Here is a 122,592-nt window from a genome sequence, read left to right on the forward strand (position 1 = left end):
TTAAGAGGTTCACTAACGAACGTCGTTGAAAAATTGATGTAAATGAGTTTGTATGCAACAGCAGGGATGACATTCCGATTTCCAATCAGAATTCAACAATTCTGATTGAAAATGGCCCCGCTCTAGTGTCAAAATTCTCGGACCGCGATGAATCCAGTTCATCGGTGCACTTGTCTATATGAACTTATCCACCGATGAACCGAATTCATCGCGGTCCGAGAATTTTGACACTAGAGCGGGGCCGTTTCCAATCAGAATTGAACGATTCTGATTGGGAATGGCCCCGCTCTAGTGTCAAAATTCCCCAACCGCGATGAATCTGGTTCATTGGTGGATAAGTCCATTCTACATGGAAAGTTCATTTTCATTTACATTTTGAGTGTACCATTTGACAGATGTCGATCCGATCACTGTGAACCTGTCGTACTTATCAGACTGACAGCTAAAAAGCATCGCAGTCAAAAGTGTTGCACCTATCATCCGTATACTGTAGCACTAGTATAATCAGGTTTCAATATCAAATGTGTGTCACTAGACTAGCGAGCTTTTTTTTAAGTTTGAGGTGTGGCTCTGATTGGCATCGTATAGATTATGACTTGTGTGCAAATAGGCGCAGACGCGTGGATCAAGACAAACCTATAAATCGGTGTTGGCTCTTCGAAACGGAACGACCGAAAGGCGACGCACAGTGATCGTCGAGCAAGGCCGATCATTAGCATGTGGATCAGGGGTTTTCAACGTTAAGAGGTTCACTAACGAACGTCGTCGAAAAATTGATGTAAATGAGTTTGCATGCAACAGCAGGGATGACATTTCGATTTCCAATCAGAATTGATCAATTCTGATTGGAAATGGCCCGCTCTAATGTCAAAATTCTCGGACCGCGATGAACTCAGTTCATCGATGCACTCGTCTATGGACTTATCCAACGATGAACCGAATTCATCGCGGTCCGAGAATTTTGACACTAGAGAGGGGCCATTCCCAATCAGAATCGTTAAATTCTGAATGGAACGGCCCCGCTCTAGTGTCAAAATTCTCGGACCGCGATGAATTCGGTTCATCGGTAGATAGACGAGTGCACCGATGAACTGAATTCATCGCGGTCCGAGAATTTTGACACTACAGCGGGGTCGTTCCCAATCAGAATTGTTCAATTCTGATTGGAAATCTTTCACTTCTGATTGGAAGCGACCCCGCTGTAGTGTCAAAATTCTCGGACCGCGATGAATTCAGTTCATCGGTGCACTCGTCTTCTATAGCTGACGTGAATAGAAAAAAAGTTTGGTAACTACTGATCCACATCAAACGAATGTAGGTGGACAAATCATAGAAGGCGCAAAATGCTGACACGATAAAATGTTCAAATCATTCATCGATTGTCTTCCGTCATCGGATCGCCGACAAATTCGGCATGAGTTTTGATTGGCCTTGTCGAACATGCCAAATAGCTCCATCAAACAGGCAGGAGAGGAGGTTTCCCACACCTGTTTTCGTCGGATGTCGGCTATTCGTATACGCGACGATCAGGAACGACATCGTAAAAGGGAATAATCCAACGAGATCGATGTAATCCGATCCAAGGTTTTTATATAATGGAAGGTTAAGCAGGTCGTTTAGTTTGTGTGGAAAAGCAGAGGAAGCCAAATTTCAAAGGAATTTGCTGAGGGGGGGGGGGGTGTTTGTTTTCAGAATTTCTCACAGTGAAAAAATAATGACCGCTCAGCCAGTTTTGACATCTAAGACTACCTTAGAATATGTAAATACCTTGATCCGATCGTCGAGAAATTGAGAAAAGATAGGAGGAAGCCAAGTGTTGCCTACTTGTCATTCTCGTCTCGCCTCGTTTGTTCGTGATTCCCATCATACGATCAAGTTGATCGGTTTTCTTTCCGATCCAGCACTTCCTCTTGCTTGCGCGAGCTATTGAGATATGAGAACGGTGTGCAGGGATGGGAATACTTACTTGCAAAGACTTACATTCACTTGCTACAGCAGTTGTTTACTCGTTACAACACACAGATAAAAATAATGATATTTACACGTAATGTAAACTTAATTTTAACCATGTAAACTTTGTGTTTTGATGGTTTACATGATATATCATGTAAATTTGTGTTATATGTCATGTAAATACTCAGAGTCATGCTGAATTACATGACACATCATGGAAGTTTACATGATATTTTATGACTTTTACATGATATGTCATGTAAACTTCTGTGATATCCCACGCTCCAATCATGTGCATCATATGTCACAGAATTTTACACTCTATTTTCGATCTGTGCATGTTTACTTAGCAACGAGCAAATGCCATTCACTAATCGATCATTGAAGCCAACTTTTCTGCTACTTACCGTATCAAAACAAAACCTCCACCGATATGGACTGTAACACAGTGACAGCAGTCGAGTTTTGTCAAACACACAAGGCTACGGTGGCGCTATCTTTTCATTTCATAGCGGCCGTTTTAGTTATTTTATTGATCCATTGCAACGTCACTTTGACACTAATGTGCATCAAAATGCACTGACAGCATGACCAACAGCACAGTTTTGACACTTGATTGTTTTTTTAATCGCAACAACAAATTTTGCAATAATCGGATTTGTAATTGAGAAATTTTGCAACGAACTAACGGCCGCTTTACTATTTCAGTTCAGAAGCGTGCTATTAAAATATATCTATATATATAAAAATGAATTTCTGTCTGTCTGTCTGTCTGTCTGTCTGTCTGTCTGACCGTTATGCATTCGAAAACTACTGGACCGATCGATATGAAATTTTGTATGTGGGTATTTTTGGGGCCGGGGAAGGTTCTAAGCTTGGTGCGGGACCTCTCCGGTCTCTGGAACGGGTGGCTCCCATACAGATGACTTCGCCGGGGACGTCCCTATGGAGCTGTACGTAAAAAAACACAGTAGGCAGGCAGTACGACGTTTGCCGGGACAGCTAGTTATTTATATGGACGACTTGAATCGAATGACTGTAACAACTCTTTCCAAGTGAGTGTTCCCATCCCTGACTGTGACTACGTGTCGTTCACATTACGATCAATCAGCTAGCTGCAAGACGGACCATGGGATTTGATCGATTCTTGCGGTTTCGTTTGGCGCTTTCTTGGGAATTGAAACGGTAAAGCCGTAATTTGACGACGATCATCATCATTCTAATGGTGATCGAAAGGCACATAAATAAAGTCATTTGAATCGATGAAATGCTTCAACTTGGGTTTGGATTTTGTCCGATATTTGGCATATTTTTTTTTTTTAGTTTACGATAACAAAGAATCCTGACCTTAACTGTATTTTTTTTAAATTTTTTAATTTTTTTTTGTGTAATTCATTAAAATTTGTTCATCCAAATTTAAAATCACATTTTGACGATTCACTTGCACATTAACAGCTGTCAATTAGCTATTTTTATGCACAAATAAAGCGAACCCTACACGAGCATATGTAAATACTTCATCAATATGGAGCAATGTGGAGCCTCGTAGCCGTGCGGTTAGGGTCACCAAGCTTCTAATCGCACCATGCTATGGGGTGAGGGTTCGATTCCCGCTCCGGGCGATGAAACTTTTCGTGAGAAGAGTTTCTTCTCCGTATCCACTGGTGCATGCTCCGTGTGTCCCTTGTCTAGTGTTTAAGTTTCATTCAGTCTGTGCAGCCTCTGGCTGAAGACGGTGTCCGCGTCTTTTAAATACTTCATCAATATGCTCAATATACTCATGTTTTTTTTTTGAAAATGTTTCGCTTGTGCTGAAGGTTTTTTGGAATTTTTCTTACGATTACTTCCAGAGAAACAGCCAGAAATTCCTTTAAGAGTTGTAACATGATTTATCTTTTTTTTCATAATTTTATTTCTCTATAGATTCCTTCAGGTATCACTTTAGAATCAATTTCTGTCCATGTATTTTCTCTTCAAAATTTCTTCTGATATTTTGGAATTCCTCTAGGAATTTTAATTAGATTTCCTTCGGGAGTTTAACAAGAAATTGCTCAAAAGATTTATCTCGAAACTGGTTCACGGGCTTCTTCTGAAATTCCTTCAACTATTTCTCCCAGAATTTCTGCAGGGATTCTTTAGGATTTTTTTTAAGGATTGCTACAGAAGTTCGTGCATATATTCTTACTTATATCTACAAACAATGTTAAAGGAATTCTTTCACGAGTATTATCATATTTTTTCCATGAGTTTTCTTTGGATTTCTTTCAAAATGTGTACGTAAGTGTAAGAATTTTTTCCAGGAACTTTTCTATTTTTTTTCTGCAGAATTTCCTTTAAAAATTCCTCCACGCAGTACTTTAGTAATTTTTGTGTACCAATCTTTCCTGAATGTGCATAAGATTTTTTTTTTCATAAATCCATCCAGGGAATCACAATAAATTTATTGCCGGATTTCTTCAATAATTGCACCATTGCCTTTGTGTTATTTTTGTGCAGGGATTTCTGTAGAAATTTTTAAGAGATTCCTTCATGAATGTCTTCAGGAATCTCTCCAGAAATTTCCCAAGCAATTTGTCCTTGAAAATATTTTTACGGATCCACCGTAGGATTTTTAAAGAATTTTTTTGAGGAATTTCTGAAAAAGTCCATGGAAGAACTTTTGAAGTAATCCCTTGCTAAAATTCCTGAAAAAAATCCCTAAAATTCAGAATAAGTATCTTGAGATATTGTTGAAGGAATTTCTGAAAAAAAAAATCACTGAAGAATCCTTTAATTTCGGCTGAAATCTCCAGTAGCATTCCTCTGGAATTGTTATTATTATTTCTATTAGAGAGGCTTTCAGCCACAGGCTGGTTCACCTCTTATATTTCTGGAAGTACTGTTCAATGAATCTCTAGAGGAATGTTCAAAGAAATCCCAAGGAATTTCTGAAGAATTTCCTGGAGAAATGCTGGGAGAAACTCTCGGAATAATGCATTGAAGATTTTAGAAAAAAGATATAAAGATTTTTTTATTAAACATCGGAGTAGATTTCTGAAAGTAATCCTGTAGCAATCTATGGTCGTATTTTTGAAGAAATTCCTGTAGAAATACTTGAAGAGATACCTTAATAGATTCCTAAGATCCCTTTAAAAAACTCTTGAGATATTTCTAAAAGTATTCTTGTAGAAATTTTTATGATATTCTTAAATTCTTTAAATAATCCGTGAAGAAATTCTAAAAGTTATCCTCCCAAGTTACGAATCTCTGCTTAAACTTCTGCAGAAATCTCTGGAGGAATTTCTACTTGAACCACTGAAAATAACAATACATGAATTTCAGGAGGGATTCCTGACTTTCTTGGTGAATCCCTGAGGAAACCTTGAAAGTTTTTACTAAAACTCATAAGTGTTCCGAGGATAAAAGGTACAGGAATTTCAAGGGAAATTCCTGAAATAATCTCTGAGGAAATGTCAGACAGTTGGCTAGGAAATTTCAATAAAAATTTCTGGCAAAATTTCTAGAAATTTTCATGGGAAAATTCTTGAGGAATTCTACGGTGACCTCCTGCGAGAACTACTAGAGAACTTTATGCACAGAAATTCCTGAACTACCTTGTATATTCTTAAATTAATTATACGAATTTTAAATTATACAATGGTCACCCGATTTTATCTACAGTCGATTTTGTCAACTGTTTTGTAATGCAAAATGTGATTCTTTTTTCCAGAGATACCTCCAGGTGCTTCTTCAGGAATACGTGGGGGCCGTTCATAAACCACTAAGAGACATTTAGAGGAGAGAGGGGGGTCTGGCCTATGCTAAGTCTATGCTTGTTACAGAAATTTATGCTTAGGTTTTTTTGTGGTAGGTTTCCTTCTGGGAGTTGCAGCCGGGTTTCTTCCAGGGATTTTAACAAATTTCTTATGGAAACCCTTCGGGGATTCGAGATGCGATTCCTCCCGAAATATGAGCTGTGATTCATCCAGGAGCTTCTGCTGCGATTCCTCCAGCAATACCTTCGGAAATTCTTCCATGTATTCTTATAAGAATCCCTTCAGATATGGCCCTAAGTTTTTTTTTTCAGGCATTCTATCTCTAGTACCTCCAGAAGTTTTTCTTGGAATTCTTTCAGAAACCTTTGCTAGGATTCATTCAGTTTTTTTTCTGGTATTTCCGCAGGAATTTTCCGAGGAATTTCTACAGGAACTCCTCTAGGGATGTATTCAGAAATTTCTGTGGGAATTTTTCCAGTCATTCCTACTAGAGTTACTCCGTGGATTCTTCCAAGAATTTACATATCTATGTTTTTCCTCTCAGGATTTCTTAAGGGATTTCTACTGCTATTCCTCCAAAAACCCTAACAGAGATTCATCTGGAGATTTCTCCGGGTTACTTCTAAGGATATCTTGGAATGAATGTCTAATATCTACACATGTATTCTATAACTTTTCCAGGAAACATTTTTCTCATGAGGTTTCTCCATTACTCTCTAGATTTCCCTACAGAGACTCTTCTATACATTTCTAGATAGTTTCCTCATGGGATTCCTCCTCGTGATATTCCTACAGAAATATCTCTTGCTGTTGTTTAAGAAATTTTCTTTGTGATTTCATCTGAAATTCCTGCAGGAACTCTCCAAAAAATTATTGCTGGGAATTCTCCTGGAATACTTGTTTAAATTACTGAAGCGATTTCTGCAGGAGTTCGCCCAGGAATTGTTCCAGAGCTTTTTCAAGAATTCCTTCGTGTATTTCTCCAGGAATTTTATCTGGAAATCTAGCAGGGTTCCTCAAATGATTCCTCAAGGAATTTGTCCAGGATTTTTCAATGAATTCTTCCGGAGAAGCCTTTAGGGATTTCTTCGGAGATTGCAATAGAGACTCCTTCAGAAATTTCCTAAGAGATTTTCCGGGAATTCTTCTTGAGAATTCTACAGGAATTCCTGTAGGATTTTGTCCTGTATTTCCTCAGATCATCTCTCCACGAACGCTTCTAGGGATTCGTTCAGAAATTTGAACTGGAATTTCATCAAGGATTTCACCTGTGCCTCCTCTTGGAATTTTTACAAGGATTTTTAGAGGTTTTTTCTTGAGATTCTTGCGCAGAAATTCATTAAAAGATTATTCCAGGCATCCTTCTATGATTTCTCCAGATATTCCTTAAAAAAATGTGATTACTGCTGCCATCTACTGTCTTCCAGCACCACTCACTCACTGCTTCTATGTTGTACGAGCTCAAAATCATTTTTATGATTAAGTAATTGGAAAATGGTCTGTTTTTGTTAGGTACCATCTTACCTCGCTTATTCTACACTCATAACACGACACTTCTTAACTCGTACCCCGCTTATTCGACATTTGTCGAATAAAAAAAATGGTCAGATGTCACAGCGATGTACACTGTAAACGCGAAACGATCCGATGTTGTGCTTATACTCGCGTCTGCAAGAGTTCTTTCTGCAAATGCCACTTTCGGAAGTTCAGAGTTGGAGTTATCCGACACCTGAACCGTCTGAAGATCAACCGGAATTAACTCCAGCAGCCAGCAATCGTAGACTATCGTTTAATAACAAATATGACAATCAAAACAAAAAATAGAGTGGCCAAACAGTAAAAAAAATAACAAGGTGGTGACCAATTTGTCGAATTGAAAGTTGGCCCGGATAATTGGGTTGTTTAGTGAATAAAATATTGCTATTTTCCATAGCCTAATCGAAAGAGCTCATTTTTCTGAGTATAACGTGATTTTATTGGATTCCAATACCTTTGTTTGGATGGTTAAATTAACAAAACAGTTTTCATTTTTGTGGATAGAATGACAGTTCAATCGATAAAGTGACAGTTCGGCCCGAACAAAAAAATTTCCCCATACAAACTTTAAATGCATTTTAAAAATAGTTCCCGGATTCCGAAAATTATGAAATTTTGGATTTCGACTAATTGTAGGGTGGAGAATCCGATTTTGAAATAATCCGGATGCCCCTAAAGAACCCAATTGGATAACAATCATTGTCGAATAAGCGGGGTTTTACGGTATGATCTATTTCTAGTATTGCATTGGTAGTACTGGAAAAATGGCTGGTTGAAATGCTAGTGTATTTTCCGGGAGATTTTCTAAAGAAAATCCTAAATACATTTGTGGAAACATTCCTTGCGCAATCCCTTCTGGAGCTTCAGAGGGCTTCAGGGTGGAAATTCTGAAGAAATATCTGGAAAATTTGCGTAAAAATGCTTGGAAATTCCTCGAGGGTCATTTTTGGGAAAATTCCTTGAAAACTATTGCAAAAGCTCCTCGGAGGACTTTTTTTGGAAAATTTCATAGAACTATTGGAGGTACTTAAGGACGAGGTTGTTCCGAAGAATTCCCCTAAAAAAATCCAAGAATAACTAGGCATTCCTCCAAATATCCACCTAACATTCTCTGATGGTATTGATCGAGGAACTTATTTAGAAATGTTATCAGAGATTTATCCAGAAATCCCTCCAGCATTTTTTCCAAGAATTTCTCCCAGGCAATCCCCAAAGAATTGCTTCAAGAATTATTCCGAGAACTACTGAAGGCATTTCTCAATCATTATTTTTTCATGATTTAACCCAAGAATTCTCCGTAGATCTGAATTTTTGCCACGAATAACTACTGCAAATCTTACATCAATTTCTCCAAGAACGAGTGTCTCCAGAGTTTTTTTTTAAGAAGCTCCAACAATTCTTGCAGTAATTCTCCCAAGATTTTCTTCAATTACTGAAGTTTTTTTCTGGAAAATTCCCGGATGAATGTTTGGAAGTGCTTCGAGGGTTATTTTTGAAAACAATTCTGGGAGAATTATTGAATAAATAAAATCCTGAGACACTTTCTGGAAGAATTCCTGCAGAAACTTCACAAGCATTTCCAGTTGGAATTCCTGGAAAAAAATCTCAATGATTTTTTTTTTAGAATTGCTGAGGTAATTTCTGGAAAAAAAAATGTGCGATTTTTAGTAGAATTCCAGAGAGAATTACTGGAGAAATGCCGGAAAGAATTACCGTATTAATTTTTAAATAAGTTCCAAAAGGAATCTCTGAATTGTCAGGAGGATTCCAGTGAGCCCATCTGGAAGAACTCCTTGAAGCATTTCTGGAAGAATTTCTGAAAAATTACGTGGAGAAATTCATGGACATTTCCAAGAGTAAATCTTCGAGTCATCAAAAAAAAATCTGAAGAATTCCTTTAGGAATTTTCAAGAGAAGTCTCTGGAGGAGTACTAGGAGAACTTTATTGAAAACTTTTGGAGGAGGAATTTTAGGAAGAACTCCCAGGAAGTTTTCATGGGAAATTCCTGAGATAATTTTAGAATAAATTTCTGGGAAAAGTTGTGGTAGCATTCCTGGGAGAAATTTCTCGAAAAATTAGTGGAGCAACTTCTGAAGAAATACTTAATGGTATCTGTGGTGAAGTTCCTGCGGGAATTCCTGGGAGAATACTATGGCGATTTTTGAAGAAAATTCTAGAAACATCTCAAGTAACATTTTGATAACCAATTACTATTGTAAAGTTTTTGAGAATCATCATAAAAGCTTATACCTATTATTTTGGTTTTGCGATGGTTTTAAGTACCTTTTCCAGTCTATTTGAGTAAAAATATAGAAAATCCCTAAATAATTTCTACTAATGTTCTAAGGAGGATGCATTGAGGAATTTCTTGCATATTTCTTGACGAAATTCTTTGGATAATTCTTGGAAGAATTATTGAAGGTCTAAAGAATTTCTCGGAAAAAAATCATTGTTAAATTTCTGAAGAAACTCCTGCAGAAAATTCCGGGCATGTTTCAGGAAAATTGCTGGAGGTTTTCTAGGAGAATTTTTTGAGAAATTTGCTTGACGATTTCCTGGAGCAACTGTAGGATTTCTTGGATAATTCTTGGCAGAATTGCAAAGGGGCAGCTCTGGAAAACTTCCTGGATGAATTTCTGGATGCTCTAAAAAGCCCGTTACTGGAGAAACTGGAACAAAAAATCCTGGGAAAATTTGAGGGGGTTTCAATGGAGATATTTCTAGGTGTTTTTTTATTTCCTGATGAATTCGGGGATATTCCAAAGGGGGTGCCTTGGTGCATCCTGCGGTGATATTTCGAGAATTATTAGGGCGAATTTCTAAAGGTATAACTGAAGAAAATCTTGGGATAATTACTGGAAGAATTGCTGGAGCTTCTAAAAAAAAAACTCTGGATGGACTCCTTCCTGAGGAAATTTCTAGAGGATTTTCAATAGTAATTCCTGGCAAAAAAAACTGTAAAAATTTTACGGAGATGTCTCGGGTTAATTCGTGAGAAAAAATGATTGAGAAATGCCTTCCGGGATTCTCGGAATAATTCTTGAATTCTTTGGAGAATCCTTGGGAGAAATTTCTGGAACAATTCCTGGAGGGATTTCTAGAGAAATATTTGATACCATTTTTGAAAAAGTTCCGTGGCGAATACCATGGGAGAAAGCCCGGTGGAGTTTGGGAGGAATGCAAAAAAAAATACCAAGTGTAATTCTTGAAAAATTTCTAGATGAATTTTTCGGAACATTCGTGAGGATTTTTTATAAGACAGGTCTTGGGGGAGTTCGAAGGAGAATAAGTGTAATTATTCTTAAAAAAAACTTGAAAAATATATGAGGATATGCAAGAGACATTTTAATAGTAATTACTTTTAGAGTTTCAATAGGAATCTTTTGGAAAATTTTTGGAATAACTCAAGAAGAATTCCTGTGATAATATCTATGAGTTTTAATGCAGGAACTACTGAAAAAATTGCTCGATAAATTACTGGTAGAATTATATTAGAAGTTCGCGGAAAAAATTCTAAAAAAATTACTGGACGGAATCCTGGAAATTTACTGGAGGAAATCTACGAAAATTCCGAAAGGAAATCCTTGAACCTTTGCCTGGGGTAGTTCTGTAGGACATTCTTAGTGAATTTACTGGAAGTACGATCAGAGAAATTTCTGAAGAACTTCTTGGGGAATTCCCCAAAACTGTTTCTGGAGAAATTCCTGCGGAAATTTGACGATAGTTTTTGGAGAATTTCTTGTAAAATTCCTAGAAGAATTTCAATGAAGAGACCTGGTGGGAGGATTTCTTGGTATATTCCAAAAGAAATCAGTGCGTTGCGAGAATTCTGGTATTTCTAAAGAAATCCTAAAGAATTTCCTAGAAAAATTCTTAGAAAAATTCTTAGAAAAGTTCCTGAAGAAATAGCTGGAAAAAATCCTGGGAAAATTTAATAGGATATGCTGCCCAACTAACAATCGCCAACCGCAAACAAGCATGCATGCTGAATTGTTGCTTTATAATAGTAATTATAGCTGAACTAAAATTATGCTGTACACATTACTGTACAAATGCTATTTCAATTGAAAAAGTAGCCAATGTTCAACTTTTCGTATTGGTATTAATCATGATAATTTAAAACACTTTTCAAGCGTTTAATAAGATTTTAATTCGACTCGAAGTAATGCCTTTACAACATAGTTTAACAACACTTTTTTCTGCTTCTTGTTAAGTTCATGTAAAAATTAGGACACGTATCTGTATAATGTGTTTTTCACAAGTCACATAAGCGTTTTCGTTTCATCATACTTCGTCTCAGAGTACATGATGAAAAACACGTAAACAGCTGAATCAATCTGTTGTTCAGTCGTTAACCATAATGCTGTGCTAATTCACCACTGCTGAATAGGAGTCGAAGTCTGATCATTATTAAACCACGGGAAGTTTATGTTTTGATTTGAGCGCTGCAATTCATCATCAGATAGGAAGGCATGTGGCTGGCAATCGACGGGTCTCGAGTTCGAATCTGGATTTAGGTAAATTTATGTGTAATTATTATTTCACAATATTTGTTCACAGCATAAAATTCCAATCCATAAACTCTTGTGGAAATTTTTGCATTTTTTTAGTTTTTAATCACTTTTTGCTAAAGCTGAATACCAGCTTTACTATATAGTTGTAAAACGATTAAACAACAAACAGTTCAATTGGTACACAACACTATGCTTTATAGTTTCTCCAAATTTGTGTAAACAAACCCGAACAAAGGTTGTGCCTGGAATTATTCAAATGTTATTCAGCATCATGCTGAATCAATTCGTCGTAACGGTGCTTGTAAGTGAGTGATTGTTAGTTGGGTGGAGAAACTCTAGGAGGAATTACCTTAGAGAATTTCTGAAGGAATACCTCGCGAAATTCATGGGGTGATACTTGATGGAATTCCTGGAAGAATTACTGGAGTTTTTAGAGAAATTCCTGGACGAAAACCTTTGATGATTTCAGAGTAATACTTTGTAGAATTTTTGGAGGAATTCCAAATAAATTCCTGTATGAATTCTCTGAAAAATGGAAAATATTGAAATTCCTTTACTCTACTATGGTGTATTGTGTTCTAAAACTACATAGATTAGTACTTCATCTATTTCGAACCACTGATTTCAAGTCTAACCTTAGAATCCCTATAACAAACACATTTTGTATTACAGAAATACGGAAACATGTTTATATTTTGTCTTCTCTGGTGAAACAACAAAGTAGGTATCGCATCTGGTTTGTACCGAACGACCATAGTCAAGAGTTTTGCGCGCTTAGATTACTTCCAGCTGCATAGTTAGTCCGTAATCTTCCATACGGTCCATAACGTTGTAAGTTGTTTATTCTAAATTTTATTAGCTCGCGTCCATTCCCCGAATAAATGCGCACCGAGCGTATGTTTGTGTTTGGAATTGCGTCACGAAGTTTCCAAACCTTCCATGTTGGTTGAACGTTGAACATCGCACGCTGTATGGAGGTTTTCTGAGTCATCACCATTGTCCATATTATAGGTGGGACCTACTTTGAATCCGGAGATTTATTTGGACAATCAGGTCCCCAAGCGGACCGCGTTATCGCAATTGTTCTTATCTTTGTCGAGGGATATCGGAATTTGTCACCAAATCGATGAACTAGTGCTGCGCTATCTGATATCGGTCGCTGTTCGCGATTTTATTGTCCTTTATGATATTGAAGTCAAAGCTCTTCGTAAGTATGACGAATTAACCTACTTTTATATTGTCTTGTTGCGGAAAGAAATCAGTTCAATGGATTTGAGTTCGACCCACTTTGCAACCTAGAAAAAGAACTGATTTCCACGAAAAGTGAGCGAAAAGAACTCTCTTGTCCGACCTAATAATGTGTTTGATATTATCAAATGGATGAATATTTTTGATACACTTCCATGGACTTATCCACCGATGAACCGAATTCATCGCGGTTCGTGAACTTTGACACTAGAGCGGGGCCATTTCCAATCAGAATTGAATGATTTCCAATCAGAATTTACCGATTCCGATTGGGAATGGCCCCGCTCTAGTGTCGAAATTCTCGAACCGCGATGATTTCAGTTCATCGATGCACTCGTATATCCACCGATGAACTAAATTCACTCGGTCTGAGAATTTTGACGCAAGAGCGGCTCTCTTCCAATCAGAATTGGACGATTCTGATTGGAAATGGCCCGCTTTAGTGTCAACACTCTCGGACCGAGTGAATTCTGTTCAGCGGTTGATAAATCGATGGAACAGTTCATCTTCAAGGATGCCAGAACTCCTTAGTTCCTTCATTTTTTTATTAAATGTCAAAAATGTTGTTAATTATTGAACACAATTTCAAGTTTAAGGAATAGATCAAGTGAATTATAATAAGCAAACTAACGCTAATATCTGTTTGCCTTGATCCAACTTCTTTTTCGAATGGAGAGGATTTATTCCAGCAAATTCAAGTGTTCATCATCCTCAGTCACGAAATGTGGAACATTTGCACAGTCGTTCCGACAAACTCGACTCATCATCGACCAGTAGATAGACCTCGAACCAACCAACCAACGAACAACGCGGCAACAAACAGACAAGTGCATTAAAATTGTGTCTGTGTTCTTGGTGGTGCTGGATGTCGCTTTGCTTCAACCAGAGAGAGGGTGTTGTCATCCATGCACATGAAATCATGGATCGGATGGTAGCGCAGCACAACAACTACAACCATTCTGAAAAAAAGCAAGAGGTGGCAAATGTCAAACGAATAAATTTCCTATCAGTAGTCCGGCAGTCGACGGCCACGACATTGCATATTATAGACAAAGAGACATAATAAAGTTGGAAACAGATTTTTCGGCTTGCAAAGAGGAACTGGTTCACCTTAAATGAATGTGGATGAACCAATGGACTTATCCACCGATGAACCGAATTCATTGTGGTCCGAGAATTTTGACACTAGATCGGGACCGTTTCCAATCTGAATTGAACGATTTCCAATCAGAATTTAACGATTCTGATTGGGAATAGTCCCGCTCTAGTGTCAAATTTTTCGGACCGCGATGAATTCGATTCATCGGTGGATAAGTCCATCGTAATGGACATTTCTACCGATGAATCAAATTCACTCGATCCGAGAATTTTGACACTAGAGCGGGGCCATTTCCAAACAGAATTTCTCAATTCTTATTGGATACGATCCGCTCTAGTGTCAAAATTCTCGGACCGAGTAAATTTGGTTCATCGGGGGATAGCTCCATGCTCAGGTTTATGGAAAAGTGGAATTTATAGGAAAAATTCCCTTCTTCTCAACGGCAAGTACATTCACGTTAATTCAGTTCATTCCGCATGTAGACAAGTGCAGAGATTAACTTTGAAAACATGAACATCATCGACATGAACACCGATGTTTGATGGGCTTATCCATCGCTAAACCGAATTCACTCGCTCTGAGAAGGTTTACATACGAGCGGAATCTTTTCCAATCAGAATTAGACGATTCTAATTAGAAATGGCTCCGCTCTAGTGTTAAAATTCTCGGATCGAGTAAATTCGGTTCATCGAAAGACATTGGTGAACCGAATTCACTCGGTTCGACCAAGTTCATCCTCATTCATCTAGTTTCTCTAACCTCTAGGATACGCAGAAGGCGTCTGTTTGTCTATGACCAAATTCTAGGTTAGGTTCATATCTCTATCGCAAGATTTCACAAACAAACGAAACAAACCCGGGGGTCATGCACTTATTACGTCGTCCGTTGTCGCTGCCGTCACCGTCACCGTAGTCAGTCGCATTTCGGTTCACGCCGGGGTTAACATTCAATTGAATTTTATTTCATTTGGCGTGCTCTCGTTTGGTTTGTGAGCGCAGATTTTCGTTTCTATTTTTCGGCCGCCAACATCTGGTTTGGTTCAACTGTCGGCCCTGGCCAACCAGAGTCAGTGAGGGCGGTTCGAATTTTCCGCCGTTGGCCGGCTTTCGCTTTGTGTGCCAAATGATTTACGAGTGGTTTATGAAATGGAGCTAGATATAGGCGATTTCCCCTTCCTTTTACGATCTCCATGACGTTTTTTTCCCGAGACGTCATTGGAGGAATTAATGGCTATGTTTGCATGCTCATGGAAAAATTAAGTCACTAATTCAAGGCTACGGGTATCCAGCGAGGTCACAGACATGAAGACTTGGTAATATTAATCGAATTCTTTGCACACCCTAAGCTTTCACGATGAACGAACTCGATGCGACGAGAGCATCGATGAACTTTGCGTTCACTCGCCTGAAGCGGGAGATAACCGTAATGGACTTATCCACCGATGAACTGAATTCACTCGGTCTGAGAATTTTGACACCAGAGCGGGGCCAATTCCAATCAGAATTGTCAGATTCTGATTGGAAATTACCCCGCTCAGTGTCAAAATTCTCGGACCGAGTGAATTCGGTTCATCGATGGAGAAGCGAGTGGAGAAGTCCATTAATGGACTTATCCACAGTTGAACTCAATTCATTCGAGAATCGCCGTTTCCAATCAGAATTTAAAATTTCTATTTAGAAATGGCCCCGTTCTAATATCAATATTCTCGGCCCGAATGAATTCAGTTCACTGGTGGATAAGTCCATAGGGGAGCGCCCTAGGATGAACAAAATGTCAAAACCACTTTTTCTTTTCATAGAGCCTCTATGAAGCGAAAAAGCGGATTTGACGTTTGGTTCATCCTGGGTGAACTACTTCCTCTATCCTATAGACGAGTGCACCGATGAACTGAATTCATCGCGGTCCGATAATTTTGAAACTAGAGCGGGGCCATTCCCAATCAGAATTGTACAATTCTGATTAGAAATCGTTCACTTCTGATAAGAACCGGCTCTGCTCTAGTGTAAAAATTCTCGGACCACGATGAATTCAGTTCATCGGTGCACTCGTCTATGGACTTATCCACCGATGAACCGAATTCATCGCGGCCCGAGAATTTTGACACTAGAGCGGGGTCTTTCCAATTAGAATTGAACGATTCTGATTGGGAATGGCCCCGCTCTAGTGTCAAAATTCTCGGACCGCGATGAATTCGGTTCATCGGTGGATAAGTCCATAGACTTATCTATCGATGAGCTGAATTCATTCGATCCGGAACCGATTCCAATCGAGTGAATTTGATTCACCAGTTTCCAAAATTTTCGAACCAAGTGAATTCGGTTCATCGGTGAGGACAATTCCAAAGTCTGTTCATCTGTGATGGAACCCCCCAGTACTGTCGTCATCGGTGCCGGTGGGATGTTTACATCCATAAGCATCCCCTTGAAGAAAATGATGGATTTTTCCCTTTTACAATTCGCTAAGCAAGCTGGGGGCTGTGGAGGGGCGGCGGTTGGAAATTACCATTATTACATTACGACCCGAGATAGATGGTGGTGATCGGGTGTGTCTGGTTACTGCCAGCAGCCGAGCTGGCTGGATTTGATTATTTTTGTTCGAGCGTGAAGGGATTTTCAAGTTGATTACCACACGTCGTCGTAGTCGAATAGATGGGCTTCAGTGGATTTCTGCGGCGAGTTCTGGATCTACGTCGTAAAATTTTCCTATATTCATACGGCGGAGAGGTGGAAAATCTTTATGGCTTGAATTTTTAATGGAGTTGAATTGAGATATTTTCTAGCTAGTTACAAAACTGTTGCAAGAGATAGGTTAAGTATGTTAGTATAAACATTTTTTTCCAAAAATATTCTTAAAATTCTGTTTAACCTAGTCCTGTCGCCGTCCACAAATAACGCAACGTTCTAAGATGAGGGGGAATGGACCAATAGACGAGTGCACTGATGAACTGAATTCATCGCGGTCCGAGAATTTTGACACTACAGCGGGGTCGCTTCCAATCAGAAGTGATAGATTTCCAATCAGAATTGAACAATTTTGATTGGGAACGACCCCGCTGTAGTGTCAAAATTCTCGGACCGCGATGAATTCAGTTCATCGGTGCACTCGTCTATTTGACTGTTTTAGATTTAGATTGGACGATTCTGATTGGAAATGGCCCCACTCTAGTGTCAAAATTCTCGGACCGAGTGAATTCGGTTCGTCGGTGGATAAGTCCATTTTTCAACTATGCTGATTTCTGTTTCATTCGTTAGTGAACCTCTATCTATTTGCACACAGGTCATAATCTACGATGCCAATCAGAGTCACACCTCAAACTTCAAAAATGCTCGCTAGTCTACTGACACACATTTGATATTGAAACCTGCTTTCAAATGCTACTACAGTAGACTGTTGATAGATACAACACGTTTAACTGCGATGCTTTTCAGCTGTCAGTCTGACTAGTGGGACAGGTTTGCGATTAACGGATCGGCATCTGTCGAATGGTTCAATTAAAATGAACGAGGATGAACTTATCATGTAGAATGGACTGATCCAAACAAGAGAATCAAAATCAGACACTAGAGAATGAACTTATTCACCGATTAGCCTAATTAACTCGTTCCGAGAATTTTAACACAGCTGTTTAACAGAGCTGGGTAGTTTCCAATCAAAACTGTACGATTCTTATTGGAAATGGCCCCGCTCTAGTGTTAAAATTCTTGGATGGAGTGAACTGAGTTCACCGGTGGATAAGTCTGTAGGGCAGGGGAAGGGGTTCATCTAGCATGAACCAAACGTTAAAACCATTTTTTTTCCATAGAGATTGTATGACTATATAAGGGCGCTCCCCTATGAACTTATCACCGATGAATAGAATTCATCGCGATCAGAGAATTTTGACACTAGTGCGGGGCCATTCCTAATCAGAATCGATAATCTCTGATTGGAAATCGTTCAATTCTGATTGGAAACGGCCCCGCTCTAGTGTCAAAATTCTCGGACCGCGATGAATTCGGTTCATCGGTGAATAAGTCTATTGAACTGATTCACCAGTGAATTAAATTCACTCGGCTCGATATTTTTTATATTTAAACGATGCCATTTCCAATAAGAATATCTAGATTTGGATGAATTTAGTTCCCCGGTGAATCAGTCCATCGCCTGTTAATGCTATCATTATTTCTCGAGTGACCATAATGCGCTGTTTAAGCTTTTCGATGGATTCAATGCACCTTCACCTTAACACACATGCCAACAGCCAAGCAAATGAATGCCCTGATGATGTCATTTTCTAACACCATCATCTAGTATCTTCTTCATATCATCATCGTTAAACTATTTTATTCTCAGCCGCCCTCCTCCCCCTCCCCTTTTGCAAAATTCTTGTGCCATTTTTCCTTCTTCCGATTTTCTCACGACTCACTGAATAAACAATCGCGCAACAAGTGCGCGCATATGTGTATCTCTAGATATAAACCCCTAGAGGCGGAGATATCTACTCTACATGCCTCTACATGTGTGATCTGTTCCGCCTGGTGGTGGCGATGATATTGCGCACCGCCGCCACAGCCACGCCCGATGATAGTGGTCAGTTCAGTACCGGCCGGCTACGTACGATAGCTACGAAACGGGATGTGCACATTTTTATCTATATTGACATCACAGCAGCGCTGCACCTCGTTCATGTACCACATATGCATGTAGCGGAGAACCGCGATGCTTGACGGTGCCAGTGGGGTAAAACGTCTTCAAAGCAAAGCAAAGCAAATCAAAGCAAAGCAAAGCAAAGCAAAGCAAAGCAAAGCAAAGCAAAGCAAAGGCAAAGCAAAGGCAAAGCAAAGGCAAAGCAAAGGCAAAGCAAAGGCAAAGCAAAGGCAAAGCAAAGGCAAAGCAAAGGCAAAGCAAAGGCAAAGCAAAGGCAAAGCAAAGGCAAAGCAAAGGCAAAGCAAAGGCAAAGCAAAGGCAAAGCAAAGGCAAAGCAAAGGCAAAACAAAGGCAAAGCAAAGGCAAAGCAAAGGCAAAGCAAAGGCAAAGCAAAGGCAAAGCAAAGGCAAAGCAAAGGCAAAGCAAAGGCAAAGCAAAGGCAAAGCAAAGGCAAAGCAAAGGCAAAGCAAAGGCAAAGCAAAGGCAAAGCAAAGGCAAAGCAAAGGCAAAGCAAAGGCAAAGCAAAGGCAAAGCAAAGGCAAAGCAAAGGCAAAGCAAAGGCAAAGCAAAGGCAAAGCAAAGGCAAAGTAAAGGCAAAGCAAAGGCAAAGCAAAGGCAAAGCAAAGGCAAAGCAAAGGCAAAGCAAAGGCAAAGCAAAGGCAAAGCAAAGGCAAAGCAAAGGCAAAGCAAAGGCAAAGGCAAAGGCAAAGGCAAAGGCAAAGGCAAAGGCAAAGGCAAAGGCAAAGGCAAAGGCAAAGGCAAAGGCAAAGGCAAAGGCAAAGGCAAAGGCAAAGGCAAAGGCAAAGGCAAAGGCAAAGGCAAAGGCAAAGCAAAGCAAAGCAAAGCAAAGCAAAGCAAAGCAAAGCAAAGCAAAGCAAAACAAAACAAAACAAAACAAAGCAAAGCAAAGCTGTACATTTGAAGTAAAAACCGCATTTTGCTCCGCTTTCCCCATATGATCTCACGTTTGAATCGAGGTTCAAATATAGTTGCCGCTTCATCACCCACCGAATAATATCGGAATGGGCACGTGTTCGTTGGCTAACGAGAGACGACGTCGTCCAGTGCACACTTACTGCACATTTGCCTCGTGGAGCAAATATGGTCATCATCATCCAGCTTGTTACAGAGCTACTCAGCCCAGCCAAGAGAGAGTCAGAGTCGGAGTCACTGGTTAATTTGATTTAATTTTTATGTGTTGTGATGGGCTGCTGCAGCCAAGCTGTGGAATTCATTACATTTTTGTTGCAAATCTGGTACTGGTGGTATGTTGCTCGCCCGTTTCGGACGACTGATAAGATTAGAGCTAAATGGCTTATACGCGGACCGGTATGTGCGGGCTCGTGTGTATAGAGATCATCACGTACCGAAGATGATCTCATCGAGTGGTCCCAAAGCGGGAGATTATCGCAATCGTAACTCAAAATTCATACCACCATTTGTTTTGTATTTATTTACCATTTGTTTTGTATTTATTTACTCTGAAATTTTCTTGATGTTCACACTGGAATAGGTGCACTCAAAATGCGACCAAAACTAATTGCAATAAAAAACTATACCCGAGTATTTTCTGTCATAACTCAGCCAATTTTAAACCTATTGACTTGATTTTTCGTGCACGTATAGTATTGATAATGTCTCCCTGTGTAAAATTTTACTTGTGTATCGGTTAAAAATTGACGGAGTTATGGACAAAAATCATGCAAAAAAAAGAATAGATTGTAATGGAGTCTACTTACCATGGATTATTTTCTTGAAAAGTTCTAGTTAGCCCACTGTGAGGGGCACTGTATGGCGTGGGTTTTGACAAATTACAGCTCTCAACGTCCGTTCACTAATCTTTCGACCCGCGAAAATTTCGCTTATTTGTTTATCTTACCATTTTTTTTTTGCTGTTTTGCTCTCTATCTGGGAAATATCATCTCAACATTTATACCTAAGTCTAGGTCTAGACTGAACAGGCGGGTGTTCCATGCAGGGCATGGCACCCATCCAGCTTTACGCTAGCATGCTATGGAGCTGTAGTAAACTATAATATTTATTCCACATGAGAAACGGATCCGGTACCGGTGCGTAGAATTCGCATTGTCGGATCTTTCCGCAGTTCGGACTGTAGCGGCGTCGCCAGTTGAGTTCTAATTCTGTGATCGCGATCTGCATTGAAATCGATAGTTATATGATGCCGATCACCGCTCTAAATTTCACATACGATCGCGATGGGTGGTGATCATACTCAACATTGATCAAAGCTTCATGTAACATACCATGTGGCTCTGTGTGCTGTCGTCACTTTTTTCAGTTAGTTAGTCTTGTTGTTTGCAAAGCGATCAGTTCCGATTGTCACGTCGCGCCGGCCGGTCGGTTAAGCTTTTGTTTTGTAAACAGAGCGTGAACACGTGGCGGTGCTAGTTGAGATCGACGGCAGATTAATTGATCGTGCGGGGCCGGCTGTAACAAGTGTGTATGTACGTTAGTACAAGTGATTGTATACCTATATAGGACATTTGATGGTGCCACTTGCGACGAAATGGCAGTGTAAGTGAATAAGTAACATGTGTTGTACGTGAAAATGGGCAACTGAGGGGTTTAATGAGCAGTTTATATTTACATTTTATGTTTAAGGGCTTGCGCGTGATTTTAATATAAACCTAAGAGATGTGGACCCTATCGTTTCGGTCTTTCAATCTGAGCACCAGCTTTACATGAGTTATTTCCGTTGTTACGTTGCTTATGTCTCTATACAAAATCACGCAAAAACCTATCCACACAAAGTAAAAGCATACCTACTACACTGCCGTAATTCTGCTAAGTGACGTAAGCACCATTTCAAATTTCAACATTTTTCTGGTGTGTATCTGGTGAAATAATAACACTGTGGTTATAGAAAACATGAATTTATGCCTTCGAATTTGGCCTATACAAGACCTCAAATAGTAGCTTTATTTTTTTTTTTTTACAAATTGTTTTCAAATCTTGCCGATTTTATATACAGAGAGGTATTTTCAATGCAAAAATGTTCTACTTACTGAATGTCTCCTGTACTTATTGTTAATATGCACATTGGTCAATGTACATACTATCTTTGGTGGTGCATATCGTGAGCATTTAGCAAATGGTTTTCTAAATTGTACATTTACCCCAGGGTTTCAACTGTCATTAACGAATTTCGTTCGCTAAGTGAAACGTAAACATGTTGCACCTATCGAACATCTTCTGTACTTTCATTAAAGAAACGCAACTTTAGGTGAATTTGATAATATTTAGAACAGTCGGGACACTTGAGGTGAGGTTCAAAGAGGTATGACTTGAAACTGGAAGATAGAAACATGAGCCATCGTCTCCCGGTGGAAGCTCACTGATAAAAACGGATTTGAGAATATGTAAAGGGATCTATTATTGGCTAGAATACCCTATTCGTCAAATACACATCAGTTACAATTTTAGGTGTTTTACCTGTTACGCATGGCTTTTTAATATTTTATTCCGATTGCAGGTATGGAATTTAGCATACCTGAGTTTGCTATTCTACAGCTATTTTCTTGTGCTTGGAACAAAGTACCATAAGAACTCTCTTGAATTTAGATCGTCGGACCTACAAGTGTAACCAACGATCTATTGAAGCCCTATGTTCAAGATTCATGCTCATACAGCCTCATGCGACTTTGTTTTTGCAAACAGTTCAACAGAGTTCAATGACTGTTCAGGATCCTCCGAAGCTTCCTTGAATCATTGCTTGAATCAACAAGCGTAGCTAGTGATTTCTTGCAGTGTTATGAATAGTTAGATTCCATGAAATCCTCCTAACCCCCTAAAACCCTAAAAGTTCATGAAACCTGATACTCCTCTTAAACTGCGTCGAAATCCTCCTGAAACCCATAGGGGAGTTATCCTGATATCTCTCTAAATCCCCCATCTGAAACCGTTCTAAAAATCTTCTGAATAAGTTCTAAAACCCTCAAAATGCCTTTGAGGTTCCATTAAACCTTTTCAATCCATCTTGAACCTTAAGACCCCCGACAAACCTTGGAGGGCCTTTACTGAAAAAAGTAGCCGGAAATCCCCTGAAACCCTCACCCATATCAACTACTCAACACAAATCCCTGTAACCCTCATGAATCCCTTAACCCACTTCCAATCCCACTGAAATCTCAGAACGTCCCTAAAACTGTCCTTATCCTAGTTCCCTATAAATCTTTGTTAAGAAATTTCTGAAAGAATAGATCTGACATGTCTTCTCTACATAAAAATTATACAAAACGTCGAACAGAATACACCAGAATGTTTGCATCAATTAATCAATTGAGTAGCTACCCATGATGAGATAAAAGACGTATGCGCTTACAACAAATTCTCGTTCAGCTGTAAATAGTACACAATTCGTCTAGGAGCTCCAGCTTAAGATTGCTCCAAGCATTTCTTCTAGGGGTTCTTGCAAGAATTCCAACAATGGATTACTACAGGAATGCCAATATTTTTTTCTGGGGCTATCCGTCGAGCACTGTGAAACTGTAATTTTAATTTCTTCAGATATTCCTGGTAGTGATTCCCACAGAAACTTCCTCCAAAAACTCCATCTGTGGATTACACTAAGAATTCCAACTAAATACTCCTTCGGCATCTCCTACTATAAATGTCTACAGGATCCAGGAATTCCGTTTGTTTAATACCCCAGACATGCTCAGACATGCAATCCAAGAAGTTCCTTATGGGGATTCTACCTTTGATGCCTGCTCTGAATTCTTTCAAATGCTTCCTACCGGAATTCGGTCTGGGATCGGGGAATTTGTCCCCGGGGGATTCCTTTAGGAACTCCTGGAGAAATTGTCACAAGATTCCCAGAAGGGACTTCTGAAAAATTGCCGCCAAGAAAACTACAGGAATACTTTCATAAGTAAGACCAGAAGGAACTACTGAAAGATTCCCTGTCTGGAAGGATCTTTTAGGGATTCCCAGAGGAAGCTCCGCCAAAACGTCGAATTTCATAACTTTGAAAACGAGTAATCCTAGCAAATAGTGAAAATTATTCATTCTTTTAAAGGAAATCTATTCTATCACTTTTTGACCCCGAGCAGAAGGAAATAGCTGGCACATATTTGCAATATACCGATGTCAGGTAACATACCAAAACAAGGTATTGGAAGGGTACCTTGTGTTATTATTCACCGGGCGGGCATTCGATAGAAACACACAAATTAATATTTTGGATATTTAACAGCTTATGCATGGCTCTTCAATACCTTACTCAGGTTCTAAGCATTGGATTTTGTTTACATGAGTGCGGTATTTTACAGCTATTTTCTACTTTTTGGGACCCCGAGCAGTAAAAAAAAACATCAAGGTATTAATCTTAAATACTGTCATACCTCGATGAACCCGATGTACCCCTTCGACGTTTTGTTCGTTCGAGATTTTGGCATTCGACGTTTTGTCACCCAACCACTACTCCTACACACTAAGATCAGCTCGGTATTTTTCCCATCTTTTTACTGAGTTCTCAACAGCAGATTTAACTCGGTACGCTCGGTTGTTTATTTTGCGGATATTCTGTAAATGTGATACCGAGCTCAGCTAAGAAACTGTCAAAAGTTACTGAAACACGGTAAATATCGTTACTGGTGAACGGTAAATACGATTACCGAGTGTACCGAGAGATAAATCTGCTGTTGAAAACTCAGTAAAAAGATGGAAAAATTACTGAATTCAGTGAAAAAATTACTGAGCTGGAACATCTGAATCTTAGTGTGTAAAGGATTCTCAGAATAAACTCCTGGAGGATTCCTAGAAGTCACTCTTGAAGTATACGCAACAAGAATCAATGATCGAAGTACTAGAAGACACTCTTGCTGCAAGGGTACCAAAAAATACTCCTGGAGAGCTTCTTGAACGAGCAACAGAAGAATTTCCTTGAAAAATTGCCAGAAGAAACTTGCGAAATCTCAGAGAAAATGTGGGGGAACTCCAGAAGTCCTGGAAGAATTTCAGTAGGAATTTCCGGAGGGGTTTAATAAAAATAATCCCGAAAGAGTTCCCGTAGTAACAAGAGGATCTCTTGGTTGAAACCCAAAATGAATTCCCTATTCCTTATGGAAACGCTGAAGAAATTTGAAACGGGACTTCAAGGTTAATTCCTAAAGCAACTCTAGCAGGGTTGTCGTCGAATTCCAAGAGATGACCAACCGGAATGGAACGAAATAACCCAAAGAAAGCCCTGAAACATTCTTGGAAGAATCGCAGAAGGAAATTTAAAAATAGGTCTGGAGAAGTCCAAAGAGATTACACAGAAAAATTCCTTTCGATTTCCCAAAGGTATCCCAAGAAAATCTTCTATAGGATGACGGAATCTCTGAAGATGTCATGTGGGAATTTCTTCTGGAAGAAAGGAATGCATTGTTTTTTTTTTTTGAAGATATCGGTTCAAGTTCCCGGAGAAGGATCGTTTCCAGGATTGTGTAAAATGTTGCACTATGGCGCGTTCGGTCAATCTAGCTGACCATAAGTCACTATTGTAATAATGTGTATGGAATGAATATGGCACATGGATAGTTGTGAAATTATGCTTTATATTTGAATTTCTATCAAACAAATCTATGCAAAGTCTGCTTTAGGTCAAGGTCAAGAAAGCATACTGCAGCTTATGCAGAAACCAGTCTGTAACTGGCTAGGGGTTTCGTGCTTGTTTTTGTGAATCCGGGGTGCCGTAAAAATTTACTTCGAGATACGTAGGGTGAGAACGTGCCTCTGGAACCGAAATACTGATACGTATACCCGAGCAGGAGAAAATAGCTGAAGAATAACAAACTCTGGTATGGAAACCGAATACCAACAACCTGAATGAGGTATTAAGAAGCCCTTCATAAAAGGTAAAATACCAAAAATAACTGATGTGTATTCTGTGCATAACACGTGAATAATGACATCAGGTATGACAATATCTGAATAATAATCAGCAATTTTTCCATACAAATAGCGATTTTTCCATAATTGAATAATACCTCAAGCAGTCCTCAACACCAAATCAATAACTCGTTGAGGTATTTTATCAATACCTACAAAATATCAAAGTAAGTTATTTTCAGTACCAGGATAACCAACCAATACCTAGTCTTTGTATGATATCTGACTTTGATATGCTGCAGTTATGTGTCAGTTATTCGTTCCTGCTCGGGTAGCTCTTGGTCATTATGAGTTGGAAGAATGTCATGCCACAGTAAAGCTCACAAATTCCATCATCTAGACTTTATAACTCAGGATTCAGGCTTGTGTTTCAATTCTGAAAATTCCAATCTGTGGGGTGTGAATATAGTTTAGTGTTAATCCCCTTGCGTACCCTTCCCCTAGCAAGCATCAGTGACAGCCACCACCAGTCAGTGTGAAGCTGCCCCTTTGAGGAGAAGAGCTTTGGCGGAGCAAGTCGCATTTATCGTGTGGTTCCGTTTAATGCCAAGTTATTCTACTGCAATTTGCTAAGATGGCGGGGATCGGATTGACCCAGTGAGTTACGCAATATTCACACAATCCAACAAAGTTTGACGGGTCGAATGTTTGGCATACACCTGATTGCTCGATTCAGCGGACTCCCGGGGGGCTGTCTACCCCCTTGGTTGTCAATTCACCCGAAAGTTTATGTTGGCCTTGATTTCGGCGCATTCGGTTCATCATTTTCATGGTTCCTCGCAGCTTTTTCAATGCCAACATCCATGTAGTTCGCCTTTTCCCCTAGAAAAACGAAATGATAAGATAAGATCATTCGGAAAACTTTATATTTTCTACAGAACGAGAACTTCTCTGATCGTGGAGCTTAAGTTTTGTCAATATTCTCACGACCGCGGCTTCCGAATACGTATGTTTTTAATTAAGCTAGGTATTAGTTTTGAAAGAGGATTAATTTTTAAACATTTCATTTGTTTAAAGTAGAATACGGGGTCATTTAGGCAGGGGATCCTATTTTGGGCACTTTTGCAATCAGTTTCATACCAATAGGGCACGATCGGTGAAGTACTAGATTTGTAGTAATGAGCTGAACTTTTGTATGGTGAGAAGGTCAACCCTCCGTTTCTGCATGGTGCAATAGTGCAAAAAGCGTGGGTTTTATGATTCCTTGCCTAATTTGATGCTGTTTGTGCAAAATTTTGGGTAACTATGTTATTGTTTCCCCCATTTCCTTCTACTTAAACAACACAGTTACTCAAGGTTTTGCTCAAACAGCATCAAATTAGACAAGGAATCATAAGACCCATGCTTTTTGCACCGTTTTATTGCAGAAACGGAGAATCAACCTTCTCACCACACAAAAATTCAGCTCATTACTACAATTCTAGTACTACACCGAACGTGTTCTCTTGATTCGAATTTGAGTATACGGCCAAATACTAGTACCACAGACAAACAGACGTCTCACTCTACCCACTACTCATCGTTTCCCTTTTTAACGGACAATTCAAATATTCTGTAGTTCGCAAATCTCTCGCTCATGGCTCTCGCATCGTTTTTGCTTCTGTTTGACGTTTGCTCACTACCGCTATCTACTCAGCAGGTTTGCGAAACACAACGTAACTAGCATTTGGTGATTATACTTTTGTAACGATGATTTTAATCGCAGTTTGTTCCAAGTGATACGTCTGTTTGTCTGTGCTAGTACACTAAATTCTGTTTTACGCGATTGTTTGTTCCGCGTAAAAAAATTGTGTAAACAATTTTTTTGAAACTGTTTTTATCGTATCAATTTTTCTTTTTTACACTACGCGTCAAAACACATGAAGTTGAGCATTGTATGAGCCATTTTACGAGACGTTTTGAATCAGCTGATCGCTTATTTATTGAATGAAAATTTGACTAGAGGTCGCGTCGAAGCCCGTGAGTATTAATATCAATATCAATATCAACACTGTTGGCGTTTCGTAAAATAAAATGGACTATAAGGTCCCACGATGTGCGCAATCGCCTATGTTATGCTATCTTCAAATTTTGACAGGATATCAATGATGAAAAGAGAGATCTCTGATAGAAATTTCAGCCCCGTCAGAATGAAATAGGGTCCAGGAGAGAAAAATCTTTCCAAAAGCACATCGCGTAATTTTGAGAAAACCACGTCAAAAGTTGCGTACAGTGTACAGACGTATCTTACCGTGCGAGGTCACTTGAGCAGGGGTTAGGTTTTAGAGATTTTCCGCTCCTTGATCAATTCTACAGTGCGAGAAATAAGTATAAAGACAGAGCCGTTTTCCATACAAAATAATCATGTTTTGGGATCAAAATCTCTTTTTCTAGCGATTCGATTGTTATGGAATTTTGTCTGCAACCTTGAAATAACTGGAATTTTGGCTAGAAATACAAATCATCATACATGAAAACGTTTATACAGACTTTCCAGATTCAAATAAATATAAAGACACTTATTTCCATATAAAAATGTGTATTTAAATTTATTTAAATCTGAAAAGTCGATATAAACGTTTTCTTGGATGATGATTTATATTTCTAGCGAAAATTCTAGTTATTTTAATTTTGCAGACAAAATTCCATAACAATCGGATCGCTAGAAAAAGAGATTTTGATCCCTAAACATGATTATTTTGTATGGAAAACGGTTTTGTCTTTATACTTATTTCTCGCACTGTAGAATTGATCAAGGAGCGGAAAATCTCTAAAACCTAACCCCTGCTCAAGTGACCTCGCACCCTATTTGGTATAAGGTGATACGAGAGACCATGTTATGTTTTGTATCTTTCGTCTTCAGTTTTCATTCGCTTGGAGATTTTGGATATGCTAACTCAAATTTTTAGTAGAATGGCGTAGCTGAAAACTTGAATGTTACTATGCATGTGATCAATTTTTTTATATCATTTAAAAAGAGATCTGGAATTTGCACCTTCAAAGTTTGAACTGACTATATAATAAACATGGGCTAAATGAATGTTTTACAAAATATTTGCAGCTTGCGTTGCGTTGCGTTGCGTTGTAACGGAGTAATTCGTAGATTGTATACTGAAAGTTGTCATGTTAAAACCTTAATACTCCTATTCTAATTGCTTATGGAATGCTATTTGGGAAGGAATAGCTATCCAATTAGAGGTTGAAGAAAAAGACATGAAAACTTCCATTGCCGGCTAGCGACAATGGAGGCCAGCGACTCACCGGCGCCCCCATAGGTGTCAAGGAGTTGGATATTTGGAATGGATTGATTGGGGATTCACTATAAGTGAGTGATGCGGCAAGATTCAAATTGTGTAAATGTATTTGAGTTGATCATGTAGATGTGTTGATGTGAGTGTAAGTGATTTTTTAACACCAACGTTGGGAGTGACATAGCTAAGAAATTTGTCACTCCATGGGCCTTTTTGCTTCCGGGATGGGGCACAGGCATTTGGACCATGTGTCCTGGCTAACAAGCCTAGGCTTAACCGCCATTGATCGCTCTCTGAAACGATAAGAAACACGTTATGTGGATGGGAAGGGATAATAGGCAAGGGATGATATCTATTTAACGAGATGCCAGCGACTCACCGACGCTCTCGTAAACAGAAAGGAGAAGGGATTTTGGTACGGGAAAGGTCGGGTATGATTAAGCTATGGGACTGGATTGTTATGAAATTAATTTAGTTTAGTTATTTTGAAATATACACAAAGAAGAACAGCAAAACAAGGCGTTCAATTGGGACGGGCTCACCAGGTTAAGTCTCCTACAACTGCTTGACTTGAAAAGCATCAGCCGAACTCGATACCACATCCGAAATGCCGTTTAATTTGTTCTGGCTTGCAGTCTTAATAATTGGCCTACGAATTTATTTTCTTGGCTCCAACGTTTCGATCCCAATTTGGATCTTCATCAGGGATCTATTTTTATTTGAGTGATGACAGACAGAAACAATATTTAAAAACAATAATTAATAGTACTTTTACATATAACATGAACTTACAAAGAATTATTCGTAGCTGTCCAAAAACATTCAGCCTGTAGTGTTGTCTTAGTTTTGTCGTTGGGAAGTCCTATGAAAAGTATTTTTGTTTTAAGTGTCATACTATGTGGTTTGTGTCCGAATTTAAACTTACGGTTTGGTAATCTAGTACTACCATCTGTACGCCTCCACTGTACTATGTTTTTCGCCCACAATTCAATATAACACTTATTAACTATCAAGCTCTTCAACTTCAATCGTCTTTTCTGTCTACGTTATTCGTCATTTTGATTCATTCGCGCTTCATCTGTTTCTATTGTATTAGTGTCAAGATCGTTCCTATTTTGTCTGTTTCTGTGAGATAATCTGTTCAGTGTGTGCATGATACCTGTATAACATGTGTGTAACCCCTCTACATCTGTCCGTTTGTTTATATTTTGTGTTGTCATTATATGGCATACCTCTAGTATCGGTAGTCTATTTGTTTTCAAGCTATGGTCTAATATACTGGCATTCTGCAGGTCAAATCTGTGCCCTGTGCTAACACAGTGGTTCATCATTGCTGTTCTTTCCTTCAGACCGCTCAATTTGTGTAGCCTGTCTGAAGTGTTTTCTATTTTGGTGACTTTGTCCAGGAGATTTACATCAGATTTATGTCCGTACATACGTGTTTGTAATTTGTTGGTTGTCATACCAACGTATTTGGCATCACATTGTTGACAACCAATACAGTAAATTACGTTATTACGCTGATATGTATCTGTCCTCCCTTTCATAGCTCTATACAATGAACCTACTGTGTTGTTATTATAATGTACTATGTTAATATTGTCAAATTCATTTGATCTCTTAAAGTATTGTGTGATCTGCTGTGATAACCCTACTATGTATGGAATCGACTTATAAATTTTGATTTGTTGATCGTCATTTTCTAGTTGTGTTGGTGTTCTCGTTCTTCTCTCGTTGTGTCGGTTAATCAGTCTGTTGATCAACGAGACGGGGTAGTCGTTTAGCTTCAGTAGTCTCATCACCGTCTCCTTTTTCTGTTGCTCCGTTTTGATCGTCGAAAGGGTGTTTACCTTTTTGACGAAGTTGTATGCCACATTTATTTTTAGGTGTTTTGGATGCAGCGAGAAGTAATTAAGGATCCGTCCAGATGCGATGGGCTTCATGAACCAATCAGTGGAGAAAGATTGGTCTTCGTTGCGAACAACGACCATGTCGAGGAATGGTAGCCTGCCGTCCACCTCGTATTCGACCGTGAATTGCAGTTTCAGTTCATATATGGCTTGCCAAAAGCCCACAAGCCCAATCTCCCACTTCGCCCAGTGGTCCCCACGATGACTGCGCCAACATACGAGCTGTCCAAATTTCTTTCGAACATCCTACAGCAATCTGTAAACAACACGTACAGCATAAGGAATTCGGAGGAATTTTGCGAATTTATCAACAGCAGCACTGTGGGGCCAGGATACGCAATGGTATCCTTTGATGTGGTGTCACTATTTACAAACATCCCACTGGAATTAGTGAGGAAAGGCATCCTGAACCAGTGGAACAACATAAAGGAACACACCAACATTAACCTGGACCTATTCCTGGAGATCGTGGTTTTTGTCATCGAGGCTAGCTATTTCGTATTCCAACAGAAACACTACCAACAAATCTCTGGCACAGCAATGGGTAACCCTCTTTCGCCCGTGTTAGCAGAAATCGTCACCGGCGAACTGATAGATGCAGTGTTATCCAAACTAGGTGTTCACATTCCAATCCTGAAAAAGTTTGTTGACGACTTTTTCATCGTTATTCCGGCCAACGAAGTTGATACAGTTTTGGGTGCATTCAACGACTATCACCCAAAACTGCAATTCACGGTCGAATACGAGGTGGACGGCAGGCTACCATTCCTCGACATGGTCGTTGTTCGCAACGAAGACCAATCTTTCTCCACTGATTGGTTCATGAAGCCCATCGCATCTGGACGGATCCTTAATTACTTCTCGCTGCATCCAAAACACCTAAAAATAAATGTGGCATACAACTTCGTCAAAAAGGTAAACACCCTTTCGACGATCAAAACGGAGCAACAGAAAAAGGAGACGGTGATGAGACTACTGAAGCTAAACGACTACCCCGTCTCGTTGATCAACAGACTGATTAACCGACACAACGAGAGAAGAACGAGAACACCAACACAACCAGAAAATGACGATCAACAAATCAAAATTTATAAGTCGATTCCATACATAGTAGGGTTATCACAGCAGATCACACAATACTTTAAGAGATCAAATGAATTTGACAATATTAACATAGTACATTATAATAACAACACAGTAGGTTCATTGTATAGAGCTATGAAAGGGAGGACAGATACATATCAGCGTAATAACGTAATTTACTGTATTGGTTGTCAACAATGTGATGCCAAATACGTTGGTATGACAACCAACAAATTACAAACACGTATGTACGGACATAAATCTGATGTAAATCTCCTGGACAAAGTCACCAAAATAGAAAACACTTCAGACAGGCTACACAAATTGAGCGGTCTGAAGGAAAGAACAGCAATGATGAACCACTGTGTTAGCACAGGGCACAGATTTGACCTGCAGAATGCCAGTATATTAGACCATAGCTTGAAAACAAATAGACTACCGATACTAGAGGTATGCCATATAATGACAACACAAAATATAAACAAACGGACAGATGTAGAGGGGTTACACACATGTTATACAGGTATCATGCACACACTGAACAGATTATCTCACAGAAACAGACAAAATAGGAACGATCTTGACACTAATACAATAGAAACAGATGAAGCGCGAATGAATCAAAATGACGAATAACGTAGACAGAAAAGACGATTGAAGTTGAAGAGCTTGATAGTTAATAAGTGTTATATTGAATTGTGGGCGAAAAACATAGTACAGTGGAGGCGTACAGATGGTAGTACTAGATTACCAAACCGTAAGTTTAAATTCGGACACAAACCACATAGTATGACACTTAAAACAAAAATACTTTTCATAGGACTTCCCAACGACAAAACTAAGACAACACTACAGGCTGAATGTTTTTGGACAGCTACGAATAATTCTTTGTAAGTTCATGTTATATGTAAAAGTACTATTAATTATTGTTTTTAAATATTGTTTCTGTCTGTCATCACTCAAATAAAAATAGATCCCTGATGAAGATCCAAATTGGGATCGAAACGTTGGAGCCAAGAAAATAAATTCGTAGGCCAATTATTAAGACTGCAAGCCAGAACAAATTATTCGAAATAATCTTCCCAGTCGAAAATCGCAAGAAATGCCGTTTATTTTTTCTTCACTGTTTGGCCACGAAAGCACAAAATAACCAGTATACAAAAGCACCGCGATTCTTCCAAAAACTATCCGGAATCAGAACCGACGATTTTCTTATATGTGCCATGTTCACCTTCACCGACATCCATCTTCTTGAGATTCACAGGGAAGCAAGCACCAGCTGTAGGTTAGCAACACGCTGCTCCGAGTTGCAGGAGTACCGGAGCAAACACACTCTTCCTTCTGTGGTATTTAACTGTGGTATTTAACTCCGAAATCTTCTTCAATGCTATATTAGAGAAATTCGAATCACACTGGCAACTTTTATGAGCACTTAGTTTTAATGAAAACTAGATCAAAAACAAATTCACTAAAACATACCAAACGCGAGACTTTTTTTTTGCTCGAATCGAAGTTTTACGGATGTCTTTTACAAAATATTTGCAGCTTGCAGGAAGAAATTTATAGTAATTTACCCAATATTTTGTCTTTCCTAAGGTAAATAATAAAGATAATAAATTTTATTATTTAGACCTATTTAGACTAGACTGATACAGCACTGAGTCACCATTTCCCGCCCTCAGAGCTTGGACGTTGCCGACGCTTACTTGCATGCAACTTTCATTCCAGAAATCCTACTGACCCAAACAAACCATGCATTCACATCTATACAACAAACTCGCCACCTTGCCATTCCTCCTCCATCAACAGCACAGCCGGGTGAATGTTAACAACTCTGCTGCTGCTGTATGGCTGTCGTGCTTGCGGTCGCCATTTAGGCGCCAACCGAGAATCGATTCTCGCGTGCACGTAAACAAAGCCGGGCGAAAAAAAAACTGAGTTAATGGGCCAGTAAGCTTGCTAGACGACCGGAAGCACAGTACTGGGCCAGTGGTTGTGGACTACCGCTATGGCCTCTATTCTCGCAGTGGCCTTTTGTTTTTCTTTTGGGGAGTCTTTACTGCTTTCACCAATAATGTTCCGAAACAGTTTCCATTTAGAAGGTCACAAACAAGGTAGACGTAGACAATTCGTTTGCAATCCAAACAGTTGATTTTGATCTATCCAGCGTTGCGCGTATCAGCTTTATCAGTTTCGCTGGAAAACCATGTTCTGACATTATCTTGAATGTTGGATTAGTGTTCAATAACAAATCCGGAAATCAAAACAAAAACAGAAGTAGAGCTGCCAAACTTCAATAAACAATGCGGTGTAGGGCGACCAGCTTGTCGGGTTAAAAGATCACCTCGGTAATTCGACAACAATCATTATCAAATTAGCGGGGTTTAACGGTATGATAAAAAATCGCTCAGAATCATATAATTGTGGCAAGTAGTATTAAAAATGAGTATCAGGAAATTGAATGATTAGCAGCTCGTATTCCGTTTCGACTGGAGGCGCCTCCTTGTGGCACTATAGGATAGATCCATTTCCTGATGACCCGCCTTTGTTTGCTCACAATTCACTATACTAACCCAGTTTTTCTCCTTTCCTTCTCTTTTTCACCCACACAGAGTCGAACGTTCCAAAGTGCGTGTGTCGTTTTTCCAGAGTAGTAAACCGCAATCGATAAGCCCCCCGGAGTCGCTCCTGTTTGGCGCTGGCAGCTACAATCTCATTCACTTTGGCGGCCCCGGAAGTGGTGGCGGTGGCGGTGGACTGGGTTATGATAATAACAATACCCTGCTAGACGGTTCCTCCTACATTACCTCGGCGGCACTTAATCAGCAGTACGATTTGCTGCTCGCCGGGCATCACTATCCGACGACGCATCTGACGGCGGCCCAGATCCAGCAGCAGTTCCCGTCGTACGATCCGGACGATCCGGCATCCGCAGCTGCAGCGATGGCCGCAGTGATGGCCTACGATCGGCAGATGAGGTGAGTGAAGAATCATTCAATATATCCTATGGGAGGTTCTTGCTATGGAAGGTGCAACTCGAAGTAAATCCGGGGGCCACGAAAACTACATGGAGATACAGATCTCCAGAGATTCTGATGGATTCTCTCCAGAGATTCTGAAGGAATCTCTCCAGAGATTCTGAAGGAATCTTTCCAGAAATTCTGAAGGAATCTCTCCAGAGATTCTGGTGGAATCTCTCCAGAGATTCTGGAGGAATCTCTCCAGAGATTCTGGAGGAATCTCTCCAGAGATTCTGGTGGAATCTCTCCAGAGATTCTGGTGGAATCTCTCCAGAGATTCTGGTGGAATCTCCACAGAGATTCTGGTGGAATCTCTCCAGAGATTCTGATGGAATCTCTCCAGAGATTCTGGAGGAATCTCTCCAGAGATTCTGGAGGAATCTCTCCAGAGATTCTGGAGGAATCTCTCCAGAGATTCTGGAGGAATCTCTCCAGAGATTCTGGAGGAATCTCTCCAGAGATTCTGGAGGAATCTCTCCAGAGATTCTGGAGGAATCTCTCCAGAGATTCTGGAGGAATCTCTCCAGAGATTCTGGAGGAATCTCTCCAGAGATTCTGGAGGAATCTCTCCAGAGATTCTGGAGGAATCTCTCCAGAGATTCTGGAGGAATCTCTCCAGAGATTCTGGAGGAATCTCTCCAGAGATTCTGGAGGAATCTCTCCAGAGATTCTGGAGGAATCTCTCCAGAGATTCTGGAGGAATCTCTCCAGAGATTCTGGAGGAATCTCTCCAGAGATTCTGGAGGAATCTCCAGAGATTCTGGAGGAATCTCTCCAGAGATTCTGGAGGAATCTCTCCAGAGATTCTAGAGGAATCTCTCCAGAGATACTGCAGGAATCTCTCCAGAGATACTGGAGATTCTACTGAAATCTCTGCAGAAGGAACATTTTTTTCTTTTAAATATTACAATCTAGTACTCTGCATTCATTGCAACCAGCCAGCAAAAGTTAATAACTTAACGATTTTCGTTTTAAATAGCTTCTCAAACATTTACTCCCAAAAGAACAAGTCTATTTGCTTTCAACGTCCCACTTACCCATGAGGGGTCTTCGTCTCTCCGTCAACACGTCGGCACGACTTACTCAACTGTATCTCGTCATCCATTCATTCATCCAACCATTCAACACTATGTAAACGCGACCTCATTATTCGCAGTCTAGAATGCCGTTAAAGAGGATACTAGGTATAATACGTACGACCGACCAACGACCCTAGAAACCTACTAAACAAGCTAAAAGAGGAGCCGTAGCCGTGCATTCATCTGTGCAAACTAGAGGTAGATAGAGGTAGACGATGAGGAAAGTTCCTTCAACCCTTCTGCTTTGTAGTGGACTCACAGCAGTTCGCAGTATTATCCTGCATAAAAGGAAAGGGGTGGGTGGCAGATATAGGCTAGCAGCTAGCTATGCCTACATACATTCTGATCCAACAACGATGCCAGGAATGGGAAAATGAGAAAATTCTTTCCCCGGAATAGGGAGGCTTCAAAAGCATGACAAACCAAACAACAAGCCGTGTGCCATACCATGGCATACCATGGCACCGGCCCTAAAAGGCGTGAGGTCATCAACCGGGCAATCGCTGGGTGTGCATGGGTGGGTGCGAGATTGATGTAAGGTGAATCAAATGAGTCGACTAGAGTTCTTTCAATGAATGATAAACGTGTACCTTTTTCGATATCGTAATGCCAGAAAGCTGAAGCTTACTTACATACTTTGATGCATTTAAGGATTCAATGAAATTTATTGACACAACTGTGTGCAAAACTAGTATGGAACGAGCTCACCAAAATGGTACATCCATCATGTTTAAGGTGATTCAAGGAATGCAATTACGGATGAGCTCTACACAGATGTTCAGCATGTCAAACCGGACAGTTAAAAAATCTAACTTTTCAAGTGAAACTATTGGATTTGAAAATGTTTCAAAATTAAAAGCTTGCTGCTAATCTGATGAACGTTTGAGTTTGGTGAGCTCGTTCCACGATACTCTCAGAATTTAGTTTTTGATCTATTCGTTCTCAGATAACATGAAATTTTGGAGAAATCTCTGTCGTTCATGTTGTCCTTATGCCATGCCAAGCAAATTTCTTAAAGCATTCGAAGAAAGTTCTACGATATTTTCAGTTCGATTAAATCAGCGTTTAAGACAACCAATGCATTGGTTGTTTTAAACGCTGATTTGATGAATCTGAAAATGTCGCTAAACTTTCTACAAATGCTTTAAGAAGTTTGCTTTCAGCCGAGTAACAAATGTAGCATAAACGCAAACAATCATTCATAAACAACAATCAATCTCTCAGAAGTGTTGTAAAACCTTTCTTGAAAATTCTGAAAATAACATTTTTCCGGAATTTCTATTTTTGAAGTCCTGTACTTTTTTTGGGTATCCAGTTAGCCTAGTGGTTAAGGTTATGGATCGCCAATCCGGAGACGGCGGGTTCGATTCCCGTTCCGGTCGGTAAAATTTTCTCGGCTCCCTGGGCATAGAGTATCATTGTACTTTCGCCACACAATGTACAAATGCATGCGATGGCAGGCAAAGAAAGCCCTTCAATTAATATCTATGGAAGTGCTCAAAGAACACTAAGTTGAAGCGAGGAAGGCCAAGTCCCAGTGGGGACGTAGAGCCATAAAGAAGAAGAAGAAGACTTTTTTTTTCTACCGTTGCAGAATTTCTCCAAAAAAAACAATTGTAGAAATGTGTTTAGAGAAAAAGAGGAAGAACTTATCTCAGAAAATAGCGTTCCAATAGAAATTGTGAGAAACTCGCTCAAAAACTGTGGGAAATTCCAAGTTTTAAAGAGCTCAACATACATTCAACATATGACAATGGGAGCTCAACTTGTACTTTAATTTGCCTCAACAGAAATTGATGAGGGGTTTTCCCTTAAATTTGTTTTAAAGTTGCGCAGATTTTTATTTGAATTTTTTCATGGAATTTTTGGCAACTCTAATCCTTTTTTATTGTTGGATGTTGACAACTCTAGAGATTTCACCTGTGAGTAGACAACATGCTTGACATTTCCAGAAATTTCGAAAAATACTGATTTTTTTCCTTAGGCTTTTCGCCATTCAAATACTGAAAACTGACTTAGTATCGGAACTTGCAATGACTTTCTTGATGTTTTTTTTTTTATATTTCTCCATTTTTTCTTGTGTTTTTTTTTTAATTTAAAAGTGTCAGCTCCCTTGACAGTTTCATTTTTTTTTTGTCCAAAAAGTGGCAGTAAAAATAGTTTTGCCATTAGAATAACATGGAGTGTGCAACAATAGGCGAGTTTTTAGCCGTGCAACAATTAGAAAATTGCCCTATTTGTTTTTACTTTTTTTTCATCTATTAAGACATTTTGATGTTTTTATCATTCTAATTTATCTAAAAATTTGGGATTTAGGAAACATTTCTGAAAATTATTTCTAACTTTACAGGAAGTTTTGAGGGAGTTTGTTTTTAATCCTAATGACTTTCTGTGCTGAGCACCCATGGTGGTACAGAGGGTTAAAATCTTTCACTATGCTGAGCGTTCCTTGCAGCCCAATCTACATATAAGTCCAATAAAAGCTAAGCTTTTTTATATGCTGTCCTTTCCCAAAAAATGTTCAACGTTTTTTTTCTGATTTTACAAAAAATATCCAGGTATTCGGGATATAAAAAACTTTCCAGCTTTTTTTGTAATGTATAGTATTTGTTTTATTTTTTTTAAGTTCTAGTTCCTCTGAAAGTTTTAGATTTTTTTCCCAGAACATCTCCCAAAGTTTTTTTTTATTCTTTTCTTTCAGATTCCTACTTAAAACACATTTAACCCAGGCATGGGAAGGAATGTTCAAGAGTATTTGTTCAATATGTTTTAGGATTTCCCCAGTTCTTTGAAATCACTTCAAACTTTTCTTCCATTTTTGGAAATATAACCTTTATTCGATCGGTTTCCTCCAGGAAACGCAGGATTTTGCAAATTGAAAATTAAAAAAAAACTAAGCTTTCGAAGATAATTCAGAATTTTACTATTTCAAATTTTTGGAGAATTACTTTATATTTTTTTCTAAAAAATATCCAGAAATATCAAATTGAATCTCCAATCAAGATCTTTTGAATAGCTTGGATAACTTCACATGAGACCTGCTTTAAGTTTCATTTGTTAATCCCGAATGTTTAAAAGTTTTGAAAACTGCAAAAAATCTAAAAAACTTCTTTATTAAAAAGTTTTTGAAATTTTGTTTTTTCATTTTCGTTTATTTTTTTGTAATTTTATAAGTTAATGTATTCACGATACTATACATCAGAAGGGTGCATTCGTGTCGGACGAGAAGTTGTAATAATGTTATTCGATAGTTCTGGGAAAAGTTTTAGGAAGTTTTGCATGAACTTTCTACTTTTTCTAACTGTTGCAGTGAAGAGAAAAGACAAAAGAGGCACAAAACAAGCAACAAAGAAGTTGCGACGATTACTCTTTATCCCTACTGGTAACAGATAATGATCTCGAATTTTTTTGTTGCAGACAAAACGGAAGCTGAATTTGTTGCGTACTTTTCAACTCGTGAATAATCAATTATTGCTAACCCAAAGTCGAAACTGTTTGATGATAAAGCTTCACCAGAGTTGTAGTGTTTACCGACTCGAAGTTACCGTTCGAAAATCGCAATGCAAGGCTTAAAAATCTCTAAACTCGTGGTGTACGATGTTAATCCCATTATTTTCAAGTTGGGACAATCTTATGTCGCATGGGTTTGTTTGTCGCAACTAATACAGGTTGCGACATTGTCATTATTGTTGCGCGATGGTTGAATTTTGATTCACTGAACTGTAGTGAAACTATCAAAAAATTTATTGAAGCATTCCAAACCAACTCTCCACGAAATTTGAAATGTTTATTGAAAATTTCGGAGTAATTTCAAAATTTCAAAACAATTTATCTTGGGAAATTGAAAAGATTTGTACAAATTCTTGGTAATGTCTTCTAACATTCAGTAAAATTATTTTTTAAAGCCTTGGAATTATTATTTTTTTCTTTTTTTTTTCAAATTGAAAACTTTTTTTTTTTCAATAAATGTCATGTTATTTAGGAAGTTTTTGCTTCTTTGCTGCAACTTGTTCGCCTTGTTATGGTTTAATTGATATTTATAAAGAATTTCATAGATGTAGAAAATCCGAGATCGTTTTGAAAAAAAATGCGGATTCTAAAAAAAAGTTAAAATTTTTCTTTATCCTGGCAGATATATTCGAATTTCTGGAAATTTCGATAAATACTAAGTGTGCATCGGATCTTGTACAGGCTTTTCATAATATATCATTTTTTTTTCTTTCCATCTTAACTTTCCGGCCATCACCGCCAGCACTACGCTAAAAAGCGTACAAAATACAACAGCACGATTGCTGGAAGGTGAAATACATTTTATCTTACAATGTGGTGCCTACTGAAGCCTCCTTAAATCCCCTGATACCTCTCTTAATACTTCAGTCACACTCTTCTGAAGACCCCAAAACCGCTTGAAATCCGCTGAGATGTTTTGCAATTCATCAAGAAACCCTCCCCCTAAACCCCCTGAGATCCCTTGCATGCTTCTCTTAAACTTTACCAAAACACCTCGAAAGCACTGAAAAACCCCAAGAACCTCTCGAAACGCCTTGAAACCCCTCTAAAAACGATAAGCTTTCCGTAGTTTCCCCATGAGTTCTTCTGAAGGCCCCTGAAAATTGCTAACGTCTCACAAACCCCCTGAGACCTCCGTAGCTTCAACTGTACTAATGCCTCTTAGAGGACATTGTAAAACAATTCATTCGGAGATACCTCAGAATTTCTCTGGAAGAGTTTCAAGATGTTTTATTTTTTTTTTATCTCATAAATTTTACATGGGATTTCTTTAAAAAAAAGTTTGCATGAGTACTTCACATGAGATCCCTTATGAATTTCCTTTACTTTCCATTTTGATCCTTAGAATACGATTCATTGAAAGTATCAAGAAACATCATCAGAAGAAAGTCTAGACGTCTGTTTTTTTTTTTGAGAATACTATAGATTTTCAGCTTTTTTTAATGTTTTTTTTGATAATTGTTTGCAGGAAGTAGTTACTATTTCGATCGAACGTTTCGCGGAAAGTTTTGCATCAATATTCTTTATTGATATATTTATAATTGTTGCTGCGAAAGTATTCAGAAATTTTAAATTTATTTTTTACAATTTTTGGAAATTTCAGGATGGCTCATTCAGCATTTTAAAACAGTTTTCTTAGGAATTTGACGTTCCCAATTTTCTTGTAAATTTTCTCTGGTAATCATAGTCGATTAGAAAAGTTCGAAAAAAAAAATTAAGTGGAATTTATACTAATCTTTCTTCAATCTGGGAAATTCTGGAGAACAGCTTTATGTCTATTTCTTGAAAACCCCGAAAAAAAATCAAAAAGATTTTTAATAAATTCCTTTGAAAAAGTTTACACATTCCTCTTAAAAAACAATTATGAATTTGTTTTGACAAATATGAAAAACTATTCATTGATACTTTAGAGAAAAAAAAAACAGCAAGCCCAAAAATTTTGTTTGGAGAATTGTTCAATTTCGAAATTCAAAAGTCTGTTTTTTTTATTCTAGAAAATTTATCTAAAAGATCTTTTGAATGGTATTAAAATAGAAATTTCAGAATTCCATTATGAATTTTAAAACTTTTTTTTCAGGAATTTGAAAAGTACAATAACTTTTCCTCTGGCATAAAAAAACAATTATGGAAAACTTGAAAAAGATGTATGGCAAAATGATTCAAAATATTCCTTTTTAACATGCTTACACCGTCTTAGAAGCAAAAGCTTGTTTGCTTTGTAAGATTGCAATGCGGAATTTGGTTGCGAAAGTGCCGAGAATTTCCTTCAGGGAAAATGCAAAATTATTTACTTCTAAGCTTTTTTTCGAAATTATTACGAATTTCCCAAATTGGCTCAACATATTCCCTTAAAGGTGCTTATTCCGTCTAAGCAGCAGAAACTTGTTCGCTTTGTAGGACTTAAATGAAAATTTTTGCTTCAAATTAGAGAATCTCCTTCTGATGTTTTTTAATATTTCTTTCCTTCTGAAAACGCCTATTTTTTGTACTTTTTTGTTTTTCTACTTTTTTTTTTAATTGATTCAAAATATTCCCTGAATAGATACTTAATAAGCAGCAGAACCTTGTCTGTCTTTCTAGATTGCTGTTGAGAATTTTGCTTCGAATTAACAATGAATTGGACTCAGAAAAAATGCAGTTTTTTCCGTTTTTTTTTAAATTGTCACGCTTTTTTATCAAATTAGACCGAAATATCCCCTTTTAAGTTGATTCTGTCGTCTAAGCAGCAGTAAATTGTTCGCTTTGTAGAACTGCAATGCAGAATTTTACTTCAAATGTACAAAGCATTTCCCCATAGAATAAACAGCACTCTCCTTACATATTTTACACCGGAAAGAATGTCACTAACCATGCTATCAGAAAAAAACGCTATTATCCGTTACTAAGTGACTGACAACAGAGGTTAAACGTTGAGTTTTCCGGTTAGTACGGTTAGTGACATTCCTCAAATGTCCTCTGATATTTTTATTAGAATTCCTTTGGAATTTTCAGAACACTTCATTGAGAAAAACTAGGAAATTTCTTTCATCTCGCCAGGAAAATTAACATTGATTTAAAAAAGATTTTCGGAAATCTAACATATTTTTCAGAAAAGTTTATTTTTTTTAAATTTCTAAATTCTAGGTATTTAGAAATTTGTTTAAAAATTAATGAGACATTGAGCAGAACATGTATAAGAAAAATTTCGGAAAATGTTGTAGAATTCCTTCTTATGATTCTGAATAATTGTTCTTTTCGGATGCTCTTGAAAGACTGTTCAGAAGTTCATCCAAAAATCCTCCACGCATTTTTTTTTCAGAAATTTCGCCGGCGATTCCTTGGGAAAATCTCTCAGGATTTTTTTTTTTGGAAATTCCGCCACGAATGCCTTTGAAGATTTCTCTGAGAAATCCTTCAGGAATTTTTTCATTGAATTTTCTAGAAAGTTCATAGTTTCCTTAAAAATTTTCTTTAAAATTTTCTTGAAATTACTCCAGAAATTAATTATGAAACTTGAGAAAAAAAAACTTTCATTGATTCCTTTAGGAAATCCTCCAGGAGTTCCTTTCGAAAAGAGTTCCACGGATTTCTTTTGAATGTGCTTTAAAACATCTACCCAATCATCTATCATGGCTTGCTTCAGAATTGTCTCTAGAATTTGCTTCGCAATTTTTGTTAGAAGAACCTCCAGGAAGTTTTTCTTAAAGTTTTCCTGGTAACCTTCAATGGGTTTCCTTAATAATTCCTCTATAGAATTTTCAGAAATCCGTACGAGAATTCATCCAAGTAATCATCCACGGATTCCTTCAAAAATGCTTTCAGTGTGATTCTTCAAGAAAACCAAAGGTCCCTCTTGAAATTCCTCCAAAGATTTCTTCAGAAAATCTTTTACAGACCTCTTCAGAAATTCTTCCAGGGATTTGTTATTCCATAAATTTCCCTGGAGATTTCTCTCAAGATTGTAGGTTTTTGCCAAGGATTCCAAGGAAATGATCCATGAATTTCATCCAAAATTAATTCTTAGATTCCTTTCAGCCTAAATCCTCCAAACCCGACAACCCAGCCAAACGGTGACAAAAACGTGGCGATATCCCTTTAGTAAGATTTTTCAAAAATGTTCTAGTTCAGTAGAAAAATGTAAGACTGGTAATATAACACCCTAATTTTAAAACTCCCTGAAGAAGGCCCAAAACTAGGGTCGAAACGTCGGATAATATAGTATCCACCCGCTAATAATTTATCCTGACGGAAAAGCCAACCATAGAGGGATGATCCTTAGAATCCTTCGGAAATTACTCCAGGAATTTGTAAAGCCATAATTTCATCCAGAAATTCTCTAAGAAATTTCTCCTGGACACCCTTCAGATATCCCCTCATGAATTTGTCCAGAAATTTCTCCAAGAGTTATTTTATGTAGATTTCTGTGGGTTCCTCCTGAAATTCCACCAGGTATTACTGTAGAAATTCTTCTATGTAGAGTTTTTTTTTTCATATTTTTTTTCTTCAGAAAGTTTTCCATAGACTCCTTCAGGAACTCGTTCAGATATTTCTTCAGAAAGTACACTTGACATTTTTTCAGGAAATGCTTTTGGAATTCTTGCAAGAATTGCTTCAGAGATTCCTGCAGAAATTCATACAGAGGTTCCTTCAGGATTTCCTCAGAAATTTATCGGGCATTTCCTCTAATGATAAGGCCAATAATTTTTCCTAAGATTCTTTAAAAAATAATTGAAAAACATTTCCTAGGAATTTTTACGGGAATTTCTCTAGAAATATCTCAAAAGTGTTTTCTAGGCATCTTTGCAGACATTTATCTACTCGTTCTTCCAGGTATTCCTACAGGATTTTCTTTTGATAAATTCGTCCACATATTTCTCCAGGAATACTTTTAAAAAATCCTCCAAGTGTTTCCTCTAGTGTTTCAGCAAGGGGTTTCTTCTAAAGTTGGAGAGTGGAGGAATTCCTAAATCAATCTTTTAAAAATGTCTGCACATATCGTCGACAAAGGTATTAGTGGAATTCTGAAGGATTTTTTTTTTAAGAATCCTTCGAAGAACTCCTGGAGATTTATCTGAAGGTATTGAATTTTTAAAGAAATCCTTGAAATAATATCTGGAAGAACTGGAGAACTCTCTGCAGGTATTTAAAGATTTTTTTAAGAATTCCTTGAAAAATACTGAGGAATAGGCTCTGGAGTAATTCATGCGGGAATAGTTAAGAAAATCTTTGGAAAAAAACTGAAGGAATTCCTGAATAAATTCAAAGCAATGCAGTGCCTGGAGGAGTACCCGGAAGAACTATTGGAGAAACCCCTGTAGAAACTGCCATGAGAATTTCTTGAAAATTTCTTGAGAATTCTCTAGAGAAATTTCCAAATAAATGCCCGCGAAAATCCCTGAAGAAACATCTGTAGAAATTCAAGCAATAATTTCTGAAAAAGTTTTTGAAACAATTTGCAAATGTCTCTGGGAAAACCTCAGAGGAATTTCTGAAAGAATCTGCGAATCTTTGTGAAACAATTTCTTCGAGAATGGCATCTTTTGGAAAAATGTTTGGATGAATTCCTGGAGAAACCCTTGAAGACATCCAAGAAGAATTTCTTGAAAAATGTCTAAGAGTTTTCGAAGAAATTCCAAAGAAAACTCCTGGAAATATTTGTCAATATTTATGGAGGAATTCCTTTAGACATGTTTGAACAAATACATAAAAGAATACAATCATGAACTTATGTAGAATTTACTATAGAATCCTTTAAGGAATCCCAAAAGAAGAAAGTGTTTCTCAAGTTTCAAGATGGAATTTTTGAGATTTTTTTTGAGAAACTACTGTAGACGTCCCAAAAAAATTCCTGAGAGAATCCTAGAATCAATTTTTAAAGAATGCATGGAAAATTATGCATTTTGGAGGGATACTAAGAGACAGGTATTCTTGTTAAATTTTTTTTTCAAGAAATCTTGTGAGAATGTACATTTTGTAAACATTTAGTAAACATCCTTGCAATCAATAAAGCTTTGGATCGCCAATCCAATCCCTTCCTTTTCTTTTATAACTGAACAAACCAAGTTTTGGAAAATATCCATAGCTTTATTAGTAATCAAACAAAATCCTGAATTTGTAATGCTTTAGCCATGCAAAACCTTTACAAAGAGTCAGGCAATTTTGATAAAATGTATTACTAATTTCTTATTTTTAATAGCTGCTACTTTTTTAACTTTTTTCTGCAAAATCCTCAAAATTTCCTTTTGACACATGCTTCCGTTGAGGTTTCCCACAGAGTTGTAGTCGAAGTTCCCAGTTACTTCGAATTCATTCTAAACGCATTCCGCGAAAATGGAGCTGTCGTTGACGGTCATACCAACATCCACATCATCGAAAACAGAAATTAGTTCCCAAAATTCGAAAGTTTATGTTTTCCCGTTCCGTTGACACAGAGGATTAGCTGCAGATCCACTAAGCTACAAATCACCACTATTCCAAACATAAATTTTCCACCATCTCTCTCCAAATCTCCAAATGTCCAAATGGCCCAAACTTGCGAGAAAATCACTTGGCATCACGGGCGCTGCCAACGCCCCCATGACTTCAAACTGGACGACCGGCTGTAATAATGTTTATAGTAGCCGGTTGGCCAAGAATAGATCGTCCACCGCCGCCACTTCCCTTATGTTGACTGTCAATTTTTACCACTCTCTCTAGTCTAGAGTCGTCCGTCGTCTCTCGAGAAATGGGAAGACCAATTAGCAGCTTGGAGTTGGAACATCACCCGAGGAAAGTGGGGAAACAACGAGGGAACATATTTTTCACAAAATTGAAAAATATGCACAATTGCTCAAGTACCTCAAGTAGCACAGAAGTCACTATGACTTACTTCTAGCGACGCGTGTTAGAAGTATAAGTCACAGTGACTTCTGTGCAACCTAAGTTTACGCTGTTGTGACTCCTCTGTGACATTCCAAGTATCATTTTTTAGTCAAATAAACTTATTACCATAATAAAACCTTAATAGAAGGTTTATGGTTTTATGACGGTTTTTAAAACCTCTACAAAACTAATTTGTCATCAAAATACTACTTGGGAGTTGTGCTGCTTGGGCCAAGAATCAGTTAATCAATCACACGAAACAGTTTTGAAACTTCTTCAAGGCCTGCCACTTTTAGCGAACTTTTATAAAACATGTATATAACCATACTAAAATCAGTGTAAACATCGCAAAACATAGGGAGATTAGTCATACTGTTGTTGGAAAACGATTATTATTACAATTTATGTACACCCACTCTTCATCAAAACAAGCGAAATCGTTACTGTAAGTAAGCGAAACCGAATTATAACTGAAATATAGCTTTATGTTTTTAAGAGAAGCTGAAATACAGCCGTTTGAAGTTGTTTTGTACAAGTTGTAATTAGGTTCCGTAGTGAATCCATCAATAACTTGAACAATCTTGCTTCTTTTGCAATTTCCTAGCTGTTGATAGACTTTCAGAGTTGTTATTGTTACAAACAAACAATCTCTGAAGTTGTTGTAAACCAGCAACGTTAACCTATTTACGACGCGATGCGTTGCTATCGGAGGAAACGACATGTGTTATTCCCCTGTGCTCGGGCATTATCTTACCGTCTCACGCAAGTATAGTCGGGGGAGGGCCCCCACACCGATAGAAATTGATGATGTCAATTATGTTGCCAGTTCCGAGCATCTCCTCCTCGCTCTAAATGGGGATGTATGTTTGTTTTAGCGATTACGTATTATTGCTCCGTCAACAGATGCGAGGAGACCCCAAGCCATTCCAGTCAATTTCCGTGTAGCGAAGAGTTCTGCTGATGGTGATGGGTGGATCATCCAATCGAGAGTTCAAAAAGTATGTTTATGTTTCGAAATTGGCATATGTTTCAGTAGTTTGGGTGCTAAATTTTAAAACGATTCTACCGTACACATGACTGTGTCTGTATGTGTGACAGTTGGGAATGGATCCATCGTGACTTACTGTTTTGTGGTGAACTCACCGAGAGAGTGAGTGCTTTGAAGGAGAGGTGAGCTTGTTTGAGTGCTCTATGCGCAGAAATGTTGCGCAATGGATGCACAACCATTCTGCTATTCAGTATGAATTGCTATTGTAGTATTCCTTATGAACTCATTTCAGTGTCTTATAATCATATCGATTCCAGGTCATGATGTGAACAAAGTCTCAGAAAAAGTTTTATTCTCAGAAAACCTTAAGTACCTACCATGGTGAAAATGAGGTTTAAAGACAACTTTTGAGTTTATATAAAAACAATAACAAAAATCCGTCCTTGCTTTGGATTTGAATCTGACCGTTCAACTATCATCAACGTTTCTGATTTTGCTGCCACTACGGTGGCGCTCATTCTCTTGGCTCTCACTAGCTCTCAGGAAACTAATCTTCCCTTATGATAACCTCGAATTTTCTTGCATTCTGCTTATGTGTATGCGCCCGTGGAAATTCTTCGCCTGCCTACAATCAATGGAGGAAACTGGTGTCAAATGCACCACCATGGACTGAAATTCCTGAAAAAATAAGCCAAACACATCTGACTTTGAGATCTCTGCCCTCCCAACGAGGACCGTCAAGCCTTATAAGAGAACCACGGAGATTCTGCTAGAATCTCCACGGAGATTCTGCTAGAATCTCTACGGAGATTCTGCTAGAATCTCTACGGAGATTCTGCTAGAATCTCTACAGAGATTCTGCTAGAATCTCCACGGAGATTCTGCTAGAATCTCCACGGAGATTCTGCTAGAATCTCCACGGAGGTTCTGCTAGAATCTCCACGGAGATTCTGCTAGAATCTCCACGGAGATTCTGCTAGAATCTCCACGGAGATTCTGCTAGAATCTCCACGGAGATTCTGCTAGAATCTCCACGGAGATTCTGCTAGAATCTCCACGGAGATTCTGCTAGAATCTCCACGGAGATTCTGCTAGAATCTCCACGGAGATTCTGCTAGAATCTCTACGGAGATTCTGCTAGAATCTCTACGGAGATTCTGCTAGAATCTCTACGGAGATTCTGCTAGAATCTCCACGGAGATTCTGCTAGAATCTCCACGGAGATTCTGCTAGAATCTCCACGGAGATTCTGCTAGAATCTCCACGGAGATTCTGCTAGAATCTCCACGGAGATTCTGCTAGAATCTCAACGGAGATTCTGCTAGAATCTCTACGGAGATTCTGCTAGAATCTCTACGGAGATTCTGCTAGAATCTCCACGGAGATTCTGCTAGAATCTCCACGGAGATTCTGGTAGAATCTCAAAGGAGATTCTGCTAGAATCTCCCCTGAGATTGTATAAGAATCTCGCCAGATGTTCTGCTAGAATCTCCTCAGATATTCTGCTAGAATCTCCCCATAAATTCTAGATAAATTCTAGATAAATTCTAGAATCTCCCAGAGATTCTGCTAAAACCTCCTGAGAAATCTGCTAAAACCCCCTGCAGACATTCTGGTGGAATCAATCCACTGAAGTCAAGAGCATTTTACTCAATTGTCCTCAACTCTACCTATGATTGGTTTGGTAGTATTTTTCTCTATTTTTCGAACCACCCATCCCAGTTTTCAATGCTCTCGCTCTCACGTGGTCTTTTGGAAAATCGCTCAACTCTCTCTTCCTCTTCCTGTCTGCCCATTTCCTGTCTAATGTTGTTGATGTTATCAGGCTCTGTGTCGTCCAAACCACACACAACTTTTCAGGCAAAAGTCCTCAGACTACCACTTATGTAGGTATCTCAGGAGGATACGGCTCACGTTCCCGTCCACATAATGAAGGGCGAACTTGAATTTTCCGCCCCTCTTCGCGTTCTCTTGGGTTGGGGTTGGGAGCACTAACACCAATTCAGCTACCAGTTTCGATCACGGTTACGGACTGGTGACGAGCCCGTCACCTAGAAACACGAAACTCAACAACACACATCACCACCATTCGTCCCAGCCATCCACAAACCACCTCACAACACGCGTCCGCTGTCGTCATCGAGGAGCAGCAGAGAGTCCCTCTTTTCGTTGTGGTGGGAAGTGGGGAAATGGATACAAAAAGTGTCGTTGGGGTAAAATTATCCACCTCAACATTATCCTCGTAATGAGCATTTTAGCCGAATAACTTTGCACCAATCAATATCCCTTTCGGGACGGAGCTCAAAAAAGTGAAATCTCCATATGAATGATTCAACTTTGGCTCTCCTTTGGAAATTTTTCCTTCGCCAAAAGATTGTTTGAATCAAAAACTTTGTGTTATGGCATTCAAACTGTTTATCATCCTTGGATAACATCATGTTAACTCGCTGTTTCATCTTGCCCCACCCGTTTCAACTTGCCCCGGTGTACCTTATCATTCAAAATCATTAACGACACCGGCCACGTCCTTACGGACATCGGGAGAATGAAGGAATGTTACTTCAATAACCGTTGCTATAGAAGCCATAGCCATGGAGCAGTTGGCTCGGGAAGCATTTTTTATTAGTAGGGTAGTGAATTGATGAGTCAACTATGGTACACACATAGAAAATAATACCGAACTAAGCTTAATTTCAACCAAGCTTTAATCTGTCATTTTCTCGATTTTTGCTTAGGCAATCCAAGCCAAGTGGAAATTACAACGTTTGCTGACTTCAAGAACACAACTGAAACACGAATTTGATGAACAAGTAGATATTTGGATTGTGAAAAGGAAAAAATCATGTGCATAAGTGGAATCGAGAGTTTAGTTCTGTACCTTCAGGGGACGGAGATGCTCAAGTGGCTCCGTAGCTTGGAGGAAAGAAGCGCCCGTCTAGCGAGTTGGGAGTCGTGGGTTCGATTCCCACCGGAGCACGTGGATTTCTTTTCATAATTCAAATCTCATTCTGTCCATCAAACATGTGTTTCTGTTATGTTCATGAATGTCAAAGCAATCAAACGTTGAAGCTTTTATCTGCTGAATGCTCGGTTGTCCACTCGGTTCAAGAAAGCGAAACCGAGTTGTCGGTAAGCTTTTTCTTGGCACACCAATCTGTCAAACCTACCGAAAAAAATCGATTGTTAGGAACGTGTGTCAACAGAACATCGGTTTACTAAGTTTTAATCGAATGTTGTCAGAGAAACCGATCAATCTGCTTGTGTTACGGAACTTGATTCTTTTCAGAGAGACCCAGAATTAACCTGATGAAATTTTGAATGCAATTTAATACATAAATAAACCAAAAGAATACATTTATTCCTGATATATTTTAAATCTTTTTGGGTCTTTAAAGAAATATTGACTCTTTTCAGCGATTCTCCTCTTTGTTAGGTCAGTTGTTTGCACAATTAAATGGAACAGCTCGTCAAATGCAACAATATCCCCTGTCGATGGCTTCGAACAGAATTTTTAAGAACGTAGTTCTTGAACAGGAAAAAGTCAGCTTCAGACAAATAAAATTTGCCAAACTAATGCCAAATACTTTCAAAGAATACGAAATCTTCCAGCTACTGTTCGTTCGCAAAATCACAAAAGGATGCTGTTCTTCTTATTTTTACCGCCTAAGAACTGTGTTCAAAATAAACTCGGAACACGAAATTCAACTTCTGGAATCGTTATTATTATTATTATTATTATTATTATTATTATTATTATTATTATTATTATTATTATTATTATTATTATTATTATTATTATTATTATTATTATTATTATTATTATTATTATTATTATTATTATAAATGCCAAGTCTTACCTCCTTAATCAGTAGTTTTGCACTCCCAGAAGCTACGTTCAAAGTTTGAGCAAAATCGATGAAGCCTAAGGGGGCCCTCAACAAGCTTAAAGTTTGTATGGGAAAACTTGGCAAAATGTATGCAGAAATATTAAGTTTTCGAACTTTGCAGCTAGGTGGCGCTGTAAGCGTTCAACAATAAAACCTTTTGGTATTATTGTAGGTGACTATATGCCAAAAAACTTTGTAGAAGACCGCAAAGTGATCCGACGTATGTGAAAAATGTTATACCCTAGGCAAAGTGAAAATGTCTCCGAGGAATTACCCTAGAATTCCTTTTTATTTCTTTACCAGAGTTGCGCAATATCAGTCTTGTCAAGTGACTACTGATATTGCACCATCGTCACTATCACTGCAGGCCATTCAATATCAAAACAACAGTGATAGGTAACGACCTGATATTGACCCGCACTCTAGATCGCAATCATTGCAACTATTGTGATATTTTAGTGGTTTTCGCCAAAACTCGAAATTTCTTGTGACCAACATGCAAAACTTGTTATTTTGTACCACATACTAAAATATCATCTTGGTAAATCTTCATTAGGATTTTTGAACGAATTTCAAAGATGGCCTACCAGTGATTTCCACACACCATCACAGTCAGTCCAGTTCTGATGGAACAAGGAAAGTGACGGTGACCCAATAGAGCGCACGCTGACTTGGATCGCAGGTGGCCTATCAAAATCAGCGATTTGCTTATCATTGGCAGTGACAGAGTGCAACTCTGCTCTTTACTAGCTGTCTCGGCAAACATCGTACTGCCTGCCTACTGTGTTTTTAGACATGCAGCTCTTTAGAAAAATGCCCCGCAAAATTGAATTCAAACTTTCTCGTTTTCGATGAGTTCCCGGTTGATATTCCCAGATATTTTTTCGTACGAACACGTCGGAACCCTGCACGAATGATAGAAGATATAGAAGATAGATAGATGCAGGGTTTTTCTGCCATACGCAGGTTCATCCCGGAGGAATTCATCTACGAATTGTTTCAAAAAAAATCTTCTACGAATTGTTTCAGAAATGTCTCTAGCGATCCCTTCTGAAATTCCTCAAGGGACTTTAGACATTCGTGCAAGCACTTGATAGAGCATGATTACTGGTCGTACTGTATTTGTTGAACGACTTATCTGTACGAGTAGTATAGGTTTGTACTGCTGTCTGCTCGGTCGTCGTTTGTTTCAATTCTGTGGTGTTAAATAAAAGTAAGTGAACCCAGAATTTTCAACTTCATTACGACGGTCTCCGAAGAAAACTTCCGAAATTAAATAATCATGTTACAGATTATTTTAGAAAATCTTCCACGTGATTCTACAGAAGTGTCACAAAGAATTCTTTTTCGGCATGAATTGTTTCACCAATTCCTCCAAGATTTTTCACAAATCATTTCAGAGATTGTTTGAGAAATTCGCCCAGGGATTGCTTCAGAAATTCCTTTGGATATTTAATCAGTAATTTTTCTACGTATTTTTTTTTTTGGAGAATCTATTGGAGATTCCTTTAGAAAACCTACCAAAAATTTCTTCAGAAATTCTTTCTAAAAATCTCTATTTTTTCGGAAATTGGTCCGATTTTTCTGCTAAAAATTGCCTCACGGTTTTTTAATAAAAATCATCCATGCATTTGGAAATTTTCTTCAAGGACTTATATAGAAATTCCTTCTGTTCTACAAATTCCACAAAGATTTTTTTCAAAGAAATTGGCATGCTTAACTTCTGTTATTCGACCATTTTTTTTTTTCAAACAACTATACATGAACTTGAGAGCAGAAAATTCCTCCAGGGATTTTTTCAAAAACTCGTTCAGAGGTTCCTTTCGAAGTTTCTTTAGACATTTATTCAGACATTTCTTTCTTCCATTCAGCGATGTCTTCAGAAACTATTCGAGAGTTTTTTTTTCATAAAATGTTTCAAAAGTTCCTTCAAAAATTTGTACTGGGGTTACTTTGGAAATTCTCCCAACTCCAATTTCTCCAGCAATTCCACTAGGGGTTCCTCCAGAAGTTTCACAAAGAGTTGTGTATGAACGTTAAGTGTGTTTTCCATGAATTTCATTAGAAAATCCTTCAGAGATTTGCCCTATTTTTTCGGGACATTTCTAGATTTGCTTCCAAAAACCCCTTCTGAAATTCCGTTAACCATTCTTTCAACCGATCTTCCAAGGATTAAATTAAAAATTTTCTCCGGGGTTTGCTTTAGAAATTTCTCCAGGGATTTTTTGTTTATTGGAAATCGGAGTTTCTATCAGAAAATCCCCCTGGGATTTCTTTAGGAATTCCTCCAGGAACTCTTTAAAAAAATGTGAGATCCATTCGGGAATTTTCTTTATTTTGAATTTTTGGGCGACCAATGACTTTTCTTTGATATTTTGCCTAGAAATCGCTTGACGAATCACGACACTTCGTTTGAAGGCAGTGGCGTAGCAAGGGGGGGGCGGGGGGTGCGGTCCGCACTGGGCCCCCGAATTCAGGGGGCCTCCAAATCAGGGCAGGTCTAGTGTTATAAACCATCCCTGATTTGGGGGCCCTCTGAATTCGGGGCCCAGTTTGAATAAAATTCTGTGATTAGAGAAAGATTCCTATAAGTATAAGTTCAACACTTGCCGATCTGCTCATAGTTATGCAGGGGCCTTTTCGTGATGATCAAGAGATTTTGGAATGGGGAACTCTCTCTTCTCTTCTCTCTTCTTGGCGTAACGTCCTCACTGGGACAAAGCCTGCTTCTCAGCTTAGTGTTCTATGAGCACTTCCACAGTTATTAACTGAGAGCTTCCTCTGCCAATGACCATTTTGCATGTGTATATCGTGTGGCAGGCACGAAGATACTCTATGCCCAAGGAAATCAAGGAAATTTCCTTTACGAAAAGATCCTGGACCGACCGGGAATCGAACCCGTCACCCTCAGCATGGTCATGCTGAATACCCGTTTACCGCCTCGGCTATATGGGCCCTCAGGGGGAATGGGGAACACAGATGGCTATTTTGAAGTTCTATTATTAACAATTAAAAATGTATACACTTTATTCGTGTAGTTTTGTTTATATTAGTTTGATGACTACTCTTTGCACCTGCAGGAGCCCCAAAATACAATAAAAAATGTGTTCAAAATCAAAATTGAATTTTACGATATTCAGTACCGATATGGAAATAAAATTCATGAGCATTATGAAAACATCATGATATCCTAACCACAGAACCAAACAAAGCTCTTGATTTAGCTTAAGATAGCAGCTGAAATTCAGGGGCCCCATTCATCAAAATTAAGAACTGAACGCATTCAACGTCCTTGAAGGCTTTCTGTGGGAATTCCTTCGGGCAAAAATATCTTTTTACGATTTATCAGGCAGTTACTTCAAAGACTTCTACAAAAATTCCTCTAAGATTTACTTCAGAACATTTTTTAGGGATTGCTTAAAAAAATTTCTAAGCATTGGTTAACGAATACTTACAATGATTCCTTCAGGAACTCCTCCTAACATTTCTTCAGAAATTTCTTCAAAAAATTATCGAAAAATCCTTCAGGAATCCCTTTGAGATTTTTTTTGTACGAATTTCTTCAAGCAATCGTTCAGAAATAGCTCTTCGGAAACGATCATAAAGCCATTGAAGGATTATGTCATAATGCCCTTCAAGAAATCCTTTAGATGGACCATAAGAAATCTGTCCAAGTATGATTTTAGAGATTTCTTCAAGAAGGAATCTTGCAGGAGTTCCTCACTGAAAATATCATTTATGATTTTTTTGAGATCATGATTGGAGCCGTACCATACCTGAATGGATCCTTGGGAGATTTTCTAAAGAAATTTGAATGAATTCCCGAAGGAATCCTTGTAGAAATGTCTGTAGCATTTTTTTGTAGAAATTTCTAAAAAAAATCCTTGAAAAATCGCCTGGATGAATTCTAAGATGTGTTAGGAAAGAATCATTGGGTTGATTTTGGAGGTATATTTGATGATGTTCTGGAAGTATTTTTACAGAATTAGTAAAGAATTCCAAATTCTTTGGTGCAAATAAAAAAACACAGTCTTCAAAATAATTCCTACATATTTCCTTGGAGGAATTTCCTCAGGGGGCCTTGGGTGAATTTCTGCAAGACCCCATGAGGAAATTTGTGCAGCAATACTTTGGGGATGAATGTGTTCATCTTTGTAGGGTTATCTGAAGAAAAACTGAAAAATCCATGAACGAATCTTTATTCGTAACTTGAAAAAAATCCTTGGAGAAAAGATTTAATCTTTACTGGAATTTCTTGAAAGATTATTGAACGAATTTTGAAAGAGGGCTTGAAAACATTGCCTAAGGAGTCTTTGGATGATTTCCTACAGCAATTATTAGAGAAATTTCTGAGGAAATCCCTGCAGGTATGACTAAAGAAATGCTTGAAAAAATTCTTAAGAAATCCTTGAAAGGACTTCAAAATCATATGAGGCAGTGCAAAATGAACCCTTGAAGAAGTTTATAAAAAAATTCTTGAAGGAATTCCTAAAGTATTCCTCTGAAAAAAATGCTGAAGAAAACATGTGGGGTAGCTTCAAAAGAAGCGTTAGTGGATATATTTAAGAAACTCTTTATGGAGTTCTTGGGATTACATAATACTGAAGAAATTTATTCAGAAATGAAGGAGGAATTTCCTAAGGAATCGCTGTAGCAACTTTCGCAGGAAATCTTGGAGGAATTTGTAAAGAAGTCCTTGAAGTATTACCCAGAAGAATCGTAAAAGATGTCCCAGAAAGAGTTTTTGGAGCTCCGCACTTGGAAAAAATGCTTGATGAAATCGTTAGAAACTTTCCTTAGAAGTTTCGTGAAGGAAATCCGGACGAAACTGGTGTTATCACTAAAGAAACCCTTTAAGGCATCAATAGAAAAAAATCTAATAAAAACCTTGGAAGAATTTCTAAATGATTCATTGAGGAATTCCAGTAGAATTTCTTGGAGGAATTCCTGTGAGAATTTTTACATTATTTATTAGAATTTCTGAAGTAGGGTATCGCGCCACTTGGGCGATGGCTTCTATATTCGTCTGTTTTCCACTATAACTCAGTTAATTTTAAACCAATTCACTTGAAATGTTGTACACGGGTGAATACTATACCTATCTCACTGCATTCCAAAAATTGTGTCAATTGGTTCAAATTTGACAGAGTTATAGCGGGAAACAGACGAAAATAGAAGCCACCGCCCAAGTGGCGCGATTCCCTATTTTTATTTTTATTTTCAGTAACTAATTCGGAAACCCGTGTACAAATTCATTAAGGATCTTTAAACATTAATTTGGAAATTCATTCGGCAATTGCTCTGAAAATTTCCTTTGGTGATACTTTTGATTTATTGTTAGGCAATTCCTTTGGAAACTTCTTCAACTAATTCTCGACAATGCTACAAAAATGGCTTCTGATTTTTATTTCTACGAACTTCTTCAGATTTTTATTTCAACGGAAATTTCGTTGGGAATTCCGTCTGCAACTTTTCACTGATTTTTTTTTTTTTTGACAATGTGTTTGAGAAAACCTCTGGTAGGGTAATTTTCCAATTGTTGCACAGCTAAAAACTAGCCTATTGTTGCACACTCCATGTAATTCTTATGAGGTGTGCAACAATTGGCGAATTTTTAACCGTGCAACAATTGGAAAATTACCCTAATTACTTTCGGAATAAATTCAACTTTTTTCTGGAAACTTGTATGCCAATCCCTACGGGAATTGGTTGGGTAACTCGCCTGGCATTTTTTTGGTATTTTTTTTTTTTTTGGCAAGTTTTTCTGTGAGTTATCTGAAAAAAAATTTCGAATATCTTTTGGCGGAGTTTTTTTTTTGGGTAATTATTGGGAAATGCTTTGATTGGATTTAATCCGAAAATTCCTATACAATTATTCTTGGGGTTTTCTTTGCAAATGTTTTTGAAAACTATTTCGGCACTTCTATCAAAATCTTCGATAACTCTTTTGGAAATTTCTCGGCGATAATATTCGAAGTTGAATTAGATTATTATTTGTGAAAATATCTTTAACATTACTTTTTTAAACTCTTTGGCCAGCTGCTTTGGAAATTTATCACGGGATTTTAGCAATTTCTTTGAAAGTTCCACCGGCAGTCCCTTTGCAAATATACCTCACAATTACATTTGTAATACTTTCAATAGTTCAATGTTGAAATTCATTCCATAGGCACTTTGAAATTTAATTAGTCGATTCGTTTGTAAATTTAAGTGACAACTTTTAAAAGCTTGTTTGTTATTACTTTTCTACGAGATACACTTTTGCAAATTAAAAAAAATCAAAGAATTTACAACGGAACGACCGAGAAAAATCTCAAGAGAATTACTAATAAAATTTCCAAAAAATTAAGATGATTACCAGAAGAGATCACAAACAATTTCCTAAAAATGTATGAAGAAATTCCATTAGAATTTCTTGGGGGAATTTCTGTGAGAATTGAAAGAATTCTTATATTTTTTTATTTGAGTTTCTTAAGTATTCATTGGAGGAATTTATGAATCCTTGAATAGGCTTATTAGAGGAATTTCTAAAAAATAATCTAGTAAAACACTCAATGCCTCCTCTGGAGGATTTCCTACAGAATTTCTTGGAGGAATTTGTGAAAGAATCTCCGGAAAACTCTTGCAGGAGTAATTGAATTAATACAAGAAGAAATCCTTGCATGAAAGGATCCCAAAAGATTTCTTGTACAAAATTATTTGTTTAATACCTAGGAAAATCAGTTTAAGAATGAATGAATGAAATCAATTAAAGAAATTTTAAGAGAATACTCACTTGAATAAAATCTGAAGTAATCTTCGGAGAAATTGCAAGAAAACTTATTGGATGAGCTACTAAAGAAATCTCTGGAAAAATTCCTGAAGGAAATTTGGGAGCAATTTCTACACGCTTCTTTGAAGGAATTCCTTTAGAATGTTGAATAACCTTAGAAAATCGATTCCTGGAAAATCCCAAAAGTAATGGTAGAAGCTTTGGAGATGTTATTAAAAAATTAAGCAGAATGCTTTAAAATATTGATGTAACCTTCGCAGGAGTTTCTAACAAGATCCTTGTAGAAATTCTGACAGAATCTTTTGATAATTTCCAGGAGACTTTTTTTGAAGAAATATTTTAGAAATCCTTGGAAAAATAACCGTATGAATTCTTGAAGTGATTCCTGAAAAAATCCCGATGGATATCCTCTTTGAAATCTTAGCCTTGCATTAATTACTTAAAGGATGCTTCTAGGTATTCTTAAAGAACTCCTGCAGAAAGTGGCAAAATAGTCTTAGGAGGTATCCTTGGAGAGACTACTGGAGAAGTTATTTGTTTTGATAAGATAGGGCATCTGTTCTTTTACTATTTACGCTCCCATTTTCATACCACTCAAAACAAAGGAGTGAAGCGCTTTTTGTTCTGCTTCTTATTTTTGTATATTTGTTAGAAGTGAGCACGGATTATATAAAAAATAACGTCATAATTCTGGAGGAATCAATCATAAATTCTGGAGAAATTCCTGACTGAGATGCGTGATGGAAACTTAGAATTATTTTTCAAAAGGTTTCTTGGAAGAATTTTTAAGGAGTCTTATCAAAAAGCGGAATAGAAGTTTTTTGAAAAGTGCTAGGAATACTAGCAAAAATTGCTGAAGGAACTCTTGAGAAAACTCTTAGAGTTGATGGATATTGAAAGTCCAGAAGTATTTTTCGAAAGAATTCATACAGAAGTCCTTCCAAAAGTTTAATTTAATTAATATAATTTATTTAATTCAATTTTTTCTGTAGGAATCCTTGGAGATTTTGTTTTATTATTATCCAATTGATTCTTTGGAAATTTCTAGGAGGAATTCTAGGATGAATCTCTTAGTAAAACCTTAGAGAAACTTCTTGAAGAATACTTTTGGAAAAAGGAATCTTTGGTGGGATCTCTGAAGTAATCCTAGGAAATAATTCTTGAAAATCTTAAAAAGGACGCCAAGATAAGTTATGAATGCTTGAGGAAATTCCAAGTTTAATTATTGTAGAAATATCTGATAAAGTTATTTGAGGGAATAACTGAGAAATGCTTGAAGAATACAGGGGATAGACAAAATGATCGGAACAGGCAAAATTATCACTTTTCAAAAAAAAATTGCAAATAGCTGTAACTTTTCGAAAAGTGCATCAAATATTCTCAAATTTTCTCTGTAAGATGATGATAGTTGTGTATTAGTGGTCCATTTTTGGAAAAGATCAGGCTATTCTGCACGAAGTTATAAAGATTCTTGAAAAAGGTATAATTATCCGATAGCCAACTTTGAGCTGTTATATCTCTGGATTCAATGAACAAAATGCAAAGAAACTTTGACCATTTATGACTTATATAATGAGCTCTGAAAAACGTTTGACTCAATTTGAAATTTTCAACAAGCAAAACAGTTATAGCGATTTAATTTATATTATGATTTTTTAGTAAATTGGTCTATTTTTAATATGCACCCCATTACTTTTTTAATTTATTGCCGGCTATGATGTTACTTTTCTTCATTACATATTTATATTCAACTCAATTTGCGGGAGTTTAAATGAACTATAATTAGTATCCTGAATTTTGAAACGATGTTGAAATTTTGGATAATTTGGTGTTTTATTAGAAAAATAATCTAATCGTTATAATTCTCTTCCGCGTTGAGAATTCTATGTTGTGTCAAAGGTTTTCCAAAGCTCATTATATAAGTCATAATTGGTCGAAATTTCTTTGCATTCGGTTATTTGAATTCGGAGATATAACAGCTCAAAGTTGGCAATCAGATAATTACACCTTTTTCTAGAATCTTCATAACTTCGTGCAGAATAGCCCGATCTTTTCCAAAATTAGACCACTAATTCACAATTAGTTGATCATCTCTCATTAAAAATTTGAGAATGTTTGATTCACCTTTCGAAAAGTTACAGCTATTTGAAAAAAAATTGAGAAGTGAAAATTTTGCCTGTCCCGATGATTTCGTCTATCCCCTGTATATGGAGAAATATTTGAATTTCGTGGAAAATCACCAAAGGAATATTTAGAGGATTCCTTGGAAGAAACGGAAGAAGGTTTAAAGAAATTCTAGAAGGCCTTCTCTTCCTCTGAGGGGATCCAGATGTAATTTCTTGGAAGAATATCTGGTTCTGAATGAATCATTGGTGGTTTTTTGTAGTATTTTTCCTGGAATTTCGAGACTTACTCGATGAAGCCTTTGCAAGAATCTTTTGAATTACTCTGTAGTACTTTTGAAAACATTCCTGAATGTCTCAGGTGATCCAGCCATGGGGCTGAAAGCCTCATTAGTAAAGCTAATAATAAAATTATTCCTGAAGGTGCGTTTTTAGAGGAATACTGAATGACATCCTTGCACACAATGAGAGAAGGCTAGTCCCAAGCTTCATCTGTTGGTTCTTTGTGTAAATGCAGATGTCCTTGCAATAACAGAGGAGCAACCGCGGGCGGTCAATCATGCTCATGCTCATGTTCAATACTGAATGACATCCTTGCATTAACAACTTAAAAGATTCTTGAAGACAAATTATTCTTCAAGAAAGATTTCCCAAAGAAAAAGGTAACCCGAGTAGGTGGAAAAATCTGATGAATAGCATATTCAGTAATGATTGAATTGAATTACTGAAGAGCAAAAACTGATATTGGTTTGATTGATATAAGAGGTAAAAGAACAGAAATGAGGGGGTTAGAAGCAAAGGAGTGTAAGTGACAAAAACCCACTTTCGAGTAAATGAGGTTTAAAGTTTTTTACCAATTTTTCATCCCATGTAAAATGTATGGAGTTGCAAAATTGACACAATTTTTTCCGTTTTTTTTTTATTTTTCCAAACATCGTAAAAACAAACTTAAAAAAGTTCCTGAAAGCTTGAAATCTGGAGAATTTTTTGATATGCTCAGCTCAAAATCGACACAATGATCACTTATACCCCTTTGCATTTGGGCCCCTCAAATAATAGCAGAATCTTATATGGTGAACTACCCAATAATAGCTCGTTAAGATATTACAAGATCAAAAAAATAGCAGACAAGATTTGTCAATTTTTTCTAGAAAAAAAAATATCAGCATCCAGCACCTTAGGTTTCACAGGCGGCGATGCTTACCACTCAACTGTGGCTCGCTGTTGTAAATAACATGGGAATAAGAGCATGCGGTTCTTCGTTTCAACAGCTCAGAAAGGGACACATGGCATTTCACTAACATTGGGCCATCTCTTGTGTATGTGTTCCATTTTGTGTAGAAGAGCTAAACTTGTTCTTAGAAATTTTCAGCTATTTCGGCAAGAACAAATACTGATATTTGAATAACACATCAAAATCACATCGAGCTATAACAGCAAAAAGTGGTCGATTTGAGATATGAATCTTTATCTTTGAAAGCCTTTTATAAGGACTATTATGTGCAATTTCTAAATAATTTGTTAAAAACTTTTTCGGCATAATTCTTATAAAAAAAAACTTTCGCTACCGAAAAAAATCATGAAGGAATACAGTAAATAATATAAGATAGATAATGTTTAACCTTCCGTTTGCCATCACTGCAGTGCACTGCCAGCATCACTAGAATGCTTAGTACAAAATGCGAGATTTTTTCAATGTTTTGTACAAAATGCAACAGTGCGATCATTCGACAGTTAAATGTATAGATTTGTCATAGTAAAATATGTACATATTATGAAATTTTCTGGGGGGCCTACCAATTTGCTTCCGCACCGGGCCCCCAAATTCCTAGCTACGCCACTGTTTGAAGGAGAAGTTGTTTGATAAGGGTTCCTAGTGGTTGCATGGTTTTTTGAAAGCCCACCCAATCCCCTAGAAGAGCCCTAAATCTTCTTGAAACCCCCTGGTACGTCCCTGCATTTTTTGAAACCCCTTGAAGCTCCTGAAGTCCCCTAAATCTCCCTAAGATTCACGGCATCCACCTACCTTGAAAATCCAATGCAATGCATTGCAGAAATTTAGAATTTCCAAGATTCAATTGTTGTTCTAGCCATTCTTATTATATACCGCGCAACCACGAACCATCAACCAACCCAGGAATTTGGACCAAGTTTCAGCAAGTATCATTGTACTTGCCACACAATGTACAAATTCATGCAATGGCATGCAAAGAAATTCCCTCAATTTATAACTGTGGAAGTGCTCAAAGAACACCTAGTTGAAGAGAGGCAGGCCAAGTTCCAATTTGAACATCAAGCCATAAAGAAGAAGAAGAAGAAGAAAAAGAAGATCAGCAAGTATCAGTTAAATCAGTGGTCACCAAACTGCGGCCCGCGATCAGATTTTGAAATATATTAGAAAGACTGCAAAAACTAAAAGCAAATATTTTTATCAAAGCCCTTTTAAGAAGGAGAGAATTAATTCCCAAGCAAAAAATACAAATGAAAAAAAAGTTATTTTAAATCAGTAAAGTTCACTTTAAAATCGTTTTCTTCTGTCCAAAAAAATATGACTTTTTCATTTTGACTCTAAAACATTATTCTGTATAATATAAAGGATGACTTGTATGTTGAAGTTAAATCCTGAAACTATATTCAAATTGATCAATTAGAATTCTCAAATGCCTTGCGGCCCGCAGCCTTCCTGAAAAATTCAATTGTGGCCCGCGTAAACAGTAAGCCTGAGGACCACTGAGTTAAATCATCCAGACAAAGGATGTATTGGATCGAGGATTTCCCGTGAACCTAAGACATTCAGAATTGGTCGCTGGCAGATCCAGTTACGGGAAAAATTGTGAAATCGGAACTGGGGTCCAAAAGCAAACGCTGCCTGCTGAAATCGATCCATAAATTACACTAGTTTACAGCATTTTTGAACTCGGTAAGCTGATGATCATTTTTGGTGTAGAATCATGCCCTGAGTTCGAAAACGCGAAAGAAAAAAATTACAGTAGAGCGGAAATTTTTTCGACTTTCCATACAAGGTTGATTATTTTAAATCGATTTTTGTTCTATTTTTAAGCAAAGTCGCTCACTTCAAACATCTCATTCTCCGTAATCAATGATCCGATTGAGCTGAAATTTTTACTGTAACTTGCCTACATATGATATGTCAAATAAACGTCGAAAAATTTTTTTTTAGTTGTTTTTTTCTTATTGAAAAAAATACATTTCTTCAAAAAATTTTGGGAATTTTGCTAAAATTTAAGAAGATCGTCCCTAAAACTCGCCAATATCTTGAATTTCATCAATCTGACGCAAATCCTGTATTCAGATGATCGAATGGTATTGTATTCAGCTTTTAATTTATGGAAAAAGATTTTAAATTGGTTGAACAAAACGCAATATATTTGAATTTTAGTAAACTACATATTTTGAAAAGTTGCAAAACTCGATATTGAGCTAAAACTCAAAAACAGTTCTACTTAAAAATTTTTGAAGGTCGGTTTCGAAATCAGCACTAAATTGTGCTTCAAAAATTTTGGTCGTTGACAGAAGTTCACGACTTTCGTTTTATTTTGTAAACTTGTGTTATTTATGTGAATCACCAAGAAATTTGTGCAGGGATTTATCCAGGAGTTGCTGATGGAGGCCATGGCCGTTCCTTCTTTGTTGCACCCAGAAATTTCTACTGTTTTTCAGTTACTCAAGCAATTCTTCCTAGGATTCCTTTAGATATGCCGAATTGGATTTTTCCTGGGATTTCTTTAACGATTCTTTTTTTTGTCTGTATTAACGAGATTTTTAGCCCTAGGCTAGTTCATCTCGGGACCCACGCTTTACTTCCCTTCCGAAGGAAGAACTCAAATTTTGCGAGTTTGTTGGGAGTGGGATTCGATCCCAGGTCCTCGGCGTGATAGTCAAGTGTACTAACCATCACACCAGGTCCGCTCCACATTCAAGGATTCTGTATATAATTCCACCAGAGAACTGTTTTCAAATTATTCCTTCTGTGATTTGTCCAGGGACTCTCATAAGAATTCTACCAATTATTCGTGCTAGGATTCCTACAGGAAAATGCTTCAAAAATTCATTCTGGAATTCACATAGTTATCTCTTTTACACACCGAAATTTTGATGAGATTTCACTAGGAATCCATCCTCAAATTAACTTCAGAAAACCCTATAATTTCTCTAGGGATCTCTTCTAGAATTCCTAAGAGAATTTCTCCAGAGATTTTTTCTAGGATTTCTTCGAAAATATCTGCTAGGATTTCTCCTGGAGTTCCTGTTGGGATTCTTCAAGAAATTCCTTTTTAGATTTCTCCAGTTAATCTTGCTTGGAAATCCTTCAGAAATTCCTCTTGTCATTTTTCAGGAAATACTCCCGAATATTTTTCCTTGAATTCTTTCTGTAACCGTTTTAAATACTACGCCTGAGATTTTTCCGGGTCTGTCCGTAAACAGCTTAGGCTTCTGGGGGTAGCGGGGTGGTGTAGGCTTGTAAAGTAAAAGGGTCTATACAAACTCCGATAATGTTGTATGGACAAACGCCTACGAGGAGGAGCCCCAAAAATGAGTCTACGTAGTTTATGGACAGCGCCCAATGATTTCTGGTATAACTCATACATGAATTTTACCTGAGACTTCTTCTAGTATTCCTTATGTCAGAAATTCCCCATTTTTTAATGCAGAAATTCTTCCGAATATTCCACCAGGAGTTTGCAAAGAGGCGAGAGTCCTCCTAGAAGTCCTGCAATGTTTTCCTTGTGAACTCTTCTATGGATTCCATAAAGATTACTCACTTCAGTGATTTCACAAGTAATCATCTAAAATGCAAGAAAGAGTCGAGAACCTCGGGTCATCGCTGTATAATATGAAGCAACAGACCGTCGAAAAATACTCAATTTAATGATTGTCTTAGCTTCACAGAAGAATGTGTTGATTTCAGGGCACAGCTATGTTTGAGGCATCTGTGTTTGATCCCAGGTTCGGTACAGGCTTTATTTCTAAATAATGAAAATTTCTCGAATTTCTCTGAACATGCATCTGTCACAAAATATGCAAATGCAAAAACATCTTCGACACCGAAAATTCTCATAAAACTGCGAAAGTGGCTATAGAACACTAAGCTAGGTAGCAGAAACGGTTCCAAGAGGGATGTAATAATATATTTTAGATTAGTCTATTACTCACGCTTATTCACATGACACGTAGTGAATAATTCCAGAATCAACTAGTACATCATCGGATAGCTCGTGATCTCCTGATCAACTATGGCGAAGACGAAAATCTTTTATACGAAATATAGAATTTTAAAATTTTGTTAAGTGCCTAGTGCCACCTAGCGGATTATCCTAGAATCAACTAGTTCAATAACGTATGGTCCTTGGTGTCTCAACATTGCTGAAGACAAATTTGTTCTATGTAGTCTAATTCTTAAGATATACAGTGTCGGACAAAACAATAAGACCACCGGTCCTATTTCATACAAAATGACCAAGTTTGACGATATGGTACTCAGTTTCTAGTAAACCGATTTGGCTGAAAGAAGTACATATAGAGTCTCTGACCACCTAAACAACTTTGTCAAAAACGCTTGACGAAATACATGTTTTTTTGCACCACTGTAATCGTAATAATTACTGATGTCAAATATGTAGATGGTGTCCGGCCATTTGACCGAATGCCGTTTGGTCGAATTATGTTCAGAAGAATTCAGAGGAAGTTTTTGACATTCTAACTGCCAAAAAGATCATCAGAAATGTTTTTTTCTTTTAATCATAGGTTGTTCTTTCTAGTTTTACCATTCAATGATTCGTTGGCGTTGAAAATGAAAGTTTATCAAAGATTTTTCCTTCTTTGAATCATAAACGGAAAAATATATTAACCCAGCGAATAAGTTTCAAAAACTGAAATTTGCCTAAACAGCTTCAAGTTTTTACTCAGCATTGGGTTGTTTTCTTTCTCACTCCACACGAATGTTGTCAAAAACAGAGAGAGAAGAACCGACACGTCTTACCAGCTCCGTGGAAGAAGCCAAATTTGGGTTATCTTGATTTAACCCAAATTTGCGTCAAATAAGGTCTCTTCTGGGTGAAAATAACTTACCACTGGGTAAAATTTTTCGCGCCACCAAACGAGAACTACTTACTCACCACTATCGCTGTTTGACGCAAATTTGAGTAATTCCACTGAAAACCGGGATTGTGTCAACACAATTTAAATTTGGGTTAATTTGTAGTTCAGTGTAGGCTGTTCTTTCGAGTTATACTGATACGGACATCAGTTGCATGTTCACTTATTCATCATTCATTTTTCGGCCAAACGGCATCCGGCCAAATGACCAGTAACCCAAATAGATCACTGTACGCTGATGGATTAAAACTAGAATATGAAAAAATCTAAATTCAATGAAACCTATACGAAATGAGTGTTTCAAAAGGTTCAGTGGATACTTTTAAACACTATTTCTAAAAAAATAAAATAAAAACTAAAACAACAGTCTTAACTGGATCAACCTTTGGAAAGTTTTTATGTTTCATGAAAATGTCTGTGCGATATAAATATCAGTGTGTCAAAGTGTTCTCAGAGTAAAGTTTAGCAATTTTAACTTCTTGGCGAAGCATTTCACCCCAACCTCCCCATACGCCTAGATGGTTCGCTACTACTAGCTCTCATTTGCTCTCCCTACGTATCTCTCGCGGACGGTCAACACACTATTTAGAATATCGGTCGCGTAGTCACTCATCGCAGTTTCACTTCTGAACTCGGACGAGGTTTTTCGCACGCAAAAGTTGTCATCTCCGCGCGTTTAAACAGTTACGGTCATAAATCCAGTAGCTAGTGACAATCTGGAATCAATCCATCGACGACGACACGTCAGGTGACGGTGACGGAAAAAAGATCCGCGCGCGGTGTTCATGTGACCCCTAAAAGTATGTGATTTTTCCTGGAGGTTGAAAGTGATCGAAGCGGTAGGGAAAACACCACCCATCCATCGCATTGCCCATCGGTGGAATCGAGGGGGGTGAAAATCCTTACGTTCATGTGTGTATGAGTGCATTCGGTGAAAATTTTCCCCGTGATAACACGCAAAACCACCCCCTGGTCGAATAGGGGTTTTGAGGGGAGGTGGGTGGGGTGAATTGTGTACAATCGACGACACTTCGACGAAATCCTAATCCAATTTGCAGTAGAAAAATAGGAAGAAGAAAAAGTTTTTAGTGGAAACAGGCGGAAGATTGAAATTCGACGACGGGTGTGTGTTGCCGATGGAAGGCAATGAAAAACGAAATCAAAGCTAAAAATAATACAAAGTTTATTTTCTTGTTGGTCGGCGCGCGGCCGCGGCAGCGTCGCCGTCGTAGCCGTCGTCGTCGTTGTCAGGTCGGGAAAACCACCAAATCGGAAAATTGCCAACAACGGCCCAACGCGGGCGTGTGGTTGGTTGGTGTTCGGATTGGAGCGGTGTTGGGTGTTGTTGTCCACCGCTACTGGATAGTGGGTGAATAGGTGGCCTCTAAGTGGTCCAAGAAGCTCATTGTGTTTGAAAACAAGCAACGAAGTCGAAATTTGACTAGCTCAAATGATCGAAATTGTGTATGAAAGTGTCTGTTATACCCTGTGTTGTAGTTTAGCGATTGAACAATAAAAATGGACCAAAGCCGTTTTCCCATACAAACTAGTCAACTTGCCATATATCAGTAATTCCCCAGCCTATTGTTTCCATTTTTATGTGACGAACTATTTATCATTTAAATTTGTGAGAACTATTGAAAAAGTTCGGTGATAAAGGTGCGAGCTAAGAGATTCCTTCAAAAATTATAAACGAATTTTCTTAAAGAATTCCCTTGAAATTTCTCTTTGAATCACACCAAGTATTGTCCCTAGAAACTTACGCAGGAATTTATTCAGGAATCCCATCATTGATTCCACTAGAAAGTGTTCTCGTTTTCAGGATTATGTGGAGATTGCTCCCAGGCTTCTGGAAAGTTTCTGTGTAGTCTCCACAACATCTTCAGGTCTCCACAAAATTTTGAGAGGATAATCCTCAGTATCCTGTGAGGATTCTCCTCAGAATTCTGAGAAGATTCTCTTCAGAATCCTGAAAGGATTCTCCACAAAATTATAAGAGGATTTTCCACAGATTCCTGAAAGGATCCTGCACAGAAGTAGCATTCTCCTCAGAATCCTGAAAGGATTCTCCGCAGAATCTTGAAAGGATTGTCCTCAGAATCCTGAAAGGATTCTCCTCAGAATCCTGAAAGGATTCTCCTCAGAATCCTGAAAGGATTCTCCTCAGAATCCTGAAAGGATTCTCCTCAGAATCCTGAAAGGATTCTCCTCAGAATACTGAAAGGATTCTCCGCAGAATCCTGAAAGGATTCTCCTCAGAATCCTGAAAGGATTCTCCTCAGAATCCTGAAAGGATTCTCCTCAGAATCCTGAAAGGATTCTCCGCAGAATCCTGAAAGGATTCTCCTCAGAATCCTGAACGGATTCTCCTCGGAATCCTGAAAAGATTCTCATCGGAATCCTAAAAGGATTCTCCTCAGAAGCCTAAAAGGATTCTCCTCAGAAGCCTGAAAAGATTCTCCTCAGAAGCCTGAACGGATTCTGCTCAGAAGCCTGAAAGGATTCTCCTCAGAAGCCTGAAAGGATTCTCCTCAGAATCCTGAAAGAATTCTCCTCAGAATCTTGAAAGGATTGTCCTCAGAATCCTGAAAGGATTGTCCTCAGAATCCTGAAAGGATTCTCCTCAGAATCCTGAAAGGATTCTCCTCAGAATCCTGAAAGGATTCTCCTCAGAATCCTGAAAGGATTCTCCTCAGAATCCTGAAAGGATTCTCCTCAGAATCCTGAAAGGATTCTCCTCAGAATCCTGAAAGGATTCTCCTCAGAATCCTGAAAGGATTCTCCTCAGAATCCTGAAAGGATTCTCCTCAGAATCCTGAAAGGATTCTCCTCAGAATCCTGAAAGGATTCTCCTCAGAATCCTGAAAGGATTCTCCTCAGAATCCTGAAAGGATTCTCCTCAGAATCCTGAAAGGATTCTCCTCAGAATCCTGAAAGGATTCTCCTCAGAATCCTGAAAGGATTCTCCTCAGAATCCTGAAAGGATTCTCCTCAGAATCCTGAAAGGATTCTCCTCAGAATCCTGAAAGGATTCTCCTCAGAATCCTGAAAGGATTCTCCTCAGAATCCTGAAAGGATTCTCCTCAGAATCCTGAAAGGATTCTCCTCAGAATCCCGAAAGGATTCTCCTCAGAATCCTGAAAGGATTCTCCTCAGAATCCTGAAAGGATTCTCCTCAGAATCCTGAAAGGATTCTCCTCAGAATCCTGAAAAGATTCTCCTCAGAATCCTGAAAGGATTCTCCTCAGAATCCTGAAAGGATTCTCCTCAGAATCCTGAAAGGATTCTCCTCAGAATCCTGAAAGGATTCTCCTCAGAATCCTGAAAAGATTCTCCTCAGAATCCTGAAAGGATTCTCCTCAGAATCCTGAAAGGATTCTCCTCAGAATCCTGAAAGGATTCTCCTCAGAATCCTGAAAGGATTCTCCTCAGAATCCTGAAAGGATTCTCCTCAGAATCCTGAAAGGATTCTCCTCAGAATCCTGAAAGGATTCTCCTCAGAATCCTGAAAGGATTCTCCTCAGAATCCTGAAAGGATTCTCCTCAGAATCCTGAAAGGATTCTCCTCAGAATCCTGAAAGGATTCTCCTCAGAATCCTGAAAGGATTCTCCTCAGAATCCTGAAAGGATTCTCCTCAGAATCCTGAAAAGATTCTCCTCAGAATCCTGAAAGGATTCTCCTCAGAATCCTGAAAGGATTCTCCTCAGAATCCTGAAAGGATTCTCCTCAGAATCCTGAAAGGATTCTCCTCAGAATCCTGAAAGGATTCTCCTCAGAATCCTGAAAGGATTCTCCTCAGAATCCTGAAAGGATTCTCCTCAGAATCCTGAAAGGATTCTCCTCAGAATCCTGAAAGGATTCTCCTCAGAATCCTGAAAGGATTCTCCTCAGAATCCTGAAAGGATTCTCCTCAGAATCCTGAAAGGATTCTCCTCAGAATCCTGAAAGGATTCTCCTCAGAATCCTGAAAGGATTCTCCTCAGAATCCTGAAAGGATTCTCCTCAGAATCCTGAAAGGATTCTCCTCAGAATCCTGAAAGGATTCTCCTCAGAATCCTGAAAGGATTCTCCTCAGAATCCTGAAAGGATTCTCCTCAGAATCCTGAAAGGATTCTCCTCAGAATCCTGAAAGGATTCTCCTCAGAATCCTGAAAGGATTCTCCTCAGAATCCTGAAAGGATTCTCCTCAGAATCCTGAAAGGATTCTCCTCAGAATCCTGAAAGGATTCTCCTCAGAATCCTGAAAGGATTCTCCTCAGAATCCTGAAAGGATTCTCCTCAGAATCCTGAAAGGATTCACCTCAGAATCCTGAAAGGATTCTCCTCAGAATCCTGAAAGGATTCTCCTCAGAATCCTGAAAGGGTTCTCCACAGAATCCTGAATGGGTTCTCCACAGAATCCTGAAAGGGTTCTCCACAGAATCTTGAAAGGGTTCTCCACAGAATCCTGAAAGGGTTCTCCACAGAATCCTGAAAGGGTTGTCCACAGAATCCTGAAAGGGTTCTCCACAGAATCCTGAAAGGGTTCTCCACAGAATCCTGAAAGGGTTCTCCACAGAATCCTGAAAGGGTTCTCCACAGAATCCTGAAAGGGTTCTCCACAGAATCCTGAAAGGGTTCTCCACAGAATCCTGAAAGGGTTCTCCACAGAATCCTGAAAGGGTTCTCCACAGAATCCTGAAAGGGTTCTCCACAGAATCCTGAAAGGGTTCTCCACAGAATCCTGAAAGGGTTCTCCACAGAATCCTGAAAGGATTCTCCACAGAATCCTCAAAGGATTCTCCACAGAATCCTCAAAGGATTCTCCACAGAATCCTCAAAGGATTCTCCACAGAATCCTCAAAGGATTCTCCACAGAATCCTCAAAGGATTCTCCACAGAATCCTCAAAGGATTCTCCACAGAATCCTCAAAGGATTCTCCACAGAATCCTGAAAGGATTCTCCATAGAATCCTGAAAGTATTCTCCATAGAATCCTGAAAGGATTCTCCACAGAATCCTGAAAGGATTCTCCACAGAATCCTGGAAGGATTCTCCACAGAATCCTGAAAGGATTCTCCACAGAATCCTGAAAGGATTCTCCACAGAATCCTGAAAGGATTCTCCACAGAATCCTGAAAGGATTCTCCACAGAATCCTGAAAGGATTCTCCACAGAATCCTGAAAGGATTCTCCACAGAATCCTGAAAGGATTCTCCACAGAATCCTGAAAGGATTCTCCACAGAATCCTGAAAGGATTCTCCACAGAATCCTGAAAGGATTCTCCACAGAATCCTGAAAGGATTCTCCACAGAATCCTGAAAGGATTCTCCACAGAATCCTGAAAGGATTCTCCTCAGAATCCTGAAAGGATTCTCCACAGAATCCTGAAAGGATTCTCCACAGAATCCTGAAAGGATTCTCCACAGAATCCTGAAAGGATTCTCCACAGAATCCTGAAAGGATTCTCCACAGAATCCTGAAAGGATTCTCCACAGAATCCTGAAAGGATTCTCCACAGAATCCTGAAAGGATTCTCCACAGAATCCTGAAAGGATTCTCCACAGAATCCTGAAAGGATTCTCCACAGAATCCTGAAAGGATTCTCCACAGAATCCTGAAAGGATTCTCCACAGAATCCTGAAAGGATTCTCCACAGAATCCTGAAAGGATTCTCCACAGAATCCTGAAAGGATTCTCCACAGAATCCTGAAAGGATTCTCCACAGAATCCTGAAAGGATTCTCCACAGAATCCTGAAAGGATTCTCCACAGAATCCTGAAAGGATTCTCCACAGAATCCTGAAAGGATTCTCCACAGAATCCTGAAAGGATTCTCCACAGAATCCTGAAAGGATTCTCCACAGAATCCTGAAAGGATTCTCCTAAGAATCCTGAAAGGATTCTCCTAAGAATCCTGAAAGGATTCTCCTCAGAATCCTGACAGGATTCTCCTCAGAATCCTGACAGGATTCTCCTCAGAATCCTGACAGGATTCTCCTCAGAATCCTGGAAGGATTCTCCTCAGAATCCTGGAAGGATTCTCCTCAGAATCCTGGAAGGATTCTCCTCAGAATCCTGAAAGGATTCTCCTCTTGAAAGGATTCTCGTCAGAACCCTGAGAGGATTTTTTAAGAATCTTGAGATGATTCTCCTGAAAATTCTCCTCAAAATCCTGAAGATTTTACTCAGAATCCTGAGATCGCGAGAATTCTGAGAAGATTCTCCAGAATATTTCAAAATCTACAGAGCATTCTTCTAAAAACTCTGAGATGATTTTCCTCAGAATCCTGAGAGGATTCTCTTTAGGATCCCTAGGATTTTTGTTTTAGAATTCTGAGAGGGTTCTTCTCACTTCCCCACTTCCTTTTCTAGGGATTCGTCCTTGAGATCCACTAATTCCTTTACTTACCGTGCTTGCTTTCTAGAACACTATCGACTTTTACCGAACTCGATACAAACAGAATTAGTTGAATAAGATCCAAAGTTTTCAGAATATGATTGTAACTTCGATTGGTAAACCCAAATGCTAATCGCCTGAAAAGGCCGAGGTGCAGCCTCATACGGGGTATTTTTCAGAAATTCAATTTTTGGATTTTTCACAAAAAAATACAAAAAAATTTTGAAAGTGTTTCTAATAAGCTTTGGCATTTAAGTTGTTTGTTTTCATGATTTCCATCCATCAGAAGCTGTTACCGTTGGAATTTTCAAAGTAAAAACTTTCGAGAAAAAAAAAGGGAAATCTCTAAAGGCATTCCTGGATGAATTACTGGAGGAATTCTTGGAGAAAAATCTCGAACATCCTATAGCAATTTATAACCAACTTACTGAAAAAATGTAGGGCCTCACTCTAGAAATTTAACTGCAAAATTTTCAAGCAATTTCGCTTCCCTGAGAATTGCTCTAGGATTTCCTCTAGGAATCGCTCTATGTATTCCTCTTCGAATTGCTCGAAGAATTCCTCTATGAATTCCTTTAGAAAATTCTCTAGGAATCGCTTTAGGAATTTCTCTAAGAGTTATTCTAAAAATTCCTCTATAAATTCCTCTAGAAATTCCTTAAGGAATTCCACAGTTTTGTTCTAAGAATTGCACTAGGGATATCTTGAAATTTCACTAGGAATAACTCCTGGAATTTCTCTAGTAATTTATTTTGGAATTCCTCTAGGAATTTCCGTTGGAATTCCACAAGGAGTTTACCTAGGAACTCCATTAGGAATTCCTCTAGGGATTTCTCTAGGAAATCCATTGGGAATTTCTTTTAAAGCTCCGCCTGGAGGTTCGCTACGAAGTCCTCAAAAAAAATCACTAGGAATTACTAAAGGAATTTCATTAAGAATTTCATTAGAAATTTCAATAGGATTTCAACAAGGAATTTCTCCACGATTCTTCCCATGAATTACACTAGAATGTATTTTAGAATTCTTTTACGTTTTCGATCATAAATTTTCCGGTCTTCATACAATCGATGGACTAAATATGTTTTTAAATTCTTCGTATTTAAGCCAATTTTTGTATTAATACTTTCAGTCAAAGTTAAAAGCTTTGCGAAAAAAAACTGTACCTTACTTATATTATTTTTTATTGTTCCATAATCCGGGGTCAAATCGATCACTTCAGAACAAATCATACGTATCCGCTAGAAAATAAAATAGCCTTCTCCATTGACTTTTGTTCTTTTAAACCCGAATAACGCATTAAATCTTTTACAACTAGTCAATTCTACCGCTAAAAGGCAAAGTCAACTTTTGAAATTGCCCCCTAACAGCCTGAAGGTAGTCAATTTACTTCAACATAAGCGATTTCTACCACGATTTGCACCATTATTTCATCAATAAAAATGAAAACCGGATTATGACCCTTCCAGTAATTCCACCACGAATTTCACATGCAATTACTTAACAAAAAAAAAAAAACAAAAATCAATTTAAAAAATGAAATGATAAAATTAGCACCGCTGAGGAAGACACTAATGACTTGGCGAAACGTTGGACAAGTCATACACCTCCGTTTTCTCACATGAAAGTCTGTGTTGGCATCCCAGGTTAAACCAAGAGATATTCATTTTAATTGCATAAACAGAAGCAAAATGGTCTACTAACGACCCAAGCAACAATGTATGCTGAACAGCCGAAGTATTAGCTGAACAATATCTGGTTAATGGTGGCAATGGATGAACACAATGATAGCTGAAAATTGGTCTGAAGTGTGCCTTGTTCAACCTCGTTAATCAGCAATACATAGATGGCTAAATATCAGGTTGAATAGAATAGCATTCATCTGGGTAACCAGCTCTAAAACATACACCAACATGCAGAATTAATCATCTGTTGTTCAACCTTTAATCAAATAATTTTTGACAGCAACCCAAGCATGGTTTTCATGAAGTCCACATCGTTTCTTCAGCCTCAATACAGACTTAGTTCAACTTATGTTCTGAATAGTCAAGAACAACAAGTAATGCTCTTGTTTTCGAGGATATGTATACAATTGTGTGTAGTGTAGGTGCTAAGGTGAGTGAATATAAATCAGGAGGTCCGAGTTCCATTCCCAGTTTTGCCACAGATTTATTTATACATTCCTAAACATCTCTCCTGGAAATAGACGCAGCTAATGGTAAAAATTTGCTCACGAAAGTGTTTTTGTTTTATTTATACATTTTTGATAAATTTAATTGATTAGTGATTAACCGCATATTAAGCCTTAAATCAGCCTTCCAATGAAACTCAAATCAGCTAAAGGTTGAATAAAATCACCAAAATTAAATGTTCAAGAAACTGAATAAAGGATTGTACCTCTTGTGCTCAGCTTTTGTTCAAATGAAGGCTGATTTAAAATAGTTGGAGAAACGTTTGTACAGCATCAAATTGTTACCTGGGGAATTTTTCTTTGACTGAAACTAGTGCTTGATTCGATTTGTTGATTTTAAGTTTGATAGGTTTGCAGTTTTCCCACTGTGCGTTGGTTCCTATCTGACGAATTTTCATTCGATTTTTGATTGTATCCTCGTGTGGTACCCCGAAGGTTAACGGTGTGCGTGCGTGTGCGGAAGAATCTATGCTAGGGGATAAGAAGCCTCACACGAAGACCTGGTGGTACGGAGGGACAGGAATGTGCGTGCAAATTTTTCGGGTTTTCCACGCGTCCGTCGCCCTTCGTTCATCGTTTTTCATCGTCGTCTTCGTGGTCGTCGTCGTGACTCGTGGTTTGCATTGGAATTTTCGGGTTTCCTATTGCCTACTAGATGTGGCAGCAAGAAATAGTGGAATGGGAATGTGATCTAGTGGAAGGAAGAACGCTCTCTGAATTCAAGGCGTGTGGTGTTGTTGCTGTTGGTAGAACATCGTTCGAAAACGAAAAGTTGGTGTTTTTCCAAAATTGGATTTCGGTGCTGGGAAAGTGAAAACGGTGTGTCATCGTCGTCCGATGGGGTGGATAAATGGAAATCAACCTGTCTGTATTTCGGGACAGGGGCAAGCAAGTGTGTTTTCTGTAGTCAATGCTGCTACGTCTGTGTTGGTGTTCGAATAAAACACGACAACAATGTCAATAATTCTACTAGAGAAAGTCGAAGAAAGGGGTGGCCCTGCCATAACACCAATAGTTGTCTCAGCTGAATGATGGGGTTTTGTGTGTGCGTCGTTGGTCACTTGTTATGACCTACATTTCGGGGTTGCGTTGAACAACGCTGTAATCGAGACATCTCTCTTTTCGGATGTGTTGTGTAGATCTAAGCAATCCGAAATGGGCTTGGTGTTTTACGTGTGACATGTTGACTGATTTGTGTGTTTTCAGGCGACGGATTCGCGTGCAGCAATGTAGGGCGTGCACTACGGCCTACTGGTGTAGAACAACAGTAGGCCGTTATTTACGGCTATAACGAAACCAAACAAAGAGTAATTAATTGAGAACATTGAACGAACCTTAAAAACGAGTTATATTTTAAAAGGGTCTCTAACGAGCCTGGATGAAACAAAGAGTAGCACCACATAACATTAGTGGAACTAATATGTAAGAGCGAAGGAAAAAGTTGTATCCTTTTCCAGCACGCGAAACTGTAATACATACACAGCTAATCGCGTTCGGTAATTTTTACCGAAATCTCAACCGCTGAGCGTTCGGTAATGGATTTTTAACGAAATTCTGTGAAAAATTAACAAATTTCGGTAAAATGTTATCGTTTATCTGTCAAACTCTAACGAATTTCGGTAAAAGTTGCTATCTTTACCGATTTTTTCCTGTAAAACAAACTTAACGGTTGAGATTTCGGTAAAACATTACCGAAGTCGGTGATTTTTTCTAACTGTGTATGTTGAAAGTCGTTTCAACGGGAATCAATCTCCGAAAAGTTATTCTCCAACAGGCACTGAATTAAAAACACAATCAGCTCGTTTTTGGGATAATATAATTTTCCTGCGGGCAACATATTGATAGAGAACAGATATAAACAAAACTTATGAAATAGAAGGCACGATATTTTAAGCTATAGAGTTTTTCAGAAGTGATCCGTGGGATTTGTTAGGCGAACCCCTAAGCAACATATTTTTGTTATGCGGCTATGGTTTTTCACTCAAATTTTACGAGGAACCAACCCTCCGAAGACCGCAAAGCGATCTAAAGCATGTGGAAAAAGTTATTGATTGAAAACCGAATGGCATGCCAACGCTGTTTAACATGTAAGGAATAACAATAAATAATAAAATCTCGTCATTTTATCGATCGGGTGAGGCCTAATAACTTTTTCCACGAACGTCGCATCGGTTTGCGGTCTTCGGAGGTCTGGTTCCTCGTGAAGTTTTCTACAGAAATCATTCATCGACTTATTTTTTTGGGATCTAGAGGTGACTCCTAGCGATTTTTCTTTGCAGATGTAAAATTTCCCCGTAGTAAATCGTATGCAAAACTAAGAATGGCGGGCGCTAAAATATAGTTTTTCCGATCGATCTGAAATTTTGCACAGTTTATATGGGACCAAAGTGGAACTCAAAAAGTATACAGGAGTTAGAGTTTTTCATTTTTTTGTATTTTCCCATCTAAACCGAGCTTTTTGGTTTTATAAGCATTCGGTGTTATAAATCGTTTTGACTGATTGCAATTTTTGACATCCATCCAATTGGATATCACCCTCTGCTCAGCCCAGCATTTCAGGTCCATTTTTATTGTGCAGTTTGATATACCGCAGAATGGTTCTGGGCCAGCAAACTGTAAATTGGAACCACTTTTAGCAAGCTCGTTCCATTCAATGCCACAGTGACCTGGAACCCAGTATAAGTTTACTGAGTTCAGAAAGAAAGAATGCATTCCCAGACAAGCTTTGAAGTACATTTCTAGACGAACATTTGAAAAGGGCCTATCTGCTTTTTGTAAACAAACATGTTTCTGTCTCTGCAGGGCCCATCTGCATCCACCCACGCATATCAACACCCTTATCAGATAGCTTGAAGAACACTCTTTCTGATAAGTGTGTTGTTGTGCGTTAGTGGATGCAGATGGGCCCTACAAAGACAAAACATGTTTGTTTACGTAAAGCAGATAGGCCCTTTTCAAATGTTCGTCTAGATTTATAAGCGCACAATGCTTTTAGTGCAGCTTGACTATCTGAAAAAATACAAATATTTGCATATCTGTATTTTCTCTCAAGGCATATATTTGCGCATTTCAAAATAGCAAGAATCTCTGCTTGAAACACCGTAGGATAGTGTCCCATCGCCACTGATATTTGTATTCCAGGGCCGTAGATTCCTGCTCCCGTTTTTATTCCAACTTTTGAGCCATTTGTGAAGAATTTGGTTGATCTTTGACGAACAGTGGGACCTCTGACTTCCCAATCTGCACGAGTTGTTTCGTGCAACTTGTAAGGAACATCATGGTTCTCCACAGGTTTCATCCAGTCTTTAATCATTTTCATTACTGGCCTATTTTGGAAGTATTGTGAAATGCTCAGGTGACCTACAAGATCACCTGGCATAAACTTTTCAACTCGTTCAAGTCGCAGCAATTCCTTTTCTGCTTCTAATTGCACGTACTCGTGCAAAGGTAGCAGATTGAGAATCGCATCTAATGCTTTTGATGGAATGCTGCTCATCGCTCCTGTAACAGCAATGGACGCAAGACGTTGAATGTTTGCAAGCTTTGATTGCGTGCCCGAGCAGAAGGGAATACCTTACAAATACTATGAAATGAACAACCTGTGGACTAGACTAATACTTGAAATTGTCATCACCATGTTGTTCTACGAAATGTCTTGAGAACATTACAATAACAATTGGAGGTATTTGAGCAGCTTTTGGTATTTACGTGGTATTAAATGATTAACAGGACAAATAACTGAAGAACAGGTTTTGTTATTACGTCTTGGAGCTATCGAGAAAATGTTCAATTTAATACTAAGATATGTTATTTCTTTGATAATACCTTTTGATACCTTTTGGATAACAAATGCAGCCATTGAAATTTTAGGTATGCATTCATTATTGCAATAACTAGACCTGTTATTTGGCAGGTGCTATTCATGCAAAATTATGGTATTCGTTTCTGTTATTTTGCCTCTTATGTCCAGCTAATGAAGGTCATATCGAGGTATGATAGTATTTAAGATCACTGGCGTAGCCACGGAGGGGGGGGGGTTTTAGGGTTAACACCCCCCCCCCCCCCCCCCAGAGCCAAAATTTCTGGAACAAATTTCTAGTATAAAATGCTTTGTGATGAAAAAATTCCTAAAAAGGCGCACAGAGCTATTTCTTTGGCTGAAAACGTTTTTTCCACCTTTGTTACTAGCGAGTGAAGTGCCGTAACCGTTGACTTACCAGATTGATGAGCAAACTGGAAGTCAGACAGTGGATGCTCTTTTATGTAAGAAGAATTGATAAATTATTTCAAAACCTTTTTCATAGTCTTCAACAAAACTGAGAAAGACTAATTGGTCTATATGCTTTCGGATGCGTCTTGTCTCGCTTCCCCTTTTTTGGTATAAAGATAACTTTTACAAGTCTCCATTTTGATGGAACGTAATTCAATCTCAAACTAGCCTTGAACATCTCAATTAGTGATGGAACCAACACCGCTTCTCCGTTTTGAATCAGTGCTGGAAATATCCCATCAACTCCTGCAGATTTCAAAGGCTGAAAAGATCTTATCGCATTTTCCACTCTGGCCTTCGTGAAGATTTGATCAGCTAAATCTGAGACGGTGTTTACTGTACTATTTGACTCCGTTGAGTTTATACTAGGACATCCTTCACCTTCCAGAGATATAATATCATTGGAATCCACATTTAGAACCGAACCTGGAAAATGGGTTTCCATCATTAAATCCAAAGTTTCACGAGGAGTTTTGGTAAAAGCTCAATCGTCACGCTCCAGATTTCCCAATTCCTTTGCATGATCTTTTGCAAGCGTTTTTTTGTAGTCTAGCAGCTGCAGGAGTACTGTTTATGTTTTCACATGTCAGCACCCAAGATTTTCTTTTAGATTTTCGTATTTCATTGTTGTACTCAGTCAGGGCTTTCCTATACTGAGTCCAATCTCCCGTTTGTTTCGCTCTATTGAACATTTTACGAGAAAATTTTCTTAGGCGATCAAGTTTAAAGGTCCACCATGGCACGTCTCTACCGTATGCGTGATAATGTTTGCACCATCGTCAAATAAAATTCCAGTTTGACTTGTGAAGACAATGTATTGGTTTTATTTGCAGGCATTTAAGCTATTACTCATATCCTAGTAGGCTGTGAATAAAAAGTGTTGATTTTCTTAGTTTTACACTTGCATAATGACTAAGTGGCAACCTAGCTCGTGATTTGTCCACGCGCAAATGTCGAAAAGTATCCGTGGTAGTGTCAAAGTCAAGATTAACAATTTTTGAATTTATTTTTTTATTTTGACATTGCATAATGGTGTAGACATTGGCACACAAACAAAAGTTGTAATGACTATTGATTCTGGAATTTGGTACGGATCGATAGTTTTTCGGAAATCGAAAAAAAAACGGAGGTTGCGTTCGGGCAAATTCAAGACTTTCTTATATGGCGCTACTCGTAGCTCCTGGATGTTATTGGTAATAATGTAAGTTTTTTTTCTATGGTCGAAGGATCATAAAGGCCACCGTAATTTTCCTTTTCGATATGCCATGCCGTTAAGTCGCTGATTTCGCGTTTCTTTGCCATTTTTCTCATTGAGCGCATATAATTCACCCAAATCTTATTTTTGGTGGCAGCGATAGCTTTCTTAATCCATGTTAACCTTGGACGACCAGTGGACACCTTCGGGAATAGTTGCTCTTGCTTTTTTTCGGTCTAAGACTGTTTTATGGTTCTCCTGAACACTCCTGAAATGTCTTTTTTAACATTTGCGCGTGGACAAGTCCCGACTACCGCTGCTACCCCTTCATGGTGCAAATTTTAAACTTAAGAAATCGGATTTTTTTACCCGCAACCTACTGTGATATGATTTAGATCTTACGTACATGCAATAAAAACCAAGACATTGTGTGTACAGGTGATATGGGTACCTTATTTGTACGATGGTGCAAACATTATCACGCATACGGTAGTAGAAGACGATTGTATGGTGGGACAACTGCTGTTAAAGGAATTGATGATACTTTCATTTACTCTTTGACAAAATGATTCCAACTTTTGGGTTGAATCGATAGTTTCCCCCATTGTAAATGAATGCGAATTCAACAATTCTACATATTGATCCCAGTTTGTCTTCCTGGGATTTCTAAATGCAGTTCTAGAATAATCTCCACCGCTCCAATTGAAGATATAATGTGTTTATGATCAGATAGAAAAATCTCATCTGACACGTGCCAGTTTGTGATCCTTTCAAAGATTGCAGCATTGCACAGTATTAGATCCAAGACCTCTTGTCTGATTGCATTTAAGAAAGTAGGTTTATCACCATTATTGCAAATGTCTATATTGTTCGAAGAAAGATACTCTAATAGTGACTCACCTCGACTGTTGATATCCGTACTACCCCAAACCGTGTGATGCGCATTGGTGTCACAGCCAATGATGAACGATTTGTTGTTTTCCTTACAGAATTGAACAAATGATGCGATCTCAGGAGGAGGTACCTCAGGAACATCACCAGGAAAGTAAGCTGAAGCCACAGCGGTCTCAGTTTTACCCCTAGTGGTTGGTACCTCTACCATCTCTCTCTCTCTTCTTGACGTAACGTCCTCATTGGGACAAAGCCTGCTTCTCAGCTTAGTGTTCTATGAGCACTTCCACAGTTATTAACTGAGAGCTTCCTCTGCCAATGACCATTTTGCATGCGTATATCGTGTGGCAGGCACGAAGATACTCTATGCCCAAGGAAGTCAAGGAAATTTCCTTTACGAAAAGATCCTGGACCGACCGGGAATCGAACCCGTCACCCTCAGCATGGTCATGCTGAATACCCGTGCGTTTACCGCCTCGGCTATATGGGCCCTGGTACCTCTACCATGCCTTCTGTTAAACTCTGTAAAAGACCCACGTTTTACGTAATAGGACAGCAGTTCTGGGAGAATCTTGTTGCTCATCATAATAGTAGTTTACGCAACAAGGTGCAGAATGACGATTTTTACAGCACGAGTCGTACATTTATCCAACGAGGCTTGCCGAGTTGGATAATTACGACGAGTGCTGGAAAAATCAAGTTCTGCACCGAGTTGCGTACAACGTTTTTTGCAATTTCATAAATTACTCTTGAGGATAGTTTTTAACAAAACTTTTCCATCAAACTGCACACTGATGTTCATAGCCATCTTCAAGAAAATCTGAACATAACAGGTTATACTGTGCAGTAGTCACATTTTTTCAAAACTGCGTCCAGAAAGCATCAAGAAGTGGACCAAAACTGAAAACAGTGCTGTAATGGTTCATTACGCAACGCAAAGCAGTGCTGTAATGAACCATTACAGCACTGTTAATTTGGTGTGGGAAAGTAGGCCTTTTCCTGTCAGATTTGCGTGAGGTAAAACAGCCTATTACGATGAGAAATTGCAAAAAATAGTTTACTATTTTGTGTTAGAACACCAAGAATCTTTCGTTTATTGGACCATGGCTCTTGAATAAGCGCCACTTCCAGTCATTCTTTTTTATACCTTCGACTCAACACAGCAGAAGCACCTTTTGCGTGATGAAGGTTGACCTGTACAAACTTGATTCCAGTCATGAAAATATACATTTACTCACTTTTGTTAAGCCGCGGAATTGAGACTTAAGAAAAGTAGCCAATTATCCCGGAGACAAATAAGGTCCGCTGCGTCATTGCTCCGTTTAACACAGTAAGGGCAAAAGTACTGTGGAGGGTGCCCTGGTACTCCACAGGCACCGTTAGCGGCAAGGTTTTTATTAGATCCCCCTAACCATTCATTCCTTGACACGGTACGCATTCAGCCGCTTGACACCGTGAATTAGGGGTCACCTGTTAGTGGACTCTTACCACCGGAACAGACGGTCCGTAGTGTTATTCTTAGACAGTTGAAGGAACTGCTACCGACACTACACGGCTATCTAGGCTGATCGGGAATAGAAATTAATATTGATGATCAACTTCTTTCGAGCCCGAACAGCCGGAAAGAAGCAGAATACGAACCAGGCATTAACCAAGATAAAAACAAGAAAAAAAATCACCCAAAATCTCAACACTACTCCACCCAGACTACGACAAATAATCCCCATGCATAGGTTCGTGTTGATGCGTATTACCCGTGGAACCCAACTCGTGGGTGGATTCTCCCTTTTGAAAAGGGTCGTCATCCAGTCTGTATGAACGTTTATTTGCGTCGTCATACATGTACAAGTGCACAGAGTGCGCAGGCAACAATTGCACTGTAATGATTCCAGTGGGAATCGAAATAGGTGCCGTGAGGCGATAAGGCAGGAGGGGAAGTTCAAGGTCACATGCCGCCGTTAAGTGGATTAACTGGGATGGACCGTATGTATGTTACTTCTGTGTTCTATTCTCCACTAGGTAAACCTATGAAAACGTGCGTAATGGACGGACACGGCATTAAAACGAACCGCTTTGAAGTTCTTTTTCTCTCTGGATTTTGCTGTCCGACATTCCGTATAATTCCGCATTCCACGTGACGAAACGGAAACGTAGACAATACATTGTGTCAGGTCTCCAACGAACAAACGGGACAATACGAATTAGCCGCCGGTAAAGATCAATACCTATACCTAACAACACACTCCATCGCATCGATTGTTGCCCGGATGGCTTGGATGGGTTCAGTATACTTGTGGATCGGTTGATTAGCGAGTGCTCGCTAATCAAAGAGTCTGAGCTGGACATGGACAGACAACCACAAAAGCGATCAACAAGATCTGCGCAAAACCGAGTGGCATCGGTCCAAACATGATTAAACTTCTGAGTCAACTGCTTGACTTTGGCCAATTCTGACAATAATTAATCCTGCTAATTTCGCAGCCGAAAGAATATCATTATTTTAAGCATCCAACCCACCACACCGGTGGACGTTTCTAGGTGGGTTCGTTTGTGTCTCCCGAGTCGCTTCGTCGATTATTATTATTATTGCGGGAGGTATATAAATGTTTTGTTGTTTACATCATCACCCCGTTATAGAACGTCAACACGATCCGCGCTGCACACAGGCCTGGCCACGTTTGCGCTGCGATGGTGGTCATTGAAGCGCGGGATGACCATTGGGATGAGGGATGGTAGCTACATGTAGGTGAGACGTGCCTGACGATATGGTTGGTTATGCAATCGCGAAATAGCGATCTGCACGAACGGAACAGCGGAAATTGTTCTGAACTCTCGTCCCAGCCAATGCAATGGTGTTCCCCCCAGAGAATGCGAGCTAGGGCAGGGCAAACACGCGGACGGAATGCCTAGAATATAGGTAGATGTCGGCAACCCCTGTGTGCAACTGTGAGTGAAGAGGAACTACGCGTCCAATTTGTATATAAGCAGAATCGACAGGCTAGTTTGCTAATTTTCTGGGATGGTTAGAATTGCAATACAGAATATTTTGTTGAACTGATGCCTGAGTAGGCTATGATTTGTTACTACATAAACTGCTATGAACGTAAACATTGAAGGGTGTCCCAAAATTGCACATAGTCAGAAATCTTGGGGACTCACCCTACAAAAGATACCTAAGGAGGTATTCATGCGAAGACAAAATTAACAAAATCAGCGAGGAAAGTTAGAAAACCTTGAAAATGTTAAACAACTTTTTGCAGAGAATATCTCAATAAAAGGCAATAGGCAGTACAATATTATGTTTGCAGTGAGATCTAGTTTATTATCGAATCCTTTTTTATTGAACTTAGGTTGACCGTACATTTCAATGGTTGCTCCTCCGAGATTGATCTGATGCAGTATGAATTGCACTGAGATCCAAATAAATAGGGACTACGCACTTCACTTATTCTAGCAATTAAAGTAGCTCATGCTTCTTCTTCTTTTTCTTTATCTTCTGTACGACTCTTCGTTCCCACTGGAATTTGGCCTACCTCTTTCCAACTTGGTGTTATTGGAGCACTTTTTTCCAGTCATTGCATTAATTAGTATAAGAGATTGAGGAGACTTGATCTCTAATCAAAAACAGTTTTCTTCTAGCATATTTTTTTTCAAAACTACATCTGGACATAACGCAATGCTTTAGCTACAAGTGATTTCGGTTGTGCGTTGAATTATTTTTAACAGCTGATGGTTTGTTTACAGTCCTTCATAAATCTTTTAGACAATTCTGAAAAAAAAACAATAATATTGTGAAAATTGAACCAAATCATGTCAAAATTTCACAACACATAGTTTGAAGAAAATACTATCAAACATATTTATCCTAATAATGTGGTTATAAAAACCTATTATTTAATGCAGCTTAGTATACACAACAGTGACATGGAGAGACCTGGTCCCTCGAGGATTACACAAACATTATTTGAAGGAAAAAATATAGGGTAGGTAATCAAAAGTTGAACCAAATTGCAGCTTTCCGAAGTAGCGCAAATTTTGAGTGTTTTTTTCTCCCACATGGAAATAATTTGCTACGGCAAAATTTTATGTACATGAAAGCCACGGGTATAAGCTTTCTGTTAAGTGGTAAAAAGTTTGTATTTGCCCCGAATTTCATTGAAAAATTCGATTATTCTTCAACAGTGATTTTAATCTTAATTTGAACCAATTTTAATCTTAATTTGAACTACTGGCGGCAGCAGCTCGAGCATCTCCCACAACAGCAAATTTCATGCTGAACAATAGAAAAACACATGGATCTGCTAATTCCCATAACTATTTTTCATTAGGCAGTGGAATTTCAACTAAGAATGTTTTAAACTCTTCAGGAACTTGGAAACTAAATTTGGAATTTTTCATCCCCCAAGAGTAAACAAAACAACCACTAGCGCAGTCTGTTGGCCAACACTGGAAGCTCGCCCCCGTTTACTAGTTCAAATTTAGATTACAAATGGTTCAACTTAAGATAACATTCTCCAAGTAAGAATTACTTAAATTTGATAATTTTATGACAAATAATGCGGATTATTATTCGGTTGGTCGATTCTACGATAAATAAGCTTTCATTTGACGTGTTCACATATTACGTGTGATACAATGCATGAGCTGTACGAGTGCACCGAAAATGTGCTTTCTCTTGGGGGAAATGGGTGAAATCACAGTGATTTTTCAATTGCCTGTTTTCCATGACAAAAACGATTTTTTCAATGATTTTAAAGTCCTTGTTATCAGGTTATATTACGGAAAACTGTTTAACATCTTTTTCGGAACAATATTTGCCTAAAAAGTACGTCGTTTTAATGAATTTCGAAATGGTTCAAATTAAGATTACAATTTGACTAGTTCAAAGTTTGATTTCTTACCCTATTGTGATTCAAGCACAATGATATAATATGCCCAGGGAGTCGAGAAAATTGTCCCGACCGGACGAAACTTGAATCGAACCCGCCGTCTCCGGATTGGCGACCCATAGCCTTAAAGTAGCTCATGCATGATTTATCAATAACGGGGTTGGCCAAGTCCTTACAGTCAGTTGAGAAGAGAAAGGAATGTTAGAGTGTGATAGTTGTTGCTGCTAAAGACCGAGAACACTCTGCGTCCCCACAGCACGGATAGGATGTTTGTTATGGGGTGAAGGATTGGAGATCTTTTCACCTTTGGTCGATGATGGGACCAATGGATAGGTAATATTTTTAATTGTTATTTAACATGCGAATATACATGAGTTGTGTATGGAGAGAATAAAGCGAGAAGGAAAGTAGATGAAAAGATACAAAGTAGGAGGAACGGGACGGGTCAGGGAATGAAACCAGGACCTTTTGCATACAAATCAAATGCATTAGTCACAAGACCACCAAGCCCGTCGTATTTGCTATTGAATATCTATATCAAGTTAACAAATAAAGCCTTCACACCAATAAATGTCACCATCATTCTTAAACACAATCAAGTCAAACACCTGTTTTTTTATTCTTAACCGCTTAAACTAATTCTAGACGATCATTTGAAAAGGGCCTATCTGCATTGCGTAAACAAACATATGTTTGTCTCTGTAGGGTCTATCTGCATCCACCCAGGCACATCAACACCCTTATCAGAAAGAGTGTTCTTCAAGCTATCTCTTAAGGGTGTTGATGAGCGTGGGCTCTGCAGAGACAGATACATTTTTGTTTACAAAAAGCAGATAGGCCCTTTTCAAATGTTCGTCTAGAATTCATAGCTCTATTGACCACTTGGGCACTACGTGAGGGATTCTTCTTCTTCTTCTTTTTCTTTTTTTTCTTTCTGGCTTTACGATCGCATTGGAACTTGGCCTGCCTCTCTTCAAGTTAGAGTTCTTTGAGCACTTCCAGAGTTATTAATTGAAGGGCTTTCTTTGCTTGTCATTGCATGCTTTTTATTTGGGGGCTTCGTTGCCGTGCGGTTAGGGTCATCAGTCGTCTACCCATTTCGTAAGCCTTGGAGTGTGGGTTCGATTCCCGCTCCAGTCTGTGAAAACTTTTCGTCAAACGGAAAATTCCCCACTAGGTGCCGCTAAAATTGAGAATTTTTGACTCCCCCCCCCCCCTCTCCCCTTCGTACGGTTTTTTTTCCAATACTTAATACATTGCTTGTCACACTTTCACAAACCGAATCCTCAACCCACCAACACCAAACACCTTTGGTCCAAAAACCATAAAAAACAACAAAAAAAAAACAAAAATTTGCATATTTTTAAACCCAAAACACAGTTTGGCCCTTTCAACGTATTTTTTCTTAAAACTACAATTCAATAGTTTTCAAACAAAAAAAGGAAGTATTAAATCGATTTGTCAACTGGTTATGAAGTTATGATTTTTTGAAAATTCTTAGTTTTTATCAACTTTGATTTTCAGGACCACTCTATCTGAAAATTGGTCACTCTAATGACAAAATAAAAAAACGGGTCTATTTATTTTCGAAGAACTACGAACCCACCAAGTTTCACAACAATTGGAGTTGCCCTATATTGTTTGTCTATGGCATGGCTGAATAAAACAATCGCAACATTGATTTGTGTACCGCTATCTTGATGATACCATCTTGGACTGGTCATCATTCTTAGACTTCGGACGTTTTCCTTATAGCATATTGCATGCATTTAGAACCTAGAACTGCATCAAACAGCAGCCATCTTGGATTTTCTGGTCATCGCTTTTGAGCCCTATCCATCTTCGCTGTTCCAAATATTATAAATAATGTCCCGATTTTACCATCCCCTCTTCGAAAATGTTCTTGAATTTTGATCCGCCATCTTGAATATTCTCATTGTCATTTTTGGACTCCGAACATCTTCCCCATACCATGTATACCCAAATTTCATGATTTTAGAGACATAAACTCCATCTTGAATTTTGTGCCGTAATCTTGGATATTCTGGTTGCCAGTTCTGGACTCCGGATATCATTGCAATTCCTAAGTGGTCCCCCACGGGGCCTAAAGTTCTCCAAAATTGTATGGAGTCAAAATAAATCTTGCATTTTTTTCGACGAAAAAATACACTATTCTACTGAAATCGGTGATTTTAGGACTCTAAAGGGCCAAAAATGCGGCCTGAATCGCGATATCTCTTTTCGTTTTTGAGTTATCCACGGTGTGTCTGGTAGAACAAATTTATTACAAAAAAATGGGCATCGCTAATTTTTACGCTACGTGAAAGTTGACGCTACCAGCTTTCATTCAAGCCCAACATCGAAATATTCCATCGGGGGAACTTTTTCATTACAAAAATTGGGTATGTTTGTTAAGTAGAAATAGGGATTAATTTGGAACCGTGCATTTTGTATGGGGAAAAACAGTATTCTGAAAAAGTTGTTCGGGATCCCTCGGTGGATTTTTTTTGAGGGACCCTGCAAATGAAAGCTGAAAGCCTCTATTTTTGAATAGCGAAAAATTTGACGATGCCTATTTTTTTGTTATAAACTTTTCCCATACACACGCCGTATATCGGACAAAATATGACAGGTTTCCTCAGGGATCTCAAAAAATGGTCAAAATGTTCATTTTTAGGTAGTTTTTCGTCAATAACTCAGAAACAAATAGATATCTCTGAGCACAGTGTATTTTTTCGTCGAAAAAATTTCACGATTTTTTTGACCCCATACAATTTTTGAGAACTTTAGGCTCCGTGGGGGACTATTAGCCTTGAGATACGGACTTAAAATTCTGGCATGATGGTTTTTTAGCTAAAACGATCGTTTTGCAATATTGAACTTTTAACATTTCCAACTTTTGCAAAAATGTGGGCGGCCTAATGACGATCCTATTCCCCTACCTGTTTTTTATCCTTCCTATCTTTTATTCCTTTACCTCTCACTTGGGCAGATAATGAATAGGCTCGTGTTAATGGCGATGACACAAATTCCCCAAACAGAGGGGAACGTGCCTCTTGAGCCGAGATAGAGCACGTAGCAAACTTTTCGGAGACGAGTCATAATCTTCACAGTATAACTGTATCGCCGATGATGTTTTCGTTTGACGACTTTATCGTTATCGACAATAATAAACTATACCAGTCATCAAATTGATCGTTGGTAACGGTAATTTATCAATTAACAACCTTGAAACGTTCAACCTGGAATTCCACCAGACGTTCCACCTGAGATTCTTACAGCGGATCCACGTAGGCTTCCTCCAGGAGCACCATCAGAGCTTTTTCCAGGACTTCCTTTTGGAATTTTGACTAGGAATTTCGCCTGGGATCTGGGGTTTTTGCAGGATTTTTACCTTGGACTCCTCCAGGATTTCCACCTGAGATTTCTCCAGGAGTCCCAGCATAGTGATTCCTACAGATTTCCCACCTTGAATTTCTGGAATTCCTTCAGTAATTTCACATGAGATAGCTGCAGGAGTTTCACCTAGAGTTTCTCCTGAAGTTCCATCTTGTTTTTTTTTTATCAGTAGTTCAATCTGGGATTCCTTCTGGAGTTCCATTTGTATGTTCCTAGGGATTTCCTAAGGATTTCTATAGGAGTTCCACATATGATTCCTATAGGTTTTCACCTTGAACGAGTTGAAGGGTTGCTCCTGAAATTCTTTCAATAGTTCTACCTGGAATTGCTTCCCAGAGTTCTACCTGAGATTTCTCCTGGAATTCCACCTGGATTTGCTACAGCACATCCATTTTGCATTGTTCTAAGACTTCCGTCTAAGATTCCTCCAGAAGTTTCACAAGGGATTTTTCTATGAGTTTTACCAAAAATTCTTCTAGAAGTTCTACTAGGAATTCTTTCGAATGTTCCACCTGTGATTTCTTCAGGAGTTCTATCAGTGGTTTTTCTTGCAATTTCTTTTAGGATTCCTCCAAGAGTTCCACTCCGAATCCCTACAGGTGTTGCACCTGGGATTTCCCCAAAAGCTCCACCTAGGATTCCCGCAGGAGATCTATCTGGAAATTTCTCCAGGAGTGCCGTTTGGGATTTTTTCAGAAGTTTCATCTGAGATTTCTGCAGGACTTTCACATGTGATTTTTATGGTTTCCACCTAGCATTACCCGAGAGGTCTAACTAGTAATGCTCAAGAAGTTCTACATGGGGTACCACTAGAAGTACCATCTGGGATTTCTCCAGGACTTCAGGATCTTTGATTCTGCAGAAGTATCACCTGAAATTGCTCCAATAGAGTCTCCAGCATTAATTCCAGAAATTTCTCGAAGAGCTCCTCTGCATATTACTTCAGAGTTTTCGAAAAATTTCTTTTAGAATTCGTCCGAAAATTTCTCCAAACATTCCAGGAACCTCTCATGTATTAATATTGGAGTCATTACAGAAATTTCGACGTGAATACTTCCACAAGTTACTCAAGAAATTATTACAAATTTGTTCAAATGTTACAAACGTTTCTTTTTAAGATTCAATTACGCATTTCAGTGCATCTCCTGATAATCCCTCATGCTCAGAACATCCCTAGAAGAGAGTACTTTCAGAGATTCTTTCGTAAACTCTCTAAAGGGGTTATAGAGATTTTTACAATAAAATGCGCAAACTTTTTTTACATAATTTTCACTTTGGCTTTAGAAATATTGATCCTAGAGCAATGATAGAACTTTTCACGAGATCTCTGCAGAAAATCCCTCTGTAATTTGGAAGATATTCTTGATAAAATTCCTTTGAAAATGTATTCACAACTTTTTCCAACAATTCCTGTATATTTGGCATGTATATTTGTAAATATATATGTATATTTAGCATTTTTATAAATTACTAGAAAATAAATACGGCATCCATGAAACAAGTCCAAAAACATTCCCAGTAAAAATTCTACATATATGTGGGGATTTTTTTTTTCTGCAGATTTCTTTAAATTATTTCAAAGAGGAGTATGTCTTCTTATTTGTGAAGCATTTTTTGTGTAAATTCTTTGATCACTTTCTATAATAATTCCTGGGTATTATCACATTCTTTTCGACGGAGAATCCCATCAAAAATATGAGGAATTGCTTGAAGAATGCTCAGAGGAGCTCCAGATAGAAAAAAAAAAAACAACCAGAGGAGCTTGTGGAAGGATTCCTGGAGACACTCGTTGGAGAATTATGCTACAAAATGGCTAAACAGTGTCGAGGAAATCAAACGAAATTATTTGTATTTTCCCAAACTTTTGACCACTTTTTGTTTTGATCTTCTTCAGGGGATTAATCAATCAATATTCCTAGAGGAACTCCTGTCAGGAGAATACCGATGGAATTTGTGAGGGTGGGACTCCTGGAAAAACTTTTTGAGAAAATGCTCGGAGGTAATTATATAAAAAAAATACCAGCACAACTCGTAAAGCAATTCCCGGGCGAACTTCTGGAAAAAAAATATAACTGAACTTCTGATAGAATTTTCTTGAAAACCCCAGTACGAGTTTCTAAATTAACATTTGGTAAGTTTCGTTGCTGGAATTCTCAGGAAGCATTACTACAAGAATTCTCGTAACAAATCGTTGCTAAAATTTCCAGAGACCTGCTAGAAGAATTTGAAGGGCAACTTCTGGTTGAAACCCGGAGGAACTTCTGTTAGAACTGCTGCATAAACGCTTGGAGAAAATACCGGTGGGACTCCTGGAAAAAAATCCCAAAGCGACTGCAGAAAGAATTTTCCTGATATAATTCTGGTAAAGTTAATTGGAGAAGCTTTTGAAAAAAAAATCCTGAAAGAGACCCTAGAATAATTTTCGCAGAAATCTGTACAAGAATTCTCGAAGTAATCCTAAAAACAGTGATTTTTTGCAGAATTTTCCGGAGTAACTCGTAATAAAAACCTGGAGGAGTTTGTAAAAAAAGTGTAATTCTTGGAAGAATTTTCAGAGGAATTGTCGGTAAAAACCCAGAGAAATTTCTTAAATAATACCTGGAGTAACTCGTGAAGGGATTCTGAGGATTCTTGAAGCACTCCTTGGAGATCTCTCAGAAAAACTTCTGATTAAATTGTATGAAAAAATGAGAAGAACTGCTGGAAGAATTCTCAGGGGAACTCCTGATGAAACCATGACCAAGTTCTGAAAGTATTTATGGAGACATTTATGAAGTATTTCTGGATAAACTCCTGTAAGGTACACCGGGGCAAGTTGAAACGGGTGGGGCAAGATGAAACAGCGAGTTAACATGATGTTTTCTAATGATGATAAACAGTTTGATCGCCATAACACAATGTTTTTGATTCACACAATCTTTTAGCGAAGGAAAAATTTCCAAATTGTATTGAAATGTATTTCCAAACTTCGTGTTTCATCTTGCCCCGGTGTACCTTAAGAACTTTCGATAGAACCCTTGGAGGAATTTCCGAAGATTCTTCATCTTTTATTTCTGGACAATCGAATCAGACCGGTTTAAAACTTTTTAGAATCATTTAAGGTCTTCTATAGTCATATATGTCCTCTATACAGGGTGTTAGGTTCGTGAGTGCAAACTTTTTAAAGGGTGATAGAGGACCATGAATGGTGAAAAAAATTGTTCTACGCATATGGTCAAATCTTAACCGTTACGTAGTTATTGAACTTCCCATGCTTTTGACTCTGACTATAACTTGAAAATGGTCAAACTTATCGTAATTTTTTGACCCTTATTCGAAAGATTATTTAATTTTCTATCAAATGGCATGTTTCGTCCGGGTTCGGATCCAACGTTGTGTGGTAAGGAGAGGAGGGGTCCAGACGACGACGAAAACAACTGGAATTTAATCTTTTGGATATTTATTTGCCCCCGAGAGGCACGCGCCTGCTCGGGAGTGATCTTCTCTTACTAATCTAACTTACATCAAGATTGGGTCCACCTTTTATAGGTGGACCAGTACGGAAACACAATTGGGCATTCAATTAATTGTAATAATTACCGCGCGCACTGCTTCATACAGTTTGGCGCGCTATTACATTGGCGCCAAAGCAGAAAGCTGCACGCTGGATGGTGATGATTGTGTGCTGCGTTGATAGGAACAATGGGCATCGATTTGAATGTCCCAAATACTGCGCGCGCTCGGTTTGCCTCGCAGCAGCCAGTGATGACGCCGACAACGGGGCGAGATTGAACATGGCATCTTTGAATCGATTGGTTTAGTTAAATAACTAAGTTTTCTAGAGCAAAATAGCTCAAAATAGTGTGTTTTAATTTGTTTTTGTCAATTATCTTTGAAACATGCGTAATAAATTAAAATTATTTCTTTGGCAATATTGTGGCCCCTATTCCACTTTACAATTTGTTCCTTGACACCAAACTTCTAGCTCTTATCGTTTTCTTGCAATTTCGATTCAAATGTCAAAAAAGTGCTTACCTTGACCACAGACAAACAGACGTAACTCTTAGAGAAAATTCATCAAAAACTTTTGCCCGGTGTCATTTTCATGAGCACACTGCCACCTGTTGATAGAACCGCGCGCGACACTGGCGGCCATGATGGATTTTGATTTGACGTTTTGCTGACACGCACACTACTACACAAATTGCCTGTAATTTTCGTTTGCATCATTCAGCAACGTGTACACTGGCAAATGCCAAAGCGATCGAACACTGGCACATCTGGTGGACCGATCGTGCAAATCAAATGAAATTTAAATCGATCGTTAAATGCATGTGCCAAGCCGTTTTGAAGAGTGTTACGTCTGTTTGTCTGTGCCTTGACATTTGCAAATTTATGACCTGAAATGCGATGTTTAAATCAAAATTGCAAGAAAACGATAAGAGATAGACGTTTGATGTCAAAGAACTTTGCCAAAAAAAAGAATTTTAATTCATTACGCATGTTTCAAAAATAATTGACAAAAACAAATTAAAACACACTATTTTGAGCTATTTTGCTCTAGAAAACTTAGTTATTCAACTAAATTATTCGATTCAAAGATGCCATTTGATAGAAAATTCAATAATCTTTCGGAGAAGGGTCAGAAAATTGCGATAAGTTTGACCATTTTCAAGTTATAGCCAGTTAAGGCAATGAGAGTCAAAAACATGGGAAGTTCAATAACTACGTAACGGTTAAGATTTGGTCATATGCGTAGGTAGAACAATTTTTTCACCATTTATGGTCCTGTATCACCCTTTAAAAAGTTTGCACTCACGAATCTTACATCCTGTATATGACAATATTTTAGTGTTTGGTGTAACCGTTTATATATCCACGTAACTCATTGGCCCAAATTCTCATATTTTGCAAAAGAAAAACGAATATTATCCAGCCACGGGCTCTGTAATAAAGATAAAAAAACACGAGTATTATGTATTTCGTTAATAAGTCTTCTTGATGAAAGTGGTACTTATGAACATGAAAAATGTTTTAAAAGAACTTACAAGAATAAGCAAAAGCTTCGCAGGCAGAATGAAAATGAGAGCACTGTGTGTAAAAGGGAACAAATACCTTGTATCTTTCTAAGTCTATCGCTAGCCTGATTCAAAATAGTTTGCCTCTAACTTGAAAGGATTGTTCCCGCAAGAGTCTTGTAGCTGTTAATTTCAGTTTTTACGATCCATTTAGTTCCCTTCTATGATAGCTATACTCCGCGTGAAGATTTGTCGATAAAGCTCTTGTCTTTGATTCGCCTTTGCACTCTGAAAGTTCCTTCAGTCAGTGTTGGGTATTCGTTCGCAGCATATGTATAACAAATTATTCTCTGGTGTTACATCGATGTGTAATGTTTGAACTACCGATTTTTCAGCGGAAATTTTGTGAAAACAATGAAACACTCTTCAGTACCATCTCAGGATCAGGAGAACCAAATTATGTCACGTGACGAATTAATCCTCATGATTTTGGAAGTATAGGCCAGATAAATAATATAGCCAGAAATCTGTGAACTTTTTTAGGGGTGGAAGGTGGCGTTTGCTGCTGGTTGTGAACCACTGCTTCTTTATCTTCCAACGATACTTTGATTTTCTAGAGCCCTGGCGTGAAGATTTGTCGATAAAAGTCGTCTCTTTGATATCCTTTGGCACTCACAAGAAGTAGAGCACTATCTACTATCATCGTCTTCGTTGGTCGTTACTGCTAAGGGTTTGACTCTTGCGGCCACAATGGGGGTACATTTGATGTCTTTTCCTTCTCAGTTCTTACTGCTGATGGGGTTGAATCAAGCTGCGATGCGATGGGATGGGGGTTGATAACTCGTTTATTTGCTTGACTTGTTGGGGTTTAATTTAATGAACCAGAACCTAGGGTAGTCAACTAGTGATTAGTGCAACAAAGTTTTCCCTTCAAGGATCAACGTCAAGTGCGTGGGTGAAGCCTGTTGAAAACCAGCGAAAATGGTGACTTTAACCGAACGGACTTGGTGATTTGCGGTTGAAGAGAGCGTGAAATTGATACGCGAAACGAACGAAACGAAATCAAATTGAACTACATATCGAGTGATTAACGAAGCGAACTCGACATGGTGAACTCGACGGCGACGACGCCCTCCCAGACCCATGGCGGTGCCCTGTACTACGTGGTGGAAGTACCCCGGGAGGAGTACATGAAGCAGTGTGCGGCCCAAGCGCATGCAGCAGCCTCCGCCGGAGGTTATCCGAATGCGTCCTACCAGGCCCAGTATGCGGCCCATCATCAGCAGTTTCAAAATGTGCACAACACGACGATCCTGGCGCGACTGAACAGGTACCTACCTATCTATCTGCATACCCAATGACTGAAGTTCTGTCGGTCTATCGATTTCCCGCGCCGCAGTCGACGACAGTCTCGATTGCATCCTCGCGATTTCCGTCGCGTCTCCGGTTTTTTTTTTTGTAGGATTACTTTTTCCATTTACCTACCTATCTCGCCATTCCGGACGAATTCGAGGAAGAGAAGTCAAATTAAATTTCTGCTTTTCCAAACTCAATTTCCGCCTTCAGCATCCTTCAGCCTATTTCCCAATCCTGCACTGCAAAAAAACGACATCTAGGACTACTGTACCCGTTTGCGTTTCCGGCGGATATTTACTTCGAGATTGTATCCTTTCCTTGCCAGACATGCGGCGTCGGCCGTGCAACAAATGAATAAACAAAACCAAGTGGAAATACTGAGCTGGAAAGCTGAGACTAATGATTTCTTTTCTATTTTCGCTCTCATTTCAGTACCGAGTCTGGTTGGGATAATCCGTTCCGGCCCGGTGGCGACCTCTCGCGGGAAGCAGACGAAATAGTCAATCTCATCAAAGGTAAGTTGATCTATGGAATCTATGGCTTTGAAAAACAACTATATCCCATCTGGTTTAACGCAAATTTCTCTGAATCCGTTTGGCATGATGTCGCCTTTTTTTCTCTAAGCCATGGGGAGGTAATCTGCTCAACACACCTGAACAGCCAGGACTACTCTCTCCTCGACCCACTAAAACACATTCCTATGGTCGCCAAACACTTCGTCTCTCCGGAACCACTAAGAAGCCATTGCTTCAGAGAGGGGCTAGTGCACATAGCACCCTCAAGGTTAGCTGCGTAGCCTGCAGCAACGAACATCGATGACTCGATTTGGAGAGTCCATCATGGTAGCATGCTGGCGCTTAGCCAATTTCCCAAATGGTCCTCACCACTCCTTTTGTCCTCGGAAGGCGGGCAGGGTCAACCCCGCCCGCGCCCAACTGCTTTGCAGACTTCAAGAACTGATGCCCACGTGCAACCCGATCTGACCTGCCCGTAGGGAAGGGTATCACTATCTTCAGGCCCTATCAGATGCACCCGAAGGTTGCAGACAGCAGGGTCTTACCCTCCTCGACCCTTGCCGGGGACCCCTTTCCAACCGCGGGCTCGGATCCAACCCAGTAGACGCACGCCACGACAGCACCGCTACCGGGACTTCCTCTCCGCGGCCACTTAATCGTTGTAAGGGTCGATCTGGATCGCAGGGCACCGGTATAACCTACGAAGCCGACTCCAATCCCCTGGACCACCTCTTGTACCGCATCTGAACTAGCCATTCTCCGAGTCCACGCACCACCTCCTCTGTAGCTCCCAGACGATATGGGTAATAGCCGTTCAAACGGCATTCCAGCTAATCTCATCCCTACACATTCTCTGGACCAAGTTGTCCGGAGTTGTGTCCTCCCCGCATGTGGCAAGCATGCGGTCACGCATTGTGCGAAAACGCGGGCACACGAACAAAACGTGTTCCGCCGTTTCCTCTAAACCATTGCACACTGGGCATTCGGGAGAATCCGCATGCCCGAAACGGTGTAGATACTGTCGGAAGCAACCATGACCTGTAAGGACCTGTGTCAGGTGGAATGAAACTTCCCCATGGCGCCTATTAATCCAACTATCTACCCTCGGTATCAACCTATGGGTCCACCTTCCTTTGGTGGAACTGTCCCACGCGCGCTGCCATTTGACCATAGAGGCCATCCTGACAGTTTTGCGTATGCCTCTTGTGCCGCGCATTTCGAAGCACTCCATGTCCTCACTGATAAGAATGCTGATAGGCACCATACCAGTAATGACACAGAGAGCGTCGTGTGACACGGTACGGTACGCGCTTGCAACCCTCAGACACATAAGCCTGTAAGTACTTTCCAGCTTCCGTCGGTAGCATTCAGTACTTAGCGCGGTACCCCACGCCGGGCCGCCATACCTAAGTATGGACGTAGCAACACTAGCCAGAAGCTTGCGCTTACTGGCGTACACCGCTGAGCTATTGGACATCATCCGGGACAGTGCCACAATAGCTGAGGAGGCTCTTTTACAGGCATAATCGACGTGGCTACCGAAGGTAAGCTTATCGTCGATCATCACGCCCAAGTGTTTGACGGAGCGCTTTGACAGGATAGTGCACTCTCCTACACTGATCTCCGTCTGCTGCTCCGACTTCCGGTTGTTAACAACCGTCACCTCTGTCTTGTGGTGAGCCAGCTCCAGTTTTCTGGACCGCATCCACGCCTCCACAACCTTGATCGAGTGGTCGGTAGTCAACTTCACCTCCTCGATCGTTTCACCGTAGACTTCGAGCGTAATATCGTCGGCAAATCCGACAATCACCACTCCCACTGGGTACTCTAACCTCAACACCTCGTCGTACATGACATTCCATAACACCGGACCCAGGATGGAACCTTGCGGGACTCCTGAGGTTATGTGAAAGCACTTCCGACCCACCTCCGTGTCGTATACTAGTACGCGATTCTGGAAGTAGCTTCCGAGAATCTTGTACAAGTACTCCGGTATCCCCAGACGCAAGAGCGCATCAGCAATAGAAGCCCAACTGGCGCTATTAAATGCATTCCTTACATCCAGAGTCACTACCCCGCAAAAGCGAATTCCCCTCCTCTTAGGCTCGAGTGCTTTCTCGGCGGTTTTTGTAACCGACAAGATAGCGTCTACGGTGGACCTCCCCTTCCGGAAGCCATACTGGTTGCTCGAGAGACCATTTACGCCCTCAGTGAACTTCAACATTCTATTGAGGATGATCTTTTCGAGCACCTTCCCCGCCGTGTCGATCAAGCATATTGGTCTATATGCCGACGGGTCTCCGGGTGGTTTCCCCGCCTTTGGCAATGGAACCAGGCTCTGCCTCTTCCATACTTCTGGGAAAACTCCCTCGTCCAGGCATTTCTGCATAGCAGACCTGAACATCTCGGAAGCCTCTGCAATAGCTACTTTTAAGGCCAGTTTCGGAACTCCGTCCTGACCTAGGGCCTTACCTACGCTAAGGGACTTAGCTATCCCCGCAACTTCCACATCGGTGACCCTCTCCTCATCGCCAGCCCCAGTCCCCGGCTGTCCTACGAAAGGAGGCCAAGGACTACCTCCTCTCCGCGCTGAATGCTGTTGTTGTAGTCGATACTGTAACAAACCGCCAGGTGATCGCTGTAAGTGTAGCCGTTGTCTACTCTCGAGTTATGCCAGGACTATTGAAAGTAACGTCGATAATCGACTCCGCGCCGTTTTGACTGAAGATACTCCATGAAATACTCTCGTTACCAACATTCGCCAGGTCGACATCTAGCATGGCCAGTGTCTTTAGCAGGATCTGACGCCGCTGGTTCATGAAACGGCTTCCCTATTCCATGGCCTAGGCATTGAAGGTACCCGCTATTATCACTGCCTTTCGCACAATCAGCATGGTCGTCATATCCATCCAGCATCTGCGTGAACTGCTCGATCGACTACCGCGTAGGCGCACAGCGGCTACACAAGAAGACCCCGTTTACTTTGACAACCACGAAGTTTTCGTGGGTAGTAGACACCAACTTCTGCACGGGGTATTTTTTTTTTTTTTGTTTTATTTATTTATTTATTTATTTATTTATTGACAAAATATGCAACATAAGACTTAAGTCTTTTAATAACTGTTACAACGATTTACCCATCGTCTATATCGCCGCCCATCCGCGACCCAGTTGCCGTTGCCGGCGGGTATTCGGTATTGATCCGCTCCGCGCTATAATCACCGACGAACCGACGTGACAGTGGCGATTCAAAAGTGTACCCTACTGTGTCACCTACTCTTTTACGCCTTCTGGGTTTGGTGTCCCTACGCTCCTCAATATCTAGGGGTTTATTTTTCTTCCTCTTTCGCTCAACTACGATCCAAGGGGAGTCCTCTCCGTGATTCGCTCTACTTTGTGAATGCAGAGGACCTAGCAATGACCGCAACTCCCTGTTCCCTTCGATCCGGGACGAGCCGGCCTTTTCCGGCCCACTTTCTCAGCTTTCCGGGACGCCTGGATGGTGCCCGACTTACCGGCATTACTGCCGACTGTTGAGATTAACAGCCACCTAGCCTTGCTGACACCGCCTGGTAGCTCCTCACGTGACAGCTGCCTCACACGCTTCTGCGATTTCATGTCGTAAGCAATAGTATCCGCCAAACTTTTAAGGCTACTCGCGAAAATAAAGTCTTCTGTCTGGATAGACTTTGGATCCTTCAAATTCACGAGTTCTGCCGCTACCGCAGTTGTTACGAGTTTCTCGTGGTTCTGACTGGCCGCCATCATCGACTTACGAAGTCTTGATTGAAGCTCTTGCTAATATTATACTTCAAGGAAGCAAAGACGATGGTGGTCCTCATTGAGCACGCTCCATCCATGACCTCACTCGATAAGTTACCCGGGGAGGAAATCGGATTACCCCAACACTGCTGTTAAACGTCTTTTGACCTCGAGAGCACTCGTTGTGCCAGGCGAGGACTATCCCGCATAAACGATAACCATAAGAAGTGCTTAACCACCCATTCGGGATACATTTCGAACAGTATGCGGTATTGTTGAACCATCTATGTTACGGTCCGTGTATGGTGCTGGTTTATTAGTGTAACTTGAGCTTACGTGGCTGGTCACAGCCACGGTCGCTTCCGGGGTGTGCACTCAATGGCGTCTTTTGATCTCCCGGGTCCACGGCGTTAAGTAGAGGGGGAGTTTCGGATAGGAAAAATTTACTTTAAATCTTGCAATTCGGCTGATCAAGGTGCTAGTACATAGGGTGTTTTACATGTTGTCGCGGCGGTCTGCGAGCGGTCCGCGTACTGGTGGACGGGGTCTTCGGCACGTCCTAGGAGCGGTCGAAACCTGCCAGGAGAGTCACAGGCGTTCGGTCGTAGATAGCTTGTTGCACCGCAGGTGAGCTACTGGTGCGTTGTTGGAGTGGTCGCAGGGATGCGGCCGGGAGGTGGCCAGAGCGTCAGTTGAGGGCCCGGAAGCAACAGGTGCGCGGTCGTGGAATCCCGAGGAGGGGGTTGCCATCGCTAAGCGAAGGGGCGTTGCAGGAGAGCGCTTGGAGTACTGCACGAACGCAGCATCTGGCTCATGGCAGACGACCGGAACGACTAGTGACACCACCGGGGAGCGATTGTGTAGTTTCTGGAGAGCGTCTGGGATACGGCAAGCGAGCTGCACAGATGAGGGGTAAGCGGCACGCAACCGGTGAGCCGATCGGGGCACGGGCGTCGAGTAGCTGTTGCGTGGCCGAAGAGTTGACACAGTGTTATCCCAATGGCATAACTGTCCGCTACCGCTGTTGCGTTGGCCTAGTTTGGACGAAGAAGGTGGGGGGAGGGGTCGATTTGACGATAAAAATCACTCTTCGGTGGCTGTCCTTCGACCAACAGGCTCCCCCCCCCCCATCCCCCCGGTTTTTTTTATTATTCTTCGTGGTCTCTCTTCTGCGTTTTTGTTCCCGTTGCCACATAGCAGTCAACTTCGGTTATTGTTCGCACAGCATCTACCTATGCGTTTTCAGTATCATTTTAAATTTACCATTAGGGGCTGTTCATAAACCACGTAGACTAAAATATGACCATCTCAAACCCCTCTCCCCCCTCGTAGACTTTCGTCCATACAAAAATTTTAAAATTTGTATGAAGCGTAGACGTTGGCCAGAATTTTCCCCCCTCCCCCCAAAAAGTCTACGTGGTTTATGAACGGCCCCAAGGAACAAAATCCTGTAAGGGGTACCCCATGTAACGATCGAACATCTTTTTTTTTCACCCCCTTGATCACTCATTCCTCGGCACGGGTCGCTTGACACCTTGACCTTGTCAATTGGGGATACCCAATGTCACAATGGCGCAAATTTCCCAAATGGAGGGGAACGTGCCTCTGGAGCCGACCTACTGATACCCCGTTCGGTGGATTCTTACCATCGGTGTGGGTCATCCGTAGTTCTATTCTTAGCCGGCAACTACACGGCTGAACGAAAAGGGGGGGGGGGGGGGGGTGGGAGGTTCATCAAACTCCTGCCCTTGCTATCCCCTACTGGGAGTTGAACCGTTAAGATTTTCGTGCCTGTCGGGCCTTTTTGCAGGCGGATTGATGCATCTACCTAGCACTTCTGCTTTGAGGCGGCTGCGAGCTTCTCCAGTTCGATGATCTCGTCCAGGATTTTCTGAAGAGACGCCTCTACTGTCATCGTCAGGGCGCTCACCTGCGACTCTACGACATTTCCCCGAGTTCCATTACCAAGAATGACATTACTCAGAATTCCATTACCTCTTGGATTATGTGTCGAAACCCACACTAAATTCTTTTTTTCTTCTTTTCCTAACCTTCGCAGTACGCCCGTTAGGGATAACTTCGAAAAGGAGGGGGAGCGTTCATGTGTACACTCTAATGGTAAGCAAAGGCAAAACAATCCGGCTCCAAAGGGATCAGTTGTTCTTTCTTCCCTGGAGGCTTAGGTCCTGGCTGGGACTTGGACTACAGACTCTAGCTCCTGGATGACGAGGTAGATGGGGAGGGAGCTAGCAACTCAACTTGCCTTTGTTCGGCCCGCCATTTTCTCTGTTGTACACATTTTTTACGTTTCTCCTGGAGCGCTATCTCGGCCGTTTTGGTTACTGCCCTAATAGCGTCCGTCGTCGTCGATCGGGACGTCAAGTGGCTTCCTGGGTTTAGGCAGTAGAATCTTTGCCGTTTCACCTCTCTGGAAATTCGCCTTTGTCTAGGGCACATCTGCATAGCCATCCTGAACATGTCAGGGCTAGCCTTGAAGGCTACTGTCGGGATACCGCCCGGACCCGGAGCCTTGTTCAAATTAAGCGACTTCGCTATTGTGATGAGCTCGTCGTTCGTCACCGGGGCGACCTCGCTATGACCAGTTTGGCAATATGGGACGAGGGTCCATGGTCTTGTATCGTGGCGCGCCAACAACGTTTCCACGGTATTTTGCAGCATCTCGGGCGAGCGTTCTGGGGGCACTGGCGTAACCTTCATTTTGGCCATGACTACTTTGTGGGCCAAGGGGTCGTGTTGACTGCCTGGCATAGAATTTAGAAGCACGCCTTCTTATGAGCCTTAATCTCTTTGTTCATCAATACCAGTTTAGCCGCCTTGTAGACCTCCACTTCGCTCCATTATACTCCATTATTATGTGAGCTCTTTGCATCCTCCTTCTAGCTCTTAGGCAGGATGCGCGGAGTTCTGCGATTTCTGGACACCACCAGTTTACCGGTTTGCGTCCATTCCTGGGTAGGGATCGCTTTGGCATTGCGGCGTCGCATGCATGGCTTAGGGTTCCGACTAGATCATCGGTGTTACCCTCCATGAGCGATCGCTCCACAAATTCTGGCTTGTCGAACCGCGAGGTCAGCGATCCCCCAAAGCTATCGGTGACCCTCGGCCGTGGCCATCTTCCTCCGTGTTCAACCCTGTACCGAATCGCCAGATGGTCACTGTGCGTGTACCTGTCGTCGACCATCCAGTCTGAGTTAGCGTTTAGATCTGAACTCCAAAAGGTTAGATCCTCCTAGACGTTTGTGAATGCCGGGCAACTCACTGGAACAATCCGTTCCCAGCCATCTTAGCAAACTGCAGTAGAATCACTTGGCATAATACGGAACCTCACGGTGATGGCGACTTGCTCCGCCAACAGTCCACTCGTCAAAGAGGCAGCATCACACTGACGACGACCCCGTCATGGTGCTGGCTGTCACTGATGCTTGCTAGGGGAAATACACGCATGGGAAATGCTACTCAGCTTTGTTCATACCCCACAACGTTGACGTCTCCACCGATTACCATGGGACTCAATCCCACCGGTGCATTGGATAGCGAATCTAGCATGGACGGACGATAACTGATCTATCGGTCATTCAAAGAAAGTAGGGGTCATAGCAGCTGCCGAAGTACATGCTGATCTTCGTTAGTGTGAAGCCCTCGTTCGACGTGGAAATAATTTCCTGAACTGAAAACCGACCAGTTGTACAGATCGCCGCTAATTTAGCCGTATCCGCTACCCAGTTCCCGTTGTCTGGGGGATGCGGTATGGGTTCGCTAGCTGGGCGATATCTGTACATATTTGACTTCGAGATTGACTGTAACCCGAGCTGTTGTGCGGCCTCACAGTTCTTCAGGTTCAGCTGTGTTAGCTGATCTATCTTCGTTGGTTCCTCTCTCTCTCTCTCTCTCTCTCTCTCTTCTTGACGTAACGTCCTCACTGGGACAAAGCCTGCTTCTCAGCTTAGTGTTCTATGAGCACTTCCACAGTTATTAACTGAGAGCTTCCTCTGCCAATGACCATTTTGCATGTGTATATCGTGTGGCAGGCACGAAGATACTCTATGCCCAAGGAAGTCAAGGAAATTTCCTTTACGAAAAGATCCTGGACCGACCGCGAATCGAACCCGTCACCCTCAGCATGGTCATGCTGAATACCCGTGCGTTTACCGCCTCGGCTATATGGGCCCTTCTTCCTGCCGTATAAGAGCTGCCCTTATTGATCGCGTCCTTCATTAGCACCAGCATCATCTCACCGGTCCTAGTGCGCCAGATGCTTTTGACATCCGCGCCTAACGCCGAGAGACGATTTTCGCCTCGCATAGCCCGCAGCACGTCTGCGTAGGACCTGTGCTTCACCCCTCGTGCGTTTACGAGCAGGATTCGGCTTGGTTTTTCTCAAAACTTTTTCTTTCCTCTTTCTACCAACCGTAGTCCAAGGGTTCCAAGGGTTCGCATCCCTGTTGTGGTTCAGCGCACGCGTGAGTTCCGCTCCACTTATCTGCGTGTCCTCAGTCGCTGAACTGCTCCTCGTTACCACTCGTTCCGGTAATTGAGGGGATTCTACCGTCGCGCTTGTGTCGGTGATCTAACCAGTCCACCTCTCGCGAACAGGTTGATCACCTCGCCCTCAGTGTTCTCGTTTCCGCTTCCTTTGATTATAAATGTATCCATCGCTGCAAAAAGGATCCCCCTAAGATCCGCAGTTCCTCTCTGCTACTGAAGTAGTCACCCGAGGATTCCGGTGGTTATCTATGCAAGCAGAAAGGCCACCCACGGGTTGGCACAGGCCCTTATATGATCTGAGCTCAGAGCCAGAATCAGCGCTAATGAGGGTTCTTCAACTGAGCCTACCTCCACCCAGTTAGTTTCCTAAGCTGGGTACAGATAGGGAACGTACTCTAAGGCCTTTCCAAGGTTTTATGGGACGGAAGGCAACTCCGACATTAGCCCATCCGTCGTTTCAGGTCAGTGTCAGCCGGCCCTACTAAGAGGATAGAATTCCGTCGCCACCAGCACACTTCTACTCCGTGGTCATCTATGAGTGTACCATCTCGTTGACCAGCCCCATCGCGCGCGCGCCTGTATTCCGTAATCAGGAACTTACTGGCATTGCTCCTGATATGCCCGAGTCACCCCTTGAAGCACGCCTTTAGCGGCACATAAATGCCGAGGCACACTGTCCAGCTAACTCTGGATTCCAGTCTGCAATCGACTTGTTAGGCTCGCCTACAAGGAGCTTAACCGTGGAGATCTGCGCGCCTGCCTGGCCTTATCGCAGGCAGATTGATGCACTTGATGCACCTCACACTTCTGCTTGAGGGCGCCTGCAAGTTCCTCGCGTTCAGCGACCTCGTCTAGGTTTTTACACTGAAGAGTCGCATTCGCCAACAGCGCTCCTACCGGCACCTTCTCACCCAGAACCCTGTGCCTTGTAGGACGCGCATGTTTTGGCCGCCTCCTTCTTCAGCGCTTTGTTCTGGTACGTCGGATGCTTTTCACATCCGCGCTCAGCGACGCAAGACGATTTTCGCTCCTCGTGGCCCTGAGTACCTCGGCATACGTTTCCGCCTCGATCTTAAAGATCAGCGTGTCGGTGTTCTTGTGCTTGCGAGCTGCCTTAGTCTTCTTTCTCAGTGGCTTCTCCTTACGTACCGGGATCCTAGGGTTCTCCTTGCATTGACCCCTGATCTCCTTGGGGTCAGTCTCTTGAGGCTTGGTTTTCTCGTCCCTTGCGCGCTTCGTAACCGGCCTAGGAGCCTGATTATTAGCGCTGGCCATCCCCGTCATCCTCGACGGTCCGCCTTCCACTGCCGGATGCTTCTTGCCTTCAGCGGTCGAACTTCTTCGACAGGTGTCGGCCGTGTTTCGGCCGTGCAGCTCTAGCCATGACTTGGTGTGCCCTCTCCCCTACAGATCCGGCGAGCTACGTGATTTCGTCCGCCATTGCCGAAACAAAGAAGAAGCTGTCCCTTTGGATGGACCTCTCCTCTTTGCACGCATCGACCGCAATCTGTTCCTCGTCCGGAAGGCAGTACTCCTTCTTTGGCCAGTTCCACCGACTTGAGGAGCAAGCAGACCTTGGCTTGCGTGAGGTCCATGCTGATGTGGTTTCGCCAGCTGGTGTACCCAATCAGCTTATTGAGTTGCTCAACGATTACGATTAGGCGCCGCCCACAAATTATGAAACGCTTCGAGAGGGGGAGCGGGGTCAGAAAATGTCGATTTTACTGTCACGTAAGAAACGTATGCTGCCTTACTACATGTTTCCTCTTCTCTGTCTTCTTCCAGGTGGCAAACCAATCACACCGACCGGCGACCAGAACCTACTGAACGGTAGTGCACCAAAGGACAGCAGTCACCCGGCGGAAAACGGTGGCAGCACAGTGGTGGACGGCGTTGCGACAAAGCTCGATGTAAGCCATTCTCCTTCACAAATCTCTCTCTTCAGAAAACGACCCTCTAAACATTCTCCGTGTGTGTTCTCTTTCAGGCGGCGCAACTCCAAAGCCAACCAAACGGAACGAAATCTCCTCAAAAAGGTGGAGCGGCGGCGACGGCGGACGGCTCGCCTCACAAGAACGGCGGAAGTCAGGGGGCGACGGCAGTGCCGTCCCAAACGACGTCCACAACGACCCCGGTCAGCAACCAGGTGATAGCGGGACCCCAGTCGGCGACCCACGTCGTCATCGACGAGAAGAAGAAGAAAAAGTGCGCCTGCTGCGTAATACAGTAATCGGGAAGAGGGCAGCTCTGTACTGTATCTGCTCTGCTGTTGGGCGGTTTTCTTTTTGTCGTGTCGCGTCGCGTCGCGAAACGACGACTAGTTCGCGTAGTAGGCGCAGCCGTTCGGGAAGGGGGGGAGTTGTGTACGTACGGTTTGGCTGTGTGCGTGTGAGTATCCATGATGGTTTTTGTTATTCGGTTGCGATGATAGAGGTTGCAAGTGTGTGTGTGAGAGTGAGAGGATCGGAGGAATTTGCTTTCGTCGTTGTCGAAAAATATTGTTTTTTTTTCTTTGTTTACATCGTTTTGTAAGAGTTTTTTAACGCCAATTTTAAGTTGCAAAGTTAGTTTAGTTTTCACATTCTCACATTAGTGACAGTCGGAAATTAGGACCAGAGAGTAAGCAAGAGTCAAGGTTACTTTACAAAAGAAAAAGAGTATCTAAATTATTTTTATTTTTCCGTGTGGTGACCGTGTAAAGATGTCGCCGGAATGACAGATGAGCGAGAGAATGTTACATAACAAGTGGAAAGGAAACAAATACGATTATGTATCTCTGTGTAACTGTAAACCTATGTAACAATTTACTGTAATTTAGGACAAATAATGCTTCGAGGGTGGTTCGGTGCCGGTTTGGCCCTGGCCAGAGCAGGGTAGGAATGTTAGGATCCTATCGTGGACAGAGCAGCCGATGGCGGTCCACCGAACTATGTTTTATATATAGGTGTGCTCATTCTGCGAATGGAGTGACGTGAGAAAAGTCGGAGTCGTATATCGAGGTGAGAAATCTCGACTCGAATGAGGTGACTCTCCATTTGATTTACACGGTGAGTCACTTCATTCGAGAGTGGATTCCTCATCTCGATATACGACTCCGACTTTTCTCACGTCACTCCATTCGCAGAATGAGCACAAGGATTTTAAATTAACAGACTCAGTTTCTTTATGATTATTTATACATATATTCTAAAGCATACAAAACAATGGTAATCAACTACGATTAGTATTGAGGTTAAGAGCAATGTTAGGTTCGGACATCTGCAAGGGAAGGAATGATATTTTGAAGTGCTAGATTAAAAGGTGCGAACATGGATAAGCCGTGGTCTTCTTCGGGAGTTTTTGGCAGCTCCTTTTGACATTATTTATACTTACAGAAATAATGACTTCCTAATGGACTTACCCACCGATGAACTGAATTCTCTCGGTCCGAGAATTTTGTCACTAGAGCGGGGCCGTTGCCAGTCTGAATCATCCAATTCTGATTGAAATCGGCGACGCTCTAGTGGCAAAATTCTCGGACTGAGTGAATTCAGTTCATCGGTGGATCAGACCATTGAATGCTCAGTGGTTCACTAAAATGAACTCATAAACTTTGTTTCTCAGAAGAAGATATCAACTGGTCGAATGAACCAAGAACCACCAAAAGTAATCAGACATTCACTCGATTAATAATGTGTTATGTTAGACTGCTACAAGAATCGTTATCGACTCCAAACGTCAAACTTTACCACGGCTTACCATGTGCGAGCAATTGGTACGAATAACGAAGCGGTAGGAATGAATTTTTCACTCGATGTTTTGAAAATGTGTATATTATTTCTTAAATCAAAGCAAGCATTGCATATACAGAGAGTCAGTCACACATCCATTAGAACTGTAGAATCCACCTCCTGTCTGTCTGTTGGAATCGTGAAAAGAAAACAAGAACACACACACACATCGTCAGGTACTCAGTCGGTAAAGTAGGCTACGGCGATAACGGAATAGTCTAGTAATCGCTGTTACGCAGTAGGCGCAGGAAAAATTGAAAACATTTTAGTGAAAACAAAAAAAAACACATAAAATCGTAACTAAACAGAACCACGTGATTGTTAGTTGAAGCATATTAATTAAACAACTGAAAACAAACAAAAATAAACTAATGTTTAAAGTGTCGAAATAGTTTAACGAAACTGGAAAATCAGCATGCTTTATGTGCTACAAAAAGAATATTATAATCAAGGGATTAACAAAATTCAATGCAAACATCCCTGTTGCAGAACGACAGTTTCACGCGCCTGCACGCCACTCCGCTCTCCCGTAAAACTTTTGACAACAACAAACAAAAAAACCGTGTACCCAAACGATATCCCAAATCAGCAAAAACAGCAACAACAACAAGTAATAACATCACACTGCGAAACGAAAACTAATGTGTTACAAACTACGAACAGAATAGGAAGAACAAAAACTTTTCACTACGATTCCATAAGAAAAACAACTCACTACTCTATTTAAAAAAGAAAAAAAAATCGAACATCATTGACTATTTAGTGGAAAACAAACAAAAAGAAAAACTTGTGTACACTTTTATGCAGAACTACTTACAAACTACGCAAAACAAAACATCTTTAAGAAGCATGAAAGAGAAGCTAACTAAACAGAAAAATCCTATTTAAGAGCAAATGAAAAAAAACACTATAAAAGGATCATATTTACTTAGCAAATGGAACAGACATTAAACAAAAAAAAAACAATTACACAAACACACACCACACACAAAAGGATTATTAAACGTATATATTTTCGTACTAAACAAAAGAATAAAAAAGCAGATAACGAACAAGCGAGCAGAGCATACACAGAAAAGTAGTCAGAAAAAGAGATGAGAATCGATCAAAACACAACAGAAGTGTGGTGAGAAGCAAATGGTGGCGGAAAGGGAAAAAGAATCGCGAAACGTGCGGGAGAAAGAGCGGGAAGTCACGTAGTAATTTCGATAAATAGTACATCACCTCACCCGCTCGCTCGTACCCAACAGTTATGAGGGAGCGAGAGGGAGAGAATCGGAAGCTGGATTCGGTAGGTAAAATTCCAGAGAAAACAAACACGGAAAAAGCGGATAAGCGAATGTGTACAGAAAGGTTTGTGAATGTGGTGGACATGGATGGGTCGAAGGCGATGTTTGGTAGAAGAAGTCAGAAGGCAGACGCTACCTGGATCGCGGAGAGAACGCGAGAGAACGAAAGAGCAGTGTGTAAAACCAGCAGAACAGAACCTAATCGTTTAATGAGAGGAAAAAAAGAGGTGAAGAATAAGAGATGAAACAAACAACCAGAACCTAATTCAAAACTGATATAAAGAAACCTGAAGGAAATAAATTAAATTATAAAAACTTAACTCAGGTTGGGAGTGGTTGCGGTGATTGCGCTGTTGTAGTTGTGAAAGCATTGTGGGCATAAGGTGGTTTAAGCACTTGTAAATGAGCGTCCTTTCTGTCAATCCTCTCCATTGGTAGATGTTCAACGCTGTACTGGTCGTTCCATGCTACTCAAGTATCCATCGAATGGCTGTTTCCACCTTTTAATTTCCTGGTTTGCCTATGTGCCTACTTCGACGCTCCTTCTCAAAGAGGATGTGCTGCAGGCTTATTTTCTCTCTTGTCTTCCGGATCTTAATCTGAGCTGGAGACTTCATCAGAACGTCAACCAACATGTCCTCCATTGGACAACATTTTACTTTGACGGTTCCATATGAGATCAAACTACGGACGAAATTGTATCAGGTGTCCGTCTGGTTTCCCCTTCACAGGGCACCGGATGTCCTCGCTATGTCTCCGCATCAGCAAAAGACTTCAACTTCATGTATTTGTGGATACCAATGAATGTGCGTACCTCGCAGTAGCCTATTTTTGGACGTCGATCACTAGTGGGCTTCCAGAATGTGTACTCGTTATTGCGAAAACGATGGTGGCTCCATTGAGGAAGCAATGCATACCTCTATTGCAGCTTCAAGCCACAGTTCTGGGTGCTCGACTGTCGCAGTTCATGGAAGAAAAGCATACTTCACACATCTCAAGGCCATGCATGTCGTCGCAGTGGCTCACCGGATGCGTTGACTGCATCAATCGACGGAGGTGTCTTTTCTGGTTTCTTCGTGGTCGAATAAGTAGACGGAAGTCTGCTGTGCCTAAACCGTAAAGAGACCAGAATTACCTCTGACCATACTGGTCCTAAGGAGGTTCGTAGCTCGGGCAAATCCCCTAAAAGTCAAGGAGCTTTTCCTCTCTCGGCACGGTCATTCCGGCACCATCCTGGACCGTGTCGATTGCCGTCAAGGAGGAAGGACGCCCAGCGTTCGATCAAGACATCGAACCTCCACGCAAACCCTATAGTTGCCGTGAAACTTACCACCTGTTCGCCCGAAGACCTATCCTGTCAGCAGCATCAGCGAGCGTTCGTGGGACCTCAGCGGATCGTCGGTCGCCAAGAAGAAGAAGAAGCAGTAGTACCGGTACGTGAAAGCTTGTACATTACACACACCCATACCCTCAATAGAAGTAGAGCTCAATCATCTTAATCCACCCTCAACCCCACAATAGACCAGATTGTTGATAAACTCCTAGGTTTTTTATTCAAATCAGTCTTTTAATATTTTTTCACAATAGCACTATTCAGGTGACCGTACTCTGGGCATCTTGTTCGCGTAGCCCCTCAGCTTACCCAGTAGCAAGCCGACCCTGAGACCCAGTTCGAGGGATATCCTGTTACTGTGAGATTGTCCGGTTCAAAAGTTACACTTTTTTCTATCTAGACGTGACAGCAGCAGAGACGGATGTCCTGGGGCCTGACGCATCCCCCCACTTGCGAGTCAGCCGCGTAGTTGCCGGCTAAGAATAAAACTACTAACCCCAATTCAAGGTGTCAAGCGACCCGTGCCGAGGAATGAGTGATCGAGGGGGTGAAAAAGATGCTCGATCTTTAACGTAGCCTGTGGGGTACCTGAGCACTCCCAACAGTAAGCTGTCCCTTACCGCGTTAATGCAGGGCTCTGGCGTGATGGACATTCTTTCCCGTGCGACTCGTGGGAATCAAATATGAGTAACAAATCCAATCAAATTCAGAAATCAGGTGCAGTAGGTAGTAGTGGTGCGATCAACCCCTCCGCAAGAAGCGGGTTGTTGAGGTCTCCAACAAGGAGAAGTGAGGAGTCAGGTGCTGAAAGCTGCTTACGGTTATGGACGGAGCGTGGTTGCTGAGGGCCATCAGCCAAGAAGTAGGAAAAGGACGGCCCGCATTAGAGGTAGCTGAGCAGCAGCTTGGCAAAATCATCGACTTTGCGACAACTAAGTCGAATATCAGCAAGGACCTGAAAACGGCCTTGCTTCGGCTTAGAGTGTCTGTCGATGAGGCCAAGCAGGAGCACGCGGTCGCGTTGCTGGCTGCCGCAGTGGCGGAACCCGCAAAGGAGAATGCGTCGAAGTTTACACAAACGGAGGCCTTCTCCTTCGCAGGTAGTCCGAAGAGAGTGGAAGCGAATGCTCGTGACAAACGTGACAAGCATTCGCAGAAGCGGGCGAGGCAGCCGTCAGATGAGGAGCTGTCTAGCGGCGCCCGCAAGGCCAGGCGTATAATAACCCCGAAAGCCGGTGGTAATGCCGGAAAGTCGGACCCCAGCCGGGGTTCCCGGAAAGCTGGGAAGGGTGGGCCTTAAAAGGCTGGCCCGTCCCGGAACGATGGGAACAAGGGGTTGCGACCACTGGTGGGCCCTCAGCAGCCACAGAGCAGGGCGATCCAAAGAGAGGACCCTCCTTGGACAAAGGTAGAGCGGAAGAAGAAGAAGAAGAAGATGAATCCACAGGTAGAAGAGCAGGGCGCCAAGCCAAGGCGCAGGAGAGTACGTGCCAAGCGCAAGAAAGGTGACGCGCTCGTCATCAAGACTGAACAGTCGAAATACTCGGACGTCTTGAAGGCGATGAGGTGCGACGCCAAGCTTGAGGGTCTTGGAGCCGACGTACGCAGTATCAGACGTATTCGTACGGGCGAAATGATCCTGGAGCTTAAGCGCGAGAAGGATCACAAGGGCGCCGCCTACAAGAGGCTGGCAGAAGAGGTCCTTGGTGATGGAGTGGAGGTGAGGGCTCTTACGCATGAGGCGACTCTGAAGGTCAAAGACCTAGACGAGATCACCGAAGCGGGAGAGCTCGTCACGGCACTGCAGCAACAGTGCGATGTTCAGGTGGCCGCCACAACGGTCAGGCTGCGGAAGGGGCCAGCAGGGACACAGATAGCTCTGGTTCAGCTACCTGTGGCGGACGTTAAAAAGTCCGTTAAACTAGGGCGGATGAAGGTGGGCTGGTGCGTATGTCCTCTGACATTCCACGAGCCACCAGAGGTTTGCTTTAGGTGTCTGGAACCAAGACACAAGTCGTGGGACTGCAAAGGCCCCGACAGGCGCAAACTGTGCAGGCGATGCGGCGCTGAACGTCATAAGGCCCAAAGCTGCACGAGTCCGCCCATCTGCATGATCTGTACCGGGAAATCCTCGAACAACAGACATCCGATGGGTGGTCCAAGGTACCCGGCCTTCAAGAAAGCCGCAGTGAACAACAAATCACAGTGCAGGTAACGCAGCTGAACCTGAACCACTGTGATGCGGCTCAGCAGCTGCTTTGTCAGGCAGTTTCTGAGTGGGAGACGGATATCGCCATCATATCGGACCCATACCGAGTACCCGCCGGCAATGGCAACTGGGTCGCGTATGGGACCAGAAAAATGGCGGCGATATGGACGACGGGTAAATACCCCGTTCAGGAGTTGGTGTCTACTACCTATGAGGGCTTCGTGGTCGCCAAAGTAAACGGGGTCTTCTTCTGCAGCTGTTATGCGCCTCCGCGGTGGCCGATCGAGCAGTTCACGCAAATGCTGGACCGATTAACGATCGTGCTAACAGGGCGAAGGCCGGTGGTAATAGCGGGCGACTTTAATGCCTGGGCCGTGGAATGGGGAAGCCGTTTCACGAACCAGCGGGGTCAGATCCTGCTAGAAACACTGGCCATCATAGATGTCGACTTGGCTAATGTCGGTACCAAGAGTACCTTTAGTCGAAACGGAACGGAGTCAATTATTGACGTGACCTTTTGTAGTCCTGGCCTAACAAGTAGTTCGAACTGGAGAGTAGATGATGGCTACACTCACAGCGACCACCTGACGGTTCGCTACAGTATCGACTACAACAACAGCAGACAGCGGATAGAAGAAGAGGCGGCTAGGCCAAGGCCAAGCCCTCGTAGGTGGAAGACATCATACTTCGACGAAGAGGTATTTAGGGAAGCGCTCCGCCGTGAGCGAAACTCAATCGGTTTAGACGGCGACGAGCTGGTAGCGGTGCTCTCACGTGCGTGTGATGCGACCATGCCTAGGCGAGTCCACCCTAGAAATGGGAGGCCACCGGCTTACTGGTGGACCGACGCGATTGCGGACCTGCGCCGCGCCTGCCTACGGGCCACACTGGGGCAGGATTGAAAATACACGGAAAAAACCTCTAGCTCGTCGAGATGTCGAGATACGCACTTGGTGTCTTCAGAGAAAATATTTCTATGAACAAGGTCGATATTCTGAACGGTAGCATATTTTTCTTACGTTATTCGCATAAAAGTCCTGTAAGCCATTTTGGCCATCTTTCATTTTAGCGGTATGGTGTCTTCGGCAAAGTTGTTCGGCTATTTATGCTAAAAAAGTTTGCCGAAGACGTCAAATTTCCAAAGCCTACTGTTCTTGAGATATTAGTCGTTTTATAAAATACCTACCTAAAATCGAGTTTTTTCATTAAATTACGTTTGTAAACAAATTTAATGTCCGTTTTCGAGTTATAATAATGAAAAATACTAAAATAAAACATATGTAAAATAAATTAGTTGGAAAAAACAAAATATGCATTGATTTTTCATAGAAAGTTCCTGAAAATCACGCAAAATTTATATAGGACGGTCTTGCAGTCGGGCAAGTTCGGGCAAGTTTTTTCATCGGTGATCACCTAAAAAATGCATAAGCTTTCAGGTAAATTTTTTTCACCGACATGATATTTGATGATTTTTTTTAAATAGCGTTCAAAGTTTACTGTTTTGTGTGAATTAGTACAACATTTTTGCACATATTTTACCATGTTGTATGTTGCCAAGTGAACCATGAGAAGTATAAATGCAATCTAGTTACAGGTTTAGTCATTTTTAAGCTCCAAACAAATTGTAAAACACAAAAATGTCCTAAACACGCCATTTAGCCTTGGTTTTATCATTATCTTATATAATTTTATTTAATAGAATTATTTTTTGTGTGTTCAATGATCTAAAAACTCACTTTTATTGGCGTTTCGGACATTTTTGTGTTTTACAATTTGTTTGGAGCTTAAAAATGACTAAACCTGTAACTAGATTGCATTTATACTTCTCATGGTTCACTTGGCAACATACAACATGGTAAAATATGTGCAAAAATGTTGTACTAATTCACACAAAACAGTAAACTTTGAACGCTATTTAAAAAAAATCATCAAATATCATGTCGGTGAAAAAAATTTACCTGAAAGCTTATGCATTTTTTAGGTGATCACCGATGAAAAAACTTGCCCGAACTTGCCCGACTGCAAGACCGTCCTATATAAATTTTGCGTGATTTTCAGGAACTTTCTATGAAAAATCAATGCATATTTTGTTTTTTCCAACTAATTTATTTTACATATGTTTTATTTTAGTATTTTTCATTATTATAACTCGAAAACGGACATTAAATTTGTTTACAAACGTAATTTAATGAAAAAACTCGATTTTAGGTAGGTATTTTATAAAACGACTAATATCTCAAGAACAGTAGGCTTTGGAAATTTGACGTCTTCGGCAAACTTTTTTAGCATAAATAGCCGAACAACTTTGCCGAAGACACCATACCGCTAAAATGAAAGATGGCCAAAATGGCTTATAGGACTTTTATGCGAATAACGTAAGAAAAATATGCTACCGTTCAGAATATCGACCTTGTTCATAGAAATACTTTCTCTGAAGACACCAAGTGCGTATCTCGACATCTCGACGAGCTAGAGGTTTTTTCCGTGTATTTTCAATCCTGCCCCAGTGTGGCGGGCTAGGCGGCGGATGCAGCGAGCACGATCAGAGGAAGAGCGAAACGAACGGCGGGTGGTGTTCGCCGCTGCAAAAGCCGCGCTTAAGACCGAGATAAGAGCAAGCAAAAAGGCATGCTTTGAGGGTCTCTGTCAGAGTGCCAATACGAACCCGTGGGGTGATGCCTACAGGATCGTTATGGCCAAGACGAGAGGTGTGATGGCTCCTACAGAGCAATCTCCAGAGATGTTGGAGGGGATCATTGGAGGACTTTTTCCGCGTCATGATCCTAGTCCTTGGCCTCCTTTCGTAGGACAGCCGGGGACTGGGGCTGGCGATGAGGAGAGGGTCACTGATGTGGAACTTGCGGGATAGCTAAGTCCCTTAGCGTAGGTAAGGCCCCAGGTCCGGACGGAGTTCCGAACCTGGTCTTAAAAGTAGCTATTGCAGAGGCTCCCGAGATGTTCAGGTCTGCTATGCAGAAATGCCTGGACGAGGGAGTTTTCCCAGAAGCTTGGAAGAGGCAGAGCCTGGTACTATTGCCAAAGGCGGGGAAACCACCCGGAAACCCGTCGGCATATAGACCAATATGCTTGATTGACACGGCGGGGAAGGTGCTCGAAAAGATCATCCTCAATAGAATGTTGCGGTTCACCGAGGGCGAAAATGGTCTTTCGAGTAACCAGTACGGCTTCCGGAAGGGGAGGTCCACCGTAGACGCTATCTTGTCGGTTACAAAAACCGCCGAGAAAGCACTCGAGCCTAAGAGGAGGGGAATTCGCTTTTGCGCGGTAGTGACTCTGGATGTAAGGAATGCGTTTAATAGCGCCAGCTGGTCTGCTATTGCCGATGCGCTCTTGCGTCTGGGGATACCGGAGTACCTGTACAAGATTCCCGGAAATTACTTTCAGAATCGTGTACTAGTCTACGACACGGAGGTGGCTCGGAAGTGCTTTCACATAACCTCAGGAGTCCCGCAAGGTTCCATCCTGGGTCCGGTGTGATGGAATGTCATGTACGACGAGGTGTTGAGGTTAGAGTATCCAGTGGGAGTGGTGATTGTCGGATTTGCCGACGACATTACGCTCGAAGTTTACGGTGAAACGATCGAGGAGGTGAAGTTGACTACCAACCACTCCATCAAGGTTGTGGAGACGTAGATGCGGTCCAGGAAACTGGAGCTGGCTCACCACAAGACAGAGGTGACGGTTGTTAACAACCTGAAGTCGGAGCAGCAGACGGAGATCAGTGTAGGAGAGTGCACTATCCTGTTAAAGCGCTCCGTCAAACACTTGGGCGTGATGATCGACGATAAGCTTACCTTCGGTAGCCACGTCGATTATGCCTGTAAAAGAGCCTCCACAGCTATTGCGGCACTGTCCCGGATGATGTCCAATAGCTCTGCGGTGTACGCCAGTAAGCGCCAGCCAGTGTTGGTAAAAACTCAAAATCTCAAATCTCATGCTTGAGTTGTTTCACGCGCGATTCTTGACTCGCCAAACTCACCGCCGAAAAAATCATGCATGAGTTGACTCGCGATTTCACTCATTGCGTTATTTTTTGGTGTCATTATTTACATCGATGTTTTAAGGATTATATGATAGAGCAAAAGCAAACGTATCGTAAAACAACATTGGATGTCGTTCAAATTGATTTGGATTCGTTTTACAAGCGAACGAGATTTCGGCGCTTGACTCGTGAGAGCGAGATTTTGCGTGAAAATCTCGCGCGCGAGAAAATGATTTAGAATCGCGCGCGAGTTTGCTCACGCAGGAGCGATTCATGAGTGTGCTTTGAGTATTTTACCAACACTGGCGCCAGCTTTCATTTCATTTATTTAGTACTAGGGTAATTCGCCAATTGTTGAACGGTTAGTACTGGAATTTTGGTTTTCGTTCGTTTTTCTGTGCCTAATTCCACTTTAGTTGAAAAATATCCAGTGAACGTCTAGGTCTACTCATCCCTTATACTGCCCATTGAATTTGTATTCCCTTAAATTCCATTTTCTAAGAGAAAATAGAACATTTGTATGGGAAGTCTGTAACCCAAATGTTGAACGCTTCCTTAAGCTAGCTCATCCTAATGTTGGACGGTTCTCGCCAATTGTTGAACGGTTGAAGCTTTGTTCGTAATTGATGACGTATAACCCGACATCAACCTATCATTCACCTGTTTTTATTTTGGCCACCAAACCCAACATAGACCCAACAGTTATGCGATGTGAGTCCAACAGTGGTCCAACATTTGATAAAATTTGACCCGACTTTGACCCGACATCCGATATTTTTTCACTCTGGCGGATTTTTTCCGGGTTTTTCGTGTTTTGTGCCCAGCTAGTCCGAGCTAGTGACAATTCATTTAAATGACAAGGAATCACTCATTTGAAGAGAGCTCAAGTGAACTGAAATCGTTTTAAACTTGACTAGATGCAAAAATGGCTGAAAAGATTTGATTAGAAGCGAAAACGACATAAGAAAAGTATGCCTTTAAAAGCTCCTGAAACACTTCTGGAAACCCATGGGACTCACTCAACCCCCAAGAACACTCGTGGAAATACCCTGAAATCCCTTGAAAACACGTGGGTTGCTCCTGAACCTCCTGGAACGCCTTGAAATACTCCTGGGACCCCCTTAACACTCTGAATTCCTCTTGAACAACTCTGGAATGCCCTTGAAGCCCATTGAAAACCACTGGAATCTTTCTGAAGCCCACTGGAACACCCCTAGAACATCCCTGGAACGCCCTTGAAATCCCATGCTATGCACACGTTACACGTTTCGTGGCTGCCGCTCTCCATCCTCGGTCGCACCCGATGCTCGCCAAGTCACGCTCCACCTGGTCCGCCCATCGTACTCTCTGCGCTCCACGCCTTCTTGTGCCAACCGGATCCGTTGCAAACACCAGCTTTGCAGGGTTGTTGTCCGGTATCTTGCAACATGCCCTGCCCACCGTATCCTTCCGGCTTTGGCCACCTTCTGGATGCTGGGTTCGCCGTAAAGTGCAGCGAGCTCGTGGTTCATCCTTCTCCGCCACACACCGTTCTCCTGCACACCGTCTAGCACGCGTCGCTCGAAAACTCCGAGTGCTTGTAGGTCCTCCTCGAGCATGGTCCATGTCTCGTGCCCGTAGAGGATCACCGGTCTTATTAGCGCTTTGTACATGGTGCATTTGATGCGTGGGTGAATCTTTTTCGACCGCAGTTTCTTCTGGAGCCCATAGTAGGTCCGACTTCCGCTGATGATGCGCCTCCCAATTTCACGGCCCACGTTGTTGTCAGCCGTCAGTAAGGATCCGAGGTAGACGAATTGCTCCACCACCTCGAAAGTATCCCCGTCTATCGTAACATTACTACCCAGACGGATCCGGTCGTGTTCGGTTCCGCCTACCAGCATGTACTTTGTTTTTGAGGCATTCACCACCAGTCCAACCTTTGCTGCTTCGCGTTTCAGGCGGGTGTACAGTTCTGCCACCGTTCCAAATGTTCTTGCAATAATGTCCATGTCGTCCGCAAAGCACACAAATTGACCGGATTTTGTGAAAATCGTTCCCCGGCTGTTGAGCCCGCCTCATCGCATCACACCTTCTAGAGCGATGTTGAAGAGTAGGCATGAGAGTCCGTCACCTTGTCGCAGTCCCCGGCGAGATTCGAATGAACTGGATAGTTCACCCGAAACCCTTACGCAGTTTTGCACACCGGCCATCGTTGCTTTAATCAGTCTAGTCAGCTTCCCAGGAGAGCCGTTTTCGTCCATGATTCTCCATAGCTCTGCGCGGTCGATACTGTCGTATGGGGCTGTCCATAAACCACGTGGTCATTTTTTTGGGACTTTTCACCCCCTCCTCCCCCCCCCCCCGCGTGGCCATTTGTCCATACAACATTTTTTATTTGTCCATACAAAATGGTCATTGGCCGAACCCCCCCCCCCCCCCCTCATGACCACGTGGTTTATGGACAGCCCCTATGCCGCTTTGAAGTCGATGAACAGGTGATGCGTTGGGACCGGGTATTCACGGCGTTTCTGGAGGATTTGCCGTACGGTAAGTTCTGGTCCATTGTCGACCGGCCGTCGATGAAGCCGGCTTGATAACTTCCCACGAACTCATTCGTTTTAGGAGACAGACGACGGAAGATGATCTGGGATAGCACTTTGTAGGCAGCATTCAAAATAGTAATCGCCCTGAAGTTCTCACATTCCAAATGGTCGCCATTCTTGTGAATGGGGCAGATTACCCCTACCTTCCACTCCTCCGGTAGCTGTTCGGTTTCCCAGATCCTGACTATCAGCCGATGCAGACAGATGGCCAACTTTTCTGGGCCCATCTTGATGAGTTCAGCTGCGATACCATCCTTACCAGCTGCTTTGTTGGTTTTGAGCTGGTGAATGGCATCCTTAACTTCCCGCAGCGTGGGAGTTGGTTCATTTCGTCCTCCGCTGCACTGGCGTCGTCGTTTCCTCTGTTGCCGTGGGCTCCCGTGCCTACGTTCTCCACGCCGTTCAGGTGCTGATCGGAGTGCTGCTTCCACCTTTCCACCTCACGTCCGTCCGTCAAGAGGCCTCCGTCTTTATCCCTGCATATTTCGGCTCGCGGCACGAAGCTGTTGTGGGATGCGTTGAGCTTCTGATAGTACTTCCGTGTTTCTTGGAAACGGCACAGCAGTTCCATTTCTTCACACTCCGCTTCTTCCAGGCGGCGCTTTTTCTCCCGAAAGAGTCGGGTCTGCTGTTTCCGCTTCTGTTTATAACGTTCCACGTTCTGTCGACTCCCTTGCTGCAGCATTACCGCCCTCGCTGCATTCTTCTCCTCCAAAACCGTTCTGCACTCTTCGTCGAACCATTCGTTCCGTCGATTCCGTTCCACGTACCCGATGGTGCTCTCTGCTGCGTCGTTGATGGCTGCTTTCACTGTACTCCAGCAGTCCTCTAGAGGGGCCTCATCGAGATCGCCCTCGTCTGGCAACGCAGCTTCGAGATTCTGCGCGTATGCTGAGGCGACATCCGATTGCTTCAGTCGCTCTAGGTTGTACCGTGGCGGTCATCGGTACCGTACATTGTTGATGACGGAGCACCTTTATGACGAATTATTTCTGCATGATGCTGAAAAACATTTGAATTAGTTTCAGGCACGACCTTTGTTTTATAATAATTATAATTATAAAGCATAGTGTTGTGTACCAACTAAACTGTTTGTTAACCACCCCGGGACGATTCTTTCTGACTTCAAATGGCTCGTTCTCCGAAACTAGGGCACCAAATTGCATTCGGTTTGAAGTATCATCAAGGGGGAGAGTGTATCTTGACAATGATTTGGCGAGGATCCCCCTATGACCCTCCTCCCTTTTCTGCGGGGTGGATCTAAGTGTGGCATGATCCATAATACATATTACGATATCATCATAATTTTGACTTGAAAACAGCATGTTATTGTCGTTGTTAGTGACAGATTATTCTATACATGTAATTCCGGACCTGATTAGGTCAACCGGTCATCCGGTGGTCACGGAGCAGGTTCTGGGAACCTTGGAATCTCCGATAGAAATGGCCAATTTTCGATTCTAAAAGAATCCCATCTGGATAAATTTCTGAAGGAATTGATGAGGAATTTCTGAAGATGTTCATGTTCAAGATGTCAATGGAGGAATTCCTGAAGAAATTCCTGAACAAAATCCTGGAGGAATGATGATTAACCTAGGCTTGTTAGGGGAATATCTGTAAGTAAAAAGAAAATCGGGTTAAGTACTGTTCCTTTGAATTCCACTAAGAATTTGCATCCTTTGACAGATACGTATTTCGACCTCAACTGTAAGGTCGTCTTCAGTGTCTTGTACTTAACTCGACTATAGTGTCTTGTACTTGACCTCAGTCGAGTCAAGTACAAGACACTGAAGACGACCTTACAGTTGAGGTCGAAATACGTATATGTTAAAGGATGCAAATTCTTAGTGGAACTCAAAGGAACAGTACTTAACCCGATTTCCTGGAGGAATGCCTAGAGGAATTTCTTGAGAATTTCCAAGAGAATTTCCTGGAAGACTTCCGGGATATTTTTTATAGGATTTTCTGCAGTAATCCGTAGACGAAATATTGGAGGAATTTTGGTAGAAATTCCTATAGGATTTTCTGGAAATTTATCTGGAGGAATTCCTGGAAGTTTTTGTAGAGGAATTCCTGAAGGATTTTTTGGAGGAATTTTTGGAAGAATTCCTTGGACAATTTCTGGAGGCATTTTTTAAGGAATTTCTGGAGAAATGTATGAGATTTTCTTGAGGAACACTCTGAGGAATTGCTAAATTAATTCCTGGAAGAATTTCTGTAGGATTTTTTTGAGGAATTTCTGGAAAATCATGGATGAATCAACGGAGGAATTCCTGAAGAAATTCCTGGAGATATTTCTAGAGGAATCTATGAAGGAATCCCTGTTGGAATTCTCCGAGGAATTTCTGGAAGAGTTCCGGGAGAAATTCCTCTAGGATTTTTGGAGGAATCCGTTGAGGAATTCCTGGAGGAACCCCTAGAGGCTATTTTGGATGTATTCAGGCAGAAATTTCTAGAGGATTTTCCGTTGGAATCCTTGAAGGAATTCCTGGAGGTATTTCTGGAGGAATTCCTAAAGCAACACTTGGAGGAATTCCTAGAGGAAATTCTGATTTTTTGATGAATTTCTGGAGAAATGTCTGGAGGAACTTTTCTAAGAATTTTGAAGGAATTCCTGGAGGAAATTCTCTAGGATGATTTGAGTAATTACTGGAGACATTCATGGGTGAATCCTGGGAGGAATTCCTCAAGAAATTCCTGGAGAAATTCCTGGAAAAAATCCTGGAGGAATTCATTGAGGAAACCCTGTAGGAATTTCTCGAAGAATTCCTGAATGAATCCCAGAATGAGTTTTGGGAGAAAAGTCTTTAGGGGTTTTTAGTGTAACTACGAAGTCTTATAGGGCTGCTCCGCAGCCAGTGACTCCCAAT

At 40.6% G+C, this 122,592-nt stretch overlaps 3 protein-coding genes across 9 annotated transcripts; 2 read left to right on the plus strand and 1 right to left on the minus strand.

Moving 5' to 3' along the window:
- The first annotated feature begins 21,021 nt into the window (after positions 1-21,021).
- On the plus strand, positions 21,022-109,912 carry LOC109422047 (uncharacterized). 3 transcript variants are annotated; one of them, XM_062844878.1, is made up of 6 exons: positions 21,022-21,267; positions 34,462-34,827; positions 96,183-96,265; positions 106,319-106,443; positions 106,521-107,477; positions 107,670-109,912. In XM_062844878.1, exons 1-5 carry the CDS (start codon positions 21,260-21,262, stop codon positions 106,761-106,763), a joined length of 825 nt encoding a protein of 274 aa, XP_062700862.1. In that variant the 5' UTR covers positions 21,022-21,259; the 3' UTR covers positions 106,764-107,477; positions 107,670-109,912. The 3 variants fall into 3 exon arrangements, with proteins under 3 accessions (XP_062700862.1, XP_062700863.1, XP_062700864.1); XM_062844879.1 differs by lacking the exons at positions 21,022-21,267; positions 34,462-34,827 and adding exons at positions 66,781-67,024; positions 95,330-95,724; XM_062844880.1 differs by lacking the exons at positions 21,022-21,267; positions 34,462-34,827 and adding exons at positions 66,781-66,985; positions 95,330-95,724.
- Positions 28,649-30,882, minus strand: LOC134285178 (uncharacterized). 3 transcript variants are annotated; one of them, XM_062845426.1, is made up of 3 exons: positions 29,782-30,882; positions 29,649-29,718; positions 28,649-29,565 (listed from the first exon to the last, which is right to left on the minus strand). In XM_062845426.1, exon 1 carries the CDS (start codon positions 30,845-30,847, stop codon positions 29,903-29,905), a length of 945 nt encoding a protein of 314 aa, XP_062701410.1. In that variant the 5' UTR covers positions 30,848-30,882; the 3' UTR covers positions 28,649-29,565; positions 29,649-29,718; positions 29,782-29,902. The 3 variants fall into 3 exon arrangements, with proteins under 3 accessions (XP_062701410.1, XP_062701390.1, XP_062701399.1); XM_062845406.1 differs by having other exon boundaries at positions 28,649-29,718; XM_062845415.1 differs by having other exon boundaries at positions 29,649-30,882.
- On the plus strand, positions 30,937-32,947 carry LOC134285179 (uncharacterized). Of its 3 annotated transcripts, XM_062845446.1 has the most exons (3): positions 30,937-32,606; positions 32,670-32,739; positions 32,823-32,947. In XM_062845446.1, exon 1 carries the CDS (start codon positions 30,968-30,970, stop codon positions 32,483-32,485), a length of 1,518 nt encoding a protein of 505 aa, XP_062701430.1. In that variant the 5' UTR covers positions 30,937-30,967; the 3' UTR covers positions 32,486-32,606; positions 32,670-32,739; positions 32,823-32,947. The 3 variants fall into 3 exon arrangements, with proteins under 3 accessions (XP_062701430.1, XP_062701421.1, XP_062701426.1); XM_062845437.1 differs by having other exon boundaries at positions 30,937-32,739; XM_062845442.1 differs by having other exon boundaries at positions 32,670-32,947.
- Positions 109,913-122,592: the final 12,680 nt, after the last annotated feature.

The sequence above is a fragment of the Aedes albopictus genome, chromosome 1, assembly GCF_035046485.1.
Source record: "Aedes albopictus strain Foshan chromosome 1, AalbF5, whole genome shotgun sequence".
NCBI classification, from domain to species: Eukaryota; Metazoa; Arthropoda; class Insecta; order Diptera; family Culicidae; genus Aedes; species Aedes albopictus.

Coding starts and splice junctions, on each gene's coding strand:
- LOC134285179 (XM_062845437.1), top strand. CDS start 30,968: ATGACTGCGCCAACATACGAGCTGTCCAAATTTCTTTCGAACATCCTA.
- LOC134285178 (XM_062845426.1), bottom strand. CDS start 30,847: ATGGTCGTTGTTCGCAACGAAGACCAATCTTTCTCCACTGATTGGTTC.
- LOC109422047 (XM_062844878.1), top strand. Junction 96,266..106,318: donor AATAGTCAATCTCATCAAAG/GTAAGTTGATCT, acceptor GTCTTCTTCCAG/GTGGCAAACCAATCACACCG. Junction 106,444..106,520: donor GCGTTGCGACAAAGCTCGAT/GTAAGCCATTCT, acceptor GTTCTCTTTCAG/GCGGCGCAACTCCAAAGCCA.